The sequence below is a fragment of the Aethalodelphis obliquidens genome, unplaced genomic scaffold (genome assembly GCF_003676395.1).
Source record: "Aethalodelphis obliquidens isolate GAN/ISIS:26980383/991018 unplaced genomic scaffold, ASM367639v1 scaffold26, whole genome shotgun sequence".
Lineage (NCBI taxonomy): Eukaryota > Metazoa > Chordata > Mammalia > Artiodactyla > Delphinidae > Aethalodelphis > Aethalodelphis obliquidens.
The window spans coordinates 19,628,268-19,767,751 of NW_020837970.1; the positions used below are offsets into that span (position 1 = coordinate 19,628,268).

At 38.9% G+C, this 139,484-nt stretch overlaps 1 protein-coding gene and 1 pseudogene across 2 annotated transcripts; both read right to left on the minus strand.

Moving 5' to 3' along the window:
• Nucleotides 1-3,436: 3,436 nt before the first annotated feature.
• LOC113629223 (eukaryotic translation initiation factor 5 pseudogene) lies at nt 3,437-5,092 on the minus strand (annotated as a pseudogene).
• A 60,574-nt stretch (nt 5,093-65,666) lies between these two features.
• NPTN (neuroplastin) lies at nt 65,667-121,472 on the minus strand. 2 transcript variants are annotated; one of them, XR_003436458.1, is made up of 9 exons: nt 121,183-121,416; nt 92,073-92,244; nt 88,307-88,401; nt 77,550-77,683; nt 75,148-75,421; nt 74,753-74,845; nt 68,155-68,176; nt 67,232-67,306; nt 65,667-66,693 (listed from the first exon to the last, which is right to left on the minus strand). XR_003436458.1 is itself a non-coding variant. In XM_027123557.1 (8 exons), exons 1-7 carry the CDS (start codon nt 121,271-121,273, stop codon nt 67,246-67,248), a joined length of 849 nt encoding a protein of 282 aa, XP_026979358.1. In that variant the 5' UTR covers nt 121,274-121,472; the 3' UTR covers nt 65,674-66,693; nt 67,232-67,245. The 2 variants fall into 2 exon arrangements, 1 of the variants encoding a protein (XP_026979358.1); XM_027123557.1 differs by lacking the exon at nt 74,753-74,845 and having other exon boundaries at nt 65,674-66,693; nt 121,183-121,472.
• Between the last annotated feature and the right edge of the window lie 18,012 nt (nt 121,473-139,484).

Genomic DNA, 139,484 nt, shown 5'->3' on the forward strand with positions numbered 1-139,484 from the left:
CATTTATTAACATTTTAAACCTTGTTTTCCAAAAGCTCTAATTTTATAAAATTGCATACATTCTTTATTCTGAATATACATAAACACACACATATTGTAGGAAACTTTTAGAATGAAGAAATATATAAAGGAGAAATGAGAATCTCCTTGCTTGAAAGTTCATTTTTTTAATTGAAGTATAGTTGATTTACAGTATTGTGTTAATTTCAGGTGTATGGCAAAGTGATTCAGTTATATATATATATAAATAAATATATATATAATAAATATATATATACACACACACACACACATATTTTCAGATTATTTTCCATTATAGGTTATTACAAGATACTGAGTATAATTCCCTGTGCTATACACAGGGAATAAGCAATAAGTAAATCCTTATTGCTTATCTGTTTTAAATATGGTAGTGTGTTTATGTTAATCTCATACTCCTAATTTATCCTCCCCTCCCCCTTCACCTTTGGTAACCATAAGTTTGTTTCCTGTGGCCGTTAGTCTGTTTCTGTTTTGTGAATAAATTCATTTGTATTATTTTTAGATTCCACATATAAGTGATATCATATAATATTTGTTTTCCTCTGTCTGATTTCACTTAGTATGATATTCTTTAGGTCTATTCATGTTGCTGCAAGTGGCAAAATTCATTCTTTTTATGGCCGAGTAATATTCCATTGTACATACCACCTCTTCTTTATCCATTCATCTGTCGATGGACATTTAGATTCCATGTCTTGGTTATTGTGAATAGTGCTGCTATGAACATTGGGGTGCATGTATCTTTTCAAATTAGAATTTTTGTCTTTTCTGGATATATGCCCAGGAGTGGGATTGCTGGATAATAATGGTAACTCTATTTTTAGTTTTTTAAGGAAGCTCCCCACTGTTTTCCGTAGTGGCTGTACCAGTTTATATTCTCACCAACAGTGTAGGAGGGTTCCCTTTTCTCCACATCCTCTATAGCATTTATATTTGTAGATTGAAAATTTATGTTTGAATTGGTATTTAGGAACAAAATGAATAAAGAAACAAGACAATTATTAGCTTCCAATCAGAGAAATTGTACAAGAAAGGAAATGTAAGAGAAGGTTATTACATCATTTACATTGACATAATGAATTTGTACAAATATTTACTGAATATCTACGTAGGCATAATTTATTCACTTAACAAGTACTGTATGCTTGGCATTGTACTAGGTGCTAGGGATATAGCAGTGACTAGTAAAGACAAAAATCCCTGTCATCATGGAGTGTCATCATTCTAGTGGGGAGAAACAGTAATAAACAAATAGGTCAAATATATTTAAAAGACATGAATTTTTGGTGAATCCCTTACACATTCTGTTATAATATGGCAGCATCCCACAGTTGTGTATTGTGATGATTCATCTTTCCACTCTAGTGGAAGATAGCCTTATCTTTGAATGTGAGATGACCTGCAAAGTCATCTTTGCATTCCTTGTGACTTTTAAAATTTAGCACTACTTGTACAGTTGTGCTTTATCTGCCACTGTTAGGGCTTGTATCGGCTGCCAAGAGGTAAGATTTGTTGTTCAACTTCGAATGTAGAATCCCAGATGGTGGACTGACGGATGCCTAGCACATAGTTAATTCTCCTTGTCAGTATCATGGGTCTTTGCTGAATGGTGACATTAATGCAGTTTGGCTTCCTCAGACATAGGGGCCCACCCTGTTCCTTATCTCTGCTCCATTCTTTTGCACCAATGGTAGATGTTGTTACAAACTTGGTATCATACATGGAATGATTTTTTGCACTGCAGTAACAAAACCAAGTTTATTAAATTCCAAGACATCACTATTGAGAAATATTGTAGCTCTGCAATTTGGTGCATGTTGCATATACATATATAACTTGAGTAATATTTTTAAAAATCTTTTTAAATTCTTTTTATTTTTTATTATACCAAATGTTTATATAATTTCAATGTGAAAAAAGCTTACATACATTTGTTAAGGTCTCATGGTAATCTGTGAGATGGATCACAAAGAAAGAGGTGAATGTTATAAGCCATACTCCCCCAAAAATTCACTCCATGCATTTTGATTCCCACAGTGTACTTTTTGTGTAAATTTGTATCTTCAAGATGATTTCTCAGATGTAATCATAAGCCCGTCTATCAAGGGAGTTTACATCAGCAGATTGGGCAAGCACATTACAAGGAAGTTATTTCCAAATCTAAAGCCCAGGATGGGCTGGGTCAGGCCCTAGGCACCTGCTTTCCGTTGCCATCATCACAGACTTCCTGGGTATCTCACAATATTCAGTGTGAAAATAAAAAACACCCTAAGTCTTAAAACAAAATATAGGCTCTTAGAAGTATGCTTTGGGCTTCCCTGGTGGCGCAGTGGCTGAGAGTCCGCCTGCTGATGCAGGGGACGCGGGTTCGTGCCCCGGTCTGGGAGGATCCCACGTGCCGCGGAGCAGCTGGGCCCGTGAGCCACGGCCACTGGGCCTGCGCGTCCGGAGCCTGTGCTCCTCAACGGGAGAGGCCGCAGTGGTGAGAGGCCCGCGTACCGCAAAAACAAAAACAACAACAACAAAAAAAGAAGTATGCTTTTAGCTTTTTTAAAAAATAAGACATTTTGGGGGTGTGGGGGGGAATTTGAGACATAGTTAACACTTATTTTGGCAAGATAGCAATGAAAACCTGAAAAGCATAAGCTATGTGTCCAAATGCAAAAGTCATCAAAGAACCATAGTTTATCAGGGGAAAAATCCACACTGAACAAAAGATACAGTATGTCTAAATATTTTGAAATTGTAATTTGAATCAAGAGTAAATGCTGAAAAATTATGCTCAGTGTTTGCTAGAGATTAAGTGTACCTTTTCCTGCTTCCCCCAAATAAAATCGTAGAGCTTACTATTTAATCACTCCCCAGAGTTTCAGTTTTCTCTCAGTATAAAGCAAGAGCTACATACACATAATAAAATGCTTATATGTTAATGTAATAATTCCCCTGGCTCATCCAACGTGCAAGTGCACATGACTTCAAAGACTACAATTTGGGGCAAGTATAGAAGAAATGAAAAAAACAATTCAAGTTTCAAAACCTGTTCTTAAAATTTTATTTATACGACACTCAGGTCATTTTAACTTCTCAGTAAGGTAAAGGTATTGCACTGTCATTTGATTATCAGTCCACCTTGGCATGGGAAGAATGTACATTACCACATGCCAATCTGAGGAACTAGAAATAAGACTTAAAAGTACTACATTTCTTAATGACTGCGTAAGGTATTTATAAGTAAGTTTATGTTCACATTCTGCTGAGACCTCTTTATAGTCTCAGCACCTGACAATATCTAACAGGCTCCAGTAATCCTATCAGGTTAAATAATGATGCAGCATTTTTTAAAGGAGCCAATTATTTCAGCCTACTTAAGTCATTCAGAGCCAAAAATCTGAAGAACGAGCAAAATGAAATCTTTACTTTTATAACTATATAAATGTGATCCAAATGTGTCCACCACTAAGTTTTCAAAAAGAAACATGCTGTAAATAAGCACACTGCATGTGCTCACTGATATGTGTATGGACTCCCTAGATGTCTTGTTGGGTTTAAATACAGACCACTCACAGCAATACATTTTTAGTAGAAAGTGTAGCATGATGTTAAGCCATTTTAGCTTTTGCACATACATGTTGCACTTCTGGCTGATGATGCAGAAAGATTCTCAGCATTAAACTGTTAAGCTGGGCTGCACCCACCCCTTTAAATGGCATCAATATCAATGTCATCATCCTTGTTGTCAGACTTTACAGCTTCAACTTTCAGTACACTGGCAGTCTTTGAATACATCACCTCGATATTCTCATCTTCATCTTCACCAGCACAGGATTCTTCCTCTGCTTCCTTCAACCATTTTATAAAAGGTTCCGCTTTGACACGAATCTCTTTGGCAAGTTCTTTTGAGATATATTTCTTAGAGACCTTTTCTGACCAGCTAATGATGACTTCTTCCTCCAAAAGGTCTGCATAATACATCTCCTTCAAGATGTGTGGAATCTTGGAGATGAGCTGAGCTTGGTGCATTGCTACCACACACTCCAAACAATGAAGAGGGTACCGTTGAGCTTTTTTGTTGTTGTGACAAAATCGTAAGAAATGGTGCCTGTATTTCTTAATTTGTTCTCTAATCTTCTTATTAAAAAGAACTTCAGTCAAAATAAGAGGGCCCATGGCTTTTACATTCAGTCTTTCTGCTTCAGCTACAATTTGTCAGATGGGTCAATACTACCGTCTTCTTTCTTTTTCTTAACAAAATCAAACAGGATATTGACACGCTCTTCAACAGTCCTTTCCAAATCATCACTGAGGGTTAAAACTTTTGCGTGGTCACTGATTTCATCCATTCTTCCCCTTTGAGCTTCCTCTGTTGTATCCTCCCCCCAGTCATCATCTTCCTCTTCTTCCACAGCATGTGGAGGAGGACAGATTTCATTGGGTGGTGGTGGAGGTGGTGTCTCACTGCTGGACACGGAGCCATTTTCCTTGTCTTTGCCCTTTCTAGTTTTCTTTTCCTTTTCTTTCTTTCCTGAACCATCGTCACTATTCTCAGGTGGCATTTTGAGAATGAACATGCAGAGTTTATGATGTGTGTCAAGCATGCCTCGATAGCCCCAGGCTTTACAAGAATTACCTATTGTTTGCTTCTTTGGATTGACATGCACATCCATTTCGGGATTCTCACACTCAGGACAGAGAACAAATTTTTTAATGAATCCATCCAACATGCCTTGCAGCTTATTCGCCTCGTGAGATCCACTGGCAATGTAACGGTCATTCTTAACATCAAACTGGGTCTGTGCTCCCAGTTCACAACCTAAATATTTGGTGGGATACGTTGGACGCTGATTAAGCGCTTTGGCTATGTCAACCATGTTGACTATAACTGTCTTGATTCCATTTCCTTTGCCCTCAACTTTGGCAATCAGACGAGGCATCTCGTAGCGATAGAACTGGTCTGACACGCTGCGGTTGACGTTGACAGACATTTTGGCTCATTAGTGGCTTTATCAATAAGATGAAGAGATCTTTGATTGCAGCTTTTCGGTATCCCCTGTCTGGAGAAGAAGGGATGACATAAACGGCTGCAAGAGTTCTCGGTCTCTGACATGAAAAATTTTTCGCCACTGAGGCTGTAAGCTTCTTGCTTGTATGCTGTGTTTCCCCAATACGGTACCAATGGCTGTGCAACAGCTCGTTTTCATCAAATAAAGACATAAACCCAACGTTGCTCTCCCAGGGCTGGGATGAAGTGAGACACGCGCGAACCCGAGTCCGAGGAGCGCAGCGGAGGCAGCACAGCGAGCAGCGGCCGGGCCAGGCGCCACCAAGCAGCGGGGACAGGCTGTACCTGCGACGTCTGGGGTCCACACCCTTCACTGCCTGGAGCCTGGTGACCTCTGGAATGTTCTCGCTGTCTGGAATATGGTTGTTTTCTTACTCCAGTTTCCCTAGAAAGGAAAACCTGAAAGCAAGCTTGCGTGCTGATGCTTTATTAGGAAGAAGAATTACCCCAGGGCAGTAAGAGTGAGGGCAGGAGAAAAGAAAGTAAAGAAGGACGCTGTACTAGGTTGAATAGGGTCCCCCAAAACTCATGTCCATCCAGAACCTCCAAATGTGACATCATTTGGAAATGGGATCTTAATTAGGTAAGATGAGGTCACACTGGACCACTTAGGGTGGTCCTTACATCCAATGGCTGGTATTCTTATAAGAAGAGAGATACGGAGATACACAGACACGCATGGGAGAAGGCATGTGAAGAGGGAGGCAGAAATCGGAGCAATGTGTCTACAAGCCATGGAAAGTCAAGTATTGCCAGCAACCACCAGAAACTTGAAGAGACAAAGAAGGACTCTTTCCTAGAAACAGCAGGGGGAACCTGGCCTTACGGACACTTTGATTTCAGACTTCTGACCTCCAGAACTGTGAGAGCATAAAGTTCTGTTGCTTTAGGCCACCCTGTTTGTGGTCCATAATTATGGCAGCCCTTTCACACCCATAGGACTGAACTGATGATGGATCAGGGCCAACCACAGTCACCTGGGAGAGGAGTGCTCAAAATCACTGCTGAGCAGGGCACGTCTTGGTCCAGCACTGTATGCTCAGAGCAGTGGTCCTCGGTCCTGGGTACACCAGAGTCACCTGGAGAGTCTGCAGAAAATGCATGAGTTCTGGTCTCACCCCCAGGGATTCAAATTCAATATGTCTGGGGCAGGTCCTGGTCCTCAGACAGGTCCCTCCATGCTTGCAAGATGGCTACTACAGCTCCAAGTGGTGAGAGGTGTCCTGTACAGTTCTTGGGGTCTCAGAACACTCTGGGCTGTGTCCAGAGGCAGGAAGCAAGAAGTCCCTTCTCGGCACAGTTTTTTACAAGCAAGGGATCCATTCCCAGAAGCCCCCACAGAGCCTCTGCTTTCTTTCCAGAACTGTATCACGGGGCCCCTTCTTGTCCACCACTGGCGGTGGACTTGAACAAAGCTCTCTTTACTCTTTGGGCCAGAGAGGGACCCACACCGCCCCTTAGAGCAGATGCTCCCACTTGGCTCTGCCAGCAAGGAGGGAGCAGAAGGGATGGGTACTGGATAGGCCACTGGCGGGTTGGCCCCTGACCTCTGTGCTGCAATGTGGGAGAGCGTGCGACTGTCTAAACTCTTTTTAAAAAGATACCTTTATTAAGGATAATTTACACAGAAAATTTTATGTGTTAGGTTTGATGGGCTTTGATAAATGTGTATAGTTGTATAACCACCACACAGTCATGGTGTGGAACATTTCAATTAACCCAAAAAGTTTCCTTGTGCTCTTTTGCAGTCCATCTTCTCTGTTCACCCTTGGCACCTAGCAAAACCACTGATCTGCTTTTTGCCACCATAGTTTTGCCTTTTCTAGAATTTCACATAAATAAAATCATACAATATGTAGCCCTTTTGTGTCTAGCTTCTTCCACTTAGCATAATACTTTTGAGATTCATCCATATTGTTCATTTCTTTTCATTACTGAATAATATTCTGTTGTGTGGATAAACCTTATTTGCTTATACATTCAATTTTTTGATAGATGTTGGGTTGTTTCCATTTTTTGGCTGTTATGAATGATGCTGATATAAACATTTGTATACAGGCTTTTGTATGAACATATAGTTTCATTTTTCTCTGGTAAATTCCCAAGAGGGGAACTGTTGCTGGGTCATATAGTACATCTATGTTTAACTTTATAAGAAACTGCAAAACTGTTTTCCAAAGTTGTATTCCTACAAGCAGTGTGTGAAGGTCCAGCTGTTCCATGTCCTCACCAACACTTGGCATTGTCAGTCTTTTTAAGTTTAACTATTCTTGTGCATGTGTAGTGGTATCTCATGGTGGTTTTAATTTGAATTTTCTTAATAGCTAATGATATTGACCATTTTTTTGTGTGTTTATTTGCCATTTGTGTATCTTACTGAAGTGTCTGTTTATATCTTATAACCCTGTTTAATTAAGTTGTCTGTCTTTTTATATTTGAATTATGAGTTTTTCTTTTTTTTGCATTAAAAAAATTTCATTTTATATTGGAGCATAGTTGATTAACAGTGTTGTGTTAGTTTCAGGTGTACAGCAAAGTGATTCAGTTATACATATACATGTCTCTATTCTTTTTCAAATTATTTTCCCATTTAGTTTATTACAGAATATTGAGCAGCATTCCCTGTGCTATACAGTAGGTCCCTGTTGGTTATCTATTCTAGATATAGCAGTGTGTACATGTCAATCCCAAATCCCAATCTGTCTCTTCCCCCTCCACCCTTCCCCCCTGGTAACCATAAGTTCATTCCCTACGTCTGTGAGTCTGTTTCTGCTTCGTAAACAAGTTCACCTGTATCATTTTTTTTAGATTCCACATATAAGCGGTATTACATGATATTTGTCTTTCTCTTACTTCACTTTAGTGTGATAATCTCCAGGTCCATCCATGTTGCTGCAAATGGCATTATTTCATTCTTTTTAATGGCTGAGTAATATTCCATTGTATATATGTATCACATCCTCTTCATCCATTCATCTGTCAGTGGATGTTTAGGTTGCTTCCATGTCTTGGCTATTGTAAACAATGCTGCAGTGAACATTGGGGTGCATGTATCCTTTCAAACCATGTTTTTCTCCAGATATATGTCCAGGAGTGGGATTGCTGGATCATATGGTAGCTCTGTTTTTAGTTTCCCAGGGAACCACCATACTGTTCTCCATAGTGGCTGTACCAGTTTACATTCCCACCAACAGTGTAGGAGGGTTCCCTTTTCTCCACACCCTCTCCAGCATTTATTGTTTGTAGATTTTTTGATGATGGCCATTCTGACTGGTGTGAGGTGATGCCTCACTGTTGTTTTGATTTGCATTTCTAAGAGTTCTTATTCTGATTACAGCTCTTTTATCAGAAATGGGTTCTGCAAATATTCCACTCAGTCTGTGGCTTACCTTTTCATTTTTTAGCACTGTCTTTTGAAGAGCCAAAGCCTAAAATTTTAATGAATTCCGTTTTTTCCTCTTTGTATGCTATTTAAGAAATTTTCATCTACTCTATGATTGTAATGATATTTTTCTGTGTTTTCTTCTGGAAATTGTATAATTTTAGCTCTTACATTTAGCCCTGTGGTTCATTATGAATTTTTAGTAGTATTTAATAACGTTAATGTTTATTATTATTTGGTATAGAATCCCTTCTTGTCTTCTACTAAGGCAATGTGGTATTGAAAAAATTACTATGTTATGGACATAATCATGGACCTTAGAGAATCTACTTCTGGAACCATTGAATTAATTTTTCATATATAGTGAGGGTTAAGGGTCTGGGTTAATTTTTTTGCACATACATAACAATTGTTCCAGCATCATTTATTGAAAAGACTAACTTTTTGTCATTGAATTACCTTGGCACCTTTGTTAAAAGTCAGTTTGCTGGGCTTCCCTGGTGGGGCAGTGGTTGAGAGTCCGCCTGCCGATGCAGGGGACAAGGGTTTGTGCCCTGGTCCGGGAGGATCCCACATGCCGCAGAGCGGCTGCGCCCGTGAGCCATGGCCGCTGGGGCTGCGCTTCCGGAGCCTGTGCTCTGCAACGGGAGAGGCCACAGCGGTGAGAGGCCCGCGTACTTCAAAAAAAAAAAAAAAATCAGTTTGCTGTGTATGTGTGTGTCTGTTTCTAGACTCACTTTTCTGTTCTGTTGACCTAAATGTCTATTCTTAATCCAGTAACTTACTGTCTCGATTACTTTAGCTTTGCTGTAATTTTTGAAATTGGTAGTGTAATTCCTCCATATTCTTTTTTCTAAGTTGTTCTGTCATTTGCATTTTAGAGTCAGCTTTCCTGCAAAAAAAAGAAAAAAGAAAAAAAAACCTGCTGGGGTTTTGATTGGGATTCCTTTGAATCTATAAATCATCTTGGGGAGAATTGACATCTTATTAGAGTCTTCTGACACATGAACATGTTATAATTCTCCATTTATTTATATCTTTTATTTATTCCATGTATTTATAAACTTTCAGCAGTATTTTGTAGTTCTCACAATAGGTCTTATACGTATTTAGCTAAACTTATCCACAAATACTTTATAGTTAAGTTATTGTAAATAGAATTTTAGAAATCCCAATACCTAATAATTTATCGCTAAGGTATAGAAATACAATTGACTTCTTTTTCATGTTGACCTCGTGTCCTGTGATCTTGCTGAACTCATTTATTAGTTCTACAGCTTTTTTTAGATGTTTTGTAGTTTTTTCTACACAGGTGATCTTTTGTCTGTGAATAGACAGTTTCACATTCCTCCTTTCATTCAGTCTGTATACTCTGTCCAGCTCCCTGCTCTTTTTTCCCCAGATTGCACCAGCTAATACATCCTTTAGTGAGAGTCGACATCCTTGCCTTGTTCCTGATCTTGGGGGAAAAGCATTCAGTCTTTTTACCAATAAGTATAGTGTTAGCTGTAGGGTTTTTGTCAATACCCTTTATGAGATTGAGAAAGTTACCTTCTATTCTAGTTTGCTGAGAGTTTTCAGTCATGAATAGGAGTTGAATTTTGTTGAATGCTGTTCCTGCATCTACTGAGATGGTTTTTCCTTTTTTTAGTACTGTTCATGTAATAAACTTTAAAAATATTTAGTTCTTATGAATCAATGTTTATTATACAAATATTTGGTGTTTTAAATTATGTGTATGTGTAAGTGTGATAAAAATACATAGTTAAAAAACATTTTGCCCCCTGAATCAAAGAACAGTTCTGTCAGTTTATGCAATGTATTCACAGTATTTTCTGGGTTCCACAAGAACCAACACATAGAAGAGGAAACATATTTAGATTATAGCACATTTCAATTGCAATTTTCTGTTGGTATTACATTTACACACCCTGTCCCTTCATACTAATCTGGGTTGTGATATATTTTTAGAATTTTTCCCATAAAAGGGAGGGACAGGATAGCCATGGAAAGTTTTAGCCACTTCTGTTTTAGTATGAGAATCTAATTATTGGCATGGATTAAAGTATGCTGTATTTGTACTATCAAATTTTGTAGAAGCTGCACAACCAAAAAAAACAAAAGTACAGCGTCATTTCTTTCTGAGAAACTGATTGCTAGGGCCCAGTAACAGCTCCCTCTGTGATGTTTTTGTTGAAATCCAAACAAGCTTTGGGCTCTCTGCTTGGACCCGGGCAGCTATTTAAACTTGATTTCCCTTAAACTTCATAATTCTCTGCCACCTCCTTTGAGGTCCATGGGAACTCAATGCTTCAGATTAAACTGTAGCTTGGTGTACAGTAGTACCATGGGTTTCTATTTTGCTTGTTAAATTAGCACCTGCATGGAGGTGAGGACATTAGTGTCGAAAGGCTCCATGCAAAACCACCACTAGGTCATTCTGTTATTTCTTTCAAAGGGTTGGTATAGCCAAAGGCCCTGGAGACCTTGACTCCATCTTCAGTCTACCTTGGCCCAAGTTCAGGTGGCTTCCCCTTTCCAGTCTTGGCATTTTGAACAGATTCTCTCTTACCTATGGTAGGCTTTTAAAATTTGTTTTTAATTGTGGTAAAACACACATAACATAAGACTTAACATCTTCACCATTTTTAAGTGCACATTTCAGTGGTATTCAGTACATTTACATTGTTGTGCAGCCATCACCACTGTCCGTCTCCAGAATTCATTTCATCTTGAAAAACTGAAACTCTATACTTGTTAAACAACAACTCCTTATTCCCCCTCTCCCAGCTCAGCCCCTGGCAACAATCAGTCTACTTTCTGTATCTATGACTGTGACTACTCTATTTACCTTGTGTAAGTAGAATCATTCAGTATTTGTCTTTTTGTGTCTGGCTTATTTCACTGACCACAGTGTCTTCAAGATTCATCCGGTTACAGCCTGTGTCAGAGTTTCCTTCCTTTTAAAGGCTGAATAATATTCCATTGCATGTATATACCACATTTTATTTTTTCTTCTATCAGTGGACGCTAGGGTTGTTTCTACCTTTTGCCTATTGTGAATAATGCTGCTATGAACATGGGTATATAAACATCCCTTTGAGACCCTGCTTTCAGTTCTTTTGGGTATATACCCAGAAGGGTTTTTGGAATATATGGTAATTCTATTTTTAATTTTTTGAGGAACTACTATGCTTTTTTTCCACAGTGGCTGTCCCATTTTACACTCCCATCAACAGTGCACAAAGATTCCAATATCTCCACATCCTCACTAATGGTTGTTATTTTCTTGTTTTTTTTAATTGAGGTGTAATTGACATATAACATTATTAGTTTCAGGTATACAATGGTTCAATATTTGTGTACATTGCAAAATGATCACCACAATAAACTAGTTAACATCCATCACCTTACATAGTTACAATTTTTTTTTTCTTGTGATGAGAACTTTTAAGATCTGTTCTCTTAGCATCTTTCAAATATGCAATATAGTGCAGATCTTCCTTAATATGGGATTATGTCTCGATAAACCCATCATAAATTGAAAATACTAAGTCAAAATTCATTTAATACACCTAACCTACTGAATATTATAGCTTAGCCTAGCCTACCTGAAATGTGCTCAGAACATTTACATTAGCCTACAGCTGGGCAAAATCATCTAACACAAAGTGTATTTTATAAAGTGTTGGATATCTCATGTAATTTATTGAATAGTACACTGAAAATGAAAAACAGAATAGTTTTAAGTGTATTGGTTGTTAATCCTCATGATCCACTCGGTAGCTGGGGGAGCTGCAGCTCACTGCCACTGCCAGGCATCACGAGAGAGTACTGTACAGCATATTGATAGCCCAGGGGAAAAGATCAAAATTCAAAGTATACTTTTACTGAATTTTATCGCTTTTGTACCATCATAAAGTTGAAAAATTGTTAAGTTGAACCATCATAAGTTGGCAACTGTATGTATTATTAACTATGGTCACCATGGTGTGCATTACATCCCTGTGACTTATTTATTTTATAACTGGAAATTTGTGTCTTTTGACCCCTTTCACCATTTCTCCCAGCCCCCACCCCTACCCTGTCAACTGCTAATCTTGTCTCTATATCTATAAGCTTGTTCTTTTGTTTTTGTTTTTAGATTCCACATGTAAGTAAGATTATACAGTATTTGTCTTTCTCTGTCTAACTTATTTCACGTAGCATGATGCCCTCAAGGTCTGTCCACGTTTGCAAATGACAAGACTTTTTTTTATGGGCTGAATAATAGTCCATTGCGTATGTATACCACATCTTCTTTATCTGTTCATCCATTGATGGACACCTAGGTTGTTTCCATACCTTGGCTATTGTAAATAATGCTGCAGTGAACATGGGGTGCAAATGTCTTTTCAAGATAGTGTTTTAATTTTTCAAATAAGTACCCTGTAGAATTGCTGGAGCATATGGTAGTTCTATTTTGAATTTTTTGAGGAACCTCCATGGTGTTTTCCATAGTGGCTGCATCAATTTACATTTCCACCAACAGTGCACAAAGGTTCCCTTTTCTTCACATAGTCGCCAACACATGTTATTTCTTATCTTTTTGATAATAGACATTCTAACATGTGTGAGTTGATGTCTCATTGTGGTTTTGATTTGCATTTCTCTAATGATTAGTGATGTTGAACATCTTTCCATGTACTGTTGGCCATCTGTATGTCCTCTTGGGAAAAATTTCTATTCAGATCTCTGCTCATTTCTTAATTGGATTGTTTGGGGGGGGTTTGCTATTGAATTGCAGGAGTTCTTTATATATTTGGATATTAACCATTATCAGATATATGATTTGCAAATACTTTCTCCCATTCAGTAGGTTGCCTTTTCATTTTGTTGATGGTTTCCTTTGCTGTGAAGAAGCTTTTTAGTTTGTTGATATAGCCCCACTTGTTTATTTTTACTTTTGTTGCTTTTGCTTTTGGTGTCAGATTCAAAAAATCATCACCAAGATCTGTGTCAAGGAGCTTACTATCTATGTTTTCTTCTTGGAGTTTTATGGTATCAGGTCTTATATTCAAGTCTTTAATCCATTGGAAGTTAATTTTTGTGGTGTAAGATAGTGGTCCAGTTTCATTCTTTTGCATGTGTCTGTCCAGTTTTCCCAACACCATTTATTGAAGAAACTGTCCTTTCTGCATTGTATATTCTTGGCTCTTTTGTGGTAAATTAAATGACCATGTATGCCTGGCTTTATTTCTGAGCTTCCTGTTCTGTTCCATTGATGTATGTATCTTTTTTTATGCCAATACCATACTGTTTAATTACTATAGCTTTGTAATATAGTTTGAAATCAGGGTGCATGGTATTCTCTAGCTTTGACCTTCTTTCTCAAGCTTGCTTTGGCTATTCACGGTATTTTGTGGTTCCATTTAAGTTTGGGGATTGTTTGTTCTGCTTCAGTGAAAAATGCCATTGGAATTTTGATAGGGATTGCATTGAATCTGTAGATTGCTTTGGGTACTGTGGACATCTTAACACTGTTAATTCTTCTAGTCCATGAGCATGGACTATCTTTCCATTTATTTGTGACTTTTTTTAAATTCATTAATGTCTTACAGTTTTCATTGTACATGTCTTTCACCTCTTTGGTTAAATTTATTCCTGGGTGTTTTATTCTTTTTGATGCAATTGTAAATGGGATTGTTTTGTAATTTCTCTTTCTGGTAGTTCGTTATTAGTATATAGAAATGCAACAGATTTTTGTATGCTGATTTTGGTATCCTCCAACTGTATTGAATTCATTTATTAGTCCTAACAGTTTTTTGGTGGAGTCTTGAGGGTTTTCTGTATAATATCATGTCATCTGCAACCAGAGATAATTTTACTTCTTCCTTTCCAATATGGATGCCTTTTTCTTTTTGTTGCCTAGTTGATCTGGCTAGGACTTCCAGTACAGTAAGTCCCCTACATGCAAACCTTCAAGTTGTGAACTTTCAAAGATGCAAACATGTGTTCCATCAGTGTCAGGTGTGAGTGAAATTGCAGCTTGCCCTCTGTCTCCTATTGCTCATGATCCTTCAGCTCTACCATTTCCCACCTCCTCTCCCTCCTCCAGTCAGTAACTCCTCTTGCCTGTTCACTCAATGCCACTGTACTACTGTACTTTTCAAGGTACTGCACTGTAAGATTAAAAATGTTTTATTTTTTCTTTGTTTTTTATGTATTATTTGTGTAAAAAGTATTATAAACCTATTACAGTACAGTACTATATAGCTGATTGTGTATAGGCTAACTTTGTTGGACTTACAAACAGATTGGACTTATGAATGCACTTGGAACAGAACTCATTCGTATGTAGGGGACTGTGCTATTCAACTGTACCATGTTGAATAAAAGTGGCTATAGAGTGGGCGCCCTTGTGTTGTTCCTAATCTTAGAGGAAAAGTTTTCAACTTTTCACCATTGAGTATGATGTTAGCTGTGGGCTTGTCATATATGCCCTTTATTATGTTGAAGTATATTCCCTCTATACCCACTTTGTTGAGAGTGTTTTTTGTTGTTGTTGTTTGCAGTATGCAGGCCTCTCACTGTTGTGGCCCCTCCCATTGCGGAGCACAGGCTCCGGACATACAGGCTCAGCGGCCATGGCTCACGGGCCCAGCCGCTCTGAGGCATGTGGGATCTTCCTGGACTGGGGCACAAACCCGTGTCCCCTGCATCGGCAGGCGGACTCTCAACCACTGCGCCACCAGGGAAGCCCTGTTGAGAGTTTTTATCATAAATGGATATTGAATTTGTCAAATGCTTTCTCTGCATCTATTGAGATGATCTTTTGATTTTTATCCTTCATTTTGTTAATGTGATGTATCACATTGATTTGCAGATGTTGAACCATCCTTGCATTCCTGGAATAAGTCTCACTTGATCATGACGTATGATCCTTTTAATGTATTATTGAATTCAGCTTGCTAATATTTTGTTGAGGATTTTTGCATCTCTATTCATCAGGGATATTGGCCTGTGATTTTCTTTTCTTGTGGCATCCTTGTCTGGTTTTGGTATCAAGATAATGCTGGCATCATAAAATGAGTTTGGAAACATTCCCTCTTCTATTTTTGGAACCTCTTCTTCTATTTTTTTGGAAGAGTTTGAGAAGGATTGGTATTAATTCTTTGAATGTTTGCTAGAATTCACCAGTGAATCCATCTGAGCCTGCACTTTGTTTTTTGGGAGGTTTTTAATTACTGATTTGATCTCCTCACTAGTAGCTGATTTGTTCAGATTTTCAATTTTTTCACGACTCAGTTTTGGTAGGTTGTCTAGGAATTTAACTGGCTCTTCTAGGTTGTCCAATTTGTTGGCATATAATTGTTCATTATATTATTCAAGTGTAGTTCTTATAGTCCTTTATATTTCTGTGGTGTCAGTTGTAAGTCTCTTCCTTCACTCATATTCTTCGAGTACTCTTTTTTTCTTGTTTGAGTGTTGAGTCCAGCTAAAGGTTTGTCGATTTTGTTTATCTTTTCAAAGAACCAGCTCTTGGTTTCATTGATTTATTTCTATTGTCTTCTTAGTCTCTGTTTTCTCGTTGTTGTTTTTTTTTATAGTAGCCATCATAATGGGTGTGAGGTCATATCTCATTGCATTTCCATAATGGTTAGTGATGTTGAACATCTTTTCACGTGCTAGTTGGCAATTGTTTATCTTCTTGGGAGAAATACCTATTCAGGTCTTCGTGTATTTTCTGATTGGGTTTTTGGGGTTTTGTTGTTGTTGAACGAACTGTAGGATTGAGTGTGTGTGTGTGTTCTCTTAAAACTATAATACATCTCCAAACATACAACACACACACACACACACACATTCCAGCTAGTGAATGCGTTTTGTTTAGTTTTTGCTAGGTTTTACATGATTTTCATCTTCTTTTAGCGTGTGCTGAGTGTAGGATGAGCATTGTGAGCCTTTTTTAGTCTGGGGACATGGAGGCATGGCTTTTCTGGGCCACAGGGTTCTGTACCTTGCTGTGCCCTCATGCAGTCACCCTTAAGTATAAGATTGCTCTCGCCACCTGCTTCTTTACTGCCTGCCCAGTCCTGCTTGGTTTCTCCCCTCCAGGTGCTGGAGCTCCTGATCATAGTGAACTTATCCTTCAGTGAGCTGCCATCCATTTCCTTTCACTCAAACCCCTTTTTAAAAATGTGGAATTCATAACTCCTTTTGGAATATTTCTCTAAATTTAAAAACATATTCTGTTTACAATTATAAATCTGTAAAGATCTACCTTTTATCAGTATCTCCCTTCTTGACTCACAAGTAGTTGCAGAATCCAGAGTCTTAAGCGAAGATTCTTAAAGATTAGCCAAATGGGGGAAATTATTTCCTAAGACCTTAGCCTCTATTTCCAGGTACTCCTTTTTATCTCAGCTGGTTCTGATCCAGCACAAGTGTCTTCACCTAAATAAAATTATGTCTGAAACACAGAAGTTAAATGGCCTTGAGACAATTTTAATTCTATTTTCTTGAGAAATATGGGTCATCCTGGAAATGGGGTTTATAGTTTTTGGTTTGTTTTACTTTTCACACTCAGCCCAAATATTCTTCCAAAAGAAATAGTATGTTTACCAGTGAAAATGTTATATTCCTATTTAAATGAGCTCTGGAATCTTCCAACACTAATTTTAACCCAGTTAGTTTAAAAATATTTGTCCAAATCATAGTCTCAATTTCAGAATTTTCTGAGAGGAAAGATTTAGCACAAACTTTTAAAATCGAGTTATTCTATTCACACAGTTAAATTCTTTAGATTAGAACCAGTCTTTGGTCACTTTTGCAGGAAGGATCAAGGAAGACAAAGCTCTTCATAACTTTATTATTACCCCCTTCCCACATTTAAAACCACTGGCATCAATTAATATCACTTTTTTGTGTTTTGTTATCCTCCTACAGAGAGAGTTGGGTTAGCAAGAGTTAAAGCGTTTTACTGCTCTATTTTTATACTTTCCCACATCTAAATAAACTTCAGCTCTTACACATTCCTGGCCTGAAAAGTTGCTGTCTACCCATCTGAGAGGCATGTGAGGGGGTCCTCTATCGTATCTCCTCTATCTCCCCTGGCTTTTCAGCCCTTTGGGAATCTGTGATCATCCTCCCTACCTTAGTGAGATGTCAGTGAGTTATGCCTTAGACTATCTTGTCTTTCCCCTTTTGAATTATCCCTTGGGCTCAACTTTTCAGAGGTAAAGAGAACAGTTTGTGAACTACACTGTACGACTGCTCCAAGGGAAAAACTCACATAACTGCTCTCGTCTCTCTCGTCTCCATCCATAACTCCCTCAGGCAGCGTTCCCTCACTTGTGTTCCCAACACTCCTTCCAGACTCTTTAACGAGGCTGGTGGTGTGTCTGTGCCAGTCTCACTTCTGATGCCAACTGATGTATTTCAGGTGGGTGGAAGGAGAAAGCACATTCATACACAGTGGAGTTAGATTAATTTCCTTGCTTAATTGGCAAAGGCAACAGAATCTTATTAGAAGTGAGGTGACCACTCCTGGCAGCAATAGATACAGTGAATCTCAGCAGAGCTTTCCCTGACTGTGTTGTCTGATGACACCGTTTTTGCCAGGCTCTGGAAAAACTCACTTTTTCCTAAGCCATAGCCCATTTATACTTGGGATTTATGTTACCATTCCAGAAAAATTTATCCGTTAGCTTCTGACTAAGGGAATGTTTACAAGCATTGGATTCACATCTAAATCTTTTTCTAAAGTTGAAAGCTGTCAGTCCTCAGGTGTTTCTGTAAATTTTTCAGCGTTCTGGAAATCCAGTGTCCTTCACATTTTTTATTGAGTTACTGGGCTTTTGTTGTTGGTATTATTGGCATTATCTCTCTAGAGTAAGAATATTACATCTTTAAACGTATGTTGAAATAGAAAATGAGTTTTATTGGAGTATAACTTACACACATTAGATGTACTCAATTGAGTTTACTTGTGAGTTTTGATAAATGTATACAAATGTATAAACTACCATCACAATCATGATATGAAACATTTCTCTTATCGCCAAAAGTTTCTTCATGCCCACTCACCCCCATCCCCAGGCAACTGCTTTGTCTTTTTACTCTGCTTTCTATCACTGCAGATTAGTTTTGCCTTTGCTAACAATTGATATAAATGGAATTATGTAGTACATACTCTTTTGTGTCTGGCTTCTTTTACACAGCAAAATGGTTCTGAGACTTGTCCGTGTTGTTGTGTATATCATGTTTTCTTTTATTGCTGATTAGAATGTCATTTTACGGGTGGTATCACATTTGTTTATCCATTCACCTGTTGATGGGTATTTGGGTTATTTCTAGTTTGGGGCAATTATGAATAAAGCTGCAATGAACATTTATATACAAGTCTTTGTGTGGACATATGTTTTAATTTCCCTTGGGAAAAACCTGGGAATGGAATTGCTGGGTTGCATGGTAAGTGAATATTTGACTTTATAAGAAACTGCTGTACTCTTTTTCAAAGTGGTTGTATGATTTTGCTTTCCTACCAGCTCTGATAGTCCATGTTGTTTTGCATTCTTATATTGTCAGTTTTTTATAACTTTAGATATTCTAGTGTCTGGGTAATGGTATGTCATTGTAGTTTAATTCTCATTTCCTAGATAACTAATGAAGCACATCTTTCATATGCTTATTGGCCAGGTTGAGAAACAACATTTTATTGAGGTATAGTTGGCATTGTAACATTATATCAGTTTCAGGTATACAACATAATGATTTGATATTTGTATATATTGTGAAATAATCACCACAATAAGTCTAGTTAACATCACTCACTATACATAGTTATAAAATATTTTTTCTTGTGATGAGAACTTTTAAGATCTACTCTCTTAGCGACTTTCACATATGCAATACAGTATTATTAACTACAGTCATCATGCTGTATATTACATCGCCATGACTTACTTATTTTATAACCGGAAATTTGTACCTAAGAAACAGAACATTTTGAGTACACCAGAAACCTCTCTCATATTCCCTTCCAGTCACTACTATGGACCACCACTCTCCCAAAGGCTAACCACCATTAATGACTTCTAACAGTTCAGATTAGTTTTGCCTGTTTCTGGACTTTGTGTAAAATGAATAATACAGGACTCTCCTCTGTCTGGCTTTTTTCACTCATTATTATATGTATGAGACTTGTTGTGTGCAGTTATAGATTGTCTATTCTCATTTTGGAATATATCACAATTTGCTTATCCATTGTATTGTTGATGGGTGTTTGGGTAATTTCCAATCTTTAGCTATTAGATATAGTACTGCTGTGGACATCCTGGTATATACATCTTTTGGTGAACGCTTGCGTGTATTTTTCCAGGAGTGGAATGGGTGAGTTTGAAGCAAAATGGATGAGTTGTAGAACAACACTTCTCAAACTTTAATGTGCATATGAATTACCTGGACTCTTAGGAAAATGCTGAATGTGAATCAGTAGGTTTGGGGTGTGGTCTGAGATTTTGCATTTCTAACAAACTCCTAGGTGATGTGTTGCTGCTAATCCTTGGACATACTCTGAGGGACAGGTCAGAGAGTATGCCTACATGAAGCTTTGGTAGATACTGCCAAAGAGTTTTCCAAAGCGATTATGCCCAGTTTACACTCCCACTAATAATATATGGGAGCACTCCACATTCTTTACAAAACTTGGTATTTTCTTTTTATTTTGGCAGTTTGGGTAGGTGTGTGGGGATATCTCATTTTGGATTTAATTTATATTTTTCTTATTACTAATGAAATTGTATACTTTTTCTTACGTTTATTGGCCATCTGGATATCCTCTTTTGTGAATTGTCTGTTGAAATCCTCCCATTTTTCTATTAGGTTATCATCGATATAGTTTTTACTTCTGTTATTACATTTTTTTATTCTGTTATGTTTTTTATTCTGCTATCACATTTTTATTCTTCTTATTTATTTCTTATTTCTTCCAACTCCCACTTATTTCTGTCTTACTCTTAGCCAAACCTTAGTCTGTTACCTGATACTGGATCTTTCATCTCTTGTTTCAAAAAACCTGTTTTTAAAATTTTTATTAAATTTCACACAGGTAGTTTTAATTAAAAATTTACTTCTGTTTCTAGGTTTTTTCCAAAATGATATGCCCTTTTTAATCTTGAGTGTTATATTTCCCTCTTTCATTTTTTTCGCAGAATGATTTCATAGACGTGATGGTGTCTTCTCCTCCTCCTCCTCTCCCCCTCCCCATCTTCTTTCTCCTTTTAAGCCCTCCTTCTCCTCTTCTTCCTTTGCTCCCTCCTTCTCCTCCTCTTTCTCCTCCTTTTTTCCATTTTATTCATCCTTATGCTTGGAGAAGTCTCATCAAGAGACCTGTGGGTAGAGTCATCTATAATAACCTCATTGTCCTTGGATACTCGTAGATTTTCCTTTCAAATATTGTGTAACAGACCTGGCTAATAGAAATCTACATTTCTGTTCATCCACCCAAAAGCCTGAGAGGAGTGGGTTAGGAGCCCGTCCTAGCAGGAGAGTCATGTCTCTAATTTCTCCTATGAGGAATGGGTATTTTGCTAGCCACAGGCCAGTTGTATGCTATAGTTACTCATCCACCTTCCTGCTATATCTGCCCACTGTTTACGGGAGAAATTCTTAGATTTCCTAGATCATCATTTGGTATACTGCAGTATATGTCCGGGGCAGTTGTTTCCAGTGCTCTTGGTTGGTAGTGGTAAAACAGATTCCAGATGGAGGGTTTCTTATTTTTTTTCCTATGGCCCACCTATTCCCTAGCTCTTGTCCTCCTTATTAATGGTGTTTTTGCCAGTATCTCCTCTGCTTTCTCTCTGAGTCACAGCACTTCTTTCTCAGGAAGATAAGTCACTAGTTGACTCTTGACATCTTTCTTCCATCCAGATCTATCTAACATGTCTTGCAGAAATTCTTCAACAGTTTTGTCATGTGAATGGCATCCATTCCTAGCTTCTATATTGATGTAGTTCTCTCCTATTTTAGACTTGCCTTGGCATTTTAATTGTGATGGGATGAAGGTGTGAGTTACATGCCTATATTCAAGAGGTTCTCATCCCCGAAAGTATAAAATCTTTTAGATTATTTTCCTAATGTTTTTTCCACTAAAACACTTTTAGTATTCTACCAGAATGTACCTTTTCTCCCCATTGGGTAACAAACAGTTAATGTTTTGAAATTTTCTGTGAGATTTGGTTGTTCATGGTATCTCAGATGAGGTTATGTCTTAGTAGTTGGATGATCTGCTGTCAGTGGGCTAGAATATCCAAATACAAATCAAGAACATTTATGTAGATGAAAGTAATTCACTTATTATAGTGGATCAGACAAATGGGGCACTCTAATTGGGTGATCTTTGACCTAAGCCTGAGCTACTTTGTTATACTAAGTGTTTTGTGGAAAGTGAGTATATATCTCTAGCTTCACTGATACGGTAATGGCTCTGATAGGGAATTTAAGGCCTTATCTAGCCTGCTTTGCTTTTAAAACTATAATTATATTTTTGTTCTGTTGCACATCGTAGTGGCCTTTCTATGTATTCCTTATCCTTTCTTCAGGGACTAATTATTGACAATAATTTTAAAAAGAGCTTCTATTTTATATTTAGTATGAAAATCTTAAGCATATGAAGCCACTAATATTGACCATTTCATTTCTTCTGTTTCTCATCTTTTCTCTAAAGTGAGTCATAATTTGGGAATAAAGCTTTTGAAAGACTATTAGCTACTCACAAAGAGAGTTATTTTGGCACTTAAAACCCAAGTGCCTTTTTCCCCCCCTCCTTTTTTCATTTCCTAACATCCCAGAGTCAAACATATTTCCCAGGTTTTGTAGATTGTGTCTTTATTTTTAAAGCTCCCATTTAGTTTACAAGATTTGTAGTTTGGAAGAAAAAGTGCCTCTTGGGGGCTAAATTCTGGTTGATTCTTATTGTGTGATGTTGAAAGTTTGCACCAATATGTAGCTCACCAGTTACCTGTGATATGTTTTACCATCAATGTCATAACTTCAAACAAAACACTGTAAATACCACAGTCTTAAAATTTCTTTTATAGTACTAAAAGAAAGTCTTCAAACAAAAGTTTTCTTCTCATGATTTTTGAATGCAACAAAATAATTCTTGGTTTAATTTATGTCCCTATTACCCTCTTGTCAAATTACATGGCATGAGTTTAGTCATAGTTCTCAGCCAGGCTTCTAGATGCCCTTCTCTTGTTAAGAGGTCATAGAATTTAGTCTTTCCGAAAACACATCTTTGGTAAAAGATTTTTTCCCACAGTGTTCAAGTCTACACTAGTTTCAGTTGAATCAGCTTTACTTAGATTCCTTTAAAATAGCAAATCTTTCATTATTATTGGAGACCAGTTGTCATTTTTTATTTTATTTTATTTTATTTTTTTTGCGGTACGTGGGCCTCCCACTGCTGCAGCCTCTCCCACTGCGGAGCACAGGCTCCGGACGCGCAGGCTCAGCGGCCATAGCCCACGGGTCCAGCTGCTCCGCGGCACGTGGGATCCTCCTGGACCGGGGCACGAACCCGCATCCCCTGCATCGGCAGGCGGACTCTCAACCACTGCGCCACCAGGGAAGCCCCAGTTGTCATTTTTTAGATCACTAATATTAACAAAGAGGAAATGAGCAGATTTTACTTTGACTGTTACTACTTAAACTCTTCTTTTTAAACCTTTAAAGTAATTTAATACTTGTAAATGTTTAATACTTTGGTGGAGCTTATTGAGGAGACAAAATTCATATCCTTGAAACAAAGAAAATGCAGTTCCAAATGATGAGGTTTAGATTATAAGCACCAGCACCATAATCTTAAAAAAAAAAACTTTTTATTTGGAAATAATTTCAAACTTACAAAAAAGTTGCAAAAATAGTACAAGGAATTTCCATATACCCTTCACCCAGCTTCCCCAAATGTTAACATAGGACAATGATCAAAAGCAGGAAGTTGACCTTGACACAATACTGTTAATCGACAGATCTCATTCTTATTTCACCAGTTGTCCCACTGTCCTTTTGTTAGCCCATGATCTAACCCAGGATTCCCAAATTACACTTAGTTGTCATGTCTCCTTGAGCTCCTCCAGTCTGGGACAGTTCTTCAGTCTTCGTCATTTATGGCTTCTACCGGCCAGTTATTTTGTAGAATGTCTCTGAAAGACAGAGATTTGACCTTTCTCAGTTCATCATCCTAGGGAGTACATGATGTTGATATGTCTCATTACTGGTGATGATAACCTTGACTACTTGGTTAAGGTAGTATCTACCAGCTTTCTCCATTGTAATGTAATTGTAACATTATTGGTTTTCCCTTTGTAATTAATAAGTATCTTGTGGGGAGATATTCCGAGGTATGCAAGTTCCCTGTTTCTCATACTTTTGCCTACTCATTTCAGCATCTGTTGATGATTCTTGCCTGCAACAGTTATTGCTCTGATGTTTGTCAAATGGTAATTTTCTATTTCTATGATTCTTTCTACATTTATTAATTGGAATTCTGTTATTTAAAAAGGGTTTTCCCTTATTTATTTATTCATTTATTTGATTATATCAGTATGGACTCATGGATATTCACTTTATGCTATAGATTGCCATTCATTACTATTTATTTTGCCACTAACACCAATTTATGAGTTAGAATATCAGGGTTTTAAAATTTCCTCGTGTACCATGAAATTCAACTTCAGGCAAAATATCTAACTATTCTTACCCTCAGTGCAGTCAGTTGTAAAATGGAAATAATACCTGCTCTTTTGTACATAAAATAGATTTCCAAACTATAAAATGTGATACAAGTGGTAACAGTGTCAATTATTTTTTGTCAAATGCTGATGAGTATTTATTTATTTATTTTAAATAAATTTATTTATTTATTTTTGGCTGCATTGGGTCTTCATTGCTGCGTGCGGGCTTTCTTTAGTTGTGGTGAGCGGGGGCTACTCTTTGTTGTGGTGCGTGGGGCTTCTCATTGCAGTGGCTTCTCTTGCTGCGGAGCACAGGTTCTAGGTGCACGGGCTTCAGTAATTGTGGCACATGGTCTCAGTAGTTGTGGCTCGAGGGCTCTGGAGCGCTGGCTCAGTAGTTGTGGCACACGGGCTTAGTTGCTCCGCAGCATGTGGGATCTTCCTGGACCAGGGTTCGAACCCGTGTCCCCTGCATTGGCAGGTGGATTCTTAACCACTGCACCACCAGGGAAGCCCCTGATGGGTGTTTAGAGATCCAAGTTTGTTTTCAGGGACAGACTTGAGAGTTAATTCTTTTAGAATGTTGACTTATTTCTATAGGGAGGGCCAAGAATGGAAATGGCCAGAAGAAAGCCAAAAATAAATCATAGAAATACAGAGCAGCATGTATTCTCACATTCTACTGTACATTAAATACCTTCTGAATTCCCTAGAATATTATGCAATAGTAAATATATTTCTTTGACTATTAGTTTTGAAAACTCCCTTGTTTCATATAACAAAATATATTACCAAATTAAACATGGCTTATAAAAACAACATTAACTTAATTTTTTCCTGTACCTCAAACTGTTGTTTGGTTTGGAAATGTTATCTCTGGTGTACGTTATTAATGGATGTGTGAAGCACAGAGCCATAAGGTGTTGTGAATGTTATTACTCGGCTTTTTTTATTTTCCAATTTGCCTTGTGAGTCTTTTTAGGTACTAATGACAATACTGTGTGCAGAAGTCCTTGATGTGACTTTCTTTTATTTAGTTTCTGAGTCAGTATGTATGTCCAATGCTCAGGATCATTTATTCCGCCATCCTGTTTGCTCTAGGATTGGAGGATCTATTGAGGAGGATCTAATGAGTGCTAAATTTGTGATTTAAGATTTTATTTTTGTCTTTGGGGATGAAGGTTTTATTTCTTCCTGTCACAACAATCAGGCAAAAAATAGTAGACTAAGCTGCTAAATAAGTAGGTCAGCTTGCCTGAGCATGGTGAGGTGGCAAATTCAAATGAGATTTCCTGACTTCAGCAGTTATTAGTGCTGGGAACAGGGAGTAGAAATAGCAATATTTGAACTGCAGATAGTCAAGGAAGAATAAATGTTTCCACTTTGTTCAAGATTTGTAACTGAGGAAACAAAAGATTTCACACCATGGAGTGTTTTTTCTATTTCATGTTAATAAATATTGCCAAATGAAGGCATGAAACCAGAATGAAATGAAGAGATTACAGTAAATGATTCTATTAATGTGTGTAGGCTATTTCAGTTGGCATCGTCTGTGTTCTGGTGCAATAAAAGACTAGACTTGCCACATTGTTGTATGTATATGTTTATAAGAGCTAAAAAGAGTACTGAAGGTATCAAAGATTGCTGTTTTGTGCCAATTATTTGGGGGATGGATGTTTTGTAAAATCCACAGAGACCTCAAAATCAACAATAAATGCTATGAACTTCAAACTGTGGTTTAGCTTAGCTTTAGGTTTTAGTTTGGAATTTCATCTTTTTTTATTGGTCTTTGGCTATTGACTTGTTTGCACAGTGGCACTCAGCTGAACTCTCCCTATTGTCACTGCTGTTCTAATCTGGTCTACCAAGTACCTAAAACTCTGCTGTTGACAGTGAGGACGTCGGGCTCTCTCATGGAATACCTGCAAGGTGTTAGCACTTCTAAGTCAATTTACTCTGATTCCTTTTATTTAGTGGAACTGAAACCCCTTATGAGGGGGAAGTACTGTGGAAAAATATTTTTAATTGCTGCAAGGCCAAGTGGAGAATTTTTAAATAGAAAAATTAAATGTTCACCAGAATTCAGTTTGACCATTACTATGGAATGCAGCCCTTTATGCTAAATCATTCAGCTTGATGAAGAATCACAGGCTAATTTTTAATAAATTATATTTAAAAACAAAATATCTTTAACACTCATGTTCCCTTCATCTTAATTACCATCACCTCAATTTAGGCCCTCATGATTTCTCTTTTTTTAATTAAAATTTTATTTTGAAATAATTATAGATTTTAGGCCCTCTTTATCTCCTTGCCAGGGTTACTTAAGTAACCACCCACCGATCACTTCTCTTATTTTCTTATTTTCTTCTCTTATCTGTACTGGTATCTGAGTGATCATTCTAAAACACAAATCTGATCAGATCATTCTCTTGCTTAGGGTTGCTTCAGTGGCTACCAGTTGCCTTAGGATAAAGCCAAACTTTCTTAGGTAGAGTACAAGGACTTTAATGATCTGGCCCCTGCCTGGCTTTTCTGTCTTTAACTCCTACACTTCCTCAATGACTTGTGATTCCATGAAAACTGTAGTTTTCCTTCTCACCTTTGCTTTTAAAATTTCTCCGCCCGGCATGCTCTTGTCTCATTGCCATATCGATTAGCTCCTATTCATGCTTCAAGACACAACTTTAACTTTTTATTATAGATATTGTCAAACATACACAAAAGTAGAGAGGATAATATAATGAACCCCTGTGCATCCGTCACCCAACTGCAGATTATCAACAGCAAATCTTTCAGCTTTTTTTTTCCAACTCAGTCTTTATTGTAGTCTTACATGACCTCCCTAGGCAAAGCGAGCCACTCCTGTCCTGTGTTCCCCTTGGCACCATGACCATCCTTCTCTTAGAATGCTTGTAAGTTGATGTAATTACTCATTTACCTGTCTCCCTCTCTAGATCTTAAGTCCCTTAGGATAGGTACCAAGCCCTCTTTACCTGGTGTTCTCTGTGCCTAAAGTAGATACTAACATGTATTAGGTGTTTAATAAATATGAAAAATAATCAACCAACTTCATATCTTCCTCATCCCCACTTACCATCACCCCAACCTCCCCTGCCTCCCAGAAATACATACGTAAAAATACTTTCCCACCAAAGAAGCCAGATACAAAAGAGTACTTAAATTCAAGAGGAGGCAAAACTAATCTATGGTGACAGAAATCAGAGTAGTGTTTACCTTTGGCAGTGGGTAAGGTGGGGACATTATTGACTAAGAGAGATCATGTTCAAGGGAGACTTCTAGATCCTGGATGTGTTGGATGATGGGGTGTGTGTGTGTGTGTGTGTGTGTGTAAAATGTATCAAACTGTAAACTTGTGTGCTTTGCTATATGTAAGTTTCACATGAATTTTTTTTAAAAATCCTGCTCTCCAATTATTTCTTTTCTTTTTGTACCACCATTTTCTTGATTACTCAAATTGGAAAACTGGGAGTTGCTCTGGATTCCTCCTACCCTCTCCTCTGAGTAAGTAACATTTGAATCCTTCCCTTTCTATTCATCCCCAGCACCTAGAATGTCCCTAGAATGCAGACCAGTCTGTGGATGGGCCCACTTTGTGTTAGGTGTCCCCTGGTCTTATGGGTTGAGGGACAGAGTCATTGGACTTAACTACCATTTAACAGTAGTTGTAGTTCGGGAAGACGATGATTTACTAACCACTATGGATTATGTGCGAATTTAAGGCATGTCTGTGAAGCCATTTTCAGTACTTAGATAGGAGGTACTGAAAGGAGGTATATTTGAAGTGGAAAAAAAAAAAGCCTCCAAAGCTACTTACGCTTATTGCAGCACATCTTCAAGGGTGTAATATTCAGTGTAGTTGAGTAAATGTTAATTGAAGTTTTTAAAATAGTTTTTATTACATGTAGTGTGGAAATATATAGTAGAGTTTAAGGCAAGATACATTTTACACAAGTATTCCTTGTCATTTTTCCTCCATTGGAGGAAGGGTAGTAAGAGTAAAAATCTATAGGAAGGTCCAGGATAAATGGTGAGAGTTTATCCTGTGGGTCTTTGCCAGTCTTATTATTGAGGAACTACAGAATTGATTCACTTTTAAACAAGCTGATTTCATGTTTTATTTTTCAGAATAAATGTTTCATTAGGTAGAGAGTAGATACAAAGATGCAGTATCACCATTGGAGCAGTAAATACTTAAATATATACAGTTCAGGAATAGAGTTTATTTTCTTCTGAAATGAGTTTTGTTAAGATCATATTCTGTAAATAAGCTCAGGACTTAAGAGAGTTCTGTTGTGAAAAGTACAACACTAAGAGTGATCTTAGTAAGGGGAGAAAGCAGTTTTGGTTTATACAGAATGCAACACTTTGTATACTTTGTGGTCTCCATGTCATCATTAAATAACAAATATTATGGAAAAAATGAAAATAAAATATCAAGCTGAAGACTAAATTTCCATAGTAACATTTTATCGCACTAATTAAGGTTAGATTCTATTTAAGGAAGTTTTAGTACTGAAAATCTGCTAGTACATAAAAAAGTTGAAAAATTTGTGTTGATTTTGTGACATTCTGGCCCATTCTGTAGATTACCATTACCTCCCCCAAAAAACCATTTGCAAACTATTATTTGAAAAAGGATGATCTCTTCAAGGCATGTATTGGTAGTGAAGTTAAATAATCTTGTTTTTGCCATTTATAAGGAATTATAAAGGAAGATTTAAGGGTTATTTAAAGATACTTTATTATGAAAATATTTCAAATAGAAAAACGTAGGGAAAAAAATAAAATACCTTGCACCCAGCTTTAACCAGTCTTTAATGTTTTTCTACGTTTGTGTCAATTCTTACTGAAATCAATTGCATTGATTAGAGAAATGCAAATTTAAACTCCAGTGAGATACCACTATATGTCTATTAGAATGGCCAAGATTAAACAAACAAAAGCTGCAATACAAACTGCAAGGATGCAGCGTAGATGGAGTTCTCACACTTTGCTGTTGGGAATGCAAAATCATACAGGCACTAGGCAAAGCATCTGGCAGTTTCTTGTAAAGTTAAATATATGCTTACCATATGACCTAGCAATAAAGACCCTTAGATATTTACTCAAGTGGAATAAAAACCTACTTTCACGTGAAAATTGGTTCACAAATGCTTATAGCAGCTTTATTTATCACCCCAAACTGGAAAGAACCCAAAGTCTTTCAATCAGTGAATGTATAAACAAAACTGTGGTACATCCAGGCAGTGCTCTCAGCAATACAAATATATGACTGCTGGTACACACAGCAACATGGATGAATCTTAAATGCTTTTTGCAAGTAAAAGAAGCCGACTCGAGAGGGCCTACTGTATCATTCCCTCTACCTGATGTTCTGCTGTGTTTGTTTGTCAAGCTCATAGAACTGTACATTACAAAAATGTAGATTTTACTGTATGTGAACTATACTTCAATAAATGTGACTTTAAAATTTCCCCCATCTTTTAAGGATATAACAAAAATATTTACAGAAAAAAGTGCTGTGATGCCTGGGATTCACTTCAGAATTATTTGGCAGTTGAACTACAGATGAAATAAGATTGGCTATGAATGAATGGCTGTTGGATTGGGGAATGAGTCCACAGTGTTCGTTTTACTGTTCTCTCTACTTTCATATGTGCTTGAAACGCCCTATAATAAAAGTTTTTTAATGTTGCTAATCTGATGGATGTGGAATGGTATCTCATGTTTTAAATTTTTATTTTTCTGATTATAATGAGCTTTCGCATTTTTGCATACTGGCAACTCAGCTTTCCTCATCTCTGAGTTGCTTTTTTTGTCCCATGCCCATTTTCCCATTAGCTTGTTTGTCTTTTACTTATCAGTGTTAGACCTTTATGTATTCTGGATACTAGTCCTTTGCCATGGACTAGTATGTGGGTTGCAAATCTCTTCTCCCAGTGTGTGGTTGGCATATTCTAATTAGTTTATGGTGGCTTTAGCTGTATGTAAGTTTCTAGTTTTTATGTAGATGGATTTATCGATGTGTTTATTTGTGTTTTGTGCTATTATCTTGTTTCAGAAATGCTCCCACAGAAATATTTTCATATTCATTTGTTTTTCACATTTCTGTCTCTGATCCTTCTGGAATTTATCTTTGTGTATAGTGTGATGTAGGAACCCAGTGTTTTTTTTCCATATGGATGACCAATTGTCCTAACGCTACCCTTTTCTTACAGTTCATCCCTGGGCTGCCTGCTGATGCTGGTTCCCTTCCTGGGCTACGGTCCTGTCTGGCAGGAAGAATCCTAGCCTTACCTTCCTGCTCACAACTAGCAGTTGTTTCCCCTTCCCTTGAGTTTCTTTTGATAACTTAGGATTTACGATCTTTAGCTTTGCTTCCCCTCCAAGTTTGGAAATTGGTCGTTTAAAATTCTTCCTCAGAAGTGTACTTTTGGAGGAGGGCAGAGAGAAGAGCAGACTACTGCTGATTTTACATGTTGGGCTGCCCTGGAATGAGCTGTTTACATCGTTTTTTTGTTATTTATTAAAGCATTAATTGCACACATATGCTGCATAAAAATCTTATGAGTTTTGTTTTAATGGATTTTGTTAGAGAATATAAACCTTTTATTGTATTCTATTTTAATTTGGATTAAGAAACCCTGGACCTTGAGTTGTCTAAATTTCTACAACGAAATTTCATCCTTTTCTGTAGCCAAACTAAATTATATTACGTTCCTTGTTCATGTCATATTCCTCTACTCCTCTGTACATTTGTATTTCCTATCCTCGCTTTCTAGAATGACTTTTTCCCCCTTCTCTGCTTCATGTTATTTTCCTCACTGGTATGTGAGTTCTCACAGTCATATTCATCTTTTAATCCCATTTACTTTGCACTGTTCTTACAATGTGGTAGAAGCCCCTGTAAATGTTTGTGAATGACCCTGCCTTCACTGTGGTATTCTTCATGTATCAGACTTTTGAATTTCTCTGTAATTTCATTTGGCATTTGGTCAATCTAAGTTTACCAATTAAATATGTGTGTTTTGTTATTAGTCAGGTCCTACCACGTGTACTCAACCTATTTGTCTCAAATTTGCTAAATCCACCAAGATTCTTAGGAAAATAGTTTTTGTTCCTATTGCTGTATATGTAAATTTTCTGACCATCTCTTTGGTGCAGGCTAGTTGGGATCCTTTTGTTACTATTATTTTTTAACCAATGCCCTTTGCCCTAAATAGAGCCTTTTCTTATCCAGTGTTCAGCTCTGGGTCTCCTTAACCTGGTTACAGTTCATAGAAAATTCTGATTATAGCTTGCTTATTGTAGCTCTTTAGTGTTGTACTCTTAATTTGAAAAGGCTTTCTTTTTATTTTTATTCCTGCTGATGGAGCATTTGAGGAGGGCATGCCTGAGAAATGTGGTTTGTGCAGAGAACATCCTTTCCAAACTGACAAAGAATTAATGTCACACTGCATTTTTTTTCTTTTTATAAATAAATGTTTTCGGATTGATTTAGTCATTTTATGCAGAAAACTTACAGTAGGCCCCATAAATTAAAGTTAAGGAAAGCTTTGTTATTTCTTAGAAGCTGAAAGCTTTCCTTTTTGCATTTGGGCTTTTGTCACACACATTTTTTAATAATGGAAGAGAGAGAACTGAGAAATAGGACTCTGAATTGTGACCCTTCTCTTTTTTTAAAAGCTTTGCCATGTTGTCTTGATTCTGCTTTTAATGTCACATAGTATTGTCTAAGCTGTACTGAAATAGCAAGAGGTGGCATTATACCTAGCTCAGCTGGTTCACCGCACCGTTATAATTACTACTACTTGTGAAATCTAAAACTTAAAAATTTAAAAAGATGCCTGTGGTGCTGATATAACATGGCTGCAGTGCCACTAGGAATGAATGCAATGGAAGTGCTGTATTTAATACTTCAGGAACTAGATCAGAAATTAATGTCAACTGTGAACAGTGTGGATATACTTGGTTTGATAAGGATTATAGTTTAATTCAGCCATACTTATTTCTTGATGAAAACTAAATTCAGTTATTTGTAGAATCATTGTTGTTACAACTGTAAATCTTTGGGGGGGATAAATGTAAATGAATGAAGGGGTTTTATAAATCCTGTCTTACTTATATGCCTGAGAAACCAATGACCACGTCAAACTTAGGTACCCCTTAGGAGATCAAAAGCAAACAGGGTCTGAGCGAAGGTACTTATATAAATTTGTGTACTAACTTCATAAGTTAGAAACTTAGAAAGGATTTTCTAAATTACCAAGGAAAAGATCAAGAGATACTGACTATATAAAAGTGGAAAATTTTGGTATGTCCAACAAAATCCATAACCAAACTAGAAAAATTTTAAAGTGGAGTAGAAGTCCTTTCTAAATCAGATATAAAAACCCAGAAACCCAGAATTGATAATGTTTGCCACATTAAAAAATCAAAGTTTTCTGCATGGAGAAAATACCATAAAGTTTTTTTTAAAAAAGGAGAAAAAAAATTACAAACCAAAAAAATTTCAAGTCAAGACAAAGTGTTCATTTCTTGGATTATATAAAGAATGTCTACAATTCAATTAGTAAATTATAACTCAACTTAAAATGGGCAAAAGATATAAAAAGATTATCCACAGAAATGGAAACTATGTATGTGTATAATTTAGATAAAATATATCATGTATGCATGTCTGCTTGTTTATATAGAGGCTTTACAAGACCTTGGTTTCAGTGGTTGCTCAGGGAGGGTAACTGGGTGGCTGAAAGACAGAAGAGGACTTACTCTTTTTTTGTTGTTTTTTAATTTACCACTTAAAAAAATTTGTTTTAAATGAGTGTTAGCATAGACAAGCACAACCCAATAGAAATATCTGTGATGATGGAAATCCTTACTGTAATATGGTAGCAGTAATCACATGTGCCTATGCCTGTTGAGCTTTTGGAACGTGGTTAATTTAACTTAGGAGCTGAATTTTTAATCTCCTTAGATTTATTTATTTATTTATTTAAATTGAAGTATAGTTGCTCTACAATATTATGTAAGTTAAAGGTGTACAATATAGTGATTCACAGTTTTTTAAAGGTTATATTGCATTTATAGTTATTATAAAATACTGGCTGTGTTCTCTGTGCTGTACAGTATATACTTGTAGCCTATTTTATACCTAATAGTTTGTACCTCCCACTCCCCAACCTCTGTATAGCCCCCTCCCCCCTCCCCACTGGTAACCACTAGTTTGTTCTCTATATCTGTGAGTCTGCTTGTTTTTTGTTATATTCACTAGTTTGTTGTATTTTTTAGATTCCACGTGTAAGTGATATACAGTATTTGTCTTTCTCTGTCTGACTTTATTTCACTTAGCATAATACCCTCCAAGTCCATCCTTGTTGCTGCACATGGCAAAATTTCACTCTCTTTTATGGCTGAGTAGTATTCCATTGTATGTATATGTATATATATATATACACACCACATCCTCTTTATCCATTCATCTTTTGATGGACACTTAGGTTGCTTCCATATCTTGGCAGTTGTAAATAATGCTGCTATGAACATCGGGGTGCATGTTTCTTTTTGAATTAGTGTTTTTGTTTTTTTTGGATATACACCCAGGAGTAGAATTACTGGCTCATATGGTAGTTCTATTTTTAGTGTTTTGAGGAACCTCCATACTGTTTTCTACAGTGGCTGCACCAATTTACATTCCCACCAAGTGTACAAGGTTTCTCTTTTCTTCACATCTCGCCAACATTTGTTATTTGTGTTCTTTTTGATCATAGTCATTCTGACAGGTGTGAGGTATCTCATAGTGGTTTTGATTTGCGTTTCCCTGATGATTAGTGGTGTTGAGCCTCTTTTCATGTGCCTGTTGGCCATCTGCATTTCAAAGAGGATCTACTCTTTACTTTGAAATAGTGTTTAAGTTTTAGAGTATCTATTTAATAGATACTCTAAAAATATGCATATGTGTATTTTTTATTTTCCATTACATATTAGATACTCTAAAAATATGCGTATGTGTATTTTTTATGTTAAAAGTAGAGATATGGAAAGGTTTCCCAGAGAGGTAAGATTGCTTCAAGGCTGAGTCCTGAGGAAAAGTAAATTAAGGTAGATCAGCAAAACTTTGTCTCGCGAGATCTTCTTTGCCGTGTGCAGGATCTTTTTTAGTTGCGGCATGCAGGATCTTTTAGTTGCAGCATGCAGTCTTCTCTGGTTGCAGCATGTGGGCTTCTAGTTGCAGCACACAGGATCTAGTTCCCTGACCAGGCTTCAAACCCGGGCCCCTTGCATTGGGAGCACGGAGCCTCAACCACTGGAGCACCAGGGAAGTCCCAGGGCCAGTTGTGTTTTTTAGATAAAAATGATCTTCTCACAGTAGTGTAGAGAAGAGGTGGGGTGGGCAAGAAGATACTTTAGGAGGCTAGTTAGTAAATCAAGAAAATGGTGGCTTGTACTAGGATAAAAAGAAATGGATTGATTGAAGAGATATTTAAAGCTAAAATCAGTAATTAGTGGCAGATTAGAAATGAGAGTAGGAGAGACCAGTGTGAAGGGAAACTTTCAGGTTTCTGGCTAATGCAGCTCAACTGAAGTTAGCATCCTTCATTGTGGTTAGGGGACTCCAGAGAAGAGCCAGCCTGGCAGCTGCGTGTGTGTGATGACCACGGCTCTAGTTCTGAACAGTTGGAATTTGAGGTGTCTTTGAGACACTCAAGCAGAGATGTCAGTTCCACATGTCCTCTTTACTGTTTAACAGCCTCTGGTTCTTTGAAGGTCAGAGGGAGGTCTGCACTAGAGATATGATTGGGGAATCATAGGCATTTAAATAGTAATTGAGACTGTGGATGTGGTGAGGATAGCCTCGGGAGGGGATAAAAAAATGAACAATGGAAAGAGGAGGTTGAGGAGAATAAGATAGCAAAGGAGGTGGCAGAGAAGGAGCTGTCAGGGGTAGGAAGAAAGCTAGGAAGAGTGTGGGGTCATAGAAGCCAAGGCAATCGTGTTTCAAAAAGGAAAAAGGGGTCAGCTATGGTGAATACTGCTGAGACATTGAGTAAGAGTAAAATTTTTTAAATTAGTTAATTAGTATGTTGTTAAATGAGAATATGTAGAGTTTTGAGAATGGTATGGCAGTTGGACAGGGAAATCTGGATAGATAATTGAACTCTTAAAAAGTAAATTATGTTTGCTTTAATCCATGTATTAATTAAATTCTTTGGGTTGCAAATAACAGAAACCCAGTTCAGTTTCATTTAAACAAAATCACTTATTGCCTCGTAGAACTGTAATGTCCAAGGATGGGAGTGGCCCCTGGGACCACTGAACCCAGGGGCTCAAACAGTATCATTAGCTATGTGTCTCTGTATCTCTGTCTTTATCTCTCAGCTTCGCCTTCCTCTAAGGAAGGATCTCTCCTCGTGGTCCCTGGCAACTTCAGGCATTTTTTATCCTTAGAATCCTAAAGGAAAGAGTGTTCCTCCTTCCCAGTTTTAGCAACAATCTCAGGACTTACTTGGATTTTTAAAATTTATATCACATGCTTATCCATAAACTAATCACCTTGGTTAGAAGCAATTAGATATGCTGACAGGCAAGACCTGAGTCACCTCCTCTCCCCTGGATCTGGGCCAGGTAAGAAAGTAGTCTTGTCTGAATCACATGGGCTGTGAATAAGGGAGAGGTGATTTCCCAAAGGAAAATCAAGATGTGTTCCCAGAAGAAGGAGGAATGTGTGCTGGGCAGGTACAAAACAAGAGACATCTATTTCAACTGTAAAATAAGCCTTTGGCTCAATGTATTTGAGTACCCGCTTCTGCAGTGTACTTTGTAGGCAATCTTTTGGCCTAAAGGATGACTGGATCTCTCTGTTACTGTAACTTATAGAAAGAGGCCCTGGGTCTGATTCTTATGGCTAGAGAAAGGTAATTATTCTTGCTGCATGTACTGCTACTGGTTTGGGAAGCTGAATAATAACTAATCTTCAACAAGTACTTGAAAAGATGCTCAACATCACCAGTCATTAGAGAAATGCAAATTAAAACCACAGGAGATATCACCTCACATCAGTTAGGTTGACTATTATAAAACAACAAAAACAGAAAATACTAAGTGTTTATGAGGATTTGGAGAAATTGGAATCCTTGTGCACTGTTAGTGGAGTTGTAAAATAGTGTAAATGCTATGGAAACTCTTATGAACTCTTATGTGTCTGGCTTTTTTCACTTAGTATGTTTTTGAGATTCACCCATGTTACAGTAGCTCATTATCTCTTATTTCAGAGTTGTATTCCAGCTTATGAATATTCCACAAGTTATTTATCCAGTTACATGCGCCTGGACATTTGAGTTGTTTCTAGTTTGACACTTTTCTGATTAAAGCTATTATGAACATTAGTGTACAAGTTTGTTTTTTTTTTAAGTGTACTAATTTTTGGGTAGACCTGTATTTTCATTTTCCCTGAGCAAATTCCTAAGAGTGAAATTGCTGGATAGTATGGTAGGTATATTTTTAACTTTATAAGAAACTGCCAAGACTTTCCTGGTGGTGCAGTGGTTAAGAATCCACGTGTCAACACAGGGGACATGGGTTCAAGCCCTGGTCCGGGAAGATCCCACATGCCACGAAGCAACTAAGCCCATGTGCCACAACTACTGAGCCTGTGCTCTAGAGCCCATGAGCCACAACAACTGAAGCCTGCGTGCCTAGAGCCCGTGCTCTGCAACAAGAGAAGCCACCACAACGAGAAGCCCACAAGCCGCAATGGAGTAGCCCCTGCTCGCCACAACTAGAGAAAGCCTGCACGCAGCAACAAAGAGCCAACGCAGCCAAATATAAATAAATAAATAAATAAATTTATAAAGAAAGAAACTGCCAGACTGTTTTCCAAAGTGGTTGTACCATTTTAAACTGACCAGCAATGCGTGAGTATTCCAGTTGCTTCATATCCTAGGCAACACTTGGTATTGATAGCCTTAATTTTAGCCAATCTGTTGGGTTTGTAAATGGTATCTCATTGTGATTTTAATTTACATTTCTCTGAGAATGAATGTTGAGTATCTTTTCATGTGTTTATTAGCCATTAATATATCCTCCTTTGTGAAATATCTCTTTTGCCTATTGAGTTGTCTGTCAGAGGTTTTTAAAAAATACATATTCTGAACATAAGACCTTTGTCTGATGTATGTATGTACTGTGAACATTTTCTCCCAAACTGTGGCTTACTTTTTCATCTTCTTAACATCATCTTTGGAAGAGCTTAAAGATTTAAAATTTTCAGAAGTTCTCTTTATGAAATGTTTTCTTTATGGTTCATACTTTTTGTGTCCTGTATAAGAAATCTTTGCATACCCCAAGGTTGCCAAGATTCTCTGATTTTAGAAGTTTTATAGTTGTAGCTAGTGTGTATAGGTCTATGATTTATTTTCAGTTAATTTTTGTATATGGTGTGAGGTAAGGGTCAAGGGTTTTTTTTTCCCCACATGAATAATTCAGTTGTCCCAGCACCATTTGTTGTACACTATACTTTCTTCATTGAATTATTGTAGCACTTTTATTGAAATCAATTGCCTATGTATGTGAGGGTCTGTTTCTGGAGTCTATTATGTGACATGGATCTATATGCCTATTCTTATGCCAAAACCACACTGTCTTGATTACCTTAATTTTATAATGCTCTTGAAACTGGTGGTATAAGTGTTCCAGTTCTGCCATTTTCAAGCTTATTTTGGTTATTCTAGGTCCTTTGCATTTCCGTATGAATTTTAGAGTCAGATCTGCAAATTTCTACGAGATTTTAATTGGGATGTCCTTAGATCTGTATGTCAACTTGGAGAGAATTAAATCTTAACAGTATCATAATCCAGTCCATGAGTATGTATATCCCTCCCTTTGTTTAGGGCTCACTTCATTTGTTACCCTTTTATCAAGTATCACAGTCGTGCACGACCTGCTTTCCATTGTCTGACAACAGTTGTTTCCAGTAGTTTGTCCAGGTTTCTAGTTGTTTATGACAGAAGTATAATTTTTGACCCTCTTATTCCTTCTTGGCCAGAAATGGCATCATAGCTTTTGAACTCCTCAAATCTCCCCATAAAAATAGATGAAATAGGAATGCAAAGCCAAAGACCCATGGATAACATCTACCACAAAACTAGAAGACTAGGCATGTCTGTGACCCTCCGAATACAAGTGGGTGAGGCTAAGTCACTGACAGCTGAAGACCTGTGTGATCTCATCATCTGCACAGGAAGAAACAGGGAGGCAGCTGAGATTCTGATACCTTGAGATTACTAAAGGCATGTCAGAACTCAGGAGTCAACTTGAAAAGGTTCTCACCAGCCAAAGAGAGACAATTTCAGGATCAATAACTGCAGTGGATTGAAACAGCAAATATATTTAAATTTATGAGTTTCAAATGATACTTCAGAAAAAGAAAACTCCTCATTGTCATCATTGGAGTGTACTACGGAACCACCTCATTATTTTGAAAGCTGCAAATCAAAGAAGCAAGCATTTATCCTGCCTTTCCTATTTTTACCTAGGGTAACAAAGTATGATAGTTGATGAAGCAGTGTTTCTCTGTAGATGTATTTCAGCTCATAAATGAAGAATGAATGAGAAAACTAACACATCGTTTTGCAACCACTGATGAAATTAAATGAGTCTAGGCAGTGATGATCAATGGCTGCTAACTTCACGAAAAAAGGACAAGAAGACATTCCTGTGGAATGACACACCACCACATAGGAAGTAGGTACAAAATCTGGGGGGAAAAAATCAAACCTGAACTGATCAAGCTTCTTGATCTGATTACCAGTCTATAGGAATTACAAGAGAAAGAGGTACCTAGTAAAAAAACAGTAAGGATACAATAACAAAATTTAGCAAGGATAACTCTACAGTAGGGGTCGGCAGAGTATGGCCCATGGAACAGATCTGACCCATTGCCTGTTTTTTTTGTGGCCTGTGAGCTAAGAATAGTTTCTACATTTTTAAATGGTTGGAAAAAAAACTAAAAGAATAATATTGTGCAAGATGTGAAAATTATATGAAAATTCAAATTCCAGTGTCCACAAATAAAGTTTTGTTGGAACACAGTCATGCTCATTTGCTTATGGCTGCTCTCGTGCTACAGGGGCGGAGTTGAGTAGTTGTAACAGAGACTATAGAGTCTGCAAAGGCTAAAATATTTACTCACTGGCCCTTTACAGTAAAAAAACAAAACAAAACAAAAACCTGCCAGTCCTTCATCTAGAGGACTAATGACCCAGTTTCTTCAACAGAAAAAAAAAAAGGGGGTGGTGGGGAAGAGATGAAATGAAGAACCAGTAGTTTAAAAGAGACTTACGAGACATATTACTTGTCGTAATATGTGGGTCTTATTTGGCTCCCTATTCAGAAAAATGAAGCAACATAAAATAAAATCAGAAATGTAAACAGGCAAAGATATTCGATGATACTAAAGAATTGTGAAATAAGATTGGCTATGTTATGAAAATTGTGACTGGAAGATGGATGCATGGTAGTTCATCATACTGTTTTACAGTTTTCTCTACCGTCATGTATGTTTGAAAATCTACATCGAAGAGTTAAAAATAAAAAATTATTTCAAAATAAAAGTTTCTTAAAAATCAGTTCAGGAGTCATTTCCTCTGCGCCTTGTAATCTAATGCCTCTTTTCTGTGCTTCTGCAGAAACATGGAACTTGCCACATTGATCGTTACTGCTAAATGGTTTATTTGTTTGATTCCCCCAGACTATCAGTCCCTGAGTGTGGGGAACGTGTGTTATTTGACTTTGAGTCATAGAATCTGGCACATAACCTGGTATATATTAGATCCTCAATAAATATTTTTGGAACAGATTGTGACTTTTCACAGCATATTGTGATTTCTAGATGTTAAACATTCTAAAACATAGTAATCTTTATTTTCTTGCTCAGTTCTTGCTCTCATGGAGTTTGCAATAAAGTGGGAACTAGAAAAGGAGGGATAGAAAGACAGATGTGTACATAGATATTACAGTGCACAGGACCTCCCGACTGCTGAATTCAGTGCAGGCTTTCAGCCTTTATTTTTTACTCCATCCTGGGCATCACCTGACACTGTTGACCATTCTCTACTAAAAAGTCTCAGTCCTCTAAGCTTCCATACTCCTCTATCCTAGACATGATTTCTTGGTATTGGCTTCTGTTCTTTTTGTCTGATAGTAAATTTAGTATTTCCTAGAGTAGTCCACTCTCTCTTTCTTCCTATCCTGTACTATCAATTCCAAACCATTTTTCCACCCCAGTACCTCCAGGGCATGTGACAGACTCATCAGTTAACAGTGGCTTCTTAGGCAGTGATTTTTGGCCAGGTCGGGGAACAGTATCCCAGGCGCTAGGGAGAGAAGCTCCTTCGGTGAGTGTGATTGATTCTCCCTTCCCCTTGGGCAGATTCCATGTCTTTTTTAACGCCTAGCGCAGTGGCCGGCCATAGTAGGAGCTTAGTGATGGTGAGTGTTTCAATAGCAGCAGCTACAGTGTGCTGTGGGAGCACAGAGCAGGCCACTTAACTGTCTGAGAAAGTTAGAAAAGGCAGCACAGAAGAGTCATCAGTTGCGCTAAATTGAATTCACCAGAAGGACAAGCCTTAAAGGAGATTCTAAGAGGTGGATTTTCAAAGATAAGGAGCTCAATTATTAAAATGTAGGAATATATGAATGACAAGTGGTTAGGTACACAGAATTCTTTACTAAATCCCCAAATATTATGATTAAAAAGTTCTTTCTGCATCTTGAATAAGATGAGTGTAAGTAGGGAATTCCCTGGTGGTCCAGTGGTTAGGACTGTGCTTTCACTGCTGAGGGCGTGGGTTTGATTCCTGGTCAGGGAGCTAAGATCCCTCAAGCCACATGGTGCAGCCAAAAAAAACAAAAAAAAAAGTAAGGTGTTCTGCATCATCGGACAGGTAACAAATTTGTGGACCTCATTGTTCCCAAGAAATGATATTGGCATGAAGTATTTTGTTAATTTTCATAAAGTTCCATTCACTCAAAACTTACTGAAACATGTTCAAGTGTCAAAGACTCTAATAGGTGTTGTATGTTTAATGGTAAGCAAAACAAACATAGCCCCTGCCTGTTATATGGGGTTATAGTCTAGTGAAAAAATAAACATTAAGTAAATAATCACTACAGACACACACACAAACTGGGATAAATGCTATGAAAGAAAAAAGTACAGGGCTATGGGCAAGTGTGACAGTGTGTCCCAGTTGAGATTAGGGTGAAATGAATAGTGTTTAGAGGTTAATTAGGTAAAAAGGCAGAGGGCAAAGGCAGGGGGAAGAGATGTACGAAGTTCTAAAGAAAGATGGTTTGGACAAATTGAAGAGGAGGAGCCATTAAGTGGCTCACCTCAGAGGCGTTGCTGCGGAGGAAGGCCGTACCCATTCCCGGCATAGCCACTGCAGAGTCCTGAACTGAGGGGCTGCTGGAGCTGACCTAGTAGCCTTTGCTGAATATTGTGACAGTTGCTGAGGATTCGGGGGGTAATAAGACACATTCTAGAACCTGCCTTGCCCTGCCTAGGGATTCTTATTCTTATCAGGGACAAAGAAATGTAACTAGTTACAATACAGCATGATAAGTACACTGAGATCCTGAGAGGGCATAGAATTCTGAGAGGTCAGCCAGCTTTGCCTTGTGGGGAATGGTTGAGATACAGCAGGGTTTTCAAAGATCAGTGAAAAAGGAAGGCCATTTTAGGAACAAGCTATACAACGAAATCAAGGTGTGAGGAGCCGCCAGATGCAGCAGTGACAGTGTAAGTGGAGAGGATGGTGAGATGGAAAAGGCTGGGGATTGGATCTCTAGGACCTGGGGATTGATTGGTATTGAGGGAGAAGTGAGGAAAGGAGTCCACCAGGATACCAGGTTGATCACTTGGGGTGACTGGTGAATGATGCCATTCACGGGGGTGGCAACGTGTGGGAATGGCAATGTGTGTGGAGAAGAACTGTCCCAGTCTGGGCGAGTTTACATGGAGGGATCTGTGAGCTAGCCTAATGGAGATGTCTCATAAGACACAAAGTGGACTAGAGGTAGGAAGAGGTGAGGCCAGGCCAGGGCCAAGAACTGCTCATTTCTTTTCTAATAAACTTTTTATTCTAGAATAGCTTTGGATTTACAGAAAAGTTCTAAAGATGGTACAGAGTTCCCATAGACTTATCATTTATTTAGGTCCTGCTTTCACCTCTTCCTTGAGTTTATGCCATATTGGAATGGGAATCCTTGTTTGCCTAAATATTCCCACATGCATGCATATGGGGTTTAATATGGTTCAAAAATCAAAACAATATAAAAAGATATATAGTAAAACAATTTTACTTCAACCCCTGCCCCATCTGCACTGTTCATTCCCACTCCCTACAGATAACTTTTTATTAGTCTCTTGTGTACTAATCCTTCCAGTTTTTAAAATGTAAATACAAGCAAATAATAAGAATATACATCGTATGTTCTCTCCCTTTCTTATACAAAGGTACCACATCATGGACATTGTTCTGCAGCTTGCTTTTCTGCTGAACAGTATATCTTACAGATCAATACATATAGACCTGCACTGTCCGGGAAGGGAGCTACAGGCCGTATGTGGCTACTGAGCACTTGAAATATGGTTGATGCAACTGAAAAACAGAATTAAAAAGAATTTTTTTAAACATCCTTATTGGAGTATAATTGTTTTACAATGGTGTGTTAGTTTCTGCTTTATAACAAAGTGAATCAGCTATAAATATACATATATCCCCATATCCCCTCCCTCTTGCGTCTCCCTCCCTACCACCCTACCTATCCCACCCCTCTAGGTGGTCACAGAGCACCAAGCTGATCTCCCTGTGCTATGTGGCTGCTGCCCACTAGCTATCTGTTTTACATTTGGTAGTGTATATATATGCATGCCACTCTCTCACTTTGTCCCAGCTTACCCTTCCCCCTCCCTGTGTCCTCAAGTCCATTCTCAACGTCTGCATCTTTATTCCTGTCCTGCCCCTAGGTTTTTTTTTCTTTAGATTCCATATATATGTGTTAGCATACGGTATTTGTTTTTCTCTTTCTGATTTACTTCACTCTGTATGACAGACTCTAGGTCCATCCACCTCACTACAAATAACTCAATTTCATTTCTTTTTATGGCTGAATAATATTCCACTGTATATATGTGCCACATCTTCTTTATCCATTCATCTGTCAGTGGACACTTAGGTTGCTTCCATGTCCTGGCTACTGTAAATAGAGCTGCATGAACATTGTGGTACATGACTCTTTTTGAATTATGGTTTTCTCAGGGTATATGCCCAGTAGTGGGATTGCTGGGTCATATGGTAGTTCTATTTTTAGTTTTTTAAGGAACCTCCATACTGTTCTCCATAGTGGCTGTATCAATTTACATTCCCACCAACAGTGCAGGAGGGTTCCCTTTTCTCCACACCCTCTCCAGCATTTATTGTTCGTAGATTTTTTGATGATGGCCATTCTGACTGGTGTGAGGTGATACCTCATTGTAGTTTTGATTTGCATTTCTCTGTTGATTAGTGATGTTGAGCATCCTTTCATGTGTTTGTTGGCAATCTGTATGTCTTCTTTGGAGAAATGTCTATTTAGGTCTTCTGCCTGTTTTGGGATTGGGTTGTTTGTTTTGATATTGACTGCATGAGCTGCTTGTAAATTTTGGAGATTAATCCTTTGTCAGTTGCTTCATTTGCAAATATTTTCTCCCATTCTGAGGGTTGTCTTTTCGTCTTGTTTATGGTTTCCTTTGCTGTGCAAAAGCTTTTAAGTTTCGTTAGGTCCCATTTGTTTATTTTTGTTTTTATTTCCATTTCTCTAGGAGGTGGGTCAAAAAGGATCTTGCTGTGATTTATGTCAAAGAGTGTTCTTCCTATGTTTTCCTCTAAGAGTTTGATAGTGTCTGGTCTTACATTTAGGTCTTTAATCCATTTTGAGTTTATTTTTGTGTATGGTGTTAGGGAGTGTTCTAATTTCATTCTTTTACATGTAGCTGTCCAGTTTTCCCAGCACCACTTATTGAAGAGGCTGTCTTTTCTCCATTGTATATTCTTGCCTCCTTTGTCAAAAATAAGGTGACCATAGGTGCATGGGTTTATCTCTGGACTTTCTATCCTGTTCCATTGATCTATATTTCTATTTTTGAGCCAGTACCATACTGTCTTGATTACTGTAGCTTTGTAGTATGAAGTCTGAGAGCCAAAAACAGAATTTTAAATTTTATTTAATTTACATTTAGGTTTATAAATGGAAGCACTGTAAAATATTTTCCCATTAAACTCAACTCTGTTGTTTTGGTAGGATTGCATTTCACTTTAACCATTTAAAATACAGCATCTAAATTGAAATGTGGTATAGTGTGAATGGTGCACTGAATTTCAAAGACTTAGTACAAAAAAAACTATTTTAATAATGTTTTACAATGTTTGCATGTTGAAATAATAATGTTTTTGATATATTAAGTAGTAAAATTTTACCAATTTCTTTTTGCTTCTAAAATGTGACTACTATTAAAATCACACATGTGGCTCAAACTGTCATTTCTACTGGACATCACTGATACAGAGCTGTTTTTTTTTTACAGTTGTATAGTATTCCATTGCATAGAGTATCATACTTTATTTAACCAGTCCCCTGTTGATGTATACTTGTTTCCAATCTTTTACCATTAAAAATACAGAAATGCTTAACCTTGTCCATGCATCACTTCATATGTGTGCAGGTTGATCTGTGAAGTAAATCTCCCATATTGAGGATGCTGGGTTAAAGAGTAAAAGCATTCATAATTTTGATATCACCATATTGTCCTCCATAAGAGTTGTACCAGTTTGCACTCCTACTAGCAATGTGTGTATGTGCACTAGTTTCCCCACATACTGCCATTTTAAACCACAGAATCTACATTTTGGGGATGTAATAAGGAACATGTTTCTTTTTGCTAATTCTGAGAGTTTTAAGAAGAAATCACAGATGGTTTGCCTAATTTATTTTTTCATTAAACCTCCTATTGATGATAAAACTTTTAGAATCACCATTTTAGAATGGACTCTTTTTTTCCTTTTGTTACTGAAAAATGTGAAAGAATTAACCCAGTTTTCCTGGACTACAAATTTCTTTGGAAGTTGTAGCTTTTGTCATATTCAGATCTAGGAAGAGAGACTTTGTGAGAGTTCAAAAAACTTTTTGTTTTTTAAAGAGCTGTAGACTTCTCACATCCCTCCAGCAGCCTCCGCTGACTGTGGTGGACTAACAGTACAAGGCAGATGCAGTTGCATGGTTTTGCATACTGTCCGTTTATCAGTTCCTTGGATGAGTTCTACTGAATTGTAAACACATTCTAACTTAATGGGCTGTGTAACTGAGCTTATAAGTAGCCATAATCATTAGACAGTCCACTCCATTTACTTTATTAGTAAACTACAGAAACAGTTTATCTTTACACCTTTAGGATCCAGCAGTTGTCCCTCTTTTGAGACTTGTGTGCCCTCTACTGCCCTCTTTGCCTTTTTGTTTTTTTCAGATTGAAATGAAGAACTAAGCATTCAGCATCCAAAACCAAATTGCTTCAAGTTTTCCATTCATAGGAATCTGAAAATAAGATTCTCATGAAATCTCACTATATAGTTGGGGATATGGCAGATAACTTAATAAATGAGTATAATGGAAACTCTTGGCTTCCAGAGATTATAAACTCACATTTTGGCAAATTCTAGAGGCATAGAAATGTATCTTATAGCAAATATGACTATGGGCATTTACTATCTTTAATAGTTTATTGATTTTCAATATGAAAAGGTTAAGAAAAGGAATAAAAGCTGAGACTATTAATGTTGATCGTGATGTAGGAAGAACACTAAGGACACTGGGACTCACTGGAAGGGTCATCTTTGGTAATTGGTAATATTGGGTCATTTCTATTGTGCTTAAGTTACAGAATAAATTAATACACAACTTTCTAATAGGAAGCAGCTGCACCACAGCTATTCTTCGTGTCCCTTTTTGCTTCTGTTGCTAATTTTGTTTAATTATTTTGTTTCAGGAAGGGTTTTCACTCGTTGGTAGCAAGAACTGGTTGAAGATTGTAAGACGCATGGATTGTCTGTTGTTTGGAACAACGATAAAGGCAAGATGCTTTGTGGCCAACTGTTTTTTTTTGTTTGTTTTGTTTTTGCGGTACGCGGGCTTCTCACTGCTGTGGCCTCTCCCGTTGCGGAGCACAGGCTCCGGACATGCAGGCTCAGCGGCCATGGCTCACGGGCCTAGCCGCTCCGCGGCATGTGGGATCTTCCCGGACCGGGGCACGAACCTGTGTCCCCTGCATCGGCAGGCGGACTCAACCACCGCGCCACCAGGGAAGCCCATGGCCAACTGTTTATAAGCAACTGATCATACCCTTCTTATCTGCTAAGTGTGTATGGGAGTGGGTGCAGGATCTTCTCTTTGCAGGTGAAATGGTACTGGGAAGAACACGTTTAAGAAAAGTTTGCATTATGAGCAAAACATGAAACCAGGAGTGTTAAGAGGCAGAAGCATTGTTAGTAAGAGGATGTTGCTGAAGAGCCAGGGCTTTGATTGATCTTTCAGTACCTGTCTGACAGAGCTGTGCAACCATTTTCCATCCCCCAGCACAAAATGGGAGGAGGTGGACTTACATCATTGTTTGTCTTGCTATTTAGATGTTTAAAAGGTGTGCATTTTCAAATACTTCACTAAATATGTCTTTTCGTTTTTTCTCTTTAATACTAAATAATAAAATTCCCTTTTATTTGCTTCCTAGCTGTATTAAACGTAAAGAATGATCCTCGGCTTCTCTGGTGGCGCAGTGGTTGAGAGTCCGCCTGCCGATGCAGGGGACACGGGTTCGTGCCCCGGTTTGGGAGGATCCCACATGCCATAGAGTGGCTGGGCCCGTGAGCCATGGTCCCTGAGCCTGCGCGTCCGGAGCCTGTGCTCCGCAACGGGAGAGGCCACAACAATGAGAGGCCCGCGTAATGCAAAAAAAAAAAAAAAACAAACTTAAACAAGAATGATCCTCATCAAAGCAACATGAAGATTAATCACCTGGATTCTTTTCTTTCAGAAATAACTATAAAAACCAATCTGTTAACATTCACTGACTAGATAATATTGAAATTTAGGTAAAAGATCATAATTTTTAATGGTCTCATAGACTGAGTTGAAAGAGGTGTTCAAGAGCATCTAATAGGAGGGTCTTTATCAGTCCCTCCAAAGGATCCTCAGAGAATTCAGAAGGTCCGTGAACTCCATGGATTTTCACTGACTTTTTAAAAACATTATTAATTTATTTATTTTTGGCTGCATTGGGTCTTCGCTGCTGCACGTGGGGGCCACTCTTGGTTACGGCACACGGACTTCTCATCGCAGTGGCTTCTCTTGTTGCGGAGCACGGGCTCTAGGCCCACGGCTTCAGTAGATACGGCACGCCGCCAGCTCTGTAGTTGTGGTGCATGGGCTTAGTTGCTCCGCAGCATGTGGGATCTTCCCGGACCAGGGCTCAAACCTGTGTCCCCTGCATTGGCAGGCGGATTCCCAGCCACTGCGCCACCAGGGAAGTCCCTTCACTGACCTTTAACTGAAATATATCATTTCCTTCAATTACAAATGTTGACATCAGACCACATTTGCACCAGTAGAAATCACATATCTTCATATCACGTTTCAGTTGTTTAAGATATCTTAAATGTCATTTATGCTCATCACTACCCCAGTATTATGGTGGTTGTTAGTCCTGCTGCTAGATCTTTTTATTGAGTACATTAATAAGGAAGCATGTATATTATTAGTTTACAAATTAGTGTTTTAATATTGTAATGAATTATTTCAGTATACTTGGTTTCTTTTGTACTCTTATATATTTTATGTGATTAAAAACATTGTTCTGAGAAGAGTCCTCTGGCTTCACCAGACTGCCGAAGGGGTCTGGAGCACATACTCAAAACATTCAGGAGCCCCTGTTTTCATTTTACATGTGAGGAAACTGAATTCAACATAAGCCAATAGCCAACTAGCTGTCAGAAAACTGGGCCACCCATTGGTCTTCTGACTTCCAGCCCAGGACTGTGTCATGCTGCATGAATGTAGGTGTCTTACAAAGTTACACCATGCCATATGTCTGATATTTGAGTTTTAATTTTTTCCTGATTATGTTAAATTTTTAAATTAAAGAGAAAAAAATAATTTGATCACTCAAAAATAATAATTAACATTTTGAAGTTTTTACTAGGCATATATATTGTATCCATTAGGATAGTGTTCAGATGCATGTGACAGAAAATCCACATATAATGGCCCCCCAAAATAGGGGGTTATTTTTTTGACTATATATGAAATCCAGAAGCAGGCAGTAGCTAGCAATTGGCTCAGCAACTCCACCCTGCTAAGGTCAACACCTTTGCAATTCCCCTGGCCTCTCCCTCACATTTTCAAAATGGCTACTACAGCTCTGTTATATTTCCATTCATAGGAGACCAGCTTCATCTGTTCCTTTTGTAAGGAAAGTATAAACTTTCCTGTAAGGCTCTCCACCTCCCACAAGCCCTGACAGATGTCTGCTTCTGTCTCATGGACCAGAACAGTGTACTGTGGCCATCCCAATCTGCCACGATTAGCAAATGAGTGTTTGGCTTTTCCAGTCTCTGGTGTGGATTGGCTCATGGCAAATGAACAGTGTCTGCCATATAGATAATTTATAAATTTGGGATTGTGGTACACAGAGTGCTTTGTATCCTGCTTTCCTCATGTAACGTTATATCTGGAACATTATACCAAGTCATTTCTTAAGTCTTTGAAAACATGATTTTCCATGACTACCTAGTATTTTTACTATTTGGATGCACCATGAGCCCGTTAAGTAATTCCTGATTTTTCACTACTGTAAAAATGTTTTGATTTTCGTAAGGATTTATTTACAGGGTTCTTGAGATAGAAGTACTAAAAGTATGAATGTTTATTTTGTAAATGTGCCTTCCAGATAGGTTGTCCCTGTTTCTGCAGCACTAATGATATGTAAAAATGCTCATTTATCCACATCCTCTCCAACTGGATGATATAATTTAAATTTAAAAACAAGTTTCCAATTTGATAAGCAAAACTGAGCATCTTCGTTTAATTTGCATTTCTTTGGTAACTAATGGGAATGAATATTTTTTGTGTTTCTTAGCCATCTGTATTTCTTCTGTGAATCACCTGTCTACTGCTTTTGCCTAATTTTCCTCTTCAAAATCTTTATATATAGAGATTACATATAAAATACATGTATAGATGTTATATAGAAAAAAATGTATTTTGTGTAGTTATATAATTTTATATGTGATATTTGTATATATATCATATACTTCATATACAGATTTTTAAATATTTAAGTTTAGGATCCTTTTGTTATTGTAAATGGTATTCTTTATCCCAAACATATTTCTAGCTGCTATTACTAGATTTTTTCTGAATTATTTTAAATTTAGCTTCCTAAATAAACTTTTATTAGCTCTGATAATTTAATTTTTAGGAAAGTAATTTTATAATCTGCAAACAATGGTAATTTACTTCCCATAGTTTGTACTTACTACTTTTCTCACCTTACTGAATTATCTAGACCTTCCAGAACCCTGTAATTAGACAATTATACAGCCATCCTTGACATCTTACTGACTTGAATGGGAACCAGTATTTAGACATGAAGAATATTTCTGGCTGTTGATTGGATATTCTTTACCATGTTAGGGAGATAGTCTTTCAGATATAGTTTATTTACTAATAGTTTTATCAGGATTACAAATTAAATTTTAACACCTATCAAGATCATGATTTGTTTCATTTTTTTTAATCCTTTGATCTATTGATATATTAATACTGAGCCAACAGATTCTTCTTTTTGCCTTACCTGGCAAAGGGTACACAACTTTAGTGCTTCTTGCCTTGGATAACTTTTAGTTAACCAAGTATTACATAACAAATATTCTTGTTTAAATTGACAAATAGAAGTATTTTGAAATAAAACTTTCATTCCTTTGACAGAAATTTAAAACTTAAATTCAGGGGGCAATAAAGATTATATTTCTTTTCTCTCTGGCCAAAATAAGTAGCTTGTGTAAGACCTGCCTACTTGTAAGGTGGGCTTCCTTTTTTGCAGTAATTGTAATCAAAATGGTCTTGGCTGATTGGCTAACGTATCTGAAGAGACTTTGGTTCAAAGGAGTAACCCTAAACCACTGTCCCCACCTCCAGTAACTCACTGAAGAATTTTTTCATGGTTTTGTCTAGCTTCAGCCTTGAGTATCACCTCTTTGTTTCAAAGCAAAGGATCAAAGAAAATGTTTGTCCCTTCTCTGGTGAAGTCCATATAACCCCAATCCCAATTTCTACATAGAGGAATTCACTTCTAGTGGTGGGGAAAACTGCTCCGGTGGGCTCCTAGTGGTGATGGGAAATTTCTTACACATCTGGGTGATGAATCTGAAACCAGCAGGAAAACATGCCTATGTTTGTGAGGATTTTCATGTCTCCTTGGCTGTCTTCCTACATGGTACTAACTGGGCCCTGCGTCTTCCTGCATGCTATACCCTGTAACATTAGCTATCTGCATGGAGATGCCATTCACACTTGAGTCAGCATTTGATTGGCCCAGTGCTTCCCAGATTTCTTGTATGTACGTGAAGATAAATGTACAGAGACAGGCACTTACCCTTAACTTGTTTCCTCAAGGAGTTTTCTATTAGTTGTAAGAACTTGAAATTAAGTGTTTTGAAGCAGAGTGGGAACAACTTAAAATATAGTAATTTGGGGAATTCGCTGGTGGTCCAGGGGTTGGGACTCCATGCTTTCACTGCCAAGGGCCTGGGTTTAATCCCTGGTAGGGGAACTGAGATCCCACAAGTCGTGTGGCGTGGCCAATGTGTGTGTGTGTATTACTTTGAGCTAATCTCCATAGATGATAGACACTGGAGACTGTTTATTTGGGACAGTTCATGGCTGTTAGTATATACTTGAAAAACTTTCATTTCACAACAAGGAGCTCTTTCTGACTTTTAATTATGGTATAAAAATAAATCTCATCAAGATTTTCAACCTAGGAGTCCTTTTTGTTAACCATGTGGCAGGTTTTCTATTGTGACACTAAGGATGTGGGATGAAGATACCTCATTTTCAGATTTTTCCTGATGTACCTTGGCTTTATCTTGGGTCCACATGTATTGAAGTGGTATTTCTGGTTTCTGATGATAAGCTCAAATTCTGTCCGAGAATTTTACAGAAGCAAACATGGAGCAAAACATCAGTTAGGCTATCAGACATAAAACCTTCCCTGTCATTTCTTGGAACTACATTTCAAAGAAACCCTTAACTGTCTGAACTCAGTCTTAATGTACACTCACATATATATGTATATAGATACCTCTAGACAAGTGGTCTGAGATTTCTGCTCTACTTATATACTTAATAATTGTGTTTCTACATATAGCTTTCATCTAGCTATGAGGCATAATTTTTTATGTGATTATTTCTCAAAAGGTTAGATAATTACAGAATCATCATGGAAATAGCTAATATAAAGGTATTTCATATAGATGTACCCAGGTACAGTCTAAACTAGGGTGAGCTGGAAACAACTAATTAATTGTAAACAAGAAAGCTCAGTTTCACAGAAGACTAATAGAATTACCAAAACCTGAATGTAGAGTTCTCTTATCAGTTCTTTCCCCTTCCTTAAGGAAAGTTAGCTTTCAAAGACTCTTGATAATTTGGGGATTATTCATCCAAGAGAAAAATGGCTGAGGAAGTGAATAGGCAATACACAAAAGAAAAAATACGAATGACTAATACACATAAGAAAAATATTCATATTTTTTCATTGTTGGAGGGGGCAGTGATAATGGATTACTTTTATACTCAGGAGAAAAAAATTAAATGTATTAAAAAATGAAGAGAACCCAACAGAGGCAGTAAAGGGGGGAGTGGTGTCTATTCTTCTAGACATGATACCTTACCACTACTTAGCCATGCCAAGTTTTCTATATCCTAAAGATGTGGCTTTGCTTGATGGCTTTATCTAAAAATTTAAATAGGGTAAACTGTGAACAGGAAAATCAAGGATTTTCACTTATAGGAACTTTCAGGATTTTGTTAACTGTGGTTAGAAACATTTTCCAGTTAGCAGTGTGACTTGTGTATTTAATAAATGAAAAATGCTGTTACTGTTAGCATCTGAATTTCTTCACAGAAGAAATTGAACAAAGGTACACAATACATACCACCCATTTGGGTGGCTTTTGTGTAAGCTGAGTCCTCTAAAACTAGGCAGGATATCAGACTAGAAAAAGGAAACTACTTCTATTAAAATAATAGGTTTATTGTTGTTATTGTTACAATTTAGTTCTATTTTTAAACTTACAATTAAATAAATTTGATGTAGTTGCCACTTCTAAAAATTTGAATTGCATCTCTCCCATATTTGTGGACTTGCCAGGGGATGTAACTCATACAGCAAATTAAAGGCAACATGTGATTCATTTGTCTGTGTGAATTTGTACATTAAGTCTGGCCTCTTTAAGGATAAAGGGCACTACAGATTATTAATATGAGATACATTAGCTCTCAGCATTTGCCTGTCCCCTTATCCCGTTTTGTTTTTCAAATTCACTGGCTTGTTTAGTGTGTACCTACCTGGTTAGCTCTTTTATATACTCAGGTTTGGAAAACTTTGTTGAGCCAGGACTATTAGCTTCACTGATTTTCCACCTGAGGAATCAGATGGTATGAAACCTTTGTTCCAAAGTAAGACAAAACATTGATCTTTTACTGCAGTCAGTATAGTGACCTTCCTGGTCTTTATGATATGGGCTTTTCCATTTTTGCTGATGTCTGCCAGTTCCTTGAGGGAAATGAGTTTAGTATGAGGAACAGCTGCCAAAAGGGAGAAGAAAACTAATGGCTTTTCTATACCCACATCAACAATCTAGGGTAACTACTCCCTTATTCATACTTCTTCCCCTTCAAACAAAGGGAAGACCTCACAGTAAATAAAAGTAAAGTGATAGGACACGAGGGTCACTGAGGATATCTTCTGATTTGTCACACAGAACAAGAGTCGTATGTTCCGGGTGCAGTTTAGTGGAGGCTCAAAGGAGCAGGCGCTGGAACACTGCTGCAGCTGCGTGCAGAACCTGGCCCAGTACCTCACTGTCCAGGTGCCTGACGGAATCAGCCAGGAGCTCAGGCTGGGTCCTAGCCCACTGTGGACAGGTGAAAGCCAACGGAAGGGCTGTGTGCAGAGCATCCCACCACAGCATGATGTAAGTAGGCGAGGGTGTGGCTGTACGAGAAGCCTGACAAGTTAATGCTCTATGGGGGCCAAAATCACAGTGGAATTTGCTGAGTCCACCAGGTTTGTAAGTTAAGGATATCTAATGTTGATTGACTTATTTTTATTGATGTATAATTAACTTATAGTATGTTTCAGGTGTACAGTATAGTGATGATAGTTTTATACATTACAAAATGATCACAGTAAGTCTAGTTACCATCTGTCACCATACAAAGTTATTAAAATATTATTGACTGTATTCCCTGTGCTGACATTAGGTCTGTGACTCATAACTGGAAGTTTGTGCCTCTTAACCCCTTTCACTTAGTTTGCCCATCGCCCCCCACTCTGCAACCACATTTGTTCTCTGTATTGATGAGTCTGTTTGTTTCATTTGTTCGTTTGCTTTGTTTTTTAGATTCCACATATTTTAGTGTGTATGTATACCTCATTTGTGTATATATTCCGTTGTGTGTGTGTGTGTGTGTATACATATACACACACAGACCTCATCTTACCCAGTCATTTATTGATGTACACATAGGTTGCTTCTGTATCTTGGCTACTATAAATAATGCTGCACTGAACACAGGGGTGCATATATCTTTTATTAGTGTTTTTGTTTGCTTCGGATAAATACCCAGAGTGTAATTACTAGATCATATGGTAGTTCCATTTTTAATTTTTTGAGGAACTACCATACTGTTTTGCATAGTAGCTACCAATTTACATTCCCACCACCTGTGCATGAGTTCCTTTTTCTCCACATCCTCACTGACACTTATTATTTCTTGTCTTTTTGATGACAGCCATTCTGACAGTTGTGAGGTAATATCTTGTGGTTCGATTGCATTTCCCTGATGATGAGTGACGTTGAGCATCTTTCCATGCACCTCAGGCAAGGGCAACAAAAGCAAAAATAAATAAATGGGACTGCATCCATCTAAAAAAAAGCTTTGCACAGTGAAGGAAATCCTCACCAGAACAAATGGGCAACCTATTGAATGGGAGAAGGTATTTGCAAATGATACATCCAATAAAGGGTTAATATCCAAAATTACAAGAACTCATACAACTCAGTATCAAAAAAGACCCAAACAATCTGATTAAAAAATGGGCAGAGGACCTGAATAGACGTTTTTTTCCAAAGAAGACACAGTGATTTTTTTTTTTTTTTAATTTGAGTCTCACTGTAGCTACCTGTAATACTAGGAATTAGATTAGCTGGGAGTCCCAGGTGTATTATGGGTGTCACTATAGAACAGTGGTTCTCAAAGCATGATCCACAGACCCTTCCCTGAGACCTTTTCCAGGGTCCACAAAGTCCACAGTATTTCTGTAATAATATTAAGATGTTAGCCCTTTTGCTATATGGATATTTGTGTTAATGGGACAAAAGCATTGTGAGCAAACCTGCTGTCACCTTAGCACAGATCAAGGCAGTGGTATCCAACTGTACGCAGTCAGGTTTTTCACTGGTCACTGAAGTAAGAACCAACTAACAAAACCATCTGTATTCTGAAGCATGATGGCTTTCTCCTGGAAAGCACCTGTATGAATGCATTGGGTGCTGAACCACCTCTTTCTTCATGGAACACCGTATTACTTGAACGGACAAACTCTGGTTATTCAGATTTGGGTGTTTGGTGACATTTTCTCGAATGAAGTGAGCCTGTCATTTTAAGAAAACAACTGATATTATTTATCGATAATGATGCAATAAGCTGTTCGAGTGAAAATTAGAATCCTGGAAAACTTGTATCTGCCACTTGAGCTTCACAGCTTCCTAACCCAGAAGACCTTCCTGATGGTACTACTAATGAACGTGATCTTTAAAATAATTAAGTGCAAAATGTTTCAACATTTGGGAGATCTGTATAGTCCAGCGAAGCAGTATTTTTCAAGTGACGAATATATGATGCTACAAAATCATGCATGGATGAAAGACCCAAAGTGCAAAATAGGGACTTCCCTGGTGGTGCAGTGGTTAAGAATACACCTGCCGATGAAGGGGACGTGGGTTCGATCCCAGGAAGATGCCACGTGCCACGGAGCAGCTAAGCCCGTGCACCATAACTACTGAAGCCCGCACGCTCTAGGGCCTATGTGCTGCAACTACTGAGCCTGCATACTGCGACTGCTGAAGCCCACGCACCTAGAGCCTGTGCTCCACATCAAGAGAAGCCACCACAATGTGAAGCCCACGTGCTGCAATGAAAAGTAGCCCCTGCTCGCTGCAACCAGAGAAAGCCTGCACGTAGCAACAAAGACACAACGCAGCCAAAAAGAAATTTTAAAAAAGTAAAAAGATCACAAATTTTTCAAAGTGCAAAACAGACTAATGGAGTCTATTTATTTACTTTTGTACCCCTTAATCTCCCTTACCTATTTCACTCATTCTCCTTCCCCATCTCCTCAAAAAATACCTAGAGACAAATGACAATGAAAACACGACAATCCAAAACCTATGGGATGCAGCAAAACCAGTTCTAAGAGGGAAGTTTATAGCTATACAAGCCTACCTCAAGAAATAAGAAAAATCTCAAATAAATAATCTAACCTTACACCTAAAGGAACTAGAGAAAGAAGAACAAACAAAACCCAAAGTTAGCAGAAGGAAAGAAATCATAAAGATCAGAGCAGAAATCAATGAAATAAAAACAAAACAATAGCAAAGATCAATAAAACTAAAAGCTGGTTCTTTGAGAAGATAAACAAAATTGATAAACCACTAGCCAGACTCATCAAGAAAAAGAGGGAGAGGACTCAAATCAATAAAATTAGAAATGAAAAAGGAGAAGTTACAACAGACACCGCAGAAATACAAAGCATCCTAAGAGACTACTACAAGCAACTCTATGCCAATAAAATGGACAACCTGGAAGAAATGGACAAATTCTTAGAAAGGTATAACATTCCAAGACTGAACCAGGAAGAAACAGAAAATATGAACAGACCAATCACAAGTAATGAAATTGAAACTGTGATTAAAAATCTTCCAACAAACAAAAGTCCAGGACCAGATGGCTTCACAGGTGAATTCTATCATTTAGAAAAGAGCTAACACCCATCCTTCTCAAACTCTTCCAAAAAACTGCAGAGGAAGGAACACTGCCAAACTCATTCTATGAGGCCACCATCACCCTGATACCAAAACCAGACAAAGATACTACAAAAAAAGAAAATTACAGACCAATATCACTGATGAATAGAGATGCAAAAATCCTCAACAAAATACTAGCAAACAGAATCGAACAACACATTAAAAGGATCATACACCATGATCAAGTAGGATTTATACCAGGGATGCAAGGGTTCTTCAATATAGGCAAATCAGTCAATGTGATAAACCATATTAACAAATTGAAGAATAAAAACCATATAATCATCTGAATAGATGCAGAAAAAGCTTTTGACAAAATTCAACACCCATTTATGATAAAAACTCTCCAGAAAGTGGGCATAGAGGGAAGGTACCTCAACATAATAAAGGCCATATACAACAAACCCACAGCAAACATCATTCTCAATGGTGAAAAATTGAAAGCATTTCCTCTAAGATCAGGAACGAGACAGGGATGTCCACTCTCACCGCTATTATTCAACATAGTTTTGGAAGTCCTAGCCACGGCAGAGAAGAAAAATAAGTAAAAGGAATACAAATTGGAAAAGAAGAAGTAAAACTGTCACTGTTTGCAGATGACATGATACTATACATAGAGAATCCTAAAAATGCCACCAGAAAACTACTAGAGCTAATCAATGAATTTGGTAAAGTTGCAGGATACAAAATTAATGCACAGAAATCTTTTGCATTCCTATATACTAATGAGGAAAAATCTGAAAGAGAAATTATGGGAACACTCCCATTTACCTTTGCAACAAAAAGAATAAAATACCTAGGAATAAACCTACCTAGAGACAAAAGACCCGTATGCAGAAAACCATAAGACACTGATGAAAGAAATTAAAGATGATACCAACAGATGCAGAGATATACCATGTTCTTGGATTGGAAGAGTCGATATTGTGAAAATGACTATACTACCCAAAGCAATCTACAGATTCAATGCAATCCCTATCAGATTACCAATGGCATGTTTTATGGAACTAGAACAAATCATCTTAAAATTTGTATGGAGACACAAAAGACCCCGAATAGCCAAAGCAGTCTTGAAGGAAAAAAACAGAGCTGGAGGAATCAGACTCCCTGACTTCAGACTGTACTACAAAGCTACAGTAATCAAGACAATATGGTACTGGCACAAAAACAGAAACACAGATCACTGGAACAAGATAGAAAGCCCAGAGGTAAACCCACGCACCTATGGTCAACTAATCTATGACAAAGGAGGCAAAGATATACAATGGAGAAAAGACAGTTTCTTCAGTAAGTGGTGCTGGGAAAACTGGACAGCTACATGTAAAAGAATTGAAATTAGAACACTCCCTAACACCATACACAAAAATAAACTCAAAATGGATTAGAGACCTAAATGTAAGACCGGACACTATAAAACTCTTAGAGGAAAACATAGGAAGAACATTCTTTGACATAAGTCACAGCAAGATCTTTTTTGATCCACCTCCTAGAGTAATGGAAATAAAAACAAAAACAAACAAGTGGGACCTAATGAAACTTCAAAGCTTTTGCACAGGAAAGGAAACCATAAACAAGACGAAAAGGCAACCCCCAGAATGGGAGAAAATATTTGCAAATGAATCAGCGGACAAAGGATTAATCTCCAAAATATATAAACAGCTCATGAAGCTCAATAGTAAAAAAAAAAACCAATCCAAAAATGGGCAGAAGACCTAAATAGACATTTCTCCAAAGAAGACATACAGATGGCCAAGAAGCACATGAAAAGCTGCTCAACTATTAGAGAAATGCAAATCAAAACTACGAGGTATCACCTCACACCAGTTAGAATGAGCATCATCAGAGAATCTACAAACAACAAATGCTGGAGAGGGTGTGGAGAAAAGGGAACTCTCTTGCACTGTTGGTGGGAATGTAAATTGATACAGCTACTATGGAGAACCGTATGGAGGTTCCTTAAAAAACTAAAAATAGAGCTACCATATGATCCTCCAATCCCACTCCTGGGCATATATCTGGAGAAAAACATAGTCCTAAAGGATACATGCACCCCAGTGTTCACTGTAGCACTGTTTACAATAGCCAAGACATGGAAGCAACCTAAATGTCCATCTACAGGGGAATGAATAAAGAAGATGTGGTACATATATACAATGAACTATTACTCAGCCATTAAAAAGAATGAAATAATGCCATTTTGCAGCAACATGGACCTAGAAATTGTCATACTGAGTGAAGTCAGAGAAAGAGAAATATATGATATCGCTTCTCCAATATAAAAGTTTGAAAAAACATTAATGACTTCAAAGTTAATGCTGTTTTTTATTATCTTAAAATCAATAGTGGATACTCAAATGATCAATGTACCATTATTTATGTCTTCATGTATTTCATATTATTTTGTACTTATTCATGTTTGAATAAAAATAAAACGATAAAAAAAAAACCCACAATGAGATATCATCACACCTGTCAGAATGGCTATTATCAAAAAGACAAGATGTGGAGTAAAGAGAACCACTGGTGCACTCTTGGTGGGAATGTAAATTGGTACAACTGCTATGAAAAACAGTACAGAGATTGCTTAGACCAAAGGATTTTAGTATAACAGAGTATAAAAAATTCCTTGCTGTGATTTCAGATTCTACCTTGAAAATAACCTTTAAGAAACTACCACTTGTTGAGTTTTGGTGTCATATCAAGGAATATCCACAATTAACTGAAAAACCCATTTTTAAAAAAAAACTTTCCATCTATATATCTCTGTGAAGCCAGATTTTCTTCATATACTTCAACCAGAACAACGTGTGTCAGCAGATTGAGTGCATAAGGGGATAGGAGGAGAGTCCAGTTAGATATTAAAGAGATTTGCAAAAGTCATTATATTTTTGTTAGGAAATATAGTTTTCATTAAAATGCTTTTAATATAACATAGAATGGTTTTATAAGATTTAAATGAATATTTAAAATTTTTGTTTTAATTTCTAACAGATAAATATCACATATAACTCAAAACAAAAGCCGTTTGTAAGTGTAAAGGAGTCTTGTGATAAAAGTTTGGGAATCTTTATTACAGAATTTCTCCTCGAGGTACATATTCTAGCATTTCTTTGGCATAGTCCCACATGCTGCTAGCATAAGCTACCTCTGCTCCTGGGATGAAATTCTGGTTTCAAGCTGGGTTTTCTTATTTTCTATTTTGAGTAATGATTTTCCAAACCTGGCTTTCCATCACTTCATCCTGGAAGTTCCCCTTAAACTCACTGGGCCAAGACATTTCACCTTTACACCAACTTTCTTTTCATAATTTATCTGGGGTGAACATAGATTTACATTATTTATCATAAAGTGTTTTTCTTTAAACAAGTACTGTATGATTTCTTCTTGACTATGTTTAATTTGCCATATCAATTTTTTTTTTTTTTTGCGGTACGCGGGCCTCTCACTGCTGTGGCCTCTCCCATTGCGGAGCACAGGCTCAGCGGCCATGGCTCACGGGCCCAGCCGCTCCGCGGCATGTGGGATCTTCCCGGACCGGGCACGAATCCATGTCCCCTGCATCGGCAGGCGGACTCTCAACCACTGCGCCACCAGGGAAGCCCTGCCATATCAAATTTTGATGATGTTTTAGAATTCTTCTTCATTTGTTTCTGCATGACTTTTGTTGTGAACATGTCTTAACACTAAAGCTGGTTTTTTTTTTTTTTTTACAAACCCTGGATCTAGTTTAAAACATTTTTGCCTCATCAGCTGCTGCTGTATTCTTTAAGAATCCCCTCTCTACAAATGGGATGGAATGGCTTATTATAAGGTACTTTCTTGCTTATGACAAAACTTTCATGTCTTTTCTTGATTCCATATTCAAGTCTTCCTCTGATCTGTAGTTTGGTGTTCTGAGTAGATGAGATGGCACAGTGTTGTGCAAAGACCACAGGCTTTGGAATCAAAATGGATCTAGGTTTGAATCCTAGCCCTATTAGTAGCTACGTGATCTCATGCAAGTCACTCACCTGTAAAATGGTGAGACTGAAATTGTCTATAAGCAGCTAGGACAACATCTGGCAAATACCTAAATAACATGATCCATTATTACTATTACTGCCAGTGCTGTTACCGTTTCAGATCTGCCTTCCCTTGCAAATGAACAAATGAGCATCCTAGTCAGTTATTACTGAGGGTAAGAACTCATGAGTCAATAGGGCCATGATAAGACAGAGTGTCTGATGCTGCAGAGCAGGAGACAAGATAAAGCTACTGGGTTAATTCACCAGCATGCAGGCATTGTGAAGCACTACCTAGAATATTCTAGTCTTCCTAATGCCAAAAACTCCTAAGGCGTGCCCTTAGCTGCTGCTGTGCAAATTTGCTATCATGCTCCCTTTTTCAGAATCCAATTCAAGAGGTGCAAGCTCTGGCCTATATATTTTCTTTTGTCTAAAACAGTTATTCTCTTCTTTGCAAATAGAGATAATTCCATGTCTTTCTATTTCAAGTTCTTGAGTCACTTCCTGGCTCTTATTTTTTTACTTTTCCTCAGCCTTGTAATTTTACTAATTGTGGCCTAACCAGGTATTTCTCAACCTGAGGGCTTCTAAGGCAACCCAGTGTACTCAGAGAGGGGGGCAGTTCCTAGGTGAACGCTTTCCTCTGTTAGCACAGGAAGTCCAGCAGAAAGCAGCCAGGGGCTCATTCCTGTGTGGACAGAACCTTCCATCTCTCTGCACTTGGGCAGAGGACTGTCCAATCCTTAGGGCCACCCCAGTAGCCTCAGCTGCTTCCATCGCACTTGGCTATAGGTCAGTGTGGATGGCATATGAATTTTGGTTGATGTCTTTCCCAGTTGTTTGAAACACAGTGTGAACTGAACTGATGTGTCTCCTAGGAAAACATCAAATATCAGAGCTGGAAGAAACACTAGAGTCTGACTTTTCCAGATAAGGAAACTAAATAGAGAAATGGGGCTTGCCTAAGGATTCTAGACTCATTAAAGTCCCTTACCTTTTTGCTCATTTTTATTTTAGTATTCTTGACTAGTTTTCTTTTCTCTTTGTTCTTTCCTTCCTCTCTGTCCTGCCACCCCATTTTTGATGCTTCCAGATATGCATTTCTGCTAATACGCACTAACTAGCAACAGTCAGCTTCCATGTAGAACATTTACTTCTGGCAGTCAGAACATGCTGCTGATAGAGACACCTTCCAGGGAGGGTCTTGGATTCTCCCTGAGTGATACCACTAGCTCGCAACTGTCTGGAGATTAGCACTACAAGCACCACATATATCCAAAACATAACGAGGCCTGCAGACATGTGGCTAGGAAGGAGGAGTGATGGGGCTCTTGGAAAAGTTTGTGCTTTTAGGTAGAAGCAGCCCTCCGAGCCTCTTATGCCTCCAGGCCTCCTTCTATACCTTATTCACTCTGTTTGCCTAGAAAACATCCCGTGTGTTCTGCTAGAGAACAAACCCTCCTATAGCAGGTTCCTTTGAAGCAGCTTGGACTCTAAAGCATTCCTACCGTTCATGCTTAGCGCACACACCCCTCCTGTACTCCCCTCCACTCTAAGCCTTAAGTCTTATATTTACCTCCATTCCAGCACTTCCTGACTTGCTAAGTTCTTACTGGGCTGTAGGTTCTTGAGGGCTGGACCTCTACCTTGTTCTTTGTGGCTCCCTTCCCTTTATCACCCCAGTGTCTAGTACACAGTAGGCACAAAACATTGTTGAATGAAGATATCTAGGAATTTTACTAACAGAAGAACTCATTCCCTCAGAATGTCTAAAATGAGATTTTTTTTAACTTTTATTAAAAATGTAAGATTATCTTGCAACTATAGGGTTTTTTCCCTTTTTCACAGTGAACATGTATTACTTGAGTAATAATTTTTAGAAGGTGACAAATCATGATTATCAGAAGCTGGGCAATGTCCACTGCCCTCCAGTACCAGCACATGGTCCTGGGCTGGGCCTCTGAAGACAGAAGTACACCACGGTGTCAGGCAAGAAAAAGCACTGCCAGCCTATGAGACATAAGGAACAGACATAAGGAACATAAGGGCAGGCGCCTCAGATTTAAACTCTGTGTGTACCTCTACTGTGGTAAATCAAGTAATAGCCAAGCTTAAACCAGGACAGACTACACCAACAATGATCTTACCACTTTTACTGATGTTTTCTTTCTTTGAACATGAAAGCAGTCACACCAGAATCTGGAGCAGCAACGGTGGGTACCAGCTGGCACAGGCACTCCAAGAGGAAGGACCTCAGTGGCCTGGTTAGCTCAGGTAGGGCCTATTTCCATGTTCAGTTTTCATGTCAGGAAAAACAGTGATCCTGAAGAATTTGTATCCCTCTGTTCAATCCATTGTTCTAGAACAGTAACTTAAAGTGTTGCTATAGAAGATGGTAAAGACAGAGACAGGCCATCTCCACCTACCCTTGTTGTAAGATTAAACACGATGACACATACTGAAGAACTATTCTCCTGAGGAAATAAAAGATGAAGAGTGGCCTATAGTGTTAGCCTTTAAATGTGTGAGATAAAGAATTTATTCACCACCTATCCCAGAAAGAGGAATACAGGTAAGAATTCCAATTTAATTTTGGAAACGAAATTTGGAAACTCTTCTAAGATAGATATCAATATGAATTCGGAGTCATATCAAGATAGTTTCTGTAGGGGCAGATACTCAGTGTGAGGATCTCAGCTAAGGATGTGTGGAGACCCGGGAGGATTCAACTCTGTTACCACAGAACTGCTTTCAGACATGCCCTCTCCCCTTGCAGTCTGCTGTTACCACAGACTCCTGCAGAACTATTCATTCAGGCTCAGGGTTCCTGAGGCCTGGTCTGCTGGAGCTCCTGAAGGTGGTCTCCTCCTCACTGCATTCCCTGCTGTGCTTGACAGCACAGGCTCTCAGCCTATGCTTTCCACAGAGTTCTGCATGGAATTCAATATTCAAGGATGAATTTCCTCTTTATCTATTAAACTGTGCTAACAGTGGTATAAGAAACAGGTGTTTTCTCCATCTGGCTCACCACTCACTCAAAATAAATGGACAATCACAGGGCAGACGTTATAGTGCCCAGTTTGTAGCCTCATATCTGCACTGGGGTTACAGTGGCTGAGCCACAGAAAAAAATTCATGAGCAAGGCAGTGTGTGATGTCCTTATTCAGGAAGTATCAGTTGCTATAAAAGGTGTACCTCAGCCCAGTTTATTTACATCATATAGAAGAACCATGTATAAAGAAGAAAAAGCACCAGGCTGGGAGCTCAAATATGTTACTTGTTTGCTCTAACCTTCTAGACAAGTTGTTCTTTAAGTTTGGTAAAACTCTTTGAAAGCAACTCAGCAATATAGATAAAATTTAACTTTATATCTTATTACCTATAATACGATTTCATCTACACAAATATACATACAAGGATGTTTTTCAGTGTTTTTTTATAGTAAAACTGGAAACGTAATTATTCACTAATAGGATACTGAGTGGTTAAAGAGTGCTATAACCATAGGCAGGATAAAAATGTAGTCATTAAAAGTGATGTCTATATCTGTTGACAAGGAAAGATATTCATAGAACATTGTTTTTTAAAGGCTACAAAATAGCATGCATGATTTTTGTAGTAAAAGCACAACGTAAGTTTGGAAGGAGATACACTAACATGTTAACAGTGGCTCTCACTGGAGAACAGGGCTCCATTTTACTTTCATTTTCTTCTTTCTACCTTTTAGATACAGTCTGGTTTTAATTTAGAAAAATCAATTTCTATTATAGATAGTTCTTAGAGAAATGTCAGTTGTATACATATATACCAAACCATGCCATGGAAAGGGTAGAAAACCACCTACCTAAGTAGAATTAACATGAGGAGAGAATAAGAAGGCTGAGTCAAAGGCCCAGACGTAATTGAACCACGTGCAGAGCTGGAGCCATCTTCGTCACGTGGGACTGTGGATCCAATGTCACCTTATCTTCCAAATAGCCAAGCTCAGTCAGACTTTTATTTGAACTCTCCTAATATTTAAATATTGGCAGCTTAGTCAAATGGTGTTAAAATACAAGTTACCAAAGAAGGCATACAAATGTCAAATAGCATGTGAAAAACACACATATATGACGTTCTGGAAAAGGCAAAACTATAAGGTATGGAAAACAGATCATGGTTGCCAAGGGTTGAGGGTCTGACAAGAGCAGGTAGCATGAGGGACTTCCTGGGGGTGGTGGAAATGTTCTGTCTTGATTGTGGTGATGGATACATGCCTCTACTTGTCAAGCTTCATGGATAGGACCAGAAAAAGCGAGATAATTGTGTCCTTGGGATGGTCAGTTTGTGACCTCTCTGTATTACATTCAGAACCCAGTTTCCATATGATGAACTGCTCACACCCATTTTTCCACCTATAAGGTGGGAAGGATGAACTAAGTTAGTGGCGTCCATTCATCAACAGGCTTTATCAGTCCACAAACTTATTAGCACCATACTCTTCACTGAAGCAGAATCTTAACTTTGCAAATCGTTTCATTAATATACTTGAAATACCTAAGGATACAAGTTTATCTCACTTTGTATATTTAGAAACATTATGTAAAGGAACTCTGCAAAGCTAATTAACACTAATTTTTGGTGTCTATTTCCCAAATCTTTCCTTAAGGCAAAGTTTGTGTTCTATTATTCAGGCTGTTGCTTTCTCCTGTAATCTCTAATAAACTACTCTTCTGGAATCCCCACAGTCTCTCCTGGCATCAGAGGAGCTGCCCGTGGTCTATGAACAATCTGCATGGAACACGGAAGAGTTAGGCCCCTTTCTACGCTTGTGCCTCATGGATCAGAATTTCCCAGCATTTGTGGAAGAGGTGGAAAAGGAACTAAAAAAGCTGACAGAGCTGAGCAACTAACATTCTATATACATACAGAACTGAGGAACTTCAGTGCAATGGAAAAAATGCTTCCTCCTAAGACTAGAGAAGATACTAGAATAAAGAGTATTATTCCAACACCTTTTATCAGTTTTATTTTTAAAAACAGGTGAATCCACTTTTTTATACATCATTGCACTTCAACAATTACACAAAACACAAGTACATGCATCTACCATTACGCACCGTGTGAGAACCCTGCCGGGTGTGAAAATCTACACTCAATCAATGAAAAAATACAGTGTCAACCTCAAAGTATAACTAGTTGCATAGAATACCATGCTGTAACATTTCAAGGTCATTGAAAACAAAAGGTAAATTATAAAAGTTTGCCTTAATTGAATGTACAATCAGGTTCAACACATCAGTGCAAAAGGATCTAAGAATTTACATGATTTAACAAAAGAAAAAATAATCACTTAAAAAGCAATCATACATATATACTGCAGTTCATTACATCCATTCAGTGGACTGTTCCAGCTTCTTATCAAAGTCATAGGTTAAGCCCTTAAAATTATAGATTTCAGTTTATATTACTCATCTTTATGTACCAGAACTGAACAGTTTCCTCATCTGACAACATACAGTAAGGAATGAGTATCAGCAGCTTAAAAATGAAACAAGCATTTATTTTATTTTGGATTTCTCCCACCCCAAAAATATAAATATATATATATATTTATATACTGTATATATCTGTAGGTTTTGCTGTACTTTACAAAAATGTGTCACTAGATGGCAGCAGTGCATTTTAGAGCTTTGCCAATTTAACAGCTGCATTAAGTAAAAAACGGTGCATGCATGATCTGATCCTCAGAGGACCTTTTTACTTCTATTTAAATATTCTACCAAAGGGGGAAAAAAAAAAGCAACATTCACAGCACATCAAGCCCAAAATAGTTTACACCTTCTACACTGAAGCATTGTTTAAAATGTACCTGGCTAGGTCACCCTTACAGGAGAGGCTAAATAAGGCATGCTTTAGACAGTCATCATGGTGCTGCTCACTTGAAAGGGAAAGAACCAAAGAGGTACAAGCAGAAAATTTAGCAGGTCATGTTGCCACCAGTTTCAGGAACCTAAGGATCTGTGAAGGAAGAGTATTTAGAAATTAAAAGAGAATATGCACTATTACTTAAGACTACACCAAGTGCCTATAAAACAAAGCTTTGGTTCAAACAGCATGCTCAGGGATGCGGTGAGGAATTCAGATCTCCACGTGCCTAACCAGAAGGTACTCCAGCCCAGCTGTCCCTGGCCACCATTCTTGCCTTGCCCTCAGAAGCAAAGTGGGACCAACTGGCCTCAGAATAATCCACCTAAGGTGACAATTTCACTTTTACCTCTTTTTAAAGATGTAAGTAAAGTGGTAAAGTGATGTTTTGAAACATCATACATACTCTGAAAAGCATTTATGTAAATAAGTGAAAGAGCTCAGCTGAAAATCTTCCTTTCCAGCTGCTACACTGGACAGACAACTTGTTCCACCAGTATTGGCTGCTCTTGAAATCAACTAAAGGATCTTGCAACATAACACCAACTACTGAAGAATTTTTAATAAGGTCAACAGAGGCACATTCATTTGAATATAATTTTTTAAAATTTCTAAAGAAGGCCATACTTACGTTACAAGTAGTACTTAATTTGTGTTTCTCTGGCGCAAGTTTTTATCTTTGTGATTGTTGGTAGAGTTGGTTTTCCTTTGGAGGAAAAATTGCATTTACAAGAGTTTAAACTCAAGGTCAGTAGCAACTTTTGAAAGTATAACACACGGAAATACAGGGAGTCTTCCACTTACTGCCATCCCTGGTATAGTAAGTTTTATTGCACAATATTAATACACAATTAATATTCCTGTGTAAAGTGCCTACATACCTTAAATTAATAGATCCTTTTGACTCCCAAGGCAGACAATATACCGGTAACTTTCCCTTTGACTTGTAAACTATAATTACTATAAAGGTGAAATAGTAGTTTTTTCTCTACTCAACACCACTGTCTCTTCTCAAATGATAAAAGATACTCAATTATATACAGGCAGTGCTGTGCCCTCTGGCACTTAATAATTTGGCCACTGTTTGCCTGCCTCTGACTTAGTCCCCAACTCTAGGAGATTCTGCTAATCTTGGATTGATTCAAAATTTGCAATTTTGTCTCTTGGATACACGCAATTTAATGGAGCCAGGCAGTTTATCCATGCTACAGTCGAGCTTGAAATTAACTTTAACAAAACCTGAAGTCTCAGATATACTGGTGATTTACCCCACATTATCAATTTAAACATATGGGGTGTGCAAAATTTTAAACATTTTTTTTGCATGGTATTCCACTTTGTATTGCTACTAAAAAAACTGTACTGCCTGTCCTGGGAATCAAATGGCAATCAGTCAACTCTCAGTCGACTCCATGTCTGGCTAAGAAGTCTACACTGCAACACTGTTTCCACTCACTGTCTTCCCCTACAATCTTAGCTAGCCCTTTGATTAAACGGCAAATACATAATAACCCAACCAGAAACTACTGAATCAATGTCGAATAAACTACTTACATTGGCCCAGCTGGTTCATCGTCTACACAGGTGTTCAGGTTTTAATAATCCATTGAGAGACAGAAGAAGAAGGGAGAAAATTGTGAGACTCTGCACAGGGATTAACAGAACAGCAAACGGCAAGTGGCAAACATGGCTATTCATAGCATTTATTCAAGGCCATTCCATCTGGAGGTGCAAAACACTCATGGAGTTATTATTTCTAGATTCAGGTTTTTAATGGCAGGTATGTTGTTTCAATGATTTTAGTTAACACTTTGAATGCTTGTCATGAAAAACTGCAACTGTAGCGGACAGATAGGCTGCAATATCATTATACTCATCTTGTCCCCAAGTTCCAGTGGTTCACTCTTAAGTAGATGAGAAGACAAACCAACATTTCAGTTGTAAAATCCTGCTGTTTGTTTTCTTGTGGTGAATGCATGTATAGTTTTGGCTCAATCCTGCAATGCAGATGGATGTGTAATCTATATGTTTACACACATCCTCACTTCCCCAAAGGACACTGTTCTTGCTGTTTTGTTATCTTTAGGAGAGTCTTTAGTCTGGAGAATGAGATAGAGGAAGCCACAATGGTTCAACCTAATACTGGGTCAGACAGGCTAGGCTATGCCAGCAACAAGTGTAGGTAGACCAGAGGATGTTCTGTGACAGACCAGGGAAAGCTGAATGGTGCTGACATCCCTCTAGAATAGACTTCAGATAGAAAAACTGGCTCACTCTTGTGCCCTGGCCAAAACCAGAACCCAAACCCAGATGAGCCATGAGTTATCTTTTTTCTTTTTAATCGAAAAGCTTACATTATCTGAGTTTAGGTGCCTTCTTAAATTGGTATTTTCTGATTCTGATTTGTAAGTTTTTCCTTCCTGTTTCAACTAAGGGCAACTTGGTCCCCTTTAACCAGGGATATGTATGTGTGTGTGTGTGTGTGTGTGTGTGTGTGTGTACACACACACACACACAGATTTTTTTTTAAGGCCCACAAAGGTGGGGAAAAGCAAGTTAAGTGCTCTTAGTTTCTTTTTATTTTACAAACGTCAGGTAGACTAAATGATTTAGAACTGAAGGCTTCTAGAAAAACTCTCAGCAGGATTCCACAAGGGGGCTTGGTGCACATGAAGCAGTTATGGAGATTACAGTCTCAGTGTAGGCATCTGCAGGAGCACACGTCAGGAGTAATGTCTGTCAGAGGGAGACATTGCTCCACCTGTTCCTTTGAGGCAACGGAGAGGCAAAGCCACCGCCAGCACACACAGTGACTGGAGCAAAAAAAGATTTCAAAAAAAAGAAAACAAAACAAAACAGAAACAAAACTAACCACAAACCAGTGACTTAGCCAGAACAATAGGCTAGCAACACACCAGTGTCCACAGGATTCTACTACTAACAATAGTACACTATCGAACAGTACAGAGAACAAACTTAAGACTCAGACACCCAAGACATCTGTGTACTGTGTATACAGTGGAGATATACAAAGACATACCAGGTACTGAGACCCACGAGCCCAGCCTAGATCCTCCCTCACCACAACACCCTAACGCTCTCAGCATCCTGGCCAAACCAGCTCAGCTACATGCTAGGAACTAAGCACTTCTGGGACTTACAGGAAAGGACACAGGAGCAAACTTAAAATATTTTTAGTGCTCTGGCTGTGCACCCGAAAACACAAAATTCTAAAGCAAGGTAGCTGATTCAAGAATATCACCAATCTACTCCCAATTTTAAGAGAAAAAAAGGGGAGAGGGAATCGCGATGGCCAAGCTAATCTTTTCAAAGCGTGACACTTCAGCACTAACCCAAGCACTTCACACCATGAGCTTTTCTTTCTTCAGTAATTGGGATATATGTATGCCCTGGTGTCTGACTAATAACGTCATTTTCCAGCCCAACAAGGTGATAACGTGCAAAGGGCTGCATGAGGGGTTTTAGCAACAGTGGCTCTGGTGTAGCTGCCATGCCTGCAAGTGGGAGCAGTTGCTGTTCACATTTGTGCCTACGTCTCACGAGCCCCTTCATCTCTCTCCCCAAATCCACTTCCACATTTATAAGGAACAAAGAAAAGAGCCTCAAGTCTCCCACTTTCCTGGACTGAATCACTATCTGCAGCACCACTCTCCCTTTACAGGTCAAACAAAAACAACAACTGGACCTCTAACAAGGAAATCAGGAGAGAGGGAAAGAACAGAACTACAGATAAAAGGTAAGAAAATGAAAGTAAATGAGGATTAAACAGCAAACTGAAATCCAAATTAGTTGTGAAAGTGAATGAAGTAAACTTGAAGAAAAGTGTTAACATTATGAACTGTGCATCGTATAGACTGAAGCGGAGATTAAACAAACTCCAAAAGCATGCATATCGCTCACTTACCACCATGTTTTAAGGGTTTGATGCAATTGAGGGGGGAAAAAAAAGAAGTCATAGTAACCGACAAATATCAACATACCCCCAAACCCTCAGGGCAAAAGACAGCCGCTTAAACAATGACTGTTCTCTCCAGCTGGGTATTACTCACAGCCACTGACTAGATGAGAGGAAGAGGGCTGGGGGAGAGTGGAAACAAGATGCTTCTGGAATCCATCTTATGAGTGAAGTTCCTGGTGGACCTGTTGCACACACTGATTCATTCAGCTGAATGTTGTCTTCCCAACCGAATGCACTTAGAGCCCTCATTCCCCTACATCGCCTCAGAATCTGGAAGGGTGCTCTGCAATGCCTAGTAAATAACAGATTACCTGATACAATACCACCTCCAAAAAGATGGCTTTAATGTCAAAGTAAGTTGACTGTCTGGTCAAAGCTCCTTTTTCACTGCCTTCATCTCACTGAGGATGAGGATTTATGGTTTCTAAACCCACTTAAATTTTGCCTGATCTCAGCAGAGCAGCATTAAACCCAAAAGAGAGTAACAATTATTTTCAATTTCCTTCCTTATTCAGTCCTATTGTATTTTCTTCCTAAGGTAGCTTGTTACTGACCCAGATGACCCCTGGTTAAGAGACAACACATGTGTTTCACATATCATTTTTAAAAGTCACATTCCTTTTCCAACATTCCTGTCCTCTTGTAAAGCTTCATATGCTACCAATGTTTTGACCATTTAACTGATTTTGGAACATTAGACTAGCTCTTAATTCTAAAGTGTTAAAAAGAGTTTGGATACATCACAGCCACTAAAAATGGTTCCCACAAAACCTCAAGTATCTTTTATACCAGTAACTTAAAGGAAGAGTGCCTATACTTGCTTATAAAATTATCTCCCTAACGTGATAATGGAAAACTCTTTTTGATGCCAGCACTTCTCTTAAATCAGCTCCTACTGTTTTCAATCGAGGTCAGTAAAATGTGCAGCAGAACTGAAGGCCCCAGCAACTAAGCAGGTTCACTCCCGAGAGGCACACTAATCACTCTCTGGGTTCAGTCAGCAGGGAACCAACACACAAGGTGAGCTCCAAACATACGTCCAGCTGTAAGGTAGATGGAAGGCTAGAGGGATGCTAGTTGTATCTCGTCTTTTTAGAGAATTATCATTTAACATTTCCAGAGAATGTAGTCAGAAGGTGAGTAAACTGAAAAAACAAAGCCCTTACTTGGCTCCACAATTCACCTGTTACTAAAAACATTGAAGGTTAAAGGTGATATGCAGATAATCTACCTACAAGACAACCCACTGGGGCACCAGTCCTCAAAGACACTGTAACAGTGACTGAAAGGGATTTAGATGTAAGTTTCACTTACAAAATGTCCTGAGTATACTCCAGTAGACAAAAAGTCATGGGCCTTTTTTACCCCCTGGAAGCAGCTAAAACCTTAACCCTAAGTATTTTCTATGTGAGAAATCTAAAGCAATATTTGCTCTTCTAGTGAAACATACTCAGGCTAAACTATATAAGTTTAAATTTGTGTTTTTATACTTTTGTATTGTTCCCTTAGTGCTTTTCTAGTACAGCACCGAGTTACCAAAAACTCACAGACTGCCCAAATATGAATACTATGAGTTTTATATGAACTTTTTTCATATAAAAAAAGGTCCAGTGAGTCAGAAATAAATCACTGCTGTATCTTGATAATAGTGTATTCATTTGGCAGAGAAGAAGCATGTCAGGCTTATTTTTTTAAAAAATCAATTTTCACAATGGTATAAATAAGTCAACACAGAATTACGAACGGTTGTCTGACAGGTAAAAATTCATCACCCCTAAAACCCCAAATCTGTATAAGGTACCTGCTCATTCATTCCAAAAAGGAGCGTATGCATATATCTATATGTAAATTTGAAGAAGGGCATATGGGAGGAAAGCATATGAAGTGAGTTTGCTCTTGTGAATTGCACAGGAGTTGAGGGGAAACTGGCTAAAGAAGAAAAAGATACGGCATAAGGAAAACTCACGGAGGAACAATCAAATTTTCAAAAAAATTACTTCCAGGAGAGAAGAAAAAAGGGGAGGGCAGGACTAGGGAGGAGTCTGAGAAAAAGAGGCAGAAAGACAAAGAAGGAAACTATGGGATGGAAATGCTCAAGCAAGGGCATGTGATAGAGAATGGAGCCTGGACAGTGCTGGCTGTCAGGAGGGGAACAGAGAGAAGGCAAACATTGCAATAATTCCAGCATCCCAGATTTTTTGCCCCAATTCAATAATAACAACAAAGTAAAAGCTGCTTGCATTACAGTATTCTTCTAAGACACTAGAGCAAGAAGGTTTTACTTTGCACTTACCCTGCAGTCATCTCTTTTACATAGGATTCATTCACTGCCTATAATAATTTATCTTAAAAGAGTATTTTCCCTCCAGGAAGCTGTTCAGATTTGCTGGCCACAGGTGTCTTGTATAACTCGTCCCCATTTGTGTTCAACAGCCATGGAGCTCTTAAAAAAAAAAAAAGCTGCTTTCCCTGGGCAGGTGCCTGCACTTGTCAGATAGAACCAATACTAACCATTCCTCAAATCTAACCTGACGGTCTCTTCCACATATGCTGGGATAGCAACCTGGTAAGTGAAACGGCTTCCTGCAAAGACAACAGGAACCTCCAACAGGGACAGTCTAAGCCAATGTGTCACTCTGCCAAGAGAGGGGCAGCCAGCCTTGTCTTAAAGTAAAGAGTCAGGTTTTGAAGCCCATTTTTACCTTTTCCTATTGACTTTTTGCATCTCAATTTTTCCAAAGGGAAAGCTGAGAAAGGCGATATTTAGCAAAGCAAAAGCATTCAGCCCTTTTCAGGAGTGAGGCATGACTGCTCCTAATAAGCCAATGCTGAAAACACACTGACAGGCAACTCTCCCCCTCTACTCTCAGATCTAGACATAGGTACTCAGCCTTGGAAGTCCTAATTTGCAACAAGAAAGAGAAATTTAGAGAGAAAAGCATTATGCATATATGAAAATCCTAAGAAAGCACTTTTGATTCATAGAATAGCAGTTCTGTGGACCCAGGAGAAAGAAAGTAAAAATCCCAGGACACTCTTATGTTGCAGGGCACAAGCCCACGTATTTACAAAGGCCCATCTGCTTCCAGCTGACGTCCATCCCATTCCTCCATCTAGTTCACTGGTGAATGTACATTTGGATGGAAGTCCACCAAGTCTCCCCACATACATCGCTAGTGTCACCAAATAACCTTTTCACCAGCCTCACTACAATACTCGCTCTACCTAGTGCAGGCAGAGAGACTTAGGAGCTGCTGAGAAGAAAGGAAAAGAAGGGGAGGTGGCTGCTGCTCTCAAACATGTCCTTCCAGAGACTCTGGAGCCACTGGCATGCCTTCAGGGCTGCGCTCTTCCTGAGGGAGCACCAGACCTCCCTTAGCATTCTCTGCTGACACACATGGCTGGCACTGGGTCCTGGCCAGCCACAGGGACACAGACAGCTCTCTGGGGCAGGGTACAGCACCACAGTGCACAAGCACAGGCCCAGAACAGTCAGACTAGAGTTGGCATCCTCCCCATCACCCAAGGCACTGAGTTTACGTGCATACCCTTCCAGTCCAATCAGTGACAGGCAAGTGGTGGTGATAGTTGGCTGGCCAATTAATTTGTTTTCGCTGATGCTATTATAGGGTAAGAGGATGGGGCTGAGGAGCTAGTGAGGAATCTGAAGTACTACTGGTGCAAGTCTCCATCAGTAGTCCCCCCCACATTATAATCACAGGGTTAGAAATAGAACATCCATAACAAAAAACATAACTTCCAGGACCTTTTCTGACTCTAAGCATGTCTAACCATCTAAGATTCTTATTCTTTCCAATGCCTAACAATTGGCTTTGGTTCTGCTGCTATTATCCACTCCCTTCTGGGACGCTGGGCCAGCTTGAGGGTGCCACGTCAGGCAGGGACTCCAGGTGTTACTACTTAGCTATCTGTCTTAAACTGGGGATGGTAATGCATCAGATGCTCTCCACCATTCTTGTCTGTGAGACAGACAAAAAAGCCAAATGGCAGGGGCCTGCTTCACCACAAACCTTGAAAACCTTCTGAAGGGACCAACCAAGGGAACCAAAAAGTGGCTTGTTCCAATGGCTTTTCCCAATAACAGTCTGACTGGACTAGGGCAGTTACCTACAGGGGCTATACCAGGCAACCATGTGACAACCAATTAGATACCTTAAATCTGCCTGAAAGGCCAGGTGGCCTGCGATCTTGGGGTGGCTTCTAGGCTTGACTTGGATTCTCCTCAAGCTCAATCTGCCTGATGATCTGTATTGAAGGAGGACAGAGCTGAACAAAGAGACTGACAACTGCCCATTCCCCACAAGGGGCCTGAAGGGCAGATGGGACTGGGGTTGGAGAACACCCACATGGAGAACAGAGCTAATAATTATAGCTCAAGGTGGCTAATCTTAGGGGTAGGGGGTGAGGAACCAGTATAAGACTTTTTCCTTCTCTCCTTTTGGGACTGAATCCCAACATTCTTATAGTCCTCTTTGGGTGCTTGGAAACCACCCCACGGCTTGGAAACCAGCCCCAACAGCACAGCTATTTTGTAGGGATGTTCTTACCGTCAGGAACTTCATCTGGCCTCTTCCTCTTTTCATACACAACAATGATCACCACAAGGATGATGATTTCCGCCAGAATTCCCAGGAAGGGCCAGAGTGGGGCCAGGTGGCTCCGTACCCTGAGGATGGTGACAACGGAGGCAGAGCCAATGGAGTTGGTAGCATTACATTCATACTCGCCAGGATCTTCTGTGATCTGCAGGTTTGTGATGCTCAGCTCAGTGTAATTCTCCCTATTGATGATGATGAAGCGGCCAGAGGTATTGACAATCTCCTGCTCAGAAGCAGATAAAGTGATAACACACAAAGATCAGAGTAGGTGAATTAGTGCCCAATACAGGGCAACACTAACATCCTTAGCAAGACACTGGACGGGATCAGGGAGCAGTGTCTAGTACCATCTTTGTCCAAGGGACTTTGAGTACTTGATCACTGACTGCCCTTCAATCTCAACAACCAGTCAACAATCTTCTAGCAGAGCCAGGGTAAAAGTCTTCCCTGCTGTTGGTCCTCTGGACTTCTCCAACTTGTATGAAGTGAAGGGAGGTCCTACCCTGTAGACCCAGAAAAGACCAACTCAATTTAGAAGATGCTGCTCCAAACACCAGGTAAGAAACCGTAACCAGGCAGAGGATGGAGAAGGGGTGTGAGCTCCATGGTCAGGCATGTATCTCGTAACATCAGGCCTATCTGATGCCTTCAGAGTCAGCATATCTACTTCACGCTTGGTGAATTCTGCAAAGTCTCCCTAAACTTCCTCTAGAAACAATGTTAAGAACTTGCTCCTGGTCAGAGTGGGGAAAATTCGTAACTTCCACTTCCTTTCAGAATTACAGGGTTAAAGGAAAGTTTATTCAATCAGTCAACAGATATTTACATTAGCATGTAACATGTTTTATATCCTACCTAAGGGGAAGGTGAGATAGAAATGGAAAAGCATGACACAAAAATGAACATGGAGATTGACCTCAAGAGGGAACCAGACCCCCAAAGGGATGGTTAAAGGGACGTGTAAGAAGCCCCAACAGAGGGTACGTATAGAGCCACATTGCACCGAGGGAGTGGACACTGCTGGAAAGAGTCAGGGAAAGTTGGAGAAAAGCTAACATTTGAACTAGGCTGTGGGGGAGGAGAGCTGCTCAAGCAAGACAGGAGTGCTCCAGGCACGTGTGGGAAGGCAGAGGTGAGAGTATGACCAGGGGTTTGGGTGGAGCTGGGACAGGTTTGCAGCACTGATCTCATGGGCTACTAGCAGAGGAAAAATCTGACTCATGTGTCAGTTCTTATGCAGCAACTAAAGGATAATCAGAAATAGTAGAGAGGAAAGGCAAAGATAATCCCCAGAATGATGTCTAGCTATAGCATAAATCATGTCTGTGTTTGAGTGTGGGTATGACTGGAATGGGAAACTCACAGCCTTCAAAATTAGTTATTCTGTGAAGCTTCAACCCTAGGACTTGAAAAGCTGCCAACTTCTCTAACTCCTGCTCTACTCACTCACTAATTCCATGTTTTTCACTTATGACCTGAGGTGATTAGTGAGTGTGACCTTTGGTCCACAAGCCTTCAAAGGGTATTTTAAAAATACCGTCATATGCAAGAAACTTCCGTGGTCTTGCCACTAATTTACCTTGGTTAATATGTATAACCTTCCCAAAGAAGCTGGATTAAATGATCTCTAGGGTCCCTTCTGATTCTGAAGACTGGCAGTCAAAGAGGATGCCTGAAAAGTAGACTGCTAGGCATACAAAGCCTGGGGAAGAATGTATGACAGCCCCTCTATAGAATAGGAGACCGGTCAAGCATTAATCAGAAAGTGAGAGTCGAAAGGTTTGACTCTCCCATACCATCAAGAATCATCCCACAGATTGGAAAAGATGTTTTCTTTGACCTTTTCTGCAGCAGATACTGTCAGATTTCCAATGTCTAAGGCTGCCCATGGGCCTCCTTAGATTGTCTCAATTCCTAATCACTATTTCATGTGTTCCAGGAATATACTATTAATTGCTCTCACTGCCTTGCCTTCCCAAAAAAACAAGAAAAGTACATTAAGACCACTTTATGAGCAATATTTTCTTTGGGATAAATGTACTAGAATAACAGTAAAATTTTAAGATTGGGGTTAGCTCTTCTTGGTGTCTTATCTTGAAGGTAAACAGCCAAATCCTTTACCAGACAGACAGCTTTAACAAATCACGTACAGGGGTTCCATGCTGGTCAGAAACTGCCAATGACTTCCAGATTCATGATGTAACCACCAAGACTCTAGAAAGGGTGACCCAAGCCACGGCAGCCAGTATGGCAGGTTGCAGAAACTAGTCCAGATGTCTAGAACTCCCCAGGAGAAACTCCAGCAACCACAGAGACCCACGTATAGAGAACCAGGGCTGCCTCGTACTCACCATGGGCATACCGTTCTCCTTCTTGCGCCAGATCCACTCTGGGTGGGGGTAGCCAACTGACTTGCAGTACATCATGGCATCCTGCCCTTCATTCTTGTTCTCACTCCGTTTATGGCCAGTGATGTCAGGAGCAGCTGTGAGAAAGAGTGTTGAATACAGTTACCATGGGAGCATAAGCTGAACAGGATACAAAAGGCCCCAACTATTGGCTCAGAGCCCTGCTTCTCCTTTGACCCACTCTCATATTCAGCTTTGATAACATGCATTTCAGGTCAGAACACAGCAATGGAACCACTCCCTTGCCCTAACCTCCCACCCACCAAAGCAGACACCAGGATTACTATATGCGAAGTTCTACTAATAATACAGGTGGTTCTCCAACCTACTGGAAGAGAGCACAGGTGCAACTGCATAAATTAAGCCATCCTTTAAAGAAAATGCAAACAGAAGCTATTACCTTCTCTGCCAGTCATGGTTTTTTCTTAATACACCTACATTAGCAATAATTATGTATTGTATCAAATGCCATATATTCCCTTAAGGAAATGAGAGATCCCTGAGATCAAACACCTAAAATCAAGTCCTACTGCAAGGTATATAAAAACAATGAATGCTTGGAGAAGCTAGGTGATGAGTATCAATGGCCAAGCCTCTCCCAGAAAAGAGGGAATGAAGCAAATTGGTCTTCACAAGGGAAGAAAGAAATGAACAGGAAATTCAACCAGCGTCCCAAGAGATTTTATTAACGGCTTAAGAATCTGATTTATACACCTGATTTGCAGTCATCTCAATGAACCCAATCTTAGGGGAATTTCTAGACATGCCAGAAGCTGCTGATTTTCTCTGCTTTTAGGGATAACTTAGAAAGAAATAAACAGCACCTGTGGTTTAAATATTAGGTAAGTTTCAAGGATCCAATTAGCCTGAGATAGGGGCTAATTCTTTGAATTTGGCCTTCTTTGATCTTAACTGTATTTTCCACCTTACCGCATCAGTTATACTAATCCAAAAGCAATAAAACTCCAAAAGCAATAAAACTCAAAGTAGGCCAGACGTCACTTTGCTGGCGAAGATGGGAAGGAGAATCAATAGGCCTGGTCCAAATTCCAGTTTTGCTGGTTATTTAATTATTCTGTGCTTGAACTCTATACTCCATTATCAAATGGAGTTATTTCTAGCCGCTGCCTATATCCAGTGTCTTGCATAGATAGATGTCAAAATATTCATTTTGAGACTGTAAAAGCCTGTACAATTGTATTATATCATGGGCTGACCCCATGTTTCCCTTCTGACTGGCTTGGCTTTTCTTGGCTTAAAAATAATCCAACATCCTGCTACTCCCAGACTGTGCTTCCCAGACCACCTCCTGAGGCACCTGGATAGGAAAAGAATGAGCAAGGCCCCAAGCCATTTCCACAACCTGCCAAACTAAGGCCTGCAGTACTACTCAGCATGAGGTGTTTTCTAGATAGGACATTATAAAGGAAATATCTGTTTTTCCAGGCACAGTTCCTCACTACAGAAGGGAATGAGTCAGGCTGGCTCAAATTCCCATCACACCAAATTTCTCCCACAGCCAGTCAGTCACTGTTCAACCTGGTCACCTTCCTCAGAGCTTCCTTCAATCAGTAAATATTAAGGCCCATCTTAAGCACTCCAAGGAAGGAACACACTCCACAGCCATACTTAAACACCATCATGGGGGAGTAGGGAGATACAACAAGCAGAAGAGCTACATTTTGCCTCTAGTTGTGTTTCATTCATTGGACAAACATCTGTTGAGCACTCGTTACATGCCAAATACATCAGAGTGGTAGGGGAAGGCCATTCTGATGAGGTGAATTTTAGCACAGTCATGAAGAAAGTAAGGGCGTAGGCTACATATATCTGTGGGAAGAACACTCCAGGTACAGGGAAAGGCAAAAGCTCTGAGGCAGAAGCGTGCTTGTTATGTACAAGGACAGCATGGAGGAGTCTGGCTGAAACACAGGGGGACGATGGTAGGAGACCAAATCAGAGAATGGAGCCCAGATTGGATAGGACTTTGTAGGACAATGAAATTACTTTGGCATTTACTCTAGGTCAGCTGGGAAGCCACTGGTGAATACTAAGTGCAGGTATGAAATTATCTGTATGCTTTAACAGGCTCCCTCTGGCTACTATGTGGACAAAAATTGTAGAGACGATAGTGGAAGCAATCCAGGCAAGGGGGAGAGGGTGGTATGGATGAAGGCAGTAGCAGAAGAAGTGAGGAGATTCTGGATATATTTTATAGGTTAAGTTAATATATTTGTTAATGGACTGAATGTGGAAAGTGAGAGAAAAAGAAGTCAAAGATGATCCCAAGGTTTCTGGCCTGAGTAACTGCAAGAATGGAGTTGACAGTTACTGAGATGAGGAAGACTGAGAAGAATTAGCATTTTTTTTCGTTTGCTTGTTTTTATTTTGTTTTGTTTAGGGATGGAGCAATCATGGTAGTAAAAAACCAGGAGTTCAAAGTTTAGGACATGTTAAGACTTATTTAACATCCAAGTGAAGTTGTTAAGTAGGCAGCTGAGTATCAAGTCTGGTGCTCAGGGAAATGGTAGAGACGTAACTTTCAGAAATCAGCTTACAAGTGATGTATTTTTCCACTTTCATTCTCCTTTGCCCCACAGAGAATACTCACTCTATTTACTCTGGCCCAGTTATTTGACTAATTCCAATGTATTGTGAATTCACTAACATCAGCTTTTGCCTTGGAGACTCATCCCTAAGATTACACGTAAGAACCACCTAGAAGGCTAAAAGCTGAGTTGGTTTATGGCTCCACAGTCTCTAAAAAGCTACTATACTTGAAGGCCAAGACCTGGGGAGACAGGTGGGGATGGCCTTCACTCCTGCCTTGGTGCTCAGGAGAACACCAAGTCCTCCTTTCATTCATCTACTTCCAGATTCTATAGAGGCTTCTATTTACAGATAGGAAGGCGCCTTAAAGGCTACTGTGTGCAGAGACTATACAGGAACTTAGTGTGCATCCCCACTCCGCAATTTATTGGCTATGTTTACATAGTGAAGCCTGTTAAGAGTTTTCAATGGTTATTACATCTACTGCTGCTTTCTCCTCAACTCAGCAAAGAATACTGAGTGAAGCTTGGGAATGATGTCCTCAAAAGAATAATGCCCTGATTATTCACCCTTGAACTGGTGGAAGTATCACTAGTGTACCAGGAAGACAGAAGATTAACCCAAGTCACATCACTCTAACCTGATAAGGAATGATTATAACAACCATCACTTTAGCCTCTGGGTCAATGAAGTTTTTTACTTCTCTCTGTCCTTTATGGTTGCTGCTCAATCAGAAAGCCTGTTCCTGCCCCACCAGCTGAGCAACACAGCAGACCCACAGCAAGAAAGGTAACTAGGCTCTCAGAGCACATGTCAGCAGTGGTCAGAGAGGGGGGCCCCTTAGGGCTCAGAGTCCACCTCTTAAATAGTACACAAATTCTTTGATATTCTTCCCTTTAAGAGGTAGAGCCTAATTTCCCTCCTCTTGAGTGTGGGCTGGACTTAGTGACTTGATGCTAAAGAATAAAATATAGCATACATTTTATATATTTATAAAATATGTATTTTATATATTTTTCATATATAGAACATGAATCACTATATAGACAAAATATATCTATATGTAAAAATAAAGGTGTGCAAATAGTTCACAAAATACAAAATGGCTTCCCTTGCCCTCCTTCCCTCTCGCTCTCTCTCTCGCTCTCACTCTCTCTCTCGGAACACACGCTCTGGGAGAGGGGAGCTGCCATGCTAGGAAGACACTCAAACAGCCTATGAAGAAGCCCACGTAGTGAGGAATTAAGGCCTTCCGCCACAGCCCGAGGCAGCCATCTAGCCCCAGCCAACTGGAGAGACCCTGAGCCAGAACCACCCCACTGATCTGCTCCCCAATTCCTGACCCACAGACACTATGAGGTAATAAGTATTTGCTGTTTTAAGGCAATTTATTGTGCAGCAACAGGTAACAAATATAACCACCCAATGAGGCAGACATTACCCAATTTTTATAAATAAGAAAACTCAAGTTTGGTAAAGTTTGGTAAAGTTATTTAACATCTAAAATTATGCCGCTAGTAAATTCTGGTATAGCCAGAATCCAAATTCAGGGCTATCTGACTCCAGAGGCCATGTTTTTTGAACTTTACCATATAGAAGGGGAAATAACCAAACTAAAACAGAGTCCATAAACAATAAAAATATACAATATGCATTACTGGTAACTGCACAGCAAACTGCCCAAATGTTATCTTTGCTTGTAGATGTACTAGAACGCTCTAGACCTAAGGTGGGACTGATCTATCTGTCAGAGTTCAGCTACTTCATATACTATAATGTAAAGAGTTTTAGACTTAAGTTAGAGAAATTCGGCTCTACTGAGACTCTATTACTCACTGAGTAACCTAAGGTGGGTCATTTAAAATCCTTTGGGTTTCAATATTTACTTTTGTAAAATGGGAATAAAATACCCACACTTCATAGAGGTCTTACGAGGATTAATTTACATCTCTGTATCAATCTAGCACAAGATTGGAGCCCAGGGTCAAAAATAAACATTTAAATTGCATTATTAGTTAGGGAAAGGAAAGGTTAGGCTAAGACAAGCATTATGAGTTCTAAGAAATCAAAAAGATGCTGATTATTATGTGTTTTCTCCCTATTTGCTAATATAAACAGGACTTTTGTTTGTGGCTCTAATAAGGTTTACTCAGGTCAGATACTGACAAATTATACTGATTAAAGGCCTATTTATACTGATTATGGTGCCTCACCTTATGTGGGCTTGCCACTTAATAAGGACCTACTTAACTAGGTCCTGTTGGTCTGCAGGTAGGTCTGAGGAGTCGGACAGAGCAAATACTGCTTAATTCCCTTTACCTTCTCAGGGAGGCACAGACTGGGTAGCAAAGAAGTAACAGAGATCCTTAGAAGAGATCACACACCCATTTGGGAATTAACTCATGATCTGGCCTTGTTAGCTACATACTCTAATCCCATGAGTTAATGGATGGACCCTTCCAGTATCCTAATAAATGGCAACACCGTGGTTCCAAAACAGTCTTAAGTTACCCACCAACACCTGACCCAATGTCATTATCTAGGCCTTTGGCTGAGGACAAAGGCATGTTCCTCAGTACCCTCTGCTGCCTAACTTGCAGGCATTTAGAGAGAAGCATCCAGCTTCTCTGCCAGGCTGGTGGCTGTAGAAAGTGCCAGCTTAGGCAACGGAGGCATGTTCAGCTGAAGATGATGTTAAATAAAGTTAACACAACAGAGCTGAGACAGGATCAAGGTATGGGGCCTCTTACCTGGACTGCTTATTTAGTGCTCACTTTTCAAAGCAAATTCATAATCTTGCAACTCATTTTCAAAGAAACTCCATCCTTAAAGATATTGCACAACGTCTCATCATACAACACACTGATAATGTAGAGATGGTCTCTTTGCTTCCTTCATGCAACCTATCAAATCCCAGAGACACCTCATATTTTCTATAGGCAAAAATAGAGGCTTGGCTGAAGGCAGAGGGAGAGTTAAGATTTACTACTAGCCAAGGGCCAAGCCCAAGAAACAATATGAGACTGGCTGAGATGGAAGCAAGAAAGATGTTGGGGGACTTCCCTGGTGGTGCAGTGGTTAAGACTCTGTGCTCCCAATGCAGGGGGCCTGGGTTCCATCCCTGGTCGGGGAACTAGATTCCATATGCATGCTGGCTGTAACAAAGAGTTCTCTTGCCACAACTAAGGAGCCCACGTGCCACAACCAAATAAATAAATAAATATTTTTTAGAAAAAGGAAGATGTTGGCTTTTTGGCTCAATAATTATACAGAATAGATTAATCAGTGGTTGTAAAGACTAGAGCAGTCTGGGACTTGTGCTGCCTTCTGCGGAAGAGGCTTTTCCCTCTCCTGCAGGTGAAACCACTGAGTAAGAGGCACTGAAGTCTCCACTAAGAATGATTCTAACCTTGGCTGTACACTATAATCATCTGGAGTGCTTTTAATAAGCCTGATGCCTAGGCCACATTTCATATACCTTAAATCAAGTTTGAGAACCACTGCTCTAACACTTTTCCTAGCATCAGTGTTTGAGATCAGGGGACTACAGGGAGTGTCTCATAAGACAGGGAGATGAACGCGTGGAGGTGTGGGGGGCACTGAGGTGACAGTCTCAAAGTTAAGAACCTGACAGTCACTATTACTAGGAAAAGAAGCTTAGAAATCGTTTCCTTCACTAACCCAACTTCTCATCTGTGTTCACATAAGGGAACCACAGACCTTTAGAGCCTTACAAAACCTTCAAGATCATCTATCTCATCTTACTTCATCATACACTTGGGGAATCTGAGGCCCAACGAAGGAAAGTGACTGGTCAGGGCCACAGCAAGTTTATAATGGCAGGGCCAGGATTAGAACCCATTTCTTCTGTCAGTCCAAGACCTTTAACACTGTTATATGCTGAACACAGCGGTGTGGCTTAGTGCTTAGGAACATGGGCTCTGGTACTAGGGTGCTTGGGTGAGAGCTCTGGCCCCACTGGTTGACTATGTCACACTGAGCAAATCATTCAATTCCCTTGGAGCCTCAATTTTCTCACCTGGAAAGTGGAGATAATAATGGCATTTACCTCAGAGTTGTGAAGACTACAGGAGAGGAAAGGGACAAGTAATGTGCCTGGCACATAGTAATAAGCACACAGTAACGTTAGCTGTTCTTATTCTTATTAAGGTAGGTCAGAGTAGCACCCTGAAGAGAGGAAAAGAAGGAACAGGTATGGTTATTTGGGCTATGGTTCATGTTCAAAATGTTCAAGCAGCTTCAAGATATTACTGTTATGCTTTCAGAGACTTTTCAAGTCAGGGTAATTCTGAGACAGAACCAGCTTTGACATCAGCTCGAATTTAAACTATGTCACAACCTCTAAGCATCTCCACCTGTCAAACTAGCTGCCCGTCAAACGAATAAATGAGCACAAAAACACTCTGCATGCTGAAAGTGCTGTACAAACGTGAGAGGTGTATTATTACTCCTAATAATGATATCTGTCACCATCACTATACAGTCCGCCTCAGCCAGTCTGAACTTTGATATATCAGTTGTAAGGCCATGCAACAGAGTAGGAAACAGGGATGCAGGGCAAGGTCACTTCTAGAAATCCTAACATTTAGTCATAATATTCAAATAGCAAGAAAGCTAATAAGTAGGGAGAAGAAAAACAAGATCAATCTTGGCTCTCATAGCCACCAAAAGACTGAAATTCAATTGAAATGCCCAATGAGCAGGGAGACATAATGATGGCCCTAATAAAACACCAGACCCAAACCTTCCTGGGGCTGGGATGTACCTTTCACAAGCGGCAATGGCATGTCTGTCGCAGAGGACTTGCTGACCACCAAAATCCTTTTCTAAAAACAGCAATAAAACTCAAACTCCTTGTTTACTGGAGTCACCAAAATGATTGAAGGGTGAGGATAGGGTCTGGGAGTCATGAGAGGTATTTTCTTTTCAAATTTGTCCATTACATAGAAAACTTTAACTTGTTTTTGTGAGCACATTTTTTAATTTTAGAAAAGGAAGAGGAAGAGGGAGGGACTAAGGGCTAGAAAAGTTGAATAATTACAGGGATAGAAAATTCAACACCTATTCTTTCACAAATGCTGTATGGTAAGGTGTGGAGTCTCCAGAAGACACAACCTCTGAGGAGTCAAAAAGGAAAGAGAAGCCTCCCCAGAGTTATCTAAGCAGATCCCTGGAGAGGCTGGTTATAGGACCGAGGTCCCACAAGGTCTAGTCATTGCTGTTTCCTCTCCCCCTGGCCAGCCCTGCTCCATCTTCCTCCCCCAGCATCTGCTCAGGTCACCTGCCAAATACCTAAGAAATGTAATCCTCAACAGTAATAGTATCTTCCTGTTTATACTGTGCCTCATTCTTGTCCTTTAAAAAAAGAGAAAGAAAAAAACAAACCAACCTTACTTCAGGTGCAAGGCCTTCCCTACCACATGTACATACGACCACCCTCAAAATTCCTTTCTTGACGGGGATCTACAGGCTAAGGTGGAAAAGCACTGCCACCTCAGGTCTGTTCCCAGATATGTGTCCCTCCCTCTGATTCCTTCAGCCTTCTTTTCTTTTGTACATAACAAGTAACTCAAGATTTAGTCATTTGACATATAATGCCCAGTCTCTGGCTAGTCTAAGACCTTCACTCCCCACAGTGCTGAGCCCAAACAACACCCCAGGGAAGTTTTCAACTGCAGGGAAAGCCAGATGGGGAAGAAAAGGGCTGAGTGTAGAATAAGTGCTAAAGAAATATGTATGTATGGTCTGAATTATATTGCCTTGAAATGTCAATTTAGTTAAAACCACAAATGGAGACTCTCAGAGACTCCTTCTGGCAGAGATCACTTATGTTCCTGAATCCCCTGAATTTCTCTGTTCTTGAGTACAACCACCTCTTGCCTCTCTATTACTCAGCAGAGTTTTTAAATCATTATAGCTATAAAAAGATAACTGTCTCTCACCCCACCCTAGAGGAACTGAGGAAACAAGAGTTTACATGAAAATGCTGTGGGAACAACACATATACCGCTGTAAATTCAAGGCAGTTTTCTACCCCAACCATAATCGGGAGCTAGCTTAGAATGTGATCCTGGGCCTATGGCAAACCCTCCTAAACTTACACAAGAAAAGCCAAGTGTTCAGTCTTTACCAGACCAAACTATCTCTAACCTAAAAGACATTAAGTTTTCAGCTGTTCTCTATCCAGGTGTCAGGGGAGAGAAGGAAGAAAGACTAGAATTCCATATGAATTTTCTTGACAGACTAACGTATCTGCCCAAGCTAGTCACAGAATATGTTTTAGGATTATATAAAACAGAATTCTCTTAAGGTCTACTTCTTTAAAATGAAGATATTAATACCACCTGTCCAATCCACCTCACAGGGTTATTGTACAGTACAAATGCAACAGAGCACAGTACATGCCTTCACTATGGTGAGATACTGTGCCTGTTGTATCTTCCTCGGAAGACACTCCTGACTGCAGCCTCCAGACCACTTCTTATTTGCTAAAGAGAATGTGAGGAAAGATGCCTTTGGGGCCATCGGAACTTCACCTTCTTGAGCAGACAAACCAATGGAAAAATAACTCTCTCTCTACTCCTGAAAGTGCTGCTTAGAAATCATTAACGCTTGATCAATATGATTAGAGTCAGTCAAGACTTCGAATTATATGTAATTATCCTTTAGGCTTGGAGACCTCGATTAACTAGACACTAGACACTCTCCCTCCCTCACCCATCCCATTCCCTCTGCACTTGAACTTTGTGCCAAAAGCTTAGCCTGGAATGTTGCAGGGCCTCAGATCTCATATGAAGGAGTGAAACGTCTCCCCACGTAGCTCAGCTCATCCAGGGCCCTTGGCTGGCTTAAGAGAAAATGCTTTATCACACTTTCATCCTCATGTTGAATAAATATGGCACTCTTCAAAAACAGTGATAAACCCAGATCTCTACAAGAAAAGCCACGGAGTTAATCAAATCCTAGGTTCTCTGGCCTGTGTGGACTGTAACCATGCCACTGTGACTCCACCCCTTCAGGTATTTAGAATCGAATCTGGCCACTAGAGGAGGCACTGGCCGTCCTTATGTCAACAAGGACACAAGTTAGGGCAAGTGTCACCAAGACACTACTTTCCTTTAGTAACAATATATAATAGAAACTTTGACTGTGTCTAAGATTTTCTTGAGTCTGAATTTTTAGTCTTCCAAATATTTTAAGGAAAATCTGAATACCTGCTATATATGCCATTCCCATTTCCTAAATTTATCCTTCCACCTTCTAGGGATCACCCTATAGATTTAGAGAACAAGTTTGTCCTTCCTAAGCAAAATGAAAAGGACTAAAAAAGATCCTCACCTCTTCAGTCTGACCTCAAACAGTAGCCCTGCCTCCCCATGGCCATTTTATAAAATGGAAAAACATAGGGATGGGAGTCAAGACCTGGGTTCTATGCTAGCTCTGCCACAAACTCACTGTGTGACAGAGAGCTAGTGGTTTCACTTTTCTGGGTCTCAACTGCTTCTTTGAAATAACACAGGAAAGCTGGGTTAAATGTTAGTCAGCTCTGACTCTTACAGTTCTATTGGCCTTTCTTGCAACCTTCAGCTACAATCTCATCTTTAAGATGCCGGGCACCCAGAGTTTTTATTACAATTCTAATGAATTACCTTACAAAGAGTTTATATTCACCCTGCACACTGTACTTTGCCAAATCCTGGCCCACTGGAGATACCTACATAATAATACTTCAAAGGCTCTATTCTAAGAGCTTTACCTAAGGATGAACCATTATGAAGCTACCAAAATTGAAACATTTTTTGAACTACAAAAACAGAAATTTCATATGGTTCAACCTACTATATTAACTTATTTAATTCCTCTAACCTACCCATGTGCCACGTGTTAGGTTTTACAAATGAGGCAACAGAAGCATAGAGAAGTTAATAACTCGCCACGGTCACACAGTGAATGATGGGATTTGGATTTAAACCCGGGCAGTTGAGCTCCTGACCCTTCAGTCCTAACCATAATATTATACTGCCTCCCATTATGAAAACAAGAAAAGCTCAAAGACTGGAAGCCCAGACCAAGTCAGTGTCTCAGAAGCAGAGTGAGAGGCTCACACCGCAGCCTCTGTTGGTTTGTACCTTTTACTTCAATGGTGGCATTTGCTTTAGGAGCACTGAGAAAGTGATATACACAGTGGTATTCGCCTGAATCCTCAGCTCTCGGTTTATTGATCCTGCAGAGATGAGAAGAAAAATCAAGTAAGGAAGCTGGGAACAGTCAAAATACACAACAAAAGGAGAATCAAAGGGGCAACCAGGGACCCTGCTCTCCAAGTCGTGCCCTGACATGCAACTCACCTCCTCCTAACTGAAAGCAAAAACCTCCCTCTGTGTATTAATAATTTACTTCTTCCTGGGTGTCAGGAATACAGGTCCCTAACATTAAGATGCTCCAGTCTAATGGGAGAAATAAACTACAAAGCAAGTAATCAAAAGAGAGGGCTGTACAAACTACTATAATCTACACTTAGATACAGAAGATGGAGCCATCACCAAAAAGTTCTTGCTCACCTGGTGGTTCCAGTCAAATAAATAAGAGCAGAAAAAAAGCAAATCTTTTTCTGCGCTTTCCTGAAGACTTTTAGGAGTAGTGTTCTTCCTACCCTGCATTTTAGTAGCATGCCTTTCAATAAGTCTACTAACAGGACATAGGAATATTGGGGGAAAAAAATCTGCCATCAGAGCATCAGCCACAGAGATGCAGCTCAGTTCTAAAGACTTTTAGGTGCAGCTAGAACTCAAGGGCCCTGCATGATCTGGCCCCTCCCTAGTGTCATCTCAGCCACTTTCTAGCCCTACAGGTCTCTTTTCAGTTTTTCAATGTGCTGAACTTGTTCCTACCTCAAAACCCTGACACAAGATGCTCCTTTATATAGAATGCTCGTCCCATCACTCTTAGCCTCTTAAGTCCTTTTCCATTGGTCTTGGCTTACATGTCACTTCCACCCCCCAATCTAAGTGACATCCCTCTCCCTGACATTCTCTCTCATACTACACTGTAATTCTTCACGACCCTTATCACAATATGTAATTATTTATTTATGTGATTGCTTGATGAATATCTGTTTTTCCCTACAGACCAAGTTCTATGTAGATAGGCACTGTTTATTTGGTACACAATTCTATACCCAGCACATACCCTGGTGCCTGGAATACAGTAGAAAAATGAATAAACACATGAATGAACACAAACTTAGACCAAGTTAAGCAGAGTGAAAGGACTGCAAGAAGTATGTATGAAGAGAACAGTACTTCCTCTGAATCCTATAGGGTGATCCTATACAAGCTTTCTTGGCCCTGAAGGTCAGCTTCATATCAGCTCAGTTCATGCTGGCCTAGACACATCCCCCCAAATGTGCAGAAAGGCTGGTGTGTAATTACAGAAAACAGAGAAACATCAGCTTCCAGATGAGAAAATAAACATTATTTCACTCCTACTCTTTTTTTTTTTTTTTTTGCGGTACGCGGGCCTCTCACTGTTGTGGCCTCTCCCGTTGCAGAGCACAGGCTCCGGACGCGCAGGCTCAGTGACCATGGCTCACGGGCCCAGCCGCTTGGCTCCACATGGGATCTTCCCGGACCGGCGCACAAACCCGTGTCCCCTGCAACGGCAGGCGGATTCTCAACCACTGCGCCACCAGGAAAGCCCCCACTCCTACTCTTTTGCTCAATGGTTAAAATATAATACTTGCAATGGTCAAATCTCCACTGCACTAATGTCTGAGAAAAACGCCTGACCTCAAACACTGGCCAAATGCACTTACTCATCTTACTGTTCATCCCAAAAAAGACTTGAAGAGAGTATGGATGAGGAGAGACATAGCCCACCCACAGGACTGTCTCAGCATACCCACGGCAGCATAAGATTCTAAGAGGAGCTGTCAACAGTCTTCTCAATTTGAACCAAATGCCTATTCTTATATCAATATGCTCCCAATAGGGAAACAGACACCAGTTAGCTGCTCTTAGCAATGTTCCAGAGTTAGGAGGAGCAGCAGCAGCAGCAGCAATATCTTTAGGGCTTAGACTTGGCTACAGTAAGTTCCTTGAGAGATGACTCCCAAACTTGGGGCCATGCCTATGGGCTCAAAATCTCCCCACAACATTTCCTTTGACTAGCTATTGGGAAGTAACTAAAGCAAATCAAATATGTCCCCTACAGGCTAAGCAGAAGCAGGGTCTGACACTGGCTCCATGGCCAACTTATTAGGTGGCCCAAGGGACTTATCAGTTGTTACTCTACAAAATGTGAGTTGTTACTCTACAGATTCCCTGAAAAACTCTGACAATGCAGAACACCCCCCGGAGAGTTTCAAATAGGCTGAGGAAAAATACACTACCATGTCTAAAATAGATAGCTAGTGGGAACCTGTGGTATAGCACAGGGAGCTCAGCTCAGTGCTCTGTGATGACCTAGATGGGTAGGAACTGGGGGGTGGGAGGAGGAGGTCCAAGATGGGAGGGGATATATGTATACATATAACTGACTCACTTCATTGTACAGCAGAAACTAACACAACAATGTAAAGCAATTATACTCCAATTAAAAAAAAAAAAAAGAGTCGTTCTATAAAGTTAGGTTCAAACTTTACATAAAGTTACAGTTCAAAGCTTTGGGGGGTAACATAGTAAAGACCCAAGAGAAACAAGATTGGACGTGTGGTACCTTGAAAGAGGTATTATAAAAAAACAAACTTGTAAAACTAATAGACAGACCAAGAATAGATGCCTTTTATTTCACTCAGCATCTCTATTTGATTAACCTTTTCCAAACTATGAGGATATAGCTGAGGCTATATTTCCAATTTTATATCAAAAGAAACTACAATGGAGAGAGATTAACTACCTTGCCACGAAATGGTATAATACAGCAGAAGAACAAACAAACAAACAATAAAAAACGAAAAAAAACCAATGACCTAGATTCTAGAAAATCAGAAGACCTGGAACCTAGCCTTGGTTCTGCAACTTATTAGGTACAGTATGTGGCCTTGAAAGCAGTCAAGCATTATTACTCTTTGAGTCTCAGTTTTCTTATCCAAAAAAAAGGAGGATCCACAAATTAATGTGGGTCAATTAAATAAGGGGTATGAAATGATTTCAATTCTGCAAAATACTGCAGAATGTCCTTGCTACTACTAGGTACACAGGTTTTCCTGGTCTCACTCCAGTGCACTCTTTCTTTGCACTGCATCATCCTGCCAAATAGGATTAGCTGACCCTTTTCAACTAGGAACAAACTATTCTGAAAGGTGAGGTACCAGGTGTTCTAGATATTCCAAAAAAGTACCAAATCTTCAGGTGCTGGGTAACTTCTGCCAGCAAATATCCCCCTTTCATTAAAGGGTATTTCCAGGCTACCATCCTTTTCCAGATCAGTAATGAGCTCTGTATCCACTGGTCCTGATCAGGTTATGGTCATAATAAACACTCCTAAAAGGTAATTCACTAGGAAATCTACTCAGTGGAAATATCACTTAGGGTGATATTGCTCTAAGAGTCCTAGATCAGATTTCAATCTGATTCCTCAAACCACTGGATTTAGTCAAGAGACCTGCATTCTAATTGTGGCTTTTTTATTGACTAGCATTGTTACCCTAAGCAAATCACTCCCGATGCCCTCAGTTGCTCTATCATCATAGTGAAGGGATCTTCTACGGCTCTCAAACCTGGCCACTCATTAGAAATCCTTTCTAGATTCCTGGGCCTCACCCCAGATACACTGGATTAGAGTCTCCAGGGGAGGACCATGTCTCTCCCACATAGCATAATTACAGATTATGAATGTCAAGTAAACTCAACCATGTTCCCTCCCATCTTCCCAGGAGTTGCTAGCCCCTCTCACCTGTATTCCATGTTGCTGGCATTCTTACGAGTGGCAGTCAGTTCTACCCCATTCTTTGTCCAGTAGCTGTATGTAAGGGTGTGAGAGTTGGAGGTGAGGTTACACTGCAGGGTGACAGGGGGCGCAGGGCTTTCTCGAATAATGACTTCTTCACTGGTGACAATCCTTGGCTCTGTAATAAGAGTGCACAATGATAGGGAGCCACAGTTCCATGCTCTGCAGCCCTGGCCTGAGAGTTGGATGGGGTAGGTTGGGGAGACTAGAAGAGGGAGGGCAGACAGGACCACATGAGGAATTTCACTTTGCCACTTTGGAGGAAGTCAAGAAAGGAAAAACAATGATTATAAGCAAATGACCACTAGCGCAGACAACAGCCTGAAGACCAGTTGGCCTAGACGTGAAAAGAATGGGAGTATTATGGATGCTTGCACTGGCAACAGTACGCTTTTGAATACCACCATTTTATGAGATAAGAACCACCAACCAATTCGGCTTCAATTAGAAAATCAGGCTCCACTTTGCAGCTCTGAAGACAAAGGCAATAGGCAATATCATTTAGATAACTAATAAACTTCCTGCCTTGAAACAGTAATAGTTATAATTAGGCATATATGGCTTTTCCCACATTTAAATCTGATAAATCTATGGCAAAACAGCCTGGCCATTAATTATGCAGAAAAAGACAATGTAGATCCTAAAAGCAAATTTCCTATTGAAAGTCTATTGCATTTTCCAAATTTTGCCGAGAGAAAACTGTTAAGGAACCATAAGTTCTTCTCTCCAGCCCATATTTTACTCCAAAGACAAAATTTTTTCAGAATTGCACTTTAAAACACTTTCCATTCTAAGATAATCATAACTAGAATGTGGTATATGTTGGTATGATGGGCTCCTAGAATTTTAGAGCTGAAAGGCCCTTAAGAGTTCAATGAATCCCACTCTTTAAGAGCTAGAAAGGTACAATGACTTGTGAAAGGCCATAATTATCATTAGTGACAAAGCTGGGCCTAGAAAACACATCTGACCGAATTTTTTACCCCTCCTCCTCCAACCCAAAAACATCCCCATACACCTTCCACCCTAGGGCAAGTTATATACTTCATCTTCTGGTTCTACCTGGGCTTAGATAACCTGGGATCACTCATTTGGTATCTACAAAAATAACCTATTTGAGTCAAATATTATAACACATTGAGCAGAAATTTTTTAAGGCACACTATATCAATACCGTTACTGGAAGGTTCATACAGCACTTTGAATTCCATCACTATATTAAAGTCTTGAAGTTTGTTTATTGTCTTTTGTCGTTATTTATCTTTAATCATTTCCCATGGTTAGTTCTTTTTCTACTCTTGGTCAAACATTTTCAGGTAAAGTCTAAACTAGCCATCTTTTCCAATCCACAATCAGAGGTATTTGCTCTTTTACTTTTTTTCCAATTCTTTCTCAGAAATCCTTGACTAACTTCCCATTTCCCTGAACCTGGCTACTTCCTGTCTACAAGTCTGTAGCAGCTCCCTGACAACATTTTATAAAGTATAGTGCTGACTCTTAACTCTTGAAGACAAAACTCTCTCCCTTCACTGGAACTAAGCTTTGTTCATTGTGCAGGAAGCAGGAGAGGACGGAGACGTCATGGGACACTTGAAAAATGTAATGCCCAAGCACCTCCTAATCAGTGTAACATTGTAGAGTTCATATCGTCAAAGAAACTTGTGATAAATAAAGCAAATCCTCAAGTTTGCTCAAGTAAATTCGTTCTAATTATTTTCCAACTCTGGCAAAAGGATAGTGGTTATCTTTCATTCAGCACTGGTCCTTATCCGTAACATCAAACAGGGTCTCTATGTACAGATAATGGAGGCATAGCAGCTACTAAGACAGAAGCAGATGCATGTAAACATTAGCGCAGTGGTGTCCCATGATTTCCAAAACACACTGGACAGAAGCCAAATCCCTGGGCCTTAAGTCGAGCAGAACAGCTGCAAACCCTGCAATGGAAGGCGCACACACACCATCGGCAGAAAGCACCACAATTTCAGGAAAATCAAAACCAAGCAAAAACAAAAGCGATAAAAAGAGAGAACCAGTACTCCACAGAAATTAAAAAAATATAAAGGCAACATTAAAACCCAAACACACTTTTAGGTTTTTACTGAATTTTTATTATTCAATTTTATTTTCTGTCCCATTTGGGACTCGCCTTCTGGTTCTTCCTCTCAGACTGCACTGAGAAAGGGTAAACTCTGAGGCCAAGAGCTTCCAGATGCTTAAATTACGAGGCCAAAGCAAATGCTACTCTTACCTGTGGTGATGCAAATGACCACTGCAGCTCAGTGAGATTAAGAAGGTGATGAAAGCAACCTGGTAGACTTTCTGCCAAGAATTCTCAGAAGGCAAAGGAAAGCACTTTTTCCCTTAAGATCCAGGAGAGAGTCAGCTGGGAGCAAGTCAATAATTTTAATAGGTTTAAATATGATTCTGCACCATAGGAGGGCTGTGGGGTGGGGTAACCTTCCTCCTGTAATTGCCGTATACGGAAACCAGTGCTAGACCAAGGTCCTTGGCCTCGGTGCCACATCTGCATTCTGCACCAGGATGAAGGTGGGGGGGGTTTATTTCTGATCGAACACTGGTGGTCGAGCATTGCCCATGATAGTCCAAGAGAGATGAACATTTAGGAGAAGCTGAAAAATTCTTACCTGCCACTTACTCCTATTTAGAAGCACTGGTTAGGAGACCCTTACTTACCCTAGCCATCATTCATATGTAGAACATGCTATGGACAGAGAGAGAACCTAAAAACTGGGCACGCTTCTCTTCCTGCCTTACATTACTGCCAGGAGGTCATTTTTTTTTTTGCGGTACGCGGGCCTCTCACTGTTGTGGCCTCTCCCGTTGCGGAGCACAGGCTCCGGACGCACAGGCTCAGCGGCCACGGCTCACGGGCCTAGCCGCTCCACAGCATGTGGGATCTTCCCGGACCGGGGCACGAACCCGTGTCCCCTGCAACGGCAGGCGGACTCTCAACCACTGCGCCACCAGGGAAGCCCAGGAGGTCATTCTTAGATAGAAAATTTCAACTTCCCCTTGGAGACAAATGTCCTTGAGGGCGCTGAAATCATAAAAAAATCCAATTAGAGTGGCGTTCAAGGTGTTGGAAAAAAAAAGAAGCCTGGCTCTCTAAAACAGTTAACTAGCGTCAACTGATTGACGGGGAGGTCTGGGGAGAGTCTGAACTAGCCAGGGTTTGTTTCAACCACATGCAGACACCCCAAAGTTAGGAAGCTTATTTCTAAGTAAACTGGGAGACTGCTGTATACTCTCAAGATTGAGAGGTAGGTACCCCCAAGCCGCATCTTCTTCTAGACCCAAGGCATGACCTTTTAACTATGAGTCTACCTGAGTCAGGCTCCTGCAAGTACAAGTACCAAATGCCCAGCCCAGTCCATGCCTACAAACTTCTGCAGAGCTTTGTGGCCGTTTGGGTAATTCTGCTTTTACAAGGAAAGGAGCAAGGGGGCAGGAGAAGGAGGCGTGCAAGGGAAAAAATCGTTAAATAAAAGAAAAATCACTGGGTTAATGTTCCCCATTTTCACATAGACAAGGTTTTCTTTTTCCCTTTCCAGAAGCAGGTTCTCAAATTCAACAGTGCCAACTGCAGCAGCCTCTAACTCTACTCTAAGTCCTCTTCATAGGCATCTTCTGAGTTGCTATAAAGAACAGACAAGTAACTTGCTATTTTCCATAGAAATATATAGATTCAAGGCCCATGTCAGATTACCTCCTGTGTTATTACCAATATCCTCATAAATGTAATTTACTATTTTTATTTACTCTCTAAATCAATCAGTTCTTTAAGCCTGAACTGGCTCTAGGGACTCCTACTGAGTCCTTGACAAGAAGGTGAAAAACCCAGAAGATCTTTCCATTAAATGGAGAATGCTTCCTCAACTATAATAAGGACAGATATGGGCTAGAACTCTTTCTGGCCAGAAGCACTGGCTCTGTGGTGGCTTCTCCCTCCCTCTCCTTCCCACCATACAAGCAGCAAGACACTATCCAGAAAGAGGTGGCCACAAAAGCTCCTGTGTCTGATGTTTTACTTGTACCTGCTACTACAGACGAAGGGGAGGATTCTGAGCCAACTGCTCAGCTCACTGTTACCACACAGAGGAACAGGGTTGGAATTTAGTTTCCTTTTTTAAGACACAAGAAAGGCCAGTGTGAATGGCTTCCAAACTATTTCTGGGGTTGCCAGCCTCTGGAATGATAGTGTGGCAGTGACTGCTGTGCCAACAGTCAGTCATCAGAGTCAAACTATCTGTCAACAGATCCAACTCTGATTTTGAAACAGCATGATGGGGTTTTAAAAAATACTTTGCAGCTTAGAGTCACCTGGCTCCTAACAGCAAGACATAAGGAGGAAATCTCAGGCTGCTGCTTTTAAGAGAATAGGAGACTAGCTGGGCAGGACCAGTGAGGAGTAATACTGCTGCAGTAGAGGGCTGTTATCAGAGAAGCACATGCCACTGTTTTAGAAAAGAAAAAGAGCTAGAACTATGGAAATATCCAAGCTTACATGCCACCCAACAACCAAAACACATCACCACACCACACTCATGGCAACATTCCCATCACAGAACAGGATGACACTAAGTCACAGTGAGGGAAGAGGCTGGGCAGACACAAACTTAAAACCATAGAGGTGAAGGCAGCTACTCAGAGAGCTTCAAACAGATGAACAGAAGAAATAAAAAGTAGTTAGACTGGGGAGAGAAATAAAAATAGAAAGGCACCAAAGAATAAATCAGCAAAAGGATAGCAGAAAACCTACTACAAAATTAAAGTAGAGGGAAAGAAACAATTCAACACTATCCTGGTTTGACTGCCTGGTTTTGTGAGTTTTAAGTGTTTTTTTTTTTTTTTCTTGTTGTTAGCCTCCCCAGTTCTCCCTCCCCACCTCTTCCCAATGCAGATGATTTTGGACAATCACAGATTTCCCCAAGTTCTTTGTTCCTGAGGAGAAAGACACAGAGAAGGGTTGGGGGATAAGGGAGGTAAAGAGGACAGCAAAGAAGAAAAATAAAATTTGCCACAAATATTTTCATACACTACAACCAGAAGGATCGTGGGTTTGAAAAAACGAAGACAAGGGGTGGGGTGAGTGATCATACTGGGGAAGAGGGAAAGGAAGCAGAAGGGAAGGGTCATCGGGCCACCTCTAGTGACTACAGTACTACTACTGTAGGGTGCTGGACTCACTCTGAAGGACGCTTATGGTGGCCTGGGCTCGAATCCATGTTATGGAAGGGTTTTGCCTCAAGTCATTCCTCTTGGGGTCGTTGCTGGCCCTGCACTCGTAAGTCCCAGAGTCCTCCAAGGTGAGCCGGGTTATTCTCAGCACACTCACGCCGTTTGACCCGTAGGCGGTGTTTACGGTGACACGGCGCTTCCGAGCACCGTCCCACAGCTGTCTGAAAGACTCTGCCCGGTTGACTTCTGCGTACCACCACTGGATCTCTGGCGTGGGGCTCCCGACCACGTCACAGTACAGCTCAAAGGCGTCCCCAGTGAGCTTAGTTTCTGACATGGGCGACTTGACAAACCCAGCTAGAGGGAGGGGGAGCAGGAATGCAGTGACAGGCCAATCAGAAAAAAAAAAAGAATCAACAGGTGTTAATAATAATTTAAAGGAAAGAAAAGAAAAGAAAAGAAAAAAGCAAATGAGCTGCAAAGAACAAAAAGGATTCATTTTTAAACTATAAAGAGACAGTAAACAGCATTTCATACAAGCTTTTAGAAGAAGAACCACCCTGGGAAGCTTATGAAGCAAAGGCAGGCTAATTACAAGCTGGGGCAGCCCAGGTGCTGGCCAGGCAGAAGCAAGCCCACTGGAAAGCGTTTTAGCAATGGGCCCAGCCAGTTGGAATGAGAAAGCCTCAGGTCTCGGGGAAATCTCCTTCCTTAGAGCACAAACCATTACCTTTCCAAACTCAGGCAAGTGATGAAAGATAACCGCAAGTGGCAACAGGTTATATGCAAGTCAGGATCTCTCTTTTGGATGGGTGAACACTCCGTTAGAGATGCAATGTCTTTTATGGGTCACAGCAAGAAGTGTTAACTGACCTACTGACACCTTCTTTTGGGAGTCAGAGTCCAAATTTCAACTGAAAGGCTAGCAAATTTCTCTCATGCAGGATCCTATCCTGAATTCAGGTTAGACTTTCCCCACATCCTCTTCTTCCCTGGGCCCATGGCAAACAACCCAATTGTCTGTGAAGCAGCCTCTACCTGAATGCAGACCCTCAGGCACAGGAGAGCAAGACAATCTGTACTTCAGAGTAAGAAATACTATGGGGGTCAGCTCAGGAGTAAAACCAACAGTAACAGTAACTCAACTCATTGCCAGTGTCTGGAGGGACTATGCCCTCCATAATCCCATAAATTTATACAACTAGAAAAATCTTCTGAAAAGTCAGTCTTAAAAATAACCATGGGATAAAAACAAAAATAAAAACAAAACAAAACAAAAAAATAACCATGGCATTTGACAGGCTCTCTTCACATAATTTAGTTGCCTGGCTTCTAGAGGCCAGATCAAAAAGAATGAGAACTGTACAATGATGAATTAAACTAAACTCTATGGTGAAGGCTAGGCTTCAACAACATTGCCAGGCACTGCCCAGGAACTAAAAGTTGATGCCTACTTCCAACGGCCCATAATTTGCTTGAGGTTACACTTCCATAAGACAAGGTGGCAATGGCAAAAAGAGAGTGAAAAAAAAATCCAGACTTACTGGAAGAACTTGGAGTGGGGTCCATATCACAGTGCAAGCATACTCTCTCTCACCCATTTACTCCACCACCAAGGGTTCATTCCGCATTTTTACCAATTCAGGCTAAGGTAATTCAGTATCTAAAGTACAGGTGAGAAGCTAAAAGAGGGTACTCTGAGTCACTCTTGGGACCAAGCCAGATCCTCTGCAAAGAGCAGAGTGGGGCCAGTATCTACCAACATCAGGTTGAGAATATTTCACAGGAGAGGTATGAATTCAATGGAAGTTTTCCTACAGACCAAAAGCCAAGGATATAATGGGGCTGGCTGAAAATGCAGGTTGCTAAGTGGAAATTTTTCTGTTTATATCCATAGAAGTATTTGCCTTTGGAGATAAACTCTACACCAGGGACCTCAGAACCCTAAGGGAGGTACTACACTTACTCAAGTAGAGGTCAAGAACTCCAAATTCATACTAGTCTTTCAATTCATAAAAGATTCAGAGTCTGCGAAGGACAGGAAGCAGTAATTAACAGCCTTAGATTAACTGTTCTGCCTTCAAATGCTACTCTAAACTACCTTTTGAGATGCAATGTAAGTTCCTTGAAAGGAACTAGCTATGAGAGGCCCCAAGAAGCCAAAAAGATATCATTCTCAGATGCAGGGGAAGTTTTAGAATTCCAGCAGGGAGACACCAAGCCCCTGCAAGAAAAGCTGAGCTCACTTCCAGATAAAGGGGTACCCAAGAAGCTATGTTTTAGTCTTACAAACTGCCACCTGCCCACCTGTCAAAGTCAATGCCAACTAATATACAGAGAGAAGGAAGCTGGTTTTGTTCATTTTACTACTGGTTCAATCACTAAAGAAAACTGGTTATCAGTAAATCCTTAGAGAGCAGTAAAAAGTATTACTCTGTTTTAATCATATTCTTGATCATTAAGTGGAAATCACAAATGCTTATTCTCACATTCTCTGTGAACTGGGGGAGTTTATGTCCTCTCGAATGCTGTGACTATGTGCTTGATTATGCTCTAGAAATATGCTGCTAGTGGATCTGTTCTGTATTTTTTCTCCCTTCTTCTGAATTGCACTTCAAAACAAGCTTAGATTTAAGCCTGTTCATCCAATATACTAACCACGCTAACATAAAAGGAATGCCTGCAAGTATGTCCAGAAACACCAAGAACCCATCCGATTCCAATATAATCACAAATCCCAACGCACCACAATTCAAAGGTAGCCGAGAAACAGTCTGAACACAATTCCCCACTGCAGAGAACCAAGAAAGTCACTCAAACTGACACTGCAACCCCTGGACAAGACACTCCTAAGGAAGAAGGAATGCTGATCTGATTTAGTTCAGTTTTCTACTTGCATACAGGACAAGAGGACCAAGTTGAAAATGTCCTTTGAATTAGTAAATTATATGATATATATTTACGCAAACTCACCTAAAAACAAAAGTAAAAATCCCTTATACACTAACAGACATCTATCTGTGCTCTCTTTGACAGCTATTACTAGTATTACTTATCATTAGACATGTATATCAACAGGTAACATTTTCTAAGTATGTGTTATGTGTTAGACGATGTACTAATAAGCACTTTTACATGATCTCATTTAATCCTCACAACATGACATAGGTGCCATTATAATCCCCTTCAAGATGTGGAAACTAAGGCCCAAAAAAGTTGAGTACTTTTCCCACAGTTATAAGCTAATAGTGAAAGAGTCTGGACTGGAATCCAGGTGTGTCCAAAGCCAAAGCATGGTCGCCTAACACTTTCCACAACTGCAGTCAATGCGCCTCACTGGGCCAGGAAAGTTTTTTGTAGTTAAAGTTACAGATATTTTTGTCACCACTTAAATGTAATTAATTAATTAATAATTTCTGGCTATGAAAAGCCAGGACCCCTCCATCTGAATGTGCAGCACACTACAATCACTAACTCCTTAAAATTATAATTCTATTAAAGAATGGAGATAGAACTGCACAGAATCAAAGAGGTCCTAAAGCAATTCTGTTTGTGTGTGTGTGTGCGCGCGCGCGTGTGTGTGTGTGTGTGTGTGTGTTGGGGAAGGGGGAGAGAAGAGTGAGAAAACAAAAGATGGTTCAGAAGCAAGACTTCCCCATAGTGCTGATGATTCCACCACTCTTCTCTTGAAAAGCCTGGCTTCATAGGAAAGAGTTTAAAAAAGACATTACAGACAATTCTCTGGTGGTGTGGTCAGTGGCCAAATTAATAAAGGGCAGCACCTGAAATTTTTATAAAACTTAACAGTTTAACATACATTCAATCTGTTGTTAAAAAGAACTAAGATCCTTCTTGTGGTAAATTTAGTAAGCCTATCTAGAAACAGCCTATCAATAACACTTTCTTAAAATTAAATATACTTCCAGACAATGGAATATTATTCAGTGCTAAAAGGAAATGGGCTATTAAGCCAGGGAAAGACATGGAGGAACCTTAAATGCACAAAGCAAATCTAAAAAAGGCTACATACTGTATGATTCCAACTATATGACATTCTGGGAAAGGCAAAACTATGGAAATGGCAAAAAGATCACTGGTTGCCAGGGGCTAAGGGGGAGGTGGGATGAATAGGTGGACCTCAAAGAATGTTTAGGGCAGTGAAACTATTCTCTAGTAATAATGGTGGATATATGGCATTATACATTTGTCAAAACCTGTAGAAGGTACAACACCAAGAATGAGCTCTAACGTAAACTACGGACTTTGGGTGATAATGATGTGTCAACGTAGGTTCATCAATTGTATCTAATGTACCACTCTGGTAGGGATGGTGTTAGTGGAGGAGGCTGTAAGTGTGCGTGTGGGCAGGGGATATGTGGGAACTCTACTTTCTGCTCAATTTTGCTGTAAACCTAAAAGCACTCTAAAAAATAAAGTCTATTTTAAAAATTAAATATACTAACTGAAAATACTTATAACTATGTACACAGATTTATTTGCCCTTGGGATTGAGTGTATCTGACTGCAGATAATTTTTTTTTTTTTGCAGTATGTGGGCTCTCACTGTTGTGGCCTCTCCCGTTGCGGAGCACAGGCTCTGGACGCGCAGGCTCAGAGGCCATGGCTCACGGGCCCAGCCACTCCGTGGCATGTGGGATCTTCCCAGACCGGGGCACGAACCCGTGTCCCCTGCATCGGCAGGCGGACTCTCAACCACTGTGCCACCAGCGAAGCCCTAAAATTTTTAATGATACATAAGTGCACAACTACCTTTGAGGAATGAGAATTCAGTTTTGCCCAGACAAGCTAAGTAACATCCACCTATGTTGTGTTTCTGATGCAAGCACAGAAAACACAGGGCTCTTTTCTAGCCTATAAATCGTCTTAAACCTTGAGATCACCCTGATCTCCACTAGGCTATCTTTATTAATGCCCTCCTAACTCCACTGAACAGAAATCTCCCAGCTTAAGGAAAAGAATCTTACCCAGTACAGGAGGACGTTTCATATGTGTTCATCACATTAAGTACTCGAGGGCAGATATTACATTTATGGGTAAAGTAACCACATAATTTATCATCAAAACGAGAACACTTTTAAGAAGGAAAGGGATGTTATGAATAATTTTGTTGCAATAGGCACAAACAGAATTATGATCACCCTACTTCGGGAAACCTGGAGGTTGTGTTGTGTAAGATCAAGCAATTAGAGTGGAGTTATCCCAGAGTAAAACTCTAGGTCAATTAACTTCCAGTTCTAAACACAGTATATTTGTGATTTACAAACTTTTCCCAAAAACTTTAAGCAATAATTTTCTAAGAACCCCTTTGATTGTTAAATAGCTATGCCTCAAATTTAAATGTATCTAGTCCTACAAAAGCACCTCCAAATTCCTTAGTTTTTTTTTTTTTCCTCTATCAAAGCTGATAAATCCTCAACTCCATTCTCCAACCATTATTTGGTAGCTATGCCACCCTTGGTTCAGATAATTTTCCCATTAACCAGAATCTCTTGCCTTACTGTAAAGTATGCAGTATATAATCAAACCCTACTGCCTTGATTTCAAAAGACAGTATACGAAGATCAATGAACCCTAGTATTTGAAAAAGGTAGCTCTATACTTACTAGTCTGAAAGTATTATCATATCTAGCAAAATTATAAACCCTGCTACAGAATAGGCCAAGATTGACTCTCTAGAATGTGTTATCAGGTACTCTCTGATAGTGTTTCAAAAATGAATGCCAAACTGCATGGTAATAAAATGCTAGACATATCAATTTAAATTGTGACTTTAAAAAAAGCATAAGAATGTGTAGAGGGTCTTCCCTGGTGGAGCAGTGTTTAAGAATCCTCCTGCCAATGCAAGGGACACAGGTTCGAGCCCTGGTCCGGGAAGATGCAACATGACACAGAGCAACTAAGCCTGTGTGCCACAACTACTGAGCCCGCAAGCCTAGAGCCCATGCTCCACAAGAGAAGCCCGCGCACCACAACGAAGACCCAACGCAGCAATAAATAAATAAATAAATTTTTTTAATGAAATATTGTATAGAAATCGTTCCACTTAATAACATGGGTTATATGTAACACTCTATATAATATTTATATTAAAATATGAAACCTCAGTTCCCTTGTGTGTATAATTAGAAGATTGGAACAGATGATTTCTAAGGTCCTTTCTGCTCTAATATTCTGTAAATCTACATATTATAAATGCTCAATTAATTGAAATACAGTATTCTATAAATCCATGAAGATGCATGAGGCAATAATGTGTTTGTGAGAAAGAGTATATTTTAACAAATTATAAATCATCTAGAAACCAGGATATGTCTCTAATTTTGTATCCCCACAATTCCTTGCTATACATATTATACTCAATAATATTTGTTAAAAGAATGCTGAGAAACACAATTCTCATTAACCAAGGATTAAGCTTAAAACCCTTTCATTAAATTTCATCCTATTAACAACTTAAAATGTACTAGTAATTATGAGTACTTTAATGAACAGTATAATAAAACCATCTTTCTTTGACTAGGGGAGTTTTTCATATCAGAGCCATCTTTCTGAATATCAAGAGAATCATAAATTCTAGGAGACCAGGCTATGGCATATTTGAATTTACCAGAGATTTCGTAGAAGTTACTTTTTATTAAAAAAAAAAAAAATCAAATCCCTAATGTCAGTTTGTTTTCTTGCTATGCATCCATTAATAATAATAGGCAAAGAAATAAAAATTGAGTGTAAAACAGATTTCTAATTTGAAATTTTACTTTACAGTTAGAATGCAACTTTCCCATTCTTTTTCAAATTAGGTAATGATGCTACCCATCATCAATTCTAAAAAAGAGGGAAGTTCAGATTCCCTGTAAACCTCCTAGAATCAAAAACATACAGCCTAGAAATCTCTTTCTTTGAAAAGATAACCTTTAAGAAAAACATCTGTGGGGAAGGGGCAGGGAGTAGGACATTTTCTAACTGTTATTATTTTTTTTTTAAAGAACATTCCAAAAAGATTACTGAACGCATAACTGAACATCTCTGAAACCAAATTATTATAACAGCAGCTAAGCTTTATTGATCATTCATATATGTCAGGCATAGTGCAAAGTATATTATATAATTTAATTCACTACCCCTTAAGGTTGTACTGTCACTCTACAGATGTGCAGAGGCAGGATGCACACCCTGGCAGTTATAATTCCAGAGCTCAAATACTACCTCACTAATAACAATGTTTTGTTTACTATGGACAATTAGAACTATCTTACATACATTATTTAATTCAAAAACATTTTATCTCAGAATGACTGTCACACAGCATGTTCTATTATACTTCTTTCTCATCACCGTTACCAGTTCAGGCTTTTATCACTATACCACCATCCCCAATTATCTAACTTACCTCTATGGAACTTCTGTGTGGGCCTGTGAGTTTAAAAAGTATTTGACATTACTAACTGTGACTTACTGTTTTAAGCTGGCATTCCTTACTAGTAAACTGGAACTTAATAGTAGATCTCCAGTTCTTACTGGCAGATCTTCAAGGTGGTTGCTACCCCTAAGATTTTCTTCCCACCAAGCGATGAAACGTAATAGTACTTTCAATCCTTTTCCAAGCAGGGTCTCAACAGCACACCTCTGTTTTCTCCTATCGAGTGCATATTCCTGGATTTCAAAACTCAGGACACATGACAGGTAGCTCTTTCTCACAAAGAAGCTGACAAACGTTGCAATAAAAATTAGTTTACCAAGTCCATTTTGCATAGGATATTATCTTTGTGCTATTTGATAGATTCTGCCTTAAAGGGATCATCTTTCTTTTGGTCTTATTTTCAACCGTGGACACATGTATTAGTATAAATATTTTAATCATCTACCTTGCAAAGTATCCACAAGACCTTTTTCAAGCAGATATCAAGACTGCCCAAGTGGACTGTGAACCAAAAACATCCTTGTGCAAAAACTTCAGAAGTAGGTCTACAAAGGGGTCATTCATTTCATTAATTTTAAAACCCTGCTCCTTAGGCCCTAAGGATTCTTTGGAACAATTAGAGGATTCCCTCTCCCCCAAACAGCTCTACATCTATCTAATTAACAAATTAAGATTTGACTTATTTTTTAAATAAAAAGAAAAAACTTTCTACTGCTATAGGTTGAAAGTTCCTAAATCTAATTCTTGCCCCAATCTAACACTTAGATATACCACGGTCCAAAGAGGCTGTAATGTAGTTTCGAACCCTCACCAGAATTCAAAATTCCTGATTCCTGTTCACTAATGTTCCATCTACTAAAATCTGTTCCTTCCTCAATTCCTCAGGAAATCCCAATATTCAGTCAACAATCTAAATCTATTCTCTTCTTTCATAATTACTTCTCATTTGTACTCTTATCTTGTTGCGGGTCTTCATTATCTCATAATTCCACAATTAGGTAGTACCTCCACCTCCACGATGAGGTGGAGGATCAGGTTATATTACTTACCTACTGCCCCAAACACCAGCAAAAATTATTGCTGCTTCTCTTGAAAAGGGATAGCAAAATTGTATACAGAATGCTTCTATTAAAAATTAGTGGAGTGGTCCCAGGAATTATTTACATAGCTAAATAGTAAATGTATAAACATTTAAGATTTCCACCAAAAAAATACGACTGAGGATAAAAATACAGCAATATATTGTTCTTTTTCCATTTAATGAAGCTTTTCCCTGTTTGGAATGAGAAAGGTCCTCTCAGTGTGCCAATTTCTATATCAAGAATTCAGTCATCAACATAATTCCCTTCAGTGACAGTAACAACAGATGTATCCTAGAGGCTCCATACACTTATATAAATGAAAATATCTGTCACTCCAATTACTATACTCAAAAAATGAAGGCTATAAATATCACAATGAATTATAACATAATTAATACTACTAGAGCATTACAGCCTGTTAATGACATATCTACAAAGAACAAGCTTTGAAAAGATACACAACTACTGACAGTGCTTATTCCTGAGGAGTGGGAATCGAGGGGTAAAAGGGGGAACTCTAATATTTTACTTAAAACACCTAAGTATAATCTGAAATTATCATGTTAAGCAAGTCCTTTCCTAATTTTTTAAAATCCAATAACTTTCCTTCTTTTTCAAAATTTTAAATTAAATAATTCCATGTCAAAATGTTGTTTAATCACTATCCAAGGTAGGAAGAGTCATGCCCTCTGCCTGCTAATATTGCCTCCTGTAGTTAGCTATACTTATTCTTTTAAAGTTCAACCTGATGAAAACTTCATTAAACTCTAGGCAGAGATAGCTGACAAGCTTATATATCTGGTTACCTCAGGCTCACCTGGTACTACCGGGCCTGTCAAGTTTTTCCAATGGTGTATTTTGAGAGTTTAAGACTCGATACAATTCTTGAGCTTTTTCAGTGACAAACGGATAGTGTTGCAGAATGGTAAGGTGACACTCTTCAGACACTACTAAAAACACATTCCACTCAAATTCTTTCCCATTCTGACTTTAAATAGCTGGTAAAATATACATACCTGTTACTGAAATACAAATGCCAAACAAGCTCGTACTTCTGGCTATTTCTGAGCAGTTTTCACTATAGCTTAATGCTGTTCCTAGAGTTAAGAACTACTACTGTGTATACTCTAATGGGTTTTTTTTTTCTTTAATGCTTATCAAAGTTTGCCCTTTCATCCTACAGCTGTAAAATCTGATTTCCCCTAACACTATCCCCACCCTATAAGTGAATTTTAATGTCTACCTGCCACGGAGTAGCAAATTATATGCTCCATGGGCATACATTTCAGAATGTTTCATGTGCACTCCACAGTAAGAGGTAGCCTTGCAGGGTTACCTCTAAAGCACTAAAATTTACCAGCCCACACCAAGTACCTCACAGTTCACAATCAATATTCATTACTAGCTGCCTGCCTGGAATTCTTTCTGCCTTGATGTCCTCAGTTCCTTCAGGAATTAACTTCCTTTGTAACTAGGCCTCGAAGGCTAGCTAAGCTGTTTCTGAGAAATATGGACATTATGACCCTGTGGGGATTAAAGGATTTAAAAAGCATGTTAGAAAAATCTCCATATAAAGAAAACCATTAAACAGCTACTAGGAAAAGCAAAAATACCCAGAAGTCACAATATGCAAACACATGAGCTCAAAAATATCAATCAATTAAGCTAAATTTTGTCTATTAGAAGTATAATAGAATTTGCTACCTCTCTGCCCCTCAAAAGGATTCAAATAAAACAGGACAAAGAATTTAAAAGTGCCAAATGTTTATCTAGAAACAACTGAAGATACCAGAAAGGACAGGACCAAGTAGATATGGGTAAGAAGACACTAAAGTTGAGATAGGAGAAACTGGGGGTGGGGGTTAGACCTTACAAAAATAATATATACATTATCACTAAAACATAGGGCTCAAAATCATATTGTAGAGGAAAACAAAGATGAACAACAGAATCTGAGGATAGGAACAAAGAAATAAAGCACAGGTATTGCTTTAACCATTTAGATCAATTGTGTTAATTACTAAAGAAAAATGAAAGTTAAAAAAACAGTTCCTGCTGCTAAAGTATGAAAACAAGATGTACAACAAGATGTATATGCCTCTAAAACATTTTACACGAACCAAGAAAATGTAAACCTTTCAAAACATTCACTGGGCAATTGAAAGAAAATCATACACCAGAGTTTCCTAGTAAAAATCATGTTGCTAAATTTCTAACTCAAGTAACAACTATAAAAATATGTCACTTCTATAGCATAATCTAATTTTGAAGGTGCAATAAAGTACTGCAGTACTAGCAAAATTACCTGCTCCAACGTTACTTCACAAATAAATAAATATGCTAAATAAAGATCATTGCTCTGCTAAGATTGAAAGCTAACCTCAAAGACTAAGGAGGCTATTCTACTGAAATAGTTTGGAATCCGTAAGTTTAGTGTTACAAGCGTCAGGCTCCAAATAGCTTAAAATGATCAGGCTCCAAATACCTTAAGTGGTAGGTAGGTTGTGTGTTAACCTAAAAATTTCATTTTAATTACTTCCTTGCTTCTGTTAAAATTAAGAAGCAACTAATATCCCCCATATTAGATATTTCAAATTTCATAACCATTTCACTATAAAGCATAGCTAGCTTTCAAACAGATTAAAAAGTAAACCAAGATAACTGAAAGGATATTAGTGAAGAGAGAAAATCTTATCAAACATGCATCTTGTGTCAGCTATCATGCTAGTTCATTTATGCATGCAATCTCATTCTAACCTGTGAAGGTGTGTATTATTCCAAATAAACAGATGAGGAAACAGAGTAAGAGGCTTGGCAAAAATCAAGACTCCAATCCAATCTCTTAGGCTTGAAAATCCATATCATAGTTCTTTGGTGAAGAGGACACAAAATGCGGGCCCACTGACAGTTTTATTTGACCAGCACAGTATTTTTAAAAGCCCAGCTTTCAGTGTTTTCAGTCAAAGCATGCATTATATTCTCCACTTTAGCAAAAGGTACTTGCCTAGCTCCTATGGTAAACGAGTTTGCAATCCCTGCTTTAATGCATGTCAACAAAAAGAATAAAAACAAGTGAACAGCTGCTCTCCTTGCCTGTCCGTTCCTAGAAGAGGTGTGGCTTTGACCAGGGGTTGTGCCGGGAACTAGGTGCTATAATCCTTTATCAGAGGATACTTACAAGTGCAGACACAAAATGGAGATATTCTCAACAGGTGCTGCTCTGACTTTTATGGAGCATTCTGAAAATTTGTGGGTATATTTTTGGTTAACACAATGATTGGGATAGCATTACCAGCCTTTAGTGGGCTGGGACCAGGGATCTTCAATATCCCACAAAGTAGGAAAAGTCTTGCACAACAAAGAATTGTTCCTCTTCCTACACAACTTTCAAATGACATTCAAGTTGAAAACCTGGTCTGAGCCTAGAACATAGCTCTGTTTTAAATACACCACAAAGTACTCTTGCATGGTTTTAATCATCATTCAACTTTCCAGGAATGCAGTTACTGTGTAAAGTGAGGAGAGATTGTACTTTTGCTTCATTTGGAACTTTACCAAGAGTTGTTCACCTTTTCAGAAAATCACATTATCAACAGCAATGTCACCTGTGATATCTGAGTCACTAGTACAGCACAAGTCTGCACTTGTAACTGTCACATTCCTGGTTTTTCTACATATGGACAAAAACAGCAGACTACTTCATTGTCTTCCTGTGTAGTCATGCCTGAGCATTTAGACTGAACTACTGAATAAACATTTTACCAAGTTATTTTCTCCTTTATATTACATTCAAGGGATTATATATATATATTTTTCTTAATAGTGTGCATGTAGGTTAAAACACCTATGAATTTCACTTCAGGACAGCAAAGGCGAGTTACAAAAATGTGTTAATAAAGAGAGGATACAAGAAAGATACCTGACATTGCTTTCTGTCACATACCTGGGGGAGGGAAAGGAGGAGGACGAAGGGTAACATGGTGTCCCTGTAACTAGGTTTAACTTGAGAACAGTACTGGGAGGTACGTAACAAAGATTACAAAAAAAGTCAATACTGACCTTCCCTAGTAGAGGGAGATAATTCAGTGAAAAGGCTAGTCTGGTAACAACCATCTAAAATGCACGTTATGATATGATATAGTCATAAAACCAACCCTGAAATAATCTGGCCCTTCTCACTAGAACTTTATTTTCCTCTTCACTTTCCTATGAACTACCAGAGTTGTAGTTAACCCATTAAAAGTAAACACTTTTTAAGTACCAGGCCCTATAATTCAAAGCTATACATACATGCCACTCTACAGTAAAGCAGTTTATAAAGCACTTTCCATACATTATCATCTAATCTCATAAAAACCCAACAGATTATTATGCTAATTTAAAAAATAGAAACCACAGGAAGTGAAATAGAAACAGAATTCAAGGCTACTGCCAAATCCAGCGCTCTTTCCATGCAACTACATTGCCCCACAAAACGACCTTTTGAACATAGTTTTTATTTACATTTTACATTTACAAGGGTGACAGACTGTATCAATTTACTTATCCAGTACTATTGTCTTCAACTCAGTTTAGGCATCAAAGTTAAACTATACTAATTTTCTAGTTTCATAAAAACCATGAGTTATTTTTAATACTTCTTAAAACTGCCTTAAATATATTTCAAATAAATATGTTTAAGTATAGTTATGATTATGCTTTATGTTACTTAATATCATTCACCCTGGGGCCTATCACACTGTTCAATTCTTATTATTCTTATAGCCACCTCACCCCAGTCCACACCAAAAGAAAAGAAGGTAGATCTCTTATACTGAATGACTGACACAGTGACATACCTCTGATCAAAGACCTTACAATAAATCTCATGAAACCATGATTTTTTCTTAGTACTGAAATTTAACAATAAAGAAATTACATCCCTCATTCACTTTCCCTGACTCTCTAAATCGGGTGTTTATAATTAAGCAAGTTAAAATTATTCTGAACCCACTAGGAAGAAAAGGGTGTGGTCAGTCACATCTTCATTCATTCCTTTTCTTCTTTCAAGACAAAAATGCAAATATGTTCCAAGCCCCTAAGCAAAAACTGAAAAAGGACAATCCTTGAACCAATAGCCCCAGAAACATCTCTATCATATACCCTCAGACAATAGTGCCCTAAATTTTAAAATATTTTAGGTAAGGAGAGAAAAGGGGAATTGCTAAAAAACAAAACAAAACAAAACAAAAAGCCTGAGGCCCTCTCCTCACACCCTTCTTGAAAATAGCTTTAATTTTTAGAGAATAAATGAAAAACTTACTCTGTCAAATGTAAGGTAGCAGAATTGAAGGGAAAAAACCATATAGAAATGTGATGTAACCAGAATAAAATAATACTACCCTAAACTACACTTACTCATACAAAATTTTCAATGTAACATGATTTTGCTCATATTAAATCTACTTTTTAAAGGTTTCTTTTAATACACAAAAACTAACCAAATTACAAGACTCTTGGTTAAGTTCTAAACAGAAGGTCAAAACAGCAAAAAAGACATTCTTCTAGGATCACCAGATGTACGAAATAAAAATTCTTCGTTGTTTATCTGAAATTCAAATATATATGGGTGTCCTGCATTTTACCTAGCAACCCTACAGTCTTCGAGCTAATTAAAGTGAGCTCCCGTCTCTACCAAAGCACTGCAGCACCAGCTCCACTCATAAAACAGGCTGGGGCTTTTGTCACAGCAGTATTTTGACTGAGAAGCCTTAAGAGTTAGTCTGGAAGTGCTCATTTCCTGATGATAAGCCTTTCTTAATAGCTAAAATTTACCACACAAAAGAAAAGTCTAATTTCTTAAAGCCAAAGGTTAAACTTTTACTAGGTTCCATCCAGTCTAGTGAATGAACTCTTACAAAGCTTATGCTTCTGTGTGTGAAACAGAGATTGGAAAAATTTCAGTGTAGATTTTTGATAACTAAACAAAAAAGCTGTTTATGAAGGTTACAATAAACAGAATCCTGTTTAAAGTATTATAGGCAGGTCTTAAAAGCTATTTTAATGGATTCCAAAGTTAATCTACCATTTTTCTTGAATTCATAATCATAGAAATTTAGAGTTAGAAACAAACTAATTTCTGACCCTTAAAAACTTCTGGAAAGGGAATGCCCTGGCAGTCCAGTGGTTAGGACTCTGCGCTTTCACTGCTGAAGGCCTGGGTTCAATCCCTGGTCAGGGAACTAAGATCCCGCAAGCTGAGTGGCATAGCCAAAAAAAAAAAAAAAAAAAAAAAAAACTTCTGGAAAGCCCATCACATTTCCTATTCATTCCCATAAAGGTTTTTTCCTCCTCTTGAACTCCTAAATGAGTAATAGATACAACAGAAAGAGATATTCTCTTGTTTTATGAAGTCCCTGTCAACCAGCTCTTTGCCCTACTTATAATGGCTCTAACTATGAGTGACTGCAAATAACTCTATTCTTCTGCTAGTTTCATTTAAATCACCTTTTTAATACTATACCTATGCTTTTCTTCCCAGTGGTCTAGGCCACTGCTCTTTGATACAGCCCATCCATCTTTGGAGACTGCCTAATTCCCTTACTTCATTTACACTGCTACCTTGAAGGTATTAATAGATAATCACATCCCCCTAGTGCTCCCTTTTCCTAATTTTAGCTCCTTCAGGCTTTTCTCCTAAGTCTCATGCTACCATCAATGTAGAACTATCTGCATCTTTTCCTAAATGTGGTTGGAAAGTGTTCGTCATTACTTGGAGTTCAATCCTAGTAAGAAAATAGAAACCATAATTTTGATATGTGATCACTATCTTCTTTGTCTAAGGGTAATTCAATGACAGTTCACTGCAAGTTGTTTGAAACCTCTTTATACTTTCTCTTTTCCAGCTTCCTGGTTTGCATTAAGGCCATTTATTTCATCTTCCTTGATGAATTATTTGAGATTAAGCATAAATGATATTAATTTCCATGCTGGAGCTGCTTAGCTATTTTTTCCAGGTGCTCCACAATGGTTTCCAACCTGTTAAACTTGTATAATCACAAAAAATCCTAAATTAAATTTAACGTATTCATTCAATCTATAGATTGAAAATTATTTCACAGATAGTTGCCAACACAGTACAGGACATCTTGCCTTTGTTTCCTTCAAGAAGCAATGTCTAAAAATAAGAAAATAAAGTTGCTACTCTAGGATCTTAAACAGGAAAGGCAAATGACTCTTCAGTGATGGTTCTGCTTTCCATCTCTTCCCTTGGCCAGTGTTCAAGTCATTCTGTACTCACCAGAAATGTGGAAGCATTCAGCTCAGAATAAACTGTAGTGCTCCCAGTCCTGTACTCAAGCAATAACTCAAAGGTAGGGCCAGGGAATAATGACTATAAGTGCTAATTTAAAAGAAAGGACAACTAAACATACTGGGAAACTTGTGCTTTGCTTATGATATTCAAATTATTGTAGCTTTCCCTTTTTCTGAAATTCAAATGGAGAGGGGGAACCAATATTATATAAGTAATGGGTAACATATTAATTAAACAATGATATATTTTCTTTACTAAGGATGACTAATAACAGTACATGCTGATATTACTGATAAATGCCTCGTGAAAGTCCTTATGTTTACAAAAATCATCATATTGCTTCAGACTACATAGTATATAAAAATAAAACAAAACTACTCCATACTTGAAAATGCTGTTTTTCAAACATGAGTTTCATAGCCTGTTAATGAATTATGAAATCAATTTAGAAGATCACAATGGTTTCCTTCAAATACGTTACAGAGTAAGGAAAGGTATTATTTCACAAAACGTTACATATTTCTGCATATACTTAGTCACAAATAAAGTCTATTTCTTTATCTGGGTCAAGACAAAAGTTTGAAAGCCTTTTGCTAAAGGGCTTTTATATTTTTAAAGTCATTACAACATAATTACATATGAACCAAATTATTTCTATTTTACTAATGTAAGTTAATCCCTAACTAACTACATTTCAGCACCTAGAAAATTTTAGTTTGCAATGTTAATTTTTCAGGTTATTTTTAAATTAATAAGCAGCAAGGATGTGGCTAATAACTGTTGACACATGATGGTTATATGGGAGTTTATTACATTATTCATTCTACTTTCGTATGTTTGAAATTCTAACAAAATGTAAAAAGGAAAAAATAGGAAATGGACCTACCCAATAAGGTAGTATAACGAATAAATTTATAAGCTGAGACTTTGACACTCTGTTTCTAAGGAATATCAATCTACAAACTTGCTCAGATTTAATTCAGGTAACACTTGGGTTGCCCTGTTCAACTATAATGGACAGGTTTAAAGGTCTTTAACAAATGCATAGGGACAGGAGAAATTAATTCATAAACAGAAAGCAAAACTTCTCAAAGGATAACATAAAAATACAATTAGTTAAGTGCGCTTCACTGCCTCTTCAACAGTCAACTACTTTTCAACCAACAAAGAGAACACAAAATATCTACCTACCTGGCAGTGATTTTCATTTCTTAATTGTTTAATTCACACTGGCAATTTTCCTAGCAAGCTTAATATGCTATCTCTATAACAGACACCATTCTGCCTTCTTTGAAACATGAACTACAAGTGTTGTCTGAAGTAAGTTTACAGGCAGTTGGATTTCAAAACAGTGCATGGCCTCAAAGTCAATTTTCCTTAATTCCAAAAAGTTAGTTTCAAAAAATTTATTAAAACAAAGTATTCTCTCTCTAGGCCTTTTAACCATTAGAAGCAGTACCTACCTAAACTGTAAGGTCCATAGCACTGTGTAATTTTAGAACTGGAAGGGAATTTACACATCACGTAGTCTAGTGGTTTACAAATACTATCATCAGGAAGAAAAATCGATGACATAATTTATATATGCGAGCACACTCTCACTTTTTTTTTTTAAATGTATCTTACTGCATATGGAACATTTTGCCTTGTTAGTATTCTGTCACAAAGGACATATTGTCTTGTATTTTATATTTAATCACTTTTAGAATGTGAGTATACATTTGGATAGGATTAAAACTATGGGTGCAATTTGGAACTTTATGTTTTCTAATAATAGAGCCTTACATAATATACAGAATCCTGACACCTTCAGAGTGATCTCAAATCATCTCATTATATTTCACTGTCTAGTCAATTTGAAGCAATAGTTGGGTGTAACAATGATATAAATCAAGACAAAGCAAAGGGAAGCAAAGCATATCCAAATTGACATACTTCTGGAAAAAACCATAAAGCGTACCCTAAGTTTCCAGTAAATAAGATTATTTAGAAAGAAAGTCTTTTTTTTTTTTTAGAAGGTTAGTCTTAAAACATTCCATAATTGTTTCCAGAAATGCAAAAGAATACCATTCAGTACTTTTTAGTACAAGGAACTTAACACAATATTTTTCCATCAAAGCCGGCCACAGCTTTAACGAAGAGATAAGACTAGGTTTTTTAAATTTGAAACACAACGAAAACAAGAAACAAAACAAAAAAAACAGTAGATGTGTGAGGAACATCAAATAAATCTACCATTGACTTACTGTATGCAAATAAATGTAGATAACTAGGGGAATACTTTAAGTATTTAGTAAACCCCCATTTCCACACAGACCAATTAAAAGTTCTCAACAATAACGAAAAAGTAACCTCAAGTTAATTAAGTTTGATTAATAAACGTCTATTTTTGCATATACACAAAAGTAAGCAACAACAAAAAAAAAATTAGGCCTACTTTCAATTTTAGACGACATAGTAAACTGGAATTGTACGAATCCTGACTCTTGAATAAACCTGAAAACCATACAATTTACTTGTGTATTCAAGTTTTTAATGTAAACATCAATACCTTTGGAATAATGTTTTTACATAGGATCAGTACAGTATTTTACTTTAAATTCAGTGAGAAGTTTACTTCTATATATATAAGCCTATAAAATGCAACAGTTTATATTCAACTAGTTTTACTGGAGAAGTTTCCTGCTTTCACAAAGCTAATCCTTACCAACTAAAATTAGGAATTCCGGGGGAAAAAAAATCCACAAGAACCTCACAATTTAAAAATGCATTATCTAAGGTGCTTAAAATTAAGCTCCATATCACCAATGGCATTTATAAAAATTCATGTAAAATGATAGTGTTTTGTTTAAAGAGGAACACTGAAAGCAAGGCCAACTGTTCACAGGCGGCGATTTTGCATCATTACATATTTTAATTTTGATGTTCGGATATACTTTAGAGGACCCTGGTCTATTTATTCTTTCTAACAGATTCTATTTTTCCAGATGCTTGTCAAAGGAAGATTCATTCCTCATTCTCGCTTCCTGTTTTTCTCCTTGTACAATTACTATAGCCTTTCCTCTGTCTTTTCTCTTAGAACTTCATTCTCTACTTCTGATCCTGTCCAGACTGTGCTCACTGTAAACAAACTGAATAGACTGCCTCAGAAATTTTTTCACACAATTCACTTCTTCCAAAATTTCTTTGCATAATTTTATTCAAGTTTTTATTGAACATCTCCTGTGTGATATCCAAAACAGTCTCATTCATTATTTTCCTACATGCTTCATTTGTATAGATATTAACACCTTATCTCCTTCCCAAATTGTCTTGAAAAAACACCTTTACATAGACCCAGCAAAATTTCAGATTTTAAATATGAAACATCTTACTCTGAAAAAGTAGCTCAAACTAAATAAATGAAAAACAATGTCCAAATTGACAGAGCGCTTTTCTAATCGTATCCGGTATCTCTGCCAGCCCAGTTATTTACTTTTATTAAAAAAATTAAAATAAAGACAATACAATTACATTTTGTCTTTTATTAATGTCTAAAGGTATACTCCACAGGAGGAGAAAATGTTTCACATTAAAACTGTATTAATGAGAAAAATCAAGGGATTCCTTCAAGACAAAACAGTCTAATTTTTCATGAGGATCTGTATAACTCACACAAAGTCAGATCTGTAATGAACTTCAATCTTAATTTATGGTGAATGTTTGGACTGTAGGGTACATTTACATATAAATACTTTTATTGCCTTTTATTGTTTTAAACCTTGGTATACTAACACGTTAAGCTCTGTTATGTCTGACAACACAAAAACCTACCTGCATCTTTTTCTAATTTGGATCCAGGAATCTTGAAAAACAAAGACTAGAGCCCAGGAACACATCCTGATGTTGTAACATGGCCTTACCACCCTGGTCCCCTGACCAATTTCTCATGCCTGGGTGCTTCATTACATCAGTAGTGACACTGTTGTCAGTTGCCTGAGAGTCTGGAGGCTTATGATCTCCTTAGGAAACGCTAATAAATTCCAAGGCAAATAGTTTCTTCTGGTCATTTAAAATCTTATTTGGACTAATTATGTTAAGATTTGCTGCTTGATATTTGGCATGTCATTTGTGCCACAGCTGCTATAGATAACACGTCTTCCATTGCTCATTTTAGTTCACCCAAAGGAAAGATGCACTATCAATAGCAAACGTCTAAAAACATACTCAGGGAGAGAAACTGCCAAACCACTGAAGCAAACAGCACTTGACAGAAAAGAAAAAGATTCATGAATCATCTAATGCAAATACTGGCACTGTTACAAAGCACAATGTTCACAACTATCTAGTATCACCCAAGCAAAATGGTTTCTTAAAATTTAGATCATTAATAAACTCATTTTAGATCATTCGACTCATCTTCTCCCCCTAAACAGTGTTAATTGTCTATTTTTATATTTTCAGTATGAATATATTACATTTTTACACTTCACATTCATTCATCAGTTAACATCTCCAACACTTCACTGTGTGCCAGGCACTACATTCTATTTCTCTTATTCACAACAATGAGATGCTATGAAAAGGTGCTACCTAGCCATGAAAAGATATTTAGTTCACTGAAAGAGAAAGAAAACCATGAAACCTCCCAGACAATTAAATGGAAGTATGAACTTCCTCATCAGAATCTACAATTGCAGAGGCAGCACAGCTGGTCACTTCTATAAAAAAGTTACATAAGCAAAAAGCACAAATCTGGGGCCTTCAAATGGCCTACTTAACTTTTTTCAAGATGACAGTGAGCAGCATTAACAATTAAATGCTTGATATATACATGAAGAAAAATAATTAATAATGGTATTTTTAAAGGATAATAATAGTAATAGATAACATTTACTCACTATAGTAAGCAAACATTTAGTACATATAGTATTGTTATGCTACATATAGTAATGTAGCATATGTTACATATAGTAACATATGTTACATATAGTAACAAGTGTTACATATAGTAAAAACTTACTCCCTACTGAGACTCACTATATACCAGGCAGAAACCTAAGTGCTTTATGGTCATTGTCTCATTTAATTCTCACATCATCCCTAGGGGATGGGCATTATTATAAACCCCATTTTACAGATGATAAAACTGAGACTTGGAAGTATTAAGCATCTTACTCAAAGTCACTCAGCTACCAAGAGATGGGACTCAAACCCAGGTCTATCAGGATCCAGAGTCTGTGCTCTTGATCATCATATAATACTGTCTGGTTTATACTTATTCAATTCTAATTTCACTCTAAAGCTTTCAAAGTCTTACCAGGAAGGTTATATTTTAGGACAGTTTTCTTCCTTTAAAATGACACGTTAAAGAGGATTTTACTTGAAACTATGGTCCTACAAGTCTAACTGTTTGTATGGGAAACAAATTGTATCTGAATGAAAAACCCTGAATCTCTATGGTAATGGGTCACAGCTAAAAGAGACCTTGAGAGTCATCTAGTCCAAATTCTTCATTTTAGGAATAACGAAAAACATCTATACTCAGTCTAAACTACCACATAATCCAGAAATACTTCGGTTTGGGGATGTTTTTTAAAAAGTCATCATTTTAAATAGATAATCCAACTTTTCAAGATCATCCAGAGCATAGTATCCATTTCTGAAAAACACTATAAGAAAATACAAACTCCATGACATGAGGTCAGACGATTGTAGAGCTATTACCAATTGAAAGCTTTCATCTTACAGACACGCTATAAAAAGCTATAAAATGGCATCCTTACCTACATGGACTCAAACTCAAAAAAATAGCCATTTCTTCCTTGAATTAAATTTACATTCATTTGGGTCAACTACAAGCTCAGCTTCACTTCACCAGTCATGTCATGTGACTGAATTCAAGCTCATTTCAAGGAAAAGGCTGCACTATGCTGTATTTAGAACACATATCACTGAGAATAGCCAGATGAGTCTTTGTAGGCCCATCCAAAAACCTTGCTTTAGTTGCTAAGAAACTACAATTTCACTGTATTATAAATTTTTGAAGAAGCTATGCCAGCACAGAGATTGAACATGTTGAGATCAAAAATCTCTCACCTATTGTGCCAAATGAAACCTTGCTTTTTACACAAATTGAATAGCTGAAATTAGTATTAGGCTTAAGTCATATTGTTAACACAGACTAAAAACTGATAAGACAAATCAAACTAACTCTACCTTGCCTTCCTTAGTGGCCTCATGCTTTGGAGGAAAATAGGGAAAATACCCAATATGCTTCGTATATTCAATGCTAGAGACAGAAAAATGTTTCCTTCCTGACCCCTGCAGTGATAATTCAAGGCCATGAAGCATACATAAGATTTTATTTATACAATTTGGTATGACACTTACATTTAACTGATGCTTTTTCGATCTTTACTGATATATTTTCACTGTAATCTTCAGCATTTTAAGCCTAGATTCTCCTTAGAATGCTTAACTCCATTCGTTTTTGTTTTTTTTTAATGAAAGCCATTTTAATTTCAGCTATTCCAACAAGAGTAATTTTAAATTGTTCTAGCATAACAAACAACAAAGAAACACCGAAGAATTAACAAAAGAATTTATAGTTCACTCTTCAGTACAGTCATGTATGAGTTCACCCTCATAAATTTTTTCCTATAAAAATATTTTTTAAACCTCTTAAAGGCTGTTTCCACAAAAGCGGAAACGGGTTCACAATACTTCTAATCTCATCTCTGAAAGATCAATTCAGCAGCTGAATTGTAACACATACCTTTAACAATCGGAATCTTTTTTGTCTAGATCCCCCCTCACCATACTTCCCCACCATTTCTCCATCTTCTCTAAACAGCTTCAGTTCAAAACCCAATTCTCTCCTTTCCACTGTATCCTGCACATATCCCAGGGACTACTTTTATGTTCCTCAGAAATAATGTCTCTTCTGTCTTGAAACTTTTCGATCTTAAAAACCCACTTCCTCCATCTCTCTCTCTCTCCAGTGACTGCTCTCAATCCCACCACTGCAGTTTCAGCTGTGTGTCCCTGCCTTCCCAGAGGCCCCAACCAGTATCAAACAGCACTTGCCAAAACTCTGCTCCTCCCTTCCCTAATATATCCTCCACACTGCAAACCAACATTACACCCCCGGCTTCCTGCATTTTACTCCCTTCCCTTATTTTCTGTCTTACCCCACCCCCATCTCTATAGCCAGAAACCCTTATTTCTGTAATAAATAATTCCCCCTACCTCAGTTTCAACCCTTTTTCCCCATCCTCTTCTCCTTTTTCCTCTCCTTATTTAGAAACTCCTTTTTGCTCTCCCAACCACTACCCTAGAATGCCCAACACTCCACCCTCCTTAGTAAAGCCAGTTCTCTTCCCTCATCTCGTTTAGAGCCACTGCTGCTCCTCTTTCCAGATCCCCTACTGCAGTCAACCCACTATCTTGGCTTTCCACCCACCTTCTCTCCACCTCCACAGCCAAGGCTCCCTGATTCTTTACCCCCTCCTTAAGGCTCTAGTACTCTGCTCAGTATTCTTCAGTACTCCCTTCCCCCCACGTCTCTCTTATTTTTAAGGATATCACCAGTCTTACGGGGCCCCAGTAGAACCCTGGACGACCCCAGTGACCCCAGTGTTCTCTTGGGGAGCCTGACACCACTCTCCGTCACCTTAAACACAAATGCCTGTCTTGTGCCGCCTTTAAACGCTGCGCCCCCTCCTCGCCGCCCCCGCTACGCCAGCTCCTCACGTCGGCTTCCTTGGGGTCCCCTCCCCGACTCGGAGCGACAAGCCCCAAGACGTGGAGCCTCTAAGTCAACAACACCTCAGGCTCTTATCGGACGCCCCCACCTCTCGGATAGGCACCTCCGGTTCTCACACCAGCGCCTCTTCGAACTCCCGACCGGCATCTGCTCGTCTCGGGCCCGCAGCCCTCCAGACTCCGATTGCCGGGCCCCCTCCCCTGGCTCCACCACCTCCTCGGGCCCCGAACGGCCCTCTCCGGCCACCAGCTTCCCTCAGCCCCCGCCCGGCCCGCCCCCGGCGCCCCGCTTACCGTTCTGAGCGGCGCCTGGCCCTGGGAGGAGGGAGCCAGAGACCAGCAACAGCGAGAGGGCCAGGGCGCTGGGGAGCGACGAGCCCGACATTCTCCCTGCAGAAGACCGAACAGCGAACGGGCCGAGGCCGGAGCCGGGGCCGGAGCCGGGGCCGGGGAAGGGAGGGGAGGGAGGGAGGGGGCGGGCGAGCGCTCGAGGGAGAGAGCGAGGGAGGCAGCCGTGGCTCGGCTCCGTCCTTCCCCGTCCTCCTACCGCCGCAGCGCCCAAGCCTCGCGAGACCTTCGCTCCCGGCCGTGGGCGGCTGAGGAGCAACGGCGTCAAGGCTCGCGAGAAGAGGCGGTCTCAATCGATCCTCCTGCCCCTCGGACTCCGCGTTCCCGCCCCTGCAGAGGCTGATTGGCCTAGCGCGAGATAGGTCACGTGCCAGGGACGCCTCTGGCCACGTGACGGGGAGAGGCGGAGCTCCTGTTCTCGGCCCTGGGGAAGGGAGAAGTCTGCGTTCTGCTTATTCCTCTGTGAATGCGGGGAGCGCACATAAATAAGAGGAAGCTTTGGGAATATATTTCTCCGCCCATCCTGCCTTTCAGTTGTTGGAGCTCTTGGCTGCAAAATTTAATGCAACACGGGCTCTTTTAAGCCTTCCTCTCATTGTTCCCTATCAAAGTCCTGCTGTTTCTTCCTTCTGGACTTTGACCTTAGACCCTCTACTGGCATGTGGCTTCAGCCTCCCATTTTAACCCCGTGTATTAACCTTCTAGGCTAAATGATGCACTCCCCGTGCCTGGTATTACCTTGTGCTTTACTGCCTCTACATCTGCTCCCTCAGCGTGGAACGTCCTCCTTTTCCTCGCCCTTCTATTCCCCCTCCCCCATTTTGGCCTTATTTTAGCTACTTAGAATCTCAGGCCTGAAGTTCAACTAGACTAATTGTTAGTTAGACAATCTAGGCACTAAATTCTACAAGGAAGTAATCTTATATGAAGAATCTTCAGAAGCATTTTTGTGCAGCGAACATTCATTGAGTACCTACTGTGTACCAGGTTTTCACATCCGATGTGAAACCTGCATGAAAAAGTGGTCCCCACTCTCACAAAGTTCACAGCCTAGTTTATCAGAGGAGGGAGGAAGAGGACAAATGACTGCATAGCAAAACGACCCATAGGAAAGGAGCCAGCTGAGTGCTCCGGCAATGTGGTCACAACTGTTTGCATGGAAGTTTGGGAAATGCCCTTTTTCAGGGTATTTTTGGTACTACCCTGAGCGCCGTCAATCCTTGGTTGGCAAAGGATTTCTGTGGCTTAGCTCATCGCTGACTCAGAACAGACATCTTGGGGAGTGTCTGCGGAGTGAAACTGAGAGGAATCAAGTAAGTAGTCCTGGTGACCTGACTCAATTCGAAGAGAAAACTTGAAGAACCTAGAAGAAGGAGCATTCACCATGACCCTCACACTCTCAAGCTAAAGTGGACTCAAGCTTTCAACATGAACCAGATAGCTGATGGTTCCAGACTGAGCTTTCTAGCAAACTACAGCTATGGCATGTTGTTGATTGAAATGAAACTACATCCTTCAAGACTTCAGGTGTGTGAGTGACAAAAAGGTTGGCATGTATCTTTGGACAAAGGCCATTCTGCAGACAGCTCTGGATGGAGGGCTACAGGGCTGCCTGTGGTGGGACCAAGATTTTCAGCTGATGGAAGCTTCAGTCGGATGCAGCCATCCTGCCTCATCATCAAAATCCCCATTTGGTTAGGGGTCCTTACAACAAGGAGTCCTTACAAAGTGATTGTGCTCATTTAGTGGATAGGGAAGCTGAGGCTGAGAGAAGCATAAATTACCCAGGGTCTGAATGGTTTTGGTAATCATTAATACCAAAAACTTTGGTTTGCCTCCTTCTAGGCTCATGGCAGGAGTGCCTTTCCTTGTCCTCTTGAAGTTGGGAGTGGCATGTGACTTGCTTCCACCAGGCCAGTGAAAAGTGACATGCATCATTTTCAAGCAGAAGCATTTCATGTCAGTTGCAGAAACCATAGCATACTCTTTTCCCTGCATGGTGATCAGTGATTATGATCACTGGCATGTGTCAAAATGAAGCCTGGGTCCCTAAGTTAGCACGATAAGCCCAGGCCCACCATGTACAATTGGTAGTGTCTGTTGACTTAAGCTACTGAGATTCAGAGGTGTTTTCTCCTGCATAACTTGTACTATTCTGGTTAGGGGTAAGATGAAATTCAACTCCATCCCACTACTACCACCACCATCTACTAGCTGTGGCTTGGACAAGTGACCTGTCTCTCTGGATCCTATTTATCTGTCAAATGATGCTAATGATAGTACATACTCAACTCATAAGATTATCAGAGCAATAAATGAGTAAATTTATGTACAATGTTTAGATCAGTTTCTGTTTCATGTAGACGCTCGAATGTTGATGATAATGATAATAAATACTGTTGCTGCTGCTGCAACTTTAACTCCAGCACTGTGCTCTTCCCACTACGTCATGCTTCTTACAAAAAGTGATTCAGGAAGAAAATTTTAAGTACAATGTTACCATCAACTCTCAAAACCTGCAGTTATGAGGAATCTTTTTACCTAGAAGAAAACGTCCTCAAATCCCATGTGCTAGTAGCTGTACTTTTAGACCCCCTTTTAGGGGAAAACCAAAACCTCATATAACTCAGTAACTTCTTTAAAGGAACCTAAGAATTTAAATTTTTTCTCTTTTTTAAGGTTTACATGCACTTAAAAATCTCTCTACAGTTAAGTGCAGCTGTACGGGAGGATGGCTGAGCTCCTTGTAATATCTCATAAGATCCCTTAGAGGTCCTCAGTGGTCAGGCGGAGACACATTTTCCTGGCCTCCAGGGACTGCTTGGAGGTCTGGCTTTCCAGTATTGATAGTGCCTCCTGGTGGCAAGACCTGTAATAAAGCATTCCCAATTGAAAGGCTTTCCTGTGTGGGTGGGTGGGTTGGTTGGTTGGTTGATTTGTTGGTGTGGTTCATTGTCTTTGGAAGGATGCCAGTGAAGATGATAGTAGTGTTAATAGAGTTGACTTTGAACTACCTTATGGTTTCCCTACTCCCTCCTCTGCAAACATCTGCTCCTTTGAAGTTCTTTCCATTCAGATATACCACCCTGCTCATCTTGATTGCTGTCATCTGACCCACCAACATAATTTTTTTCCCTGCTCCTTCCAACTCTTAGCACCATCCTTGAACTCTATGGGTGACTTCAGCATCCATGTTGATGATCTAGTCAATACCCTAGTCTCTCATCTCCAAAAACCTACTCAACTGAGCCACCCTTTCCAAGGTTACACTCTCAACACCTTAATCACCCATAAAAGGCTCCATCTTAGGAATATGAAAATACAATACCTCACTGTCCATTTACCCTCCTATCCTTTCAGTTCCATGTGCTAGGACCCCATTTGCTGTGATTCTTCAACCTCATTGAGACCTCTAATCCATTAATCCCACAAATTCTCATTGTCCATTCCTCATTTCCTTTCTGGTCCAGTTTAGAGCCCAAGATTCATCATTATAATCATTTCCTTACCCACCTCTATCTCTGATATACTTTCTTGGAGAAACCACAACCTAGTTAAGCACTACACTCTGAGATGAAGTTTCACGCCCTGCACCTGAGCAGCTGAATGTTGCCCGAGAAAAAAATCACACAGACAGGCTGAATGACATCATTTTAAATTCATGGTCTCAAACCTCAAATCTCAAACCTCAAAACTCAACACCACCCAGCAACCCTACTCTTTCATATGAGGTAAACATGAATTTGCAATTGCGATGGTCACATGCAAGAAATGCTCATTTCTTTCACTTCTTTAAATCAGATTTAATCCATTCTGAGCACCTTTTGGCCAAGATGACAAGAAATTCAACTTTGGTCATTATGAGCCTCCCTCCCTACTTCCCAGAGTAATATGAAATTCCAAGGGTTTTATGCAGTCCAGGACATTACTGGTTGTTTGGTCTGGACTTTTTTTTTTTTTTTTAAGTTCACTCTGGTTGCTGCTGCTGTGTGCATGGCCCAGACCCACATGATCCCTTGAAGGTGAATGGTTTGGTGCTTCCCACCACCTCCCTCACCAGCCTCACCCTACACCCCACTCGGTTTCTGCTCTTTGTGATTGCTGTGCTCCTTCTCACCTTGGAGCTTTGCACATTCTGTTCTCTTCGCCTAGAATGCTCAACCCCATCCTCTTTACCTGGTCTACTTCTCATCCTTCAGATGTCAGCTTCAAATCGTCCCTCCTTAATATGAAAATTAAAACCATAACGAGATACCACTTCACGAACACATGCAATTTAATAATTTAAAAAAAAACCTGACAATACCAAATATTGGTGGGGATGGAAAGCAACTGCAACCCCCATACACTGCTGCTATGCATATAAAAATGGCAGAACTACTTTGGAGAACGATTTGACAGCTTCTCATAAAGTATATGTATCTAATCTGTGACCAGGAATTCTACTCTTGTATCCCCACTGCCCAAGAGAAATGAAAACATATTTCCACAAAATAATTTATACAGGAGTGTTCATAGAGCTTTATTCATAATTGTTTCCAGAACAGGAAACAATCCAAATATTCATCAACAGGTGAATGGATAAACAAACTATGGTATATTCATACAATGGAGTACCACTCAGCAATAAAAAAAAAATGAACTACTGATACATGCAATAAAAAATGAACCACTGTTACATGCAATAATATGGATGAATTCAGAAGCATAATGCTTCTGAGAAGTGAGAAAGAAGAGAAAGAAGTGAGTGAGAAAGAAGTGAGAAAGAAGTGAGACACCCCCAAAAAAGTATGTACTATATGATTCTACTTATATAAATTTTTACAATAGGCAAAACTAATATATGTTGATAGAAATCAGATCAGTTTCAGTGTTTTCCTGGAAGACTGACTAGAAAGGGTCATGTTGGAATTTTCTAGTTATGGAAACTTTCTATGTCTTGATCTGGGTGATGGTTAACATTGGGTGTACATTTGTCATTGAAATTATACCTCAATTAAAAGTGTGCAAAACAAAACCGTCCCATTGTCAAGGAAGACTTTTCTGGGGTCCATAACTCAATTAAGCCTTGCTATTGTATACACTTATTGCTCCATTTTCCTTTTTTTGATATAACTTGTCACAGTTGGGATTTTACTTTTATTTATGTGGTTATCTGACTCACATCTGGCTCCTTTTCTAGACCTCCAGGAGGAGGAATCCATGACCGACTTGTTCACCACTGAATATCCAGTGCCTAACACAGTATTTGGCATGCAGGGGGTATTTAGTGAATAGCTCCTGAGGGAATAAATGAGTCACACAGCTGGACCCAGAATCTGAGACTCCTGACTCTCAGTCCAGTGCTCGTTCCACTCTACCATCCCAAGGAGACTCTAGCAATTGCCAATGATAGATGGCCAGGCCTCAGTGCTTCCTTTCTCTGTACCATTAAAAATTGTTATCAAGCCTTGTATGATGGGTTAATTTAACATATCTCCATATCCAGTCTCCCCATCTAGAATAACCTCATTATAACAACCTCTCCTCATTATAACAACCTCTTATATTTCACAGCTTTTCACAACTTACAAAGCGTTTTCACATTAGATATCCCATTATTTCACTTGATCAACAAAACTCCATTTCATAAACAAGATGATGGAGGCTCAGAAAGGAGAATGACTTATTCAAGATCCTCAATTGGCAGGTAATAAAACCAAATAGAATTTGAACCCAAGTCCTTTGGACTGCAAAGGGAAAATGCTGAGGGTGGCTGTCATCATCTTGAGGAAGACGGTCTCCTAAGATGACCCTCTTCAAACAGCATGAATCATATCTGAAGATGAAGCAATCGCCTTGGGCAGGGTCTGCTGAGGTTGGTATAAGAATGGCTCATCTCCTGGCCAGGAGTTTGGAGTACTCATCATTTCTTCAGAAAGCGCTTTGGGTACCATCTCTACTATGACAGCCAGTGCAGGGATAGGACAGGGCAACTTAACAGACAAGTCAGGCTTGTGTTAGAGTCAGGCTTGTGGGCTTTTAGGGGCTAATATCAATATATAACTGCCTTTTAATCCCTGCTCAAGTATAGACACAACTGAGACAGACATAGGAGTCTGTATCCCCCTTTATTTTATATATATAAAATATATGTGTACATATTTATATTTAATTATGCATATAATATATATGTATATAAAATCTCTGGGGCTGTATAATAGTATATATATATATATATATATATATATATGTATCTCCAGGACCCATCTTCAGAGATTTCGACTTAATTGCTTCTCAAACTTTGATGCACATTAGGTCACCTGGGAACTTAAAAAAAATCCCAATCCCTAGACTGCACCAATTAATTCAGAATCTCTGGAGGGGAGACCCAAGCATCAGTTTAGTTTTAAGACTCCTCAGGTGATTACAATATGCAGCTAAAATTAAGAACAGATGATCAAATGCAATCAAAAAAATTTTGAGTATGCAGCAGAATGATAAAGAAGATTGTTAAAACACAGATATCTGGGCCCTACTGTGTTGGGGGGGCTGTAGCTGGCTTATTAAATTAAGAAATGCAGATTATGACCTGTGACTGAGGAGGCACAAGCCACCCACACAGGGGCAGCAGGCAGCTCCCTCAGCATCTGAGCTCCCACTACCCCAGGTAGTTTTGATTGAAGGCACAGTTTCAACATACTGACGCAAAGGAAGTAAAGTTACAAGGTTTAATACTCACAAATTCCAGAAACAGGGGGTTGAGGGGTACGATGAGCTGGAGGAAGGGCAGTCCTCCATCTCAGGTCACAAGGGAGCAGGAGATAGAGAGCACGGCAGCAAGCACCTATTACATATAAGGTGATTGGGGTAGAGGTCGCTAACTTTTCTTGGGCTCAAATCTAAGTGGTTATTTTTTTTCTTATTAGTTATTTATTTTATACATATTAGCGTATATATGTCAGTCCCAATCTCCCCTCCCCCCTGCCACTTTCTCCCCTTGGTGTCCATATGTTTGTTCTCTACATCTGTGTCTCTATTTCTGCCTTGCAAACCTGTTCATCTGTACCATTTTTCTAGATTCCACATACATGCTTTAATATACGATATTTGTTTTTCTCTTTGACTTACTTCACTCTGTATGACAGTCTCTAGGTCTATCCACATCTCTACAAATGACCCAATTTCATTCCTTTTTATGGCTGAGTAATAGTCCATTGTAGATATGTACCACATTATTTTAAAAGGTGCCCTGGGAAAAGCAAAGTGGGAACTTGTGGCGGGCATCCTAAACTCAAGTCCTTATCTAAATGTCCAGACTCTGGGTGTGAGCACAGTTGTTATACCGTAAAATGCTTAGATGACAATTCAAAATAGCTGTTTTCCCATCACACCCACCCTCAGAGTCAGTAACGGGGGTGGGTCGCTGACAATTTGCATTTCTAACAAACTCGCAGGTGATGACAATTGATGCTCTTGGTTTGGAGACCAGACTTTGAGACCAGTCCCTCCACAAAGCAAGGCAAAGAAATATGTCCTTCATCGGTTGACACAGCGATGAGGAAGGCCTGATGTGATAACTTTCATCCCTGAGGGTCCATGGGAAAATAATTATGCCCAAATCAGCCCAATTAGCCTACATGGTGTTTAAAAGAGGGTTAATAGGGCTTCCCTGGTGGTGCAGTGGTTAAGAATCTGCCTACCAATGCAGGGGACACAGGTTCATGCCAAAGATGGACCAGGTCCATCTTCCCTGGTCCGGGAAAATCCCACATGCCATGGAGCAAATAAGCCCATGTGCCACAACTACTGAGCCTGTGCTCTAGAGCCTGTGAGCCACAATTACTGAGCCCACATGCTACAACTACTGAAGCCCGTGTGCCTAGAGCCCGTGCTCCACAACAAGAGACGGCACTGCAATGAGAAGCTCACGCACCGTAACGAAGAGTAGCCCCTGCTCGCCGCAACTAGAGAAATCCCACGCGCAGCAGCAAAGACCCAATGCAGCCAAAAATAATAAAATAAATAAATTTATTAAAAAATATAGAGGGTTAATAGGTTCTGATTTTAAAAGGGATAGAGTCTGCAACACTGTAGCTAGCATCAGAATGCCCAAGTTGCTTCTAGGTCGGTGATCTTCCCACCATTGGGAATGAGCTGGGAAACTCATTTCTGGTGTTTCCATGTTAATGATTAATTATAGTTGTAACAGCGGTGTCTTCTTGGTATTGTCCCTTTCTCCTGAGAAATGTTCTGATCCACATGGCTCTAATCAGACCACTTTATTCTTGCGAGACCCTTTTCCCCTGTTTTGTTCAAGGGATGTCACCAGACTCCAGCCAGTCCACTCAGAAGCCCTGGGAAGTTTTTTGGATTAAAATTTAGGAAGGTCAGTCTCTCTCTCTTCAGTGATCTAAACTATGAGATATGAGACTTGAGGTGTCAGTGGCCAGAAGTCCTTCCATGTGCAAGAAACCAGTCTGCAGAGAGAGGATGAAGCTGACAAACAAGAAACAACGATGTTACCTTTCCAATGTGAGCTCTTCAAGGAGGGGCATTATTTACTGTTTTATTCCCCAATGTCTGGCATAGTATAAATGGCACAAAGAAGTGTGTCAGTAAATGTTGTAGACGGTTTTATTAAGGTATAATTAACCGACAACAACCTGCACATATTTAAACTGTACAATTCGATAACTTTTGACATATTTATACACTGGTGAAATCACCACCATTCGTCACCCCCAGAAGTTTCCATGTGCCCCTTTATAGTCCGTCCTCCCACCTCTCCCCACCTGCCCCCCAGCAGCCACTGACCTCCTCTCTGTCACTGTAAGTTTGCTTCTTCTAGAGTTTTATATAAATGGAACCATATAATATGTATTATTTTTTGACTGCTACATAATTATTTCGAGATTCACCCATGTCGTTGTTGTGTGTCAATACTTCATTTTTTACTGTGAGTAGTATTTCATTGTATAGATAAATCACAATTGGTTTATCCATTCACCTGTTGATGAACTTTTGGGTTGTTACCAGGTAATGCCTATTACAAATAAAGCTGCATGCAAGACTTTGTATGGACATGTGTTTTCATTTCTCTCGGGTAAATGCCTAGGTGTGGAATGATTGGGTCATACGGCAGGCATGTGATGAACTTTGAAGGAACTGCCAAACTGCTTTCCAAAGCTACCACTACGTGGTATTTTTGTCAGGTACAAAATTCCAAATTGAAAGATTTTTTTCCAATTAATGAAAGATGTCATTGCATATGTTCTAGTTTGCATAGGTTCTGATGAGAAATCTGTAATTCTTGCTATTTTCCCTCTAAACATAATGTGTCTTTTTGTTTCTGGATGCTATTAAAATTTTCTCTTTATCACTATTTTTTCCAGCAATTCAATTATAATCTGTGTTGCTGTTTGTGGCTTTGTTTTTTATACTTGGAGATCATTGAGCTTCTTGGATCTGTAGGTTTATATTTTCATCAAATTTGGAAAATAAGCCATTATTTCTTCTAATAAGTTTCTGTCCCTCCCCTCTGTGCAGCTCAAATTATACCTATTTTAGATCACTTATAGTGTCTCATAGGATTACTAGGCTCTGTTTATTTTTTTCCCCGGTCTTTTCTTTTCTCTATATCCTTCATTTTGGATAGCTTTTGTTGCTTTCTCTTCACATTTGCTGATCTCTTTTTTTTTCTGCAGTGTTTAATCTGCTCTTAATCCAATCCTGGACAGATTTCATTTCAGATCACTGTGTTTTTCGTCTCCAGAAGTTTCATTTGGATCTTTTTATATTTTTCATTTGTCTCTTTATTTTTATATTTTCCTTTCCATGTTGAACATATTTATAAGATTTAGAATAGCCATTTTAAGGTCCTTGCCTGCTAATTCCATCATCTCTGTCTTTTCTGGGTTTGTTTCCACTGATCAATTTTTCTCCTGGCTTTGTGTCATGTTTTCCTGCTAATTTGCATGCCCGGTCATTTTCATTGCATGCTTTACATGGTAACTTGTTGTATGTTGCATTTTGTTGTATTTCTTTTAAGAGTGTGGGCTTTGTTTTGGCATGAAGTTAAATTATTGTGGATCAGTTTGATTATTTTGAGGCTTGCTTTTCTGTTTTGTCATAGCATAAGAGCAGCTGTTTTCTCAGGTTTATTTAAACCTTTTATTAAAATGTTCTCCTTCTGAGTATGAAGTCTTTTATACTCATATTACAGTCTTTTCACTCTGGCTGGTGGGAACAAGAACTAGTCCCAGCTGTGTGTGAGCTCCAGGAACTATTCAGCCTACTGTTTTCCAGTGGTTCTTTCCCCAACCTCCTGGAGTTTCATCCCAATCATGTGCAGATTAGACTCAGCCAAAGACTAGATCCTTCTGCTGATCTCTAGAGCTTTCTGTTTGCACAGCTTCCTCCTTTCAGTATAGTGCCCCACAAATTCTAGCCATGACAGCCTCTCCAAATTCCAATCTCTGTCTCTTCAACTTAGCAATACAAATTCTGGTTGGGTTCTTCCTCCCTGCACCCAGAAAACTTCCTCAAGGCAGTAAGCTGGGGCAATTTTAGGACTCACAATATTTGTTTCCCTTCTCTCTGTCCTGTGCTGTGTGTTCAATTCACATTTCCTTCTTTACAGGATCAATGATATGACCCTGAGATGCTTGAAAGAGTCCAGGTCAAATAGATTCTCTTTTGCTTCCTATTTGGACCATGGCTTTCTTATACAGATTCTTTCCTAGAATTTCTAAATACCTTCCTCTCTTGTTGAGAAAACAAATATGGCCATAGCACTAAGCTCTTCCAGCTTCTTATCTACCATTTTTGCTTGGAATCTACTCTACTTTTCTTGTGGAATACATTCTATCCTCTTGATCTGTTATTCTAATATGAAGTGGTTGGCTTCTAGATCTGTCACTGTGTGGTCTTAGTAAGACTCCTCTACCCTGGTGAACACTATAGGAAGTATTGTAGTGAACACTGGTAGATTACCCAAATCACATCCCACCCAGATAATCAGTCTAGGTCAACAATGATAATCCCATTCACTTTGCTAGTGATTGGCTCAGAAATGTGACTCAATTGTGGGTAATGAGACACAAGATAAATTAGCAAAGGGTTTCTGGTAAAGGTTTTCTTGTTCGTAAGAGGGAAGAAACACAGAAAACACAGCCCTTTTTCTTCTTTTGGACATTGTCATATGTAGATATTACACCTAAAATTGTAGGAGCCATATTGCTATCAGCTTGAGGCTGAAGCCAATGCTAAGAGATGACAGAAGACAGATATGGAAAGAACCTGGGCTCCAGACGGTGTCACAGAGTTAATGAATCAGCTAATTCTGGAACCCCTACATCTGGACTTTCTGTTTCCTTATTGCTTAAGCCAGTTTCTGTTTCTTAGAGACAAAATAATATTTTATATGGAAAACACTGTTGGATGGCTATCCAATATTTTTTCTCCTTTTAAATAAATGTCAATATTTGTTTTGTTCTCCTATTACTACCTTTTCAGAGTAGGATATTCTTACTTTATAGATGCAGTTTGCCTGATTATCTTCAGGAACACTAATTCACTTAAGATTTTTCAAGTCCTGTTTCCTGAATTAACTTTGTTTCCTCTAGGGTTGAATGTCCTATTTGTTCATCTTGGTTCTCCCATGCAGTTGGTTTTCCTAATGTCTGATGATTCTTAATTGCCCATTTATATTTTGTAATGCAAGACTATGTGGATATATAGCTTATATTCATTCTCTTAATACTTAAAGCTCCATTTCCAAGACTGCCTTCTCTTCTTTATTGCAGGATTGATGAAAGGCTCTAGGTCAGGAACAGTCAGAAAAGCTCATACAGTGGCTAAAAAGAGGAAGACTTTAAAGGTGAGTCCTTTATTTTACTCATGAGTGGGCTGCATTTTAAATTTTCTTTCTTCTTTTCCTGCATTTATGTTGTGAATTTAAAGAATTGTCTTTGACCTAACCCGATTCTCTGATCCCAAGACTGACTGAGAGTCCCCCTCAGGCAGATTTTCCAATTTGATTAGAGTGGTAATCATGGCTTTATCCTGAGGCCAAACATTGCAGCCAGCTGCTCTATATATAGAGGAGATGATGACTGGCTCAGTCCTCCAGGGCAGACCTTTAATTAGTTATCCATGGTCCACTCGTGCTCCCTGCCCTTGTTAACTCCTTGAAGCTCTTCGAGAAAAAGCGACTCTAATATATGTTTCAAATCCCTGCTATATTCGTTTAGGATGCAATTTGCTCTGCTGTGCTTTCTCCATCAATTGCACGTCATCTTCATTAATTGATCTTTGCTTTTGTGGACCTCTGGTGCATTGGATTGAATTAATCCTCAGTTCACAGTAATCAATTATCATCAGTCTACAATGCTCCATTGTCAGCATCATCATCATTATTGGCACTACTTTACTATTATTTATTTTGGTCTTCATGCACCATTTCAACTCTTATTCTTCTTTATAGAAAGAATGTATTTTTACTTCATGTATGTTTGTATTTTTAACTTATATAAATGGTACTAAAAGATTTATTTTTTTCAGTCAACATTGTGTTTTAAATATATATCCACAATATTCTATAAATATACAATTAATACTTTAGAATGGAATCTGGTAGTCCATTATAATCCTCCACTACATTTATTTATTTATTTACTCTCTGGTGTTGGATACCTAGCTTACCTCCAACTCTATACTCCCACAAACACTTCATAGGGATTCTTATTTCCCCATATATTTCAACACTTGCTGTTTTTCTACTTTCTAATTTTTGCCCATCTGAGGGACATGAAGTAGTATTTCATTGTTTTAATTTATATTTCCTGAGCATCTCTTCCTAGCTACATGTTAACCACTTGGATTTCCCCACCTGCAAATTGCCTGTTGGGATATACTAGATTATGCTACTTTAACAACCAAAAAATTTTGTTGCCTTAAAAAAAGAAATGTTTATCTTTTGTTCTTGCTACATGTCCATAGTGGCTTGTCAGAGGGGCTCTAGTTTTTAGCCACTCAGGGACCCAGGATGATGAAGCAGCCATAATCTTGGACACTGCCAGTCATTATCCCAGAGGAAAAAAGAACATGATGAATCATGCATTGGCTCTGGAGCTTCCAGTCAGAAACGACACAAATCATTTCCACTCACATTTCATTGCCATAGCTAGTTACATGGCCACATTTAACTTCAAGAATATGGGAAAGTACAATCCTACTGTCCAGAAGGAGGAGAACTGAAAATATTTGGTGAACAACCATCATCTGTCTTTCTAGTCAATAAATATTCAGTTGATTTTTTCCCTTCATAAAAAAAATACACTCCGGGATTTCCCTGGTGGTCCAGTGGTAAAGAATCCGCCTTCCAATGCAGGGGATGCGGGTTCCATCCCTGGTAGGGGAACTAAGATCCCACATGCTGCAGGGCAACTAAACCCATGCGCCACAACTGTTGAGCTTGTGCGCCACAACTACAGAGCCCACGCACCCTGAAGCCTGCGTGTCACAACTAGAGAGATAAAGCCCTCAGGCCACAGCTAGAAAGAAACCCAAGCAGACCGCATGCCTTAACAAAAATATCCCACATGCCTCAACAAAGGTCCTGTGTGCCGCAACTAAGTCCCAATGCAGCCAAAAAAAAAAGGAAAATAAATAAATATTATTTTTATTTATTTTTTTAATTTATTATTTATTTTATTTATTTATTAAGACAACTTCCTACCTAAGGGAGTTGTCTAAACATTGTAGGGGAAGGAAATTTTTTCCTTTTACTCTTCTAGGTTCTCTGCTGGGGCCCCTATAACAAAAGACAGATTAACAAGAGAAAAAACCCAGAAAGTTATTCACATGAATATTTCATATATACATGGAAGAAACTCAGGGAAGAGTAACTCAAGGAGGGTGCTTAGAACTCTGGTTTATATAGCATCTTCAACAAAGGACAATAAATTCATAGAAAAATGACAGGACAAAGGAAATATTATTTTAGGCTTCCATTTTCTTAGGCTTCCATGGACAAACTGTGGGAAGGTAAATATATAGGGAGATAATGGTAGATAGAGGCTAGTTAGTAAATTTGTTATGTAGATTCGTCTGGTGTTTCCAGGCTGATAGGGTCTAAAGTTACCTCTGGTGATTAACTTTTGTCCTGTCTAGTAGAGAAGGGAAGGGGGACACCTTTGAAAATTTATGTCCTGCTTTAAGGCAAATAGGAAGAGAGCAGGCAGCTTTTCTTTTATTTGCTTCTTCTCAATTGACTTCAGCTCAATATAGTCCTTATGCCAAAGTGTCATTTTTTGGGGTAACATATTTTGGTTTTCTGTATATTCCATGCAGTCATCCCCACCTTCTATCCCGAGGATGCATATATTCCTTGCTTTGACCCTGATTTCCTTCCCTGGGAGTAGCTACCTTGTGCTTTATCCTTTGCAACCCCTGGCTCTACTTTCTGGAAGACTGTTTACTCTTCATCATCCTCTTTGGCCTTATCTAATGTAGGCATTACCATATTTCCTGCCCATTGATGGTTGGGGACCCCAGAGTCCTTTAAAGGCTCAAAGGGTCACAGACTTTTAAAGTTTATACTTAAAATTTCTTTGGTAACATAATGCTCTTCAAAAACTTACTAGTCTTATTTATTTGATTCCAGTGAGTTCCATATGACAGAGCTCATCCATAGTTATTTTCTAAATGAACTTCTTAGATTTGCTACATTTCTTTCTCATCCTATTCCCCCACCCCTTCCCTTTCACTTAGTTGCAGGTAGGTATTCAGTTTTTGTGGAAGAGCTGCACATTTAGACTCTACCCCAAGATCTCTTTTGTCAAATTAAAAGGAATTACTGAATACCTCACCTTCAGCTGGACCCTCACTTTGAGACAGCGTAATCCATTCAAAAGTTTTTATCACTGGATGAAATAGCCAAAAACTTGACTTGATCCTTGAAAAAGGCTGAGATTTTAATCGGCCTTTGATCTTTCAAGTCCTTCTCATTTTTCCTTTCACTTGTTAGGGTCGAGAAGCAGTTATCACTTCCAACTGTGCAAGACCCCAGTTTTCTGGTCCCTCTCAATTTCCTTCCATTCCCGCTTGGAAATGTGCCAGTTATTTTCTGAACTTATTTCAAATGCAGTCAACAGAAACTAATGCTCACTACTATCTTCTTCTCCCCTAGGGTTATTGCAGGTGGCAATTTTATCCAATATTTTGCCAAAACATAACATGAATTGTTGTCCTTCCAACAACTGCTCACAGTTTTCTCACCACCTGATGACCAGCTCCTAATCACTGCCACAAATTTTAGATGATATTGTTCGGTAGGACCCCACTTCTCTATCAGTCAGGATAGACTAAATTATGCTAGGGTGACAGATGACCATGAAATCTTAACAGCTCAAACCTACAAAGGAGTATTTCTGGGTCACTGTGAGTCAGCAGGAGTCTCCACTTATCAGAGCCACTCAGAAACCCAGGCTAATGGAGTTACCACCATCGCTAACATTGCTTGTCACTACACCAAAGGGAAAAAAACGTGGTAAGCTGCACAGTGGCTCTGCTTCTGCAGAACCATTTAAGAACTTTAAGCTTCTGCTTAGAAGTGTCACTTCCACAGAAATTTCACCGACTAAGCAAGTTATATGGCACTTCTAACTTCATGGAGACCGGAAGGTGTAATCCTACCACATATCCAGGAGGAGAATCAGAGATATTGGGGGGATGGAACTAATGACTACCAGTCTCACATACTTTGTCCATTTTTATTGTGGCTCCTGTCATTTTCTTGTTACTTGTTAAGAATTCCTTGTAGGGTCTAGAAGGTATTGCTCCCTCATCAGTTTTCAGTGTTGAAATTATCGTCTCTCTGCCACTGATCTGTTAACTTTGTCTATGGTGTCCTTCACTGAGCAGAAATTCTTTATGTTGATGTAGATCAAGTCATCAATTTTTTCCAGATGAAATTTTCTGCGTTGGGGGTCTTGTTTAAGAAATCCTTTCCCATCCCAAGGTCACAAGATGTGATCATATACTTTCTTCTGTTAACTCCATATTATACTTTTCACATTTAGATTTTATATATATCTAGAGTTCACATTTATTTATTTATTTATTTATTTATGGCTGCATTGGGTCTTCGTTGCGGTGTGCGGGCTTTTTCTAGTTGCGGCGAGTGGGGGCTACTCTTTGTTGCAGTGCGTGGGCTTCTCATTGTGGTGGCTTCTCTTGTTGCTAAGCACGGGCTCTAGGCGCATGGGCTTCAGTAGCTGTGGCACGTGGTCTCAGTAGTTGTGGCTCATGGGCTCTAGAGCGCAGGCTCAGTAGTTGTGGTGCACGGGCTTAGTTGCTCTGCAGCAGGTGGGATCTTCCCGGATCAGGGCTTGAACACATGTCCCCTTCATTGGCAGGCGGATTCTCAACCACTGCACCACCAGGGAAGTCCAAGCGTTCACTTTTTAAAAGGTGTAGAGATCTTTTATTGTAATCCTTACAATGAGCCAATATTCTCCATATCATCAGCTATAAAATTCATTATTTTTCCACTGATTTCTGATTCCATGTTTATCATATTTCAAGTTCATTAACATCTGTTTCTGTTCCATTGACCTATTTATTTGTTTCAACTCCAGTTCTACACTACTTTTAGCACTATGGTTTTGTAGAATGTGTTAATATATATTAGGGAGAATCTTTGCTTTTCTTCAAAGTTTTTTTAGTGATCAGTGATCTTCTATTCTTCCCTGTACATTTCAGAATCAATTTGTAAAGTTTCTAGATTACCTTTGATAGAAATTCTACTAAGAGTATCAATTAATTTGAAGGATAATTTACATTTTTGTGATGTTAAAATTTCCCATTTTTAACATGGTGTATCTTTCCATATATCCTGCTCTTCATTTATGTCTTTTATTAGATATTTAAAGCTTTTCTAGTATATTCTTTGATAGGTTAATTTCTATATATTATATAGTTTCTATTGCTACTGTGAATGGTATCTGAGTTTACATTACATTTTCTGGTTGTTAATAAATGATGTAGAGGAAGGCTCTTGATTTTTAAATTTTGTTAATATTGCAACTGGGCTTACTAACCTAAAAAATTATCTGATATTCTCTTGAGTTTTCTCTTCATATGATCACATTTATCATTTGAAAATAATTACATTTTCTTCTCTTCTTCTCCAAACCTTAAATCTCTTTCCTCACTTTTTAATTTGTATTATTATAATGCTAAGGTTGAATAGTGGTGGGGATATTATTTATCCTTGGCTTGTTCATAATTTTAATACCTTCATTAAGCACGATGGTTTTCGAGGTGTAAGTTATATTCAGCGAAAATCATAGATCTTCAATGAACTATTTAATCAGTTTTGGTGGACACAGACATTTGCTTCACCTCAGAATCCCCCCTTGTGCTCCTTTACAACCTCTCCCCTCTCCAGAAGCAACCACTATTCTACTTTTTATAATTATGTTAATTTTGCCTATTCTAGAATTTCATGTGAATGGAATTATAGCAGAATGTATTTTTATATGCCTGGTTTCTTTCAATCAGGATAGTATTTTAGAGATTCATCTATGTTGTCACTTGTATCAGTAGTGTGTTCCTTTTTACTGCTTAGTAGTATTTCATTGTATGACTATACCACATTTTGTTTATCCTCCTTTTGATGGGCATCTGGGTTATTTCCAGTTTGGGACTATTATGAATAAAACTGCTATGAACCTTCTTACACAAGGCTTTTTGTGGACATATGTTTTTATTTCTCTAGGAGTGGAATTGTTGAGTCATAGTGTAGTTGCATATATAACTTTTTAAGAAACCACCAGTTTTCCAATGTGATTGTTTCATTTTATACTTCCACCAGCAACATGTGAGAGATCCAGTTGCTCCACATCCTATACAACATTTAGTATTGTAAATTGTTGTAAATCTATTCCATTTTACCCGCTATGTCAGGTATGTATTGTCCTTATTGTAATGGTGCCTAATTGTTTTAATTAGCATTTCCATGATGACTAACCTTTTGAGCCCTTTTTTTTCATCTATGTATTGACCATTTGTATATCTTCTTTTGTGAAATGTTTGAGTTTTTTGCCAATTTAAAATTTATTGTTGTTGTTTTTATTTTTATCATTGTGTTGCAAGAGTTTTTTATATACTGTGGATACAAGCCCTTCATCAGATAGATGTGTTGTGAATATTACTCTCAATCTGGCTTGCCTTTTTTTTTTTTTTTTTTTTTTTTTTTTTTT

Coding starts and splice junctions, on each gene's coding strand:
- NPTN (XM_027123557.1), bottom strand. CDS start 121,273: ATGTCGGGCTCGTCGCTCCCCAGCGCCCTGGCCCTCTCGCTGTTGCTG. Junction 75,422..77,549: donor AGGAGAACGGTATGCCCATG/GTGAGTACGAGG, acceptor GCTTCTGAGCAG/GAGATTGTCAATACCTCTGG. Junction 68,177..75,147: donor GCCAGATGAAGTTCCTGACG/GTAAGAACATCC, acceptor ACACCTGTGTAG/ACGATGAACCAGCTGGGCCA.